This window comes from Plectropomus leopardus, chromosome 15, assembly GCF_008729295.1.
Source record: "Plectropomus leopardus isolate mb chromosome 15, YSFRI_Pleo_2.0, whole genome shotgun sequence".
Taxonomy (NCBI): Eukaryota; Metazoa; Chordata; class Actinopteri; order Perciformes; family Serranidae; genus Plectropomus; species Plectropomus leopardus.
The window spans coordinates 22237949-22382127 of NC_056477.1; the positions used below are offsets into that span (position 1 = coordinate 22237949).

General features: G+C 40.0%; 3 protein-coding genes across 6 annotated transcripts; 2 read left to right on the top strand and 1 right to left on the bottom strand.

Annotated features, from left to right (window-relative positions):
- Positions 1–4434: 4434 nt before the first annotated feature.
- On the bottom strand, positions 4435–38683 carry LOC121954542. 4 transcript variants are annotated; one of them, XM_042502103.1, is made up of 33 exons: positions 38042–38683; positions 37310–37399; positions 35788–35931; positions 32699–32845; positions 31939–32130; positions 30642–30725; positions 30282–30400; positions 30073–30187; positions 29911–29988; positions 28925–29040; positions 26851–27013; positions 21790–21935; positions 21581–21677; positions 20977–21126; positions 20587–20736; positions 19797–20053; positions 18565–18700; positions 17536–17730; positions 16954–17106; positions 15830–16047; positions 15318–15501; positions 15078–15233; positions 14359–14745; positions 9751–11673; positions 8162–8296; positions 7971–8045; positions 7793–7879; positions 7595–7686; positions 7398–7483; positions 7237–7300; positions 6125–6345; positions 5424–5570; positions 4435–5321 (listed from the first exon to the last, which is right to left on the bottom strand). In XM_042502103.1, exons 1-33 carry the CDS (start codon positions 38525–38527, stop codon positions 5068–5070), a joined length of 7047 nt encoding a protein of 2348 aa, XP_042358037.1. In that variant the 5' UTR covers positions 38528–38683; the 3' UTR covers positions 4435–5067. The 4 variants fall into 4 exon arrangements, with proteins under 4 accessions (XP_042358037.1, XP_042358038.1, XP_042358039.1 ...); XM_042502104.1 differs by having other exon boundaries at positions 21581–21674; positions 30642–30728; XM_042502105.1 differs by having other exon boundaries at positions 6245–6345; positions 30642–30728.
- Positions 38684–58047: 19364 nt separating this feature from the next.
- klhdc3 (kelch domain containing 3) lies at positions 58048–91077 on the top strand. Its single transcript, XM_042501998.1, has 11 exons — positions 58048–58119; positions 59882–60123; positions 61944–62120; positions 62381–62496; positions 62579–62650; positions 64100–64313; positions 64913–64999; positions 66500–66608; positions 81967–82040; positions 83536–83614; positions 87150–91077. The coding sequence occupies exons 2-11, from the start codon at positions 59970–59972 to the stop codon at positions 87214–87216; spliced, it is 1149 nt and encodes a 382-aa protein (XP_042357932.1). The 5' UTR covers positions 58048–58119; positions 59882–59969; the 3' UTR covers positions 87217–91077.
- A 6439-nt stretch (positions 91078–97516) lies between these two features.
- npas4l (neuronal PAS domain protein 4 like) lies at positions 97517–104756 on the top strand. The gene is made up of 10 exons (XM_042502637.1): positions 97517–97533; positions 97636–97792; positions 99716–99879; positions 100070–100215; positions 100319–100418; positions 100529–100793; positions 100880–100989; positions 101715–101844; positions 101924–103164; positions 104048–104756. The coding sequence occupies exons 2-10, from the start codon at positions 97689–97691 to the stop codon at positions 104074–104076; spliced, it is 2289 nt and encodes a 762-aa protein (XP_042358571.1). The 5' UTR covers positions 97517–97533; positions 97636–97688; the 3' UTR covers positions 104077–104756.
- Positions 104757–144179: the final 39423 nt, after the last annotated feature.

The window sequence follows — 144179 nt, forward strand, 5'->3', positions numbered from 1 at the left end:
AAGTAAAGTAAATAGAACTATTACTCTTAATTTATGTTTACTTTATGTGTAAGTGTTACCTTTAATCAAAAATTCAAAAAGTTCACCCCCAACTCAAAAAATATTTACTTAATTTTGGGAAGTTGTTGCAACTTAAACACGACAAGTGAAATGACCTTGTTCTTTCTAATTGTTTGCAACTTCAGTAAATCATGTTAGTCTGACTTAAACTGATCATCACAAAGAGGATTTTGCCAATGTTGAAGTTAGGAGATCTGCCAGTTCTGTTTTCTTAAGAAAATACAAATATGATTTACTAGTTTGTAACCAGCAAAATACAGATGTATAGTATACTTACTTAGTAAATGTGACAACATTTTAAGTAAATTTAACAATTAGTTGTAAAGTAAAAACACATTAAGACTAATTGACCTAATTTTTTCAAGGCAATCGGTTTCCCAGATTTTTTAAAAGTAAAACCAATTTGTCAGATATTTAAATCTTGATAAAAAAATTGATCAACTTTCGATATTAAAGACTAATCTTTTTTTAAAATTAAATTTTTGGTTTATTTTGAAAGGGTTGGTATACGACAGGTTAACATATCAGATGAGATATTCCATAGGCAACAATAAAAATTAAATGGATGCAGAATAAAGGATATCCGCACAAGAGATGGCGCAACAAAAGTCGAAATTCCCCTGAAAAATAAATAATTTGAAATAAATAAAATAAAGAAAGAAAATAAAGAATAGGCAGAGGACGACAGAGCAGCAGTCATATTTCAAGGCTTTCAGACAGTTTGATATAATTCCCGAATACCCCTCAGATTGGTCATTAAAGAGCAATCATTAACATAATCCCCGCAGAGATCTGTGTAGAGTCAAGCATCCTTCCAAAGGACGATTTTCTCTCAGCAGCAGGGGAGGGGTCCAAGCCTGAGGACATCCCTCTCCTGTTACACCACCTTGATACTTCCTTGTGATCTCAGGATCTCTTTGAATAACCCCGGTGAGTCACTCCTCGCTTAGCTACATAACAAAACCTGGACTTTACCTGACCTTTGGTCGGATATGTCATGTGGACTGTTAATAGTGGTTAGACAGGGGAAATGCAACAACTGCAGTGTGGAGAAGGAGTGTGGGCGTTGTGTTTTATGGTGCAAGTATCCATTGCAGAGCCATAATATCCCACATTCAGAGAGGAAACCTCCAGAGTGGTGACGAACAAGCAGAGAGCATCAGCGTCTCTGCAGGGGAGGGCCGAACCCCCACAGCTGTGAGGGGAGCAGTCAGAGGCTGTCAGCAGATGATATGGAGGTCAGAGGACACAGAGATTGGGGGCATAGTGATCAATCGATTGGCCAGAGCCGTGTCCCTCGGGGGCCGCAAAGGATGTGGCTGTCATTCCAAACTTGACAGAGAGGAAAAACACACAAAAACTGTCTTTATTGTGGAGGGGAAAACCCAAATGTTTGTACTCCATGCATATCAAGAAAATAGATGCCATATGTGCATTCTGCAACTATGTGAATTTGCCAATCGCATCCTGGATGTCACTGTGGGTTATTAACTTGTCTACACTAATAACATATAGATCAATACAGTGGTACATGGACATGACTTATAGGGAGATTTTGTATATAAACTGAGAATCTTTGGGTATGTTTTACAGTGCCGTGAGAGTCTGAGTCACACAGCATTCATCGCTATAGAGTCTCGATAATGATTCACAGATTCCTGACCTGCTGTGATTAATGCCTCTGCTGGATGCCTCTGACAAATTTGCACCACAAACGCAGAGCTTTTTCAGGCTGTTTCCATTCCATACGCTACCGTAGCTGCAGCGTGCATGTGTGTATGCGTGTATATGTGCCAAGACCACACTGTTACTTTTGGCAGTGCATATGAGCTCAGAGGTGGTGCAGTGCTTGTGCCAGAACTCAAATCTTCTTCCTTTTTTTTTTTAAATAGTTGTGAAAGTGCTACTCTACAGTGTATTTATAGAGTGCCTATGATATGTAAATTTCATCAAATCAGCATGTGTATAGTGTGATCTGAGGGTGCCTTGCTGCTGTCACTGTTAACATGCCAACTGACGCTTCAACTATTAACAGCAACTACCAATGACATTTCAGCTGAAATTTCAATTGGTTTCACATCTCACTGTTTTCACTAAAATTTCATCAGTTTCCTTTATGCTTTAAATGGCAGAAGTCTTCACAAAAGAAAACAAATTAGACACCTTATCTCATTTTTATGAGTGACTACCAGGGACGTGACATGAAATTCTGCACCCTATGCATACACAGTCTCTGTGGGTCCCCCCATCCCGATTCATTCAGTCAAACTTCGGGGCCTTTGATGACCTATTCTGCAGTTAAATCACCAGCATCTAAACAGGATTTATACTACGCAAAGCCTACAGCACAGTAGGTAGAGTTAAATTCACCTATATCTCATGAACACAGGGTTTACAACGCAGGACACAGGTACACTAAATTAACGCCAACACAGCACAGGTATTCACCTGCATCTCAGCAGGATTTACAGTACAGGAACACTCAAAGCTAACAGCACAACAATGTATGATGTATTGCGAAATGAACCCCGACAGGATGATTGGTGGAGAGGGCCTGCATCATCCCGGGGTTTCACATCCATGTAAGGTTGAACAGAGCCCTTTATTCTAGTGCACTAAGGATTCTACAATTCTACAATTTCATTTAAGCAGACGCTTTTATCCAAAGCGACGTACAACACAAGCAAGAATTTAGATATAAGGAAAAAACCCTTAGTAAGTGCAAAAAGTGCTTCAGGTGTGATTGGTCACAGGTATTGCCGTCTAGTGGCAGAAGAAGTGCCGCACAGCCCCCCACCCCTCTCTTTTTTTTTTGTAAACCAAAGTAATAACCAGTAGCGATCTCAGCATCTGAGATCAACAAACTCAGTATCACTACTTACGATGACAATCAACATACAACATCACACAACTTTGTCAGTGCTAGATAAATGAATGAACGGATGGATGAACGTCAATGATCAGAACTGGATCCATAGCAACGGCCTGTTGTTCATAGCAACGGTCAGCTCTATGAAAATGACAGGTCGTTGAATTTACAGCGCAGCCACCTCAGTGTACACCACTGGTAATGGCACTACTGCTGCTGCTGGCTACCTCCGCTAACGCTCACTACATGAGCTAGCTTAGCACTGGCGGTCTCACCTGTTAAGAAGGTGTCATGTCGCTTGTCCCTGGCCTGTCACGTTACTCCGCTGTTATCAGCCTAGTCCTGTCCACTCTGTCCACACTCTGTCCTTGTCTTCTCCTGCTGGGAGGTCCTCGGCAGCGGCCTCCGCTCGACCCTGTTCCCCGGTTTTCTTGATAAATCCACGGCGGTAAGTCCTTTCTTTCCTCCTGTGGTGCCGCCAGCAGATTGTTGTCATTACCGCTGCTAAGATTTTTGACGTTAACGTTATTTTTAAATACGTCTGAACTTTTGAAATATCCTGCAGCGTCAGCCTTGAGGTATTTTTTCTTTTTTCTCGAACTTTCTCTGCTCTACCTTAACGTTTTTGGGACCATTTATTCATGTAATTTGTGTTTTTATTTCAATTACGTCACTCTATATGCTTTTTATTTACTTCCTGCTTGACCTCTGGCGTTACATGATGGACCGATCCATTTGAAGCTGTGGGGGGAGGTGACAACAGTCGGTACCACTGCACCTGCCTTACATAGGTAGACTATTTACATTTTTTCGGGCGTGTAACCCCCTAATTGGCTGGGCTACCACTGCGAGCCTGCTAGGAATTAAAGTTTCAATTGATTTACACCTAAGTTAATTTCAACTGCTTGAGGGTGTTACACTTCAAAACGTATGTCAAACCTTAACTGCATCCCCGTACCTTAACGACATTGCACATGTAAAGAAACAAGATATTTCAACCTGTTTAGTGTTTGCACCTGCACTTTTCTGAGGAAGTATGCACGCTTATATTTTCTTTAGGAAAAAAAAACTTTTTTTAGTTCATGTAAAATGTTTTTGAGAGTGCACCAAGTGACCCGTTTTCCCAGTCTGCTGCAACTAATCTGTCCCTCAGACATCTTAAAGGGAATCTCTGAATATTTTGAAATGCTAAACAGTAATATTTTGCAAATTCTTTATGCATATGACTCATTATGCAGCCATAATGTCTACAGAGAATGTTTGGTTCCTCAACATTAATGCTGTTGATTGCGGATTTGTTTGTCTTTAATATGCAAAAAGAAAGGCTAATGATGTGAAGATGTTCTTAGCCTGGCCTGGCCTTTAATCTCTCTATTCATCGAAGCCTTTTCACTTCAAAGTCTCCAGAGATGACAACAAAGCTTGGAAAACATACATCTTCACCACAACTGAATTAAAAATACATATCTTCATCTATTAATCAAAGCCGAAGCACATCATTGGCTTTTAATGTTTTATTATGAATAGCCTTTGCTGCAATTAGTGTTTGAAAAGTGTTAATATCAAACAAGCTCAAGCAGTATCAAACTGCTCGTTTTAGTATGAAGACAATGTTTTGGTGCACCACACATTGTACATGTGAAGTAAAGGTCATGAGCTGAGGATAATACTTGGTCATAACTGATTCCAATATCATTGTGATTATTTCCTGAATTTTGGTTTCTAAGCTGATTCTCCACAGAGCTTCTAGGTGTCTTTATACAGAGGCTGTTAAACCAATTACACAAAAATCAAAAAAATAAAACTAAAATATGACATTAAGCTGGCAAGAAAATATGGTTTTTCAATCCATCAAATCTACAACTACACAGTGCACACTCACGCAGTATTGTTCCTTTCACTTGACAAGAAAAATAAGGAAAAAAGAATATAAACACTCATAAAATGTACTTTTTAAAAAAAAGACTTGAAGTGATTTCTATAAAACACATCAAAAATAAAACCATGGTAGCTCTTCCGCTCATAAATATAGTCAGTAGTAGCATTTCTTTTTTCTCTCTTTTTTTTTTTGGTTTTATGTGCACTGCACATTGGAAACTTTTTATAAACACTTTATTAGTAAAATCATTTTTTTAAACTCAGAGGTCCCTTTTCCCAAAGAACTTTTTGAAGACAGACTTGTTGCGTGGTCGTGGCAGGCTGACGTAGCTCCTCAGAGCCAAGTCCTGATGGGTGTCGTGCTGCCATCCGGCCGAAGCCAGCAGCGGGGGCTCTGAGCGCCTGCTTATGGACGCACTGTCTGATGACTTGTCTCCAACAACAAGAGTCACACAGTAGTTGGAGCCTCTTCCACCAGGGGTGTGTGACATAGGTTTGATCTTCTGAAATGTTGCTGAGAAAAAAAAAACGTAGAGAGAAACATTAGCAGACCGAGAAACAGCTGTTTATGATTCACAGACACATTATAGATGTAGGTTAATAACTGCAAACTGACCTGATGTGAAGGAGTGGGAGCGACGCTTGTTGCTTAGCCAATCCTGACTGCTGGAGACAGGGGAGTGAGGGGAGGGAGAGGTGTTGACTCTGGATGCTCCAGACAGTCTGTGAGTCACTGTCTGCTTTAAACTGTCTTCATCTTCATCTAGAGAGGGACAAGACATCATTAAAAGCAGAGGTTAAAGGTGTAGTGTGTAGGATCCAGTGGCAGAACTGAAACTTCTCCTGTGTGCAAAGCTGTAGGAGAACTACTATTATATACTACACACTGTAGCTTCAGGACGAGAGGAGCTGAGTGATAAAATGTGAAACTTACTGTCATAGCAAATGTGAGCTACTTCTGAGCAGTCCTGTGATTCTCTAGTTATTTCATATGCAGTAAGACAATGCGTTAGCTCCCCCTAGTGGTACATACTACACCTGCAACAGCCATTCACTATTTCATTGCTTGTGCACATATCATCGCAGTCTGATTTACCACAAAGCTGAATGAATTCCTTTTTGAGCTCAAGAGTAATGGAGCAAGCCTCACCAGCTTGTTTAATAAAATCATTGTTTGGAAAATGAATAAAACTACTGTTGAATCAATAACTACCACAATAGATCATCTTAACAAGCAGTGGCCCAGTGGGGCCATTCAGTAGCCAACAGCAGAGGGTGGGGCTTTTATCTTTTTATCAACTTAGCAGAAGGCCTCACCACAGCAGCCTCCATCTGACGATGACATTGTCGACTGCTCATCCACACTCCTTAAATGACTCTGCGGCAAGTGACTGAACTCCCTAGTGAGAACAATGATCTCTTTGGTTTGGGCAGAACCTGGCAGTTTGCGCCTTGGGAACGTGGAGGTGACATCTTGGTGGGAGGAGGAGCAGTGGCATTTGGTGAGGCCATGACAATCGGAGCAGAGAAAGGGCTTTCTGGAAGGGAGGAGGGATATTTTTTAAGTTGAAAAAACCTTATTGTAAAGATCAGAGGCATTGAGAGTTGGAGGCTGTAAAAAGGAAAGTTCACCCCCAACTCAAAAAAATACACATTTTTCCTCTTACGTGTAGTGCTATTTATTAATCTAGATTGTTTTGGTGTGAGTTGCAGTGTGTTAAGGATATCAGTCATAGAGATATCGGCCTTCTCTCCAATATAATGGAACTAGATGGCATTTTGTGTGTGGTGCTAAAAGAGCCAAAAAATATAGATGAAGAACTCAACAGCAATGTCTCTTTTCAGAAACCACAACCTGGTTACTTAAGATAATCCAGAGACCTTGTTGTGAGCAATTTCATGTAGGAATTATTTTCTCTCTACCAAACTACACCACTGTGCAGAAGGAAGTGTGCATCTACTGCGAGCTTACCTAGTACCACCGAGCTAGCTATCATTACAGTTCACCATTAATGTTTCCATCTCACGCTGTCAGAGACACGATTCTCTCGTCCATGAGTAGATGCACACTTCCTCCTGTGCAGTGACACGGTTGGTGGGTGTAGTTCGGTTAAAAGAAAATAATTTCTACGTGAAAGTCACAACGAGGTCTGTGGATTATCTTTAGTAACAGCATCATGCTTTCTTGAAAGAGACATCGCTGTGGAGTTTTTCAAATGTACATTTTGGCTCATTGAGCACCACAAACCGAATGCCATATAGTTTACTTATATTAAAAGAAGGCTGACAGACATCTCTGCGGCAAATATCACTAACACTTAGCAACTCACACGAGACCAATCCTAAATTGATAAATATGAATACAGGTAAAAGGGAAAATGTATTTTTGATTTCCAGGTGAACTGTCCCTTAAAACTGTTATATCTTACAAGGAAATGGGGAGGTCTTGATCCACTGGGACACTTGGTAATGAAGACATTGACTCACTCCGACCTTTAAAGAAAAAAAAATCCCAGTTATTATGTTGCATCACAATGTTTTCATATTAGTTCAAAATGAGCGTACATTAGCTTTAAAATAAAATGTTTACCTGTGTTTGCTTGTATTTTCATCATCCATTTCCTCATCATAAAGCGTGAGGAGGCATTGAGCAGATATTCAGATCCATCACGGAGCCTAAGGGTCATAAAAGACAACTATTACCGATGCCAGAGTGGTCAAACCCAGAGCTGTCTGTGCCATCTATAAAACATCAGCACTGTGATTCAGTGATTGTTAAAGTCTTACTGTAGTCGAAAGCAGTTGGGTTTTTTAGTGTAGTCTGGCGCAGGTGAACACTCAGCTCCCATGAGGTTCAGTGGCAGGCCGCATGCAGAGCTCTGCAGCACAGCACAGATTGATCATCATTGACGTCATACTTTCCAATTCAATTATTTATCATTTCCGTTCTCCTGGGCTCTTCTTGTTGTATGTTTTTCTGCTTACCCTCAGTGTATCCTTTCTATCCTGGTAGAAGCACAAGGTGTGTCTATATAGGACGGCATGGTACGAGTTCCAGCCTCTGGAGGCAGCCTGTGAAAATAAGATAAGAGTGTGTGCTGCTGACTGTGGGCTTCACATCTGCTGACTGTGCTGGCTTCTACATAAAACCGAGCCTTCTTACTTTCTTTCCTCCCAGCTGAAGCTTGTGCTTCCTCTCGAGCGTTCCCTCCATAGATTGCAGCTCAGGCCTTCCACTCTGAGAGGGTTGAAATTAACAACATTTAGACAAAAAGAGAAACTCTGCTCTGTGGTTAATCAGAAGAGACATGCTTCTAAATTGCGAAGAGCTGGATAGATAGCAGTCATTGTTACCAGGGTGATGCAGCGCCCTCGTGTGGCTGCTGATTCTTCCTGCTTCTCGGTGTCGTCCAGGCTGTGAGAGGCTTTTCTTTGCTGACAGACACCATCCAAACCCAAATGAACTGACAGTAGACTCATTGACTGGTCCTGTTCAGAGACAGAAGAGTCCACATTCATCACTGATAATAATAATAATAATGATAATAATAATAATACATCAGACTTATATAGCGCTTTTCAGAGTCCTCAAGGATATATAAAAACATAAGAAAAAATAAAGAAAATGAAACAAACTGTAAATGTAGTCAAAGATATAAAAGTAAATAAAGGTACAACATATGAATGCTCATGCAGTTGTGTTTAATACTGACACTGCAACACTCTTAAAGATACTGACCACAACTACAGGTTTTGGGCAAACTGACTATACAATAGTTTGTATTCACTTAAGAATAGCTGACATGCTTTCTGACATTGTATAAACATGTATTACTGTTGCATTAATTAGGATTCTAATAAGAAGACAGGGTGGTTTAAAGTTTCAGTTCATCCAAATTACATAAAAACACTTTATAACTGATCCAGCCAGTGGGCGGCGCTTTGCTGTGGCTCAACTGCTTCCAATATGGCAGTCACAAGCTCTCTCATTTTACAGCTAAACAGTACACTAAAATATGTTTCTGAAAGCATTTGACGTGAGAAATAGCCAATGCAGAACCAGAATCTTGATCATATTTGATCAACCCTGCCTACTTTGACAGTCTGACTGCAGTCAATGAGCAGTGATTGACACCAGAGCTAGAGACTCCCCGAGTCTGATAGTGTTCACTCTAGTGAATGCCAAAAGAAACACTACGAGGAGGCGGAGAAACATGATTATTTTCACAATCTGTCTCCTGTACTTCTGTCTGGATTAAAAACTAAATTTGAATCCCTTCTATTGTACTGGTGAATCCCAAATAAGATTGTGCTGTTTGATTATAAAGCTTTAAATGGGCTGGCTCCTTCCTACCTCTCTGACCTTTTACAGCCATATAGTCCATCACTGTCACTAAGGTCCGCTAACAAATCACTCCTTATCATCCCAAAAACAAGACTCACACACTGGGAGACAGAGCCTTTGCTGTCGTGGCCCTCAAACTCTGGAACGAGCTGCCCTCCCAGATTAGACTAGCCCCCACCTTGGCTGTAAATCTGGTTTAAAAACAAATTTGTTCTCCTTGGCATTCTCAGCCGTTATATGAGAGTTGACAGTTTTGTGGTTTTACCTTGTGGTTTTATTGAATTTTTGTCAGTTTGGTTTTTTATGTCATATGTCACATTTTTAAGATATTTGTGCTATTTTTTCTTTATTATTTTATTTTTTTTTAAAAATCTATTTATTAGTGTATAACACTTTGGTCAACTCTGTTTTAAATGTGCTTTATAAATAAATTTGGATTGGATTGGAAATATGGATATCTTAAAACCCGAGCAAATAAAACCTAAACTATCCCCATGCTACATATCAATAGAAATAATGGTTTTTTTTGTTGTTATTTGGGTGAACTGATCCAGTCTTATAACTTTCAACATTACAGTATGTCAAATGCTAACCTCACCTTCGAACTACCGTGCTCATCCACCTCCTCCCCCACCTTTGCTTCCTCCTCCTCCTCCTCCTCCTCCTCATCCTCTCTGTATTGATAAATATATCTCTGATTGTCCCCCACATCTGGCAGCTTCACTGGATCTGATGCCGTCTCGTTCACTGTCACTGAGGTCTTGCTGGCTGATTCCCTGTTAGGAAAGGCCGCCCAGGACCTCCTGTCTCCTGTGGCCAGAGGGGGGAGGTGACCTTTTGGCTCCTTGTCATAACCCAGCAAGCTCTGAAGATAGGGGGGCAGTTTGAACTCGGCCACGAGGAGGTTGGGTGCTGAGGCTGTGACCAGGTTTCTGTAGAGCACAGCTGGGGTCTTGGGTGAAGGTGAGCGGGACAGGGGCTCTTTGGATTGCTCTGAAGGTTCAGACTCTCCCTGGTTGGGCTGGTACATGATGTCGGAGCAGATGCTCTGTCTGTAGTTAGTTGTTTGGTTCCAGATGTCCTCCAGTTCTTCCTCTTCCTCCTCAAACTGCTGGTGATCGAGGCGGACAGGCTCTGTTTCTGGCTCTGCTAGGTCTGCTGATGGACTTGATGATTTTACAGTGTCCTCCTTTGTTTTAGCGCAGTCTATACCTCCCACCTCAAAGGACATGAGCCTCCCCACCATGCCCTTGGGCTGCGGGTTATCTGCACACGGAGCATCGGTGCAAAGCTTGATACTGCTGGAGGTGGAGATCCCAGAGTCAACAGAGTCCTGACGAACACTCACACTCACTGTCGACTTCAGATTCACCACCATGTGAGAAGCTTGGCTCAAAGAGTGAAGTCCAGGACTGTCTTCACACGCACACTGGTGTCTTGCACATTTATGGTACTGGTGTCCATTTAGGTCTCGGATGAGCGTGTGGACGCTGGGGCATTTGTGTTTATGTACAGCTGTATTCTGGGTTTGGTTTACATAAATAGGCAGCTGGGAAGGCTGGTCGGTCCCATCTCTTTTAGCTGTGCTGGTTTTGACCTCTGGCGACATTTTGTCCCACTCCTGCTCTGCATCCTCATGCCGAATGAACTGAGTTTCAGACAGGTCGTTACATGGCACAGTCTGATCCTCATCGTCTCCCGGAGAAGGAGGAGGTGCTGGTTGGGAACTCCTGTCCACATCAGGCAGATCTTTCAGTACGACCATCGAAGTTTCAGGAGAGCTGATTTCTGCTGAATTGCGTATGACGGCAGGAGTGGGTCGAGTCTGTTTGAAAGAGCTCAGGGCTGATAGTCTCTGGGAGTGGGGGTCCGGATCAGTCCCTGCTCCTTTTTTGGACTCTGGAGGGGCAATGGTGATGATGTCCTGAATGCTGGGGATGAGAGTCATGTCCTTAGGTAGGTCAAAGCTCAGCACGGAGCCCAAAGAGAGGAATCTGCAGTGGCTTCTTGTGTGATTTGTGGTTGGCCCCCCTGATTCAGCATACGGAATAATGCTGTATTCTCCTGAACACTCTGTATCAATATCCTTCAGGAGGGGGTTTTTCATATAGGCTTCTACTCCATCCCCACTCTGTGGTGAACTCTTCTTCCTCCTGCCTTCTTTCAGGGGCCATGTATGTGTGTCATACGTGATCGTCTCACTGCCATGCTGAGGCATCCCTTCTGTTTGCTCCTCCACACCCATGATTTTCTGGATCGTGTGTCTGCGAGCATCCCTCTTCCTCTTTCTCTTCTTGCCTATTCTCTTAAGGCTGCTAAAGATGGAGCCGCTCCCTGCTGAAGGGTGGAAGCTTACGTTGGCCGTCTGAGGTGCTGGTGCTGAGGACGGCGGCGAAGAGGAGGAGGACGGCGAGAAAGCAGGTGAGGCTGCAGAGTGGCTCTTTTGGCGAGGCAGGGTGATACTCTCATACACAGGGGCCACAGCCAGGTTGTTATCCTTGACATGCAAGTAGGTACTTACCTAGAGAAAGAAGAGGATATTAGGCGTGTGTGAACTTTCTTACCACTAATGCTGTAAATGCTTTATCTCAAACAGTTAACCCCGCAGAGCCCTCGGCAAGAACAAGAGCTGTTTTATGTGTAACAGATGAACGATGACATGAGTGATAACCTGACCAAGACAATCAGCTACCTTTCAGACACAAACATCAGCCTCTTAACCTCTACATCCCACACACCCAAGAAACAATGGATTCAGGAATGTACAAGCCTCACACAGCAATGCAGATGTATAAAAAAACACAAATCATACATACAAATTAGACGAAAAGACAAAAGAACACGATTGCAATCGCACACTTACAGAACTTAATCAAAATCACATGTGGCTGCACATGCCGTCATATGCAGCTGTAATGGCTTGACCTTTCAACTCTGTGACTAATCTCTTGTTTCTGTGGAAGCCCCAGACTATAAATCATGGTGTGCAGTCTGGGGGCCTTTCTTAAAAAGTTCAGCACCAGTTCTTTGTCTAATGACTGCGCCCGTCTTGGCGTTGGGGACGCACTCCTGCTGGGAGCCATTTTGGAGTGCAAGTTTCATAGGAAGTGAAGGTGAGGTCACTTGTTTTAACACAACCGAGGCAAAGCCGCGGAGAGCCAAACAAGAGCAGGTTTGCGTCAGGCTTGTGGTGAAATGACAGAAGGCGAAGAGAAAGCGTCTGTCAACATTCACAGCAGGGAGACGACTGTGTGTGCTTTTCTTACTCATCACCCTCATTCTGTGTCTGCCATCGGCACTCTCCAGCTTTAAATCCTGGCTCATTGAGCAAGTTAAGCTCCAAAGAAAAGTTTTTAATGTCAGAGGAAAGTTGGAGTGTAAACATACTGATTCACTGGGGTTTTCAGTTGGGAATTTAACCATTTATCTGAGTTTAGACAAGACAAAATGACTACTGACAGGTTATTGCAAAGATGGATTCAAACTCACAATCCAAAATATACACATTTGTTTTCAGTGTCTCAAACAATTCCTCCTTTTTAAGGTTGGAATGTGTGATGGGTTACATGGCTACTTTAAATATCAATACTGCCAAGATTGTTCAGTCTATTGTTAGAAACAATTTGCAGTCCAGTTTCTAAATAAAATTCACCTATGAAGAACATTTTGCATACAATTTGAACTTCAACTTTTTAGATTGGCACAGGGGTGTGAGTATAGACAGTGCAGGCAGGGCAGTTGCACCGGGGCCCATAGAGAGTGGACCCTCCAACAATACGCTGGGCAGAAAATGAGCCCTTGCAAGTTAATCAGATTGCCATCTCTGAAATATGCTTTTGTTGAATGAAAAACTCCCATAAAATTCATAAAATGAAAACACAAAACCTATCTCCATCATGTTTTTTTTGTTTGTAAAATAGTCAATAGCAATCTATGACAAAATATGTTATAAAATATATGCTTATAAACTATAAAAAATAATAAATAAATGAATTATTCTTTATTTTCTTTGGTATTTTTTGTCAAATTTGTGTGTTGGTGTTATTCAATATAAGGTCTCTGGATCATGTGATGGGAAAATAACATAACACGTTAGCTAGTTTAGGCTAAAGACTGTAAAGTTAATGGACATAGCTACCCTGACATCAAACATCAGTTTGTGGGTCGCTACTTTGAAGCCTCCAGCCTGCAGTGGGGCCTGTTGTGACCACCTTACACCACTGGGTTGGCAGAATACTATATATCTGATTAAATGTATTCTATATATTAAAGTAACTTGTAACAAACTGATGACAGTAACATAACAATAATATATTTCTCTCTAAAGCACAAAACAGAGACGATTTTTGTTCACTAATTGGAGATATTCTGTATTGCCACACTTCATTCATTACGTTTATATTTTCACAAGTGGATCGTAAAAGCAGCACCTCTCTTTCCCATCTTATAACGACAGACTGTGCTTCATTAAAAATAGAATATATTTGGTTTTGGATTTGCATTTATGACTGCAGTTAAGTGGGAAATTGTGAGTTCTGACAGTAAAAGTTTGTTATCTTTTCTCACTTTTCTCACATTAACTTTAAATTTTCCAGCCGCGGTGACTTCGGAGATGGTGCGAGGGCAAATATGATAGCACTTTGGCGTGACTTGTTTCCTTTTCACGCTCATGTCTGGCTTACAGACGGGGCAGCAACATGGGGGAAAGCTGCAGACCGGCTGTACCTTGTAATGGGTTAGTAGAGCATGCTGCCCCCAGAAAACAACTACACACAGCATGCAGTCCCAGCACACTTCGAGACCCAGCATGCAATGCCAACTCACACCGCGCAATTTACCTCGTTTGCACTCTGCCGATAAATCTTTCTCTTTCGCTTTAAACTACCCAAAGTATTTTCCAAAAGCCCCTGGCAGCGCCTCCAAAAGTTTTTACAGGCAGAAGATTGAGGCACAGCAGGCTGAGGGAGAAAACGAGGGAAAAAGGAAGACATGAAGGCCAAAGGAGAGGGAGGAACAGCAGCAGATAGACAAAGAGGGAGATCCCATGCAGTGTCATTACAGGGAGCTGATGTTACTGCATTTCAGGAACAGCAACAATATCATTTGCTTCAGTGCTTTTGAGGGATAAATTTATGTAGCTATAGTAGTGGCATCCCATAATGGTGTTTGGTGATTTTTAGTGTAAAGAGATGAGTGTGTTTCTCACCCTGTGGACAGGCTCAGAGGTCTCCTCCACTACCTCATCCGTCCTAGCAGGCGGGTCGAGCACCTGAACCTGGCTGTCCCCCTGTCCCCCAAAGCTAAGAATGAGGTTGACTGTTCCCCCTAAAGCGGGGCTGCTGGGATCTTTGAGAACCACGATAGAGGGTTTGGGAGACTCCGAGGAGGTGGCCTCACCGCCCCGTGGTCCAATGCTGTTCATGACCTCATACCCATCCTCTAACTGCTTCTCCTCCTGCTGCTCAGCTTGGGTTGGCGGCAGGGATGAGGGCCGGCTGTCTCCCCCTGCCTTTGATTTGTCTTCATCGGCAGTGATCACCTGGGACTGGTGGGACTGGTGGGACTGGTGGGCCTCTAGCTCAGGAGTTGAACTCTATGTAGGAAGCCAAGGAAGGAAAAATGATCAAATATTCACATGGGTAATGTAAAGCATTGCACTGGTATTGTTTTTCCCACTCTTCATCCTCAGCCAATCAGTCTTTCTTCCTATGATTGTTGAAGTTTTGTGATTTATTATGATGATTTATTGTTTTATTGATTATAATATTTTAAATCTTCAGAACTACTTATAATATAAATTGTTTGGGATTAAAAAAAACTTTCATGTGTGAAATATGACATAAAAAAGATACATGTTATGATTTTCAAGGCCTTTTTTTTCCACACATACAAGTGTGTCCCAAAAATGCCTCTCTGCTTATTTACCTCTGAAGATGGAGAGCACATTGTGGCCTCAGAATAAATGTTATCTTGTGAGGACTCCTGTCTGCTCTTCTTGTGAAGCCACTGTTGTTTCTGGGCCCTCCAGTGCACTAAAATCCACCCAAGCATACTCCTCAGTTCCTCCATGCGCTCTTTTACCTGTAAGACATTACCCGGGGTTTGTAAAAAGCAGAAAAAATAAAACCAACAATGTATTCAAAGATTGCAGTGAGTCATACTCACCATCTGTGTGAGGTGGTGTTCTTTGTCTAAAAGGTTCCTTCCCGTATTCGCCAGCTCATCAAACTCCCCAAACTTTTGCTCAATCTGCATGTCCAGCTCTGCAGCCAGTGGCCTCTGGCCATCTTTCCCAAAATGTAAGGCGGTATCTGAGAAAATGTGTGACCTGGTGTCTTCTGTCCATGAGCTATTCAGAGTGGGGAGGGGGAGGAGGTGGTGGAGGAGACAAGGAGCAGGTCTGTGAGGAAAGCCATACATTCGTAAAACATGAGAATGACCAGACTCTCCCTGATAGGACAGACATTCATCGCCTTGTCACACTCGGCCCAGGAAACGTGCGCTGACCTCCTCGGCACATCTTAAATTATACATTTCACCAGGGACCTGTGCTCAACAACGAGAACATCCTGTTCTCCTCTTGAAAAGATATTGTAATGGGCAGATGTTCTCACGAAAGAGGATTACGAAAGAATGTCTGGCAGAAAGGGGTCACAGCATCCCCACGCCCCACTTACATCATGGCGAGGTAGCTCCTGAAGAAGTCCTGGAGCTGCACAAACTCTTGCAGACGTGATTTGTTCTCTGTCACACTCTTCCCCAGCTCGGTCCAGCCCTGCAGCATAGCTTGGATTTTTGCCCCGAGTACATGCACTCTCTCCGGGCACAGCTCCTCCAGGCGAGAAGTCTGCTTCTCCAGCTCCTTAACCTCCTCCCTGATGACTTCATAGTCAATCTGTGGAGAATCACAATAAAAATCTATCATCTTTCATCATCCCCCGTATCACTCAAACAGCCTGTACCAATTGTATCTCTGTATGCCTATGACCTCATCCCTGTAGCTTTATGCATATCATTCAGCTAGAGAACCATATGGTCTGCATATGTGCTGCCACGCTATAACAAGCGAGCGATCTTGTCCACTTTTTCTCTTCTTTTGACGAGGCAGTAATTAATAGTGTTGAGGGTTCTCTGGGAGTAATGCCTCATAACGTTTCTCAGCTACAGAGAGCCTGAAGAACACTGAGTTTTGAATGCCTGTCTGCTGACGGCACAGTTATTTCAGTTTGGGAGATTAGGTCATTTTTGCTCTTCAATGGTATCAAGTCCAGACAGCTGTGTGTGTGTGTGTGTATGTGTATGTGTGTGTGTGTGTGTGTGTGCGCGCGCGTGTGATAAACATAACACTGCCCGAAAATGACTCATACAGGACTTTACCAACCTCACAACTTCAACCCCCCTGACCCCCGGCAAACAGAAACACACCTCACCAGATTTACTCACAAACACACACATTGAGAACTAACAGAACAATGACTCACACGAGCATAAATAAATATCCCGTGTGAATAATAAACTTTTGCACGCTCTATGTGTGTGATTGCACGGTGAAGTTTATATAATAAATTAAACAGAGCACAGCGGGGTGGGCTAGCCCCGTCTTTTTAGATGTGAGAAAATCTGGCACAACAGGAAACAGACTGTGGAACAATGTGCTGGAGAGCAAGAAAGAGGGGGGGGGGGGCTTTACTTTTTTCATTACACCAAACAAAGCTCAATAATCCAAAGTCAACGGGATGGAATACTGGATCGCATTAGCACCAGTGAATCATTTTCAATGTTTACACCATCTTCCTCTCACCTCCAGGTGGTCCTGCTTCTCCTGCAGAGCCTCGAGGCCGCAGCGGTCTGGCTCACACTGGACGGCCATGTCTGTCTCCTTCTCCAGGATGTCCAGGCTCAGCTCCTTGCTGCAGCACAAGCACTCCTCCACATGTACCGCCAGGCTGGCGTGCTGGCGAGGCGCAAAGTCATCATGAGTACTCGTAGGATGTCATTAAGTCATTATGCTTCACTGTGTATTATTTGTTTTCCAATGAGAGCCACATTTCAAGTTAGTGTTTAAAATTGTGTCATGGAGTCCCTTCCAGGCGTGTGTATTATGTGCTATTTTGACATTTGTGCTGCTTTCTTACCAAGAATAAATCGAATTAACGCGAAAACACTCATGCGAGGGGGAGTGGTGGCTCGTTTGGGGGCTATTAAAGTACATAGCCACAGACAAAAGGAAACCAGATGTGGCTCTATTGGTTTGTACAGCTGTTTGTGACATAAGTGGATGGACTTAAAAACCATTTAGCATCATTTGAGGTCATTATAACTTTAATTTGATGAACTGCAATTGGAACTCCCAGTTCAATATAAACTGGCTTTATCTCCTCACCTTGCTCAGCAGCTCCTGGATGGCCTGGTCATGGCTCTGCGATCGGCCTCGTTCCCTAACAGTGTCATTTAGCATCTCCACAGCCTCTCGCAGCTCCTCCACAGGGTCGCCCATGCTTTCTATCAGGGGCTCACCACCACCACTGCTTTGGAGTCCCAGCAATGTAGGAGCAGAGGAAATCTCACTGTGAAGAGGCTGTTAGTTACAGTGAGAAAGAGAGAGATAGTTGTCATTGTATTAGGATTTTGGCTGACATCTCTCACACAAATATCTAGAAACCTAACATTAAATTCAGTGATACTGAGCCCCAAGAAAAATTTCCTTAGAGGGACAATAATGTATAATCAATGATATTGTATCATATGAGGATTTTAACAGAAATCTCACAAATATCTCAAAACCAAACAATAAAGGTAAGTGAGAAAATAAATATATTTTCAAACTTTGACCCAGTGTTACAGCACATCAAGGGTCAAAAGAACTTTTCCTTCTTGGTGTAATGTGCACTTTCACCCTGTCCTAGATGAGGTTTAAAACAATACCAAAGCACTGATAAGAGTGTTGCCCCTAATGTTTTTCTTGTCTTTTTTATCTTATTGTTACTATCATATATTTATATACATAACTTTGCCCATTTCTTTTTTTCCTTCCTTTGAGGAGGAGAGTAGGGAAGGGTTTATTTTAATGATCTATTTATTTCATTAATTATTTATTTTTAGGTATTGTACCTGTCTACGTTGTTCTTTTCAAAGACATTTTTATATGTTTTTATGCTTCTATTGTAATAGTGACAAAGATAGATGAGAGAGAGGGAAGGACCTGCAGCAAGGGACCTGGGCCAGACTAAAACCCAAACCGTTCTCATTAAGGACTCAACTTAATGGTAGCTCTTAGTGGTGACTTACCAGCGCACACTCTGCCATGTTTTATTATGTATGCAAAACCACTATAAATAAAATTTGAATATGAATGTGAAATAATATGCTGAAATGACCCTTTAAATGCCACTTTTGGTGCACATTGTCTCACCTGGCCCAGGCTGTACTGACTACCCGTGAGCTCTTCACTCTCCTCCAGCTCCACGCGCTCCAGGAACTCAGTCAGCATCCGTGTGTCCTGCAGCTCAGAGCTCTGCTGAGTCAGGGCACTCTGGACACGGCGGTACCTGGGAGACACCAGCGGGAATGTTTTAATGTGCAGCTACACCTTAACTGTAATCCACATCCACATATACAAGACAAGTTTGCATCCTTCAACTGAACCACATTACAGAGACCACGCGCAGCATTCTGAATGCATGTCACCATGAGAGAGTGCTGTTTATATAATCATATATCATGTGTCACATAAACATTTTCTGTACTTCAGGCCATGAAGGTACCCTGTCCGTGCAGAGTTTATATTTGAGATGTGAAGGGAGCAATTTCAAAGGGTATTTTTTCCAGAACAAATGAGCCTTAAGTTGCTTGTATGTAGCGTTAAATAATGACATCATCCCAACTGTCTTACAGCTGCTTAGTGAGAGTCTCTACCTGCATCAATGGCTCCTCAGACTCCACAAGTGGCCATCTCTGCCCCATCTAACACCCCCACCTTAGAAACACTTGGAAACGGAGCCCTTTCTGTTTCTTTATTTTCTTTGGTCAATTCGCTGTTTCTTAACAGAGTCTGAACTTGTGTTTATGGACACAGGTACGTCCAGTAAACCGGCCAGCATCTTAAGGTTTTACTGAGAGGCCATGGCAACAACCTGGCCTTCCAGGGCCAACCAAAAAGAGAGGCGTCATCTTGCAAACATGGAGCGGGTGATTCTGACACACACTGACAAGCTGTGGGTGAAGTGCATGTCAGAACTGCGGGGTAGACCTCGCTAAGTGCTGCATGAATCACAAATGAATAAACTTGTGATGAATGAGAGCATGGAGAGTATTTTCTTTTTGCCAACTTGGAGAAAAAAAGGCTGCTTATGAGATCTATGGATATATATTTTTTTGTGGTTTATGGGGTGAAATTGTTTGTCTTAAATAAGAACCAGGGATTTTATGAATAAACTCTTCCATGTTGGATTGTAGACATGGCAAACCCAAAACCTGTGACCTCTTGGAAACACTGACAAAATTCTTACTTTATTTCCTGACCACAGTGGTGAGCAAAACCACCAGAGTGCAATTGTTCAGATCCCTAACATGAGTCTTCCATGATGATAGACATCAAGGGGGGGCTACCCCTGACCTCTCCTTCTCCTCCTCTGACAAACTCACTTTCTTTCCACCTCCTCCATGCGTGCTGGCAGGCCTCGTGTGTGTGGGTGACTGTGGCTGTGGAGGCGGTCCACCTCCTGCCTCAGAGCGCTGAGCTCCAGGCTGCGTGCTGCAACCTCTCTCTCCATCAGACAGCTCTCCCTCTCAGCCATGCTCATTGTTTCGGGGTCACCGGTGAGAGCAGATTCCTTCATGGAAAGCTCCACGGACTCCAGCCAGGCCTCCAGGCTGCCCAGGGCTTGGAGCACTTTTACAACCTACACGGCACAGAAGCAGGGAGGCTAATGATGTACAGGTTTTGCTGCAGTAATTTGCAAGTGATTTAGTGCACAGCCAAAACAATCAGAGGTGATGTACAGTACAAAGAAGACAATAATAGGTTTACCTAATAGAAGTAGACCATGCTCTGACCTACATCTTTCGTAATAAAAGACTCAGGCTTTCCAACTAAATCATCAATCTGTGGGGATTAGCAGCCTCTTTCCATCCCATAATCGAATTATATGGCAGCAAAATTTATATCCCTTAGATTACCCTTCATAAATTTTGGGGAATATACCCTGTAGACTCTTCCAATTAAGATGGCAAAGATGAAAGTAAATGAGCTTCTAACCATGAGTGTGTGCGAGCAGCCCAGGCTGCAGGCCAGCACAAAGCTTCTCCCAACAGGAGAACTGATCCAAAATCATCCGTCATGACCATAAATTTCCCCCTATAACTTCAGAGGTAAGTCAGAGCCTCGGTATGACTCAAGAGGAGTGCCTGTTGTGAGATATTTTATGAATCTTACCCTAAAGCCCAGCTCCTCTGAGGCCTGCAGAAATGCGGCATTCCTCTGGTGCCTCCTCCGCAGCTCTTCCCACAGGACCTCCAGCTGGCCCAGGAACTCTTCTATCTTGGCGCTGCCTGGGTGCTGTGCACGGACCAGCCCGCGGCCCTCCTGAGGACGGAGCGTTAAACTGATGAGAGCATGTGATGACTAAGGACAGGGATTTGCGAAATATAGACCTAATCTGAAGCTTTCGGGGAACTAAAGCCGTCTCTGATGAAATGTCAGCTCGTTATTTGATTAATACACAAACCAGGCCTGTGAAATGTGGGGGTTATTTTCATTCAGGGCATTCATCCAGGGCTTATGTTTTAAGACAAACTGAGAATATGACAGTGTGCTTTGGCTCACCCGTTTGACCACCTCTATCCTGGCCCTGTTGGTGAGAATTTCTTGTTCTAGAGCGTGTTGACACCTCCTGGCTGCCTCCGGCCCCTCAAAGCTGGCTATTGAACACACCTGTGTGGCCATGGACACATTGTCTTTCAGCCAGGACAAAGTCTGAGATGGAAAGGGGAGCCAATGGGGAAAGGGTTAAAGAGATGATCAGTTTAAAAGAGGACTATCTGAACGTAGGACAAGGGAGAGAACGCTTAGATGCCGCAGAAAGCACGGTGACTAGGTGATGTTTTTAATCTTGACCTTTAAGCCCACCTGACATTTGTAAAAAAAAAACAGAGTCAATTACTGGAATTGGGAAAACAGTAGCTCGCCAGTCTGCAGTCACACTTGAATGCATGACAACTTTGTCTCTTTTCTAAAAGTGACATAATGTCTGTAACTGGTTGAGGGTGTAATTACTGCAGTGCTGACTTGACAATTCATAGCAGTGAATTTTGAGGTTGAAGTCACAGGATTGCACTAAAGATGAACCATCTTCATGTATAGGCAGTTTTTAAAGGTGATTTCTGGTGTAAAGGGGTATTGCAGGTGCGCCTGGCAGGGGTCAAGTCACCTTGTCAGCAGACACGGTGAACTTCTGGAGCTGTGTGTGAAGTTGTGGGTGGCCTCGCGGGGTGGTGGCAAGCTTGGGCTCTGCTCTGGGCTTCCTACTGCAAAAGAAAACACAGACATGTGACTCCAATTATGACTTACATAAAGACTTCTCATTATGTAAGTCACAGAGAGAGAGAAAGGGAGGGAGAAGCCAAGCTGAAATGTCACCTTTCCGCCTTCAATTGATGTCGGACGATGACATCATTTGCACAGGCAGGGCCGTCTCCCGTGGGTGAAGAGGTGTGGTTCACTGATTGCTGCTCCTGGCTTTGGTTGCTCGGTGTCCTCCTACCAAACCCACATTCAACAGTACTCTGTGGATAAAAGAGTAAAAGTCTCAGTCGGAAAATCCAAAAGATCAGCAACATGACATGTGAGTAATGTTTTACTTTTTCTGTCAGCCATCCGTCAAATAAATGTTGACTGGATGCATAAACACCTCAAATGGAGGATTTAATACTGTGAGCAGTTGCTAGACAATGAGGTGTTGCTGTAGCTTGCAGCTAATGTGAATGTTACAACGTGGCTGGAGGCCGGACGACATGGACAGCTGCCCAGAATAAAGTAAAGACTCTCCTGTAAATGACACAAAGCATACTCTCTTACAAAGGTTGGCTCTTCTTGGTGAAATAATCCAGAGCCGCCTAAGATACAAGCTTTTTTCTTTCTTCACAGCTTCAAAGTTAGTAATAAAAAAACTAAAAATGGCAGCGAAAGTTTAAATATATTATAATTGCTTTGTGAATGAACACATTAAGTCTAGCAAGGTTGACAACATGTGCTATACCACTCTGATGACTAAAAAGAGCCATTACAGTTGGAAATATGAGTCTGTCTTTTTAAAATCCCCTATACGCTGTTATAAAGCAGAAGTGTTTTTTCAGCCTTAGATACTGATTTCCATGGCCGACTACTCCGACTCTGTTTAGAAATATGCAGTGGAGTTTTTAGCAAGGTCAATGCCGGAGCTATAGACCTTGTCTTTGTGCAGAAATATATTCAAGACGTCAACAGCCACTAAGCCTCTTTTTTACAGCCATCTGAGCACTTTAAAGGTTGGCCAAAGGACTCTGTAGAACGGTTTCCAATGAGAGCTACATGGATCTAGACTATTACAGAAAACACAGTGGGATATTCCTGATGGTTACCAACTGCAGCCTTTATAAACATTGTACTGCAACAGGATCCAACCGAACCAATGCAAGAATGCATGTAAAATACTTATTCATTCACGAGTGTATTGCTTTTGGGTTCTTTGATTGCTTTTTCAGTATGTAATTATGTTACAATGTAAAAACTGTTAGGCACCAACCAAGGGCCAAGGTTTCACTTCAAGTGTGTTTTGTAAGAATCAGGGGCGGGAATCACCAGAGGCCCCACGAAATGATACTATCACAGTACTTAAATCACAATGCAATATTATTCCGATTTTAAACATGCTGTGATATACTGAGTATTGCAATAACATATATTGCGATGTATTACTTTGTCAACTGCAAAGTACAATATGTCCTCTAAGGAAAACTTGTTTGTTTTATCTATCACGATAAAGCTTTCAATCTGTTTATCTCACATCTGTCATTTTTATTGCAGCACATTGTGTATAGTGGACTGAAAAGGTAATTGATTTTACTACTGTAGTTAATAACCAAAAATTTAATTTTTAGTTGTAATATTGATAAGTTACATGTAAAAACTCAGTACTTGGTGCCTGTGTATTAATACGATATTGCCAGGGAAAAATATTGCAAAACTCTGCTGTATCAACCCCCTAATTCCTAATAAGAATCTTGGCCACAAACCAATTTCCCTGTAAGAAACAATACAGAAACATATAAAATCGGGGATTTCGGGGTCCTCCGCTCGAAACTTTTCAGCATCAAACACTAAATGTCCTGCATTATGGCTAATCTTTATGCACCAAGTTTATTTATTTATTCATTGAATGCATAAAACTGACGCCACATACCACAGCATTTATAGCCTAAGCTAACTTGCAGTGTCCGTCCCTATATGGGCCTTTAAAATGCATAAGACTCAACAACGACATAAAATACTCCACGAACATGATTTGACTCTATTTAAAACACCACCTTTAATACAAAACAATAAACACAAATCACAGGCTCATTCATGACTACACGACTGATTCCTCTTCAAAAACAGTTTCAGTGTTGAATCAATGATCACAGTCAGGATCCAGCTTGAGTTCAGCAGGTAAGGAATTCCACATATTGACTGCCTGAACAAAGAAAGCTGATTGTCCAAGTGAGGATTTACATTCCCACTGGATGCTCCACATGTTACTGAGCCTAAAACTCTGAGTGGTATCATAAGGTAACTGAGCACCTGAAGAGCCCGATCATATAGGCATTTATGGTTGAGTTTAAGGTTGGCAAATTTGATAAAATGATCAAAACTTAACATATTTAATTTCTTCAGAACATAAGGTGTGCCTTTTCTGCATGTGAATTCCAAAATAAAAGTAATGTGTTAGTTACATCTTTTTTTTCAGGGAGACAAATGCACATGTTCTTTATATTGAGATGGATGTGTCCTGTGTGTCCTCCCGGACATCTATGACTATGGCACCAACCAAGGTTTTAAAAAGCGCTACATAAATTAGCTTTTACTTGCTTTGCTTACCAAAACTGGCTGGCATAAATGTGAAACAATTAAATTAACTGTGAATTTAGCAAAACATTCTCTTACACTGACATGTCTCTGTCTAACTATATGAATAATACAGAGCACGCTGTGTTCATTGTTCTATATAACATAATGTCTTTCACATATGCCAGTAAAAGTAGTGCTAACGCGTGTATGGTCTCTGCAACAATCAGCAAGGCAAATCTGTCATTGCTTTCACATAAAAATATCAGAAAGGCTGAATTTACACAGCGGCCAAAAAGCACAAAATAACCATTAATAATAGTGTTTTATGGAGTAGCCCTAATTTAACCATGTTATTTTCTGACTGGCCTTATAGAAGGAGTGAGTCAGAGAGCTGGAGAAAAGTGTCGCCTCCAAAATTATGCGAGAGATGCAGTAAATTAAAGGGCTCTAACATCATTTACTAACATGCCAGTCATTTTACAGGCCCGTCTGAGTTTCATAGAGGCACATTATCGGCCCAGCTCTGTGCTTAAACTGCAGAACTAACAAACTACTGTGATTCATTTGACAGGGCTGATAACCATCGCTGACGTCTTCTCCTCAGTTATTTGCTTCCGTCCTTCATCCATCACCCAAGCTTCCACTGTAAACAACTCCTGTAGTGAACTCAATATCCAATGTTGCCACACGAAAAAGAATTATGTCAGCCACAGAAAAAAATAGCAGTTTAATGATTCGCTACGGCATATGCAATGGTATTCTGTGTTTTTAGACCTCATCCAATCATCTCCTATTTCAGTACACGTCACCCTATCTTGGTACTGTTGATTCTTATCTGTTTTCTACTGATCCTTGCGTCTTTCTGCAATGTGCTCTGAAGTGATGTCAGCCAAGAACTATCACTTAGCACCAAGCCCATCTGGTCTGCAGCCCCGGCATCTGGCTACAATTAGCCAGGGAAACAGACGATAGCCATGTTTATCTCCAGCGACAAGAGGCCATACTACTGCTTAGACACAGGCAAGAACGTATAGAATATAATGCAAGTACCCATACGCGTACGAGACAGAACGTGTGTGTGTAAGCATGTCTGCAGATATGCTGAAAGTGCTGTCTACCAGCACATATGCAAATGGCTTAGAGTGCAGCAGCATCTTGTACCCTTAAAAATACTGCAATTAATTCAGCACACAGGAGTCAAAGTGCTGCGAAACTATGTGACAAATTACTTTTACTGTTCAACTGGTGGTTTAACAGTAAAACTGAGTTTGGCTTTTGGGCTCCAGGGTTTTCTTTGGAGTGTCTTATTAGTCCTTCCATAAAGAGTAACGAGTGGAGCTCCCACAGACAGCGCACCTAGGTAACTCCCAGCTCCCAGTGCAATAAAGGCAACAAACTGCAGTGAAAGGGCCAACAAGCTCAGCACCTTTCGAGAGAAAAACTGGCTTGCTGGCCTGATAGGTTCCTGCCACAGGTGGCAAGTCCACAAGGCCAGTTAGAGCCTAAAAACACGAGTGGAGAAATAAACTGAACCAGAAACACAAGGAGAATGGAAAGAGTGAAGTTTTCTCTCCTTGAGCGTCTGGGCACTTTTTCACTTTGCAAAATGAGTCCAGAAACTCAGCGGGGACTTCACAAGAACTCAGGGTCAATAACAGAAAAGGAGCATTGCATTTCGAGCTGAACACAAATAGCCACCGTGCATTTCCTTACGGATTGTAAAGAGATTTAATGTGCTAACTTAAAAGACTAAATATACACATAATTACTGGTTTTTAACATACCACACACTTAAGTTTCTGGATAACTCTTCTTCTAAAAGACGCTAACAGCATTTCCTTGTATGTTTATGGGCAGTGGGGTTACTATAGGAGCACCCACGTGTTCAAAAAAGTACTGGTCGGCCTCCAAGATGAGAAATGTCGTGTCTGAGGAATCCACATGCTCTGCAGATCATTGACTCACCCCCGACTGACCCACAGGCCATCTATTAATATAGCATTAATCCAATGACTGTGTACTTTTGTCAGCGCAGTAGAAAGCCAAGATACTATTCTACCATAAAGTGAAATGTGGGGTCGAAGGGAAGGCTTATTTGCTCTGGCCCACCGTTCAGCCATGTTGTACAGTCACAGCTTGACATTTTTTGTGGAAACTTATGGAATTTGTGCGCCAGGATAAATTACACCTCTGAAAGCACTTCCTGTTACTCCTACAAGGCAAGATTCATAATATTTACAGACTGCGGTTTTTGTCAGAAGATAGAGAAGAGTAACTGGTTACATATTGCTCCATTCTCATATCTTGGGCTCCCTCACAACTGGTTCATGAGATGATGTAATGAAGAGCAACTAACTAGCTGGTAGGATGGAAAACCAGCAGTACATTGCGTGCCAAGACGAGAAGCCACTGCTCTACAGCACATCTCCAAAGACACTGTTATTTAGGAAAAAAACAGCCGAAATTTTAAATCCGTCATTTTCCAAACCAAAGGACAAAGTGCGTCACTTTCTGCAGCCACAGATGTCGTCGGACTGGAAGAGGCTGATGGCGCTGTTCTCCCAGTTGAGAGCCACACTGTGGTTTCTCCAGTAATAGAAAGTGGCTACTCACCACGCAGCCTTTCAGGCGATTCTGCTCCTCCTTCACCTCCTTTCCCATGATCCTCTGCGTCTCCGTTCCCACGTTGCACTGGGGTTCTCGGCCTGGTGTCAGGGGGTCAGCATCTTCCCTGGTGAAAGCAGGGCCGGAGGGGGAGAGTGTGGTCCTGTCACTCCTGCAGGAGGAGCAGAGCGGGAGGTTACAGCGGTGCTGACAGCAGAGCTTCTGAGCCGTGAGATGAACTCCAATTATGGCCCTGAAGTTTTCTACCAGTGTTTGTGTTATTTGGTTTAAATAGCCATGAAACGCAGCTGATAAGACAGACGAGATGATGTAATATTTGGATCTAAAGATAGCCCGCCGTCATGGGAGGCTCTCGGCCTGAGAACTGTTTGGAAAGCAGGAGATGTTGGAGATGGATGTCAGAACTGTGGACTTGAGTTGCTCCTGACTGTATTATTATGAAAATAAAAAATGTTCTTCATCATTTTCACCCAGTAGAGTGAAAGGATTGTAATGTCGTCCATCGGCCAGTCCAACACTTTGATCCAATAAGACAAAATGAAAACTACTGGCAAGACCAACATGAAATTTGGCATGAATATTCATAGTCCCCAAAGGATGGATCCCCATGATTTTAATATTAATCATAATAAACTTACCATTTAGCCACAAAATTACAATTTGTTGAGGAAAATCTGTTGAAGTCTGCTATATGTAAATCCATCAGGTCATAACATCGAGTCAAAATAATCCCCTTCGCTGCTGCAAAAAAGGAGTAAAGAGTAAACTGATGTAAGCCAGGCATAGGCTTTGTTTTTTTGTTTTTTTAAAAAAAAAGGCCTACTGCAAATGGACATTACTTGATTTTCAAGTCAAGTACAGCAGCATGCTGTAATTATGAGCCAGATAGGCCTACATGTATTTTTTTTTTGTTTGGAAATAGTTTTAATTCTGCTTTATTTTATTTGAGAATATGTAAGCCATGAAGCTGAAGCAAATCCTCATGTTTATGAATTGCCCCATCCATTCGTTATATACCCTATCAATTGTTTTTAAGATCAATAACATTGAAAAATTTGATTGGAATTTTTCTCATACGTCCAAGACATTGAATTCCTCTACTGCACACACACTGGACTGGTGCAATTTTCGAAATGATTTAAACGAAATACAAAGTTCCAAGATCCTCTGACCTTTTCTCTAACAACACCATCACAACAAAGTTCCCACTTTAATACAAGAAACTTTACAGATTTGCTTCCAACAGGCTGACCTTTCATATAGTAGGACTGATTCAAAAGAATACCACGTTTCACTGTGCATGCTGTCGGGCTGTAACTGATGTCCTTAAGTCAATATTGACCAAACTGCACAATCAGTATATAATTTCTTGTACTGTGGTTCCCATTTTACCACAGCATTTAAATGTGTACTCATTAAGTAGATATTGCCTCTTGATCGGTCTAAAAAAGTCAAATGATGTAAAAGTCTGGACTCTGACAGCAGGCTATTAAAGCAACAATAAATTTGTTTTACAAATGCCATAAAAATTACAAAATATTCTTGTAAACGTGTTATATCTCAGCTTCAGCAGACTATTCAAGGTGACGGCAGGATTTTAATAGTGAGAAGAGAACAAAACATGTTGCCAACTCGACTCCGTAAGCCAAAACATTATTCACCTCGTACAGTAATCAAACAAATGGTCAAATTCCAAAGCATCGCAGAAAACTGAATATTATAAACAAAACCAGTGGGTGGTGAGTGATGCTCTGTGTGGTAGTTGTAGTCTCCAGACATCCAGACATACTGGTCCTTCACATTGCTTATAATTTTTCACTGATTCAAACCCAAATTCAACAAGGCTAATCAAGAGAGAGAGAGAAATCTTTATACAAACGTCAAATGGAAAACTAGGTCTTGCCAGTGCACACTGTTAACATAGGGTACCAGTAGAGTAATAACAGAAAAACACAGTTCCAACTCAGTGGAAACCTGTGAAGGACCAATTACTGGGTGAAATGGTGCTTGTATTCACGGGGCCACCAAAGTTGTCAGAGGTATTCTTGGCCCGTTGTCTTACCTGAAAACCTTCTGAAGAAGCGCCCAGCAGTCCTTCACCTGGGTTTGCTTCTGTGTGACGCCAGCGGCCAGGGCAGGATGGAGATTAGACACCTGGGACACGTTCACATCTAACATCTGCCACACACAGGCCTGCAGGTTAGGCAGAGAAGGCCTCTGCAACAGACTTTCAGGATCTGATCATGCACTGATGCTTTAAAGGGATAGTTTAGATTTTTGGATGTGGAGTTGTATGATGTACCTATACATAGTCTGTGCTTTACATACAGTAGATGACAGCTGGCATGCCCCCGTGTTGAAGAGACAGAGAGGAGTACCACCACAGACGATAAGAAATGTATTACTGGGGACAGGGGTTAGCTTTAAAAAATAAGTAAAGCAGCACTTTAAAGTGCCACACTTGTAGCTGAAGAGGAACTACAGCTTAAACATTTTTAAAATTTCTTTTTCTTTTATTTTTATATTTAGAGAAATATGTTTTTACGATTTAACTTGTACTTTCAGTAGTTATGGATTCAGTGTGTATTGATATGTACTTCAAAATGACTGATATAAGAGTATGGATAATGGTAATGCATGATATGCATGAGATCGAAAGATTTTTAGTTATACTTTTCTGATTTTTAGTACCAATTGTTTGTTTGGTCTGTAAGTGTCTAATCTGTTGTAATGTCTTTGATGTTTTTATGTGGATGCCAGGAAGAATAGATAATAGTATCTATCGGCTAATGGAGATCTGAATAAAAATCCTCATTTCACAATAGTGTACACTTAATTGTTTGTTTTTTGGTGGCTAAAATATGTGTTGCTGCTACCCCTGTCCACAGCAGCGCACTGAATAGCTTCTGTGTCTGTACTCCAGTCTGCTTCTCCAAACTGGGAATGTGCCAACTGCTGTAGTTGAACACTAATTATGGAGAAGTACCTCATACAACCCCACTTCAAAAAAATCTGAATTATCCCTTTAAGTGAAAAGCTGTTTCCTACCATGATTTGACTGGCAATGTCGCGAATCTCTCTATCTCCGAAGCTGTCCAGCTCTTTGGATGTGGATATGCTTTTCCTCTGAAAGAAAAGATATGAATCAGTAAATCTGAGCAAAATGTTAATCTCTAGAAAAGAAACCATTAAGCCGCCAAGGAGTTGTACCATGGTATTAATAGCAAACAACGTATTATCAGCCTGTTGGTAGAACGACGACACCTCCAGTGCCAGCTGAAGATTTTCATGGTAGTTTTTCAGATGAGACTGGGCCTTCAGCCACCTACACACAGCAGACAACAGAACCGATCAGTCTTCTCTCGAGATTAAAGATGTTTCATGCAGCATATCTGTGCAACTTAAGGGACAAAAGGTACATTTTATTGATGTGTTTCCTCTTGCTGGAGATGTTTTTGCCATCTGTCTTCCCTTGTTTCTCCAGTTTTAGGGCCAAGTGGTTGATCTCCTCGTGGAGGTTTCTGTATAGCTGCTCATCCTGCAGCAAAACAGGGGAACACAATCCAACTATGACCTCAGCTGTCTTTACCATACACCCTGGGAGACAAATTACAGTCAGGCACAGATAAATGACTAAGAAGCCTCTATAGAACTATTAGCATATGGGTATGTGTGTATGTTTTTACCTCAAGAATGATGTATAAATATGTTTTTATAAATGTTCTGTTAGTTATTAATGGCTCTTTTGCTACTTTTTAAATTTTTTTTACAATGCTCACCTGTTTCAGATCTAAAATCCTCTTGGTCAGCTGCATTTTGTCAACATTTTCCCCCAGGACATTCACCAGAGACTGCTCCTCTTCCTGCTGGCACACATAAAAGTCAGTATTTATAGCCCCCATTTGTTAGGAACCCAACCATTATTTCCTTTCAGAGGCACGGGGATTAAACTGCATTACCTCTGCTACCAAGGAGGATGCTGAACAGAAATAGCCCTCAGCATTAGGTGAGAACTTGATACTAATGCACGGAGGAAAGGATGAGTGGAACTAAATGGAGAATACAGTCTCCTCCTGGGCTGGATGTTTTATAGACTTCATAAGCAACATCCTCCATTACATTCCCACAAGGTCCATTATCAATCATCAGTTGCCTTGTGCCAGACATGGACATGAACAGAAAGATAAACACAGGCCTAAAATTGCTTTTTGATAATGACAGGCAGATGTTTTACACCGGTGAATATACACAAACAAGAGACGTCTTCAGGATACTGAGATAATTTCCTGTATTAGCAAGTGCTGTTTTTTGTGCCAATTATCCTGACAACTGTTGATCTGAGCTGCCTGTATGCTCATATTTGCCTCAGGACCAGCTGTTCTTGGTTTTAATTGTTACAGGCACAAAGCTTATGGCTTCTTTGTTTGAATAAATGGAAAAAGCAGGGGAAGACAATTGCGGAGATGATCACAATTAGAGTCACGATCTAAATTATGGAAAAGGCTCAGGGGCCAAATGTATGTGAAATTCAAAAATTACATACATAAGGGGCAATACAACAACAGAAAGCCAACCAGTCCTACTGAACATAAGCAAGACAAAATTAGGATAAAGTTAAGATTCAAACAAAAGGACAAATAATGCAAGATGCAGGACACAAGATGTCAATATAATATAATACAAAGAAATAGACCAAAAACAAATGCGATAAAACCACAAATAAAAGGAAATAAAATAAACAAAGCACAAATAAAATAGATAAAAGAAATACAAAGGAAGGTGCATATATATAAAAATAACTGATTTAAAGAACTCATTTCACCCTGTTCGGCATTAGTGCTACATCTAAAGATTAGATCATGAACACATCATAGAAAATGATTACATTATGCAGTTAGCAATAATTGAAAATCCCAAACTGCACAATTAAACAATTTCATTAAAACCTGCAAAGCTTTAACTCAATAGTTCAAAAACACTGGTTCTGAAAAGGATGACTAAAGGGGTAAAAAAATGCAATTAAATTCACTTCTTACAGCACAACAACAGAAAAAGTGAGGATGTATTTTTTTTTACCTTCTCTTTAATCCATGCCTCCAGCTTGTCCACTTTTCTGTTGAACTCCTGCAAGTTTTTGGCTCCGCCCAGGGCCTTCGTCTGATTTGCGGCCGTCTGTTTCAGGGTCTGCCACTGGTCCCTGAGCTGGCTGAGCTGCTTCTTTACCACATCAGCAGTTGGGTTCAGCTTGCAGATCAACTGCTCACCCATCTTTTAAAGCAGAAACAAAAACATGAAGTCGCTGTTCACTTTGGGTGCAGCGCAGATGGAGCTGCCGTACTGACACAGAGCAGTGGCTGAGTACTCTTGACACCTCAGCTTTGTCAGAGTCATTGCTTCTGTGCCAGCCGGCTTCACAGAGCTTGGAAAACTGCCATTAATTTCTTGGATATACCCCTGAAAAAAGATCTCCAGGTTTTGCTTCTGCCCCTTCCTGAGCTGTCTGAGTGTCAGAGGAGGTTAATTATCAGCAATGTACCATTTCCAAACATTTTCTCCTGAGGGGGAGAGTATAAACTGGCTTGACAGAGCCGTCTGGAGTACTGAGGTTCTGCTTTTCTCTCTGCTTCACTGGAAATGTCTACGGGCCCATTATGTTATATGTTATATGATCTGACAGACTCTTTCAGTACCAAAGAAAGTGATTAATGTTTGTATTTAGAATGCCATTACCTGTTACAAAGTTCAAATAAACATTTCATTTGCTGTGACATGCTTCCTCTGGTAACATAGTAATATTTAAGTTGGAGCTCAGTTGCGTGTTGCATCATTTTGTTACCTGGTTGAGTTGAATCAGGGTGTTCTCAAAGTCTTTGAGGTCTCTCTGGAGCGTCTGTGAGGCTTCCTCCCAGTCCTGCAGGGGGCAGCGCTGAATATTACATCCATCCTTCAAGTCCTGCAGCTTGCCTTTGATCCAGGCCTCTGCCTGCAACACAGACAGACACACAGACAAAAATGTTTAGGATATGCTGCACATCATAGCCAACCAATAATGTCTGTTTAAAAAAATGTCTTTTGTTTTAAAGTAAAATCTGAGAATGTGCTTTAGGAAGTGGATGTAATATAACATGACCTAAGTGTTTACCCATTATGTTTAAATGTAGATGTATTTGTGTAAATCAGATTTCTTTTGCTGTGTTTTCAGTTAAATTTATATCTGAGGCTCAACTACAGAAAGATATCTGCTGTGTGACGGTACACTCAACAAAGCAGCAGTCACGGTCTTATTTCAGCTCATCAGGAGAGCAAACAGGCCACATTTTCTTTCCTGACTTCGAGTAATACAGAGCCTCAGACGCATCAAGAACAGCTCTTTGTTCTCCAATGTCACGTTATGCAGAGCAGAAGTTTCTCTTGGCAAGTGCCTGTGCTCCATTGCATAAGGCTTTGTCTTGCAGAGCTGCCTTTTCTGGCAGCATTTGTATGGAGTGAGAAACTTCAAACCAGGTGGCCGAAGTCAGAAAGTGTTGGAAAGTACGTGTTTGTTTTCTGCAAAGATCTGCAGTGTGGAAGCGAGCGACCCACCAAAGTCACAATAATTGAATGGATTAATAAATCAACTCCGGTTCTTCCGCTCCTCAGACTGATCCTGAGTGAGTCACACAACTGATCCAATCTGCAGAACTTCATTTTTCACAGTGCTGCTATTGTGAAGAATGTCAAATAATAAACACACAAGTAAGTCATTAAAACATTACATCAAAGCTTGATTTCCTGAGAAATTTTGTACAATTGACAGTGAAAAATTGACTCCACACAGTAACACCTCTTTGGGATCAATAAAATATCAAGACCACACATGAAACTGCCTCTAAACAACTCTTTGCTCAAGATTAAAATGTGATGTCACCTCTCCTCAGAGAGGCAGTCATTAACTTTACAAGGCCCTCGGTGCAGCGGAGGTATTTCTGTGTTGAACAGAAGGAAAAGAGCTTGACAAAACAGGCCGGCCCCTATCTCCTCACACTGGCTCCCATGGCATTATAATGACCTCATACAGGAAGTCTATGATTCCCTTGTTTTTTCCTCTCTGCTCTCCACAACAATTGTCCGTTTATCAAAATGTACAGTAAGGCCTTAGTCTAGATACAAAGAATAGGCAGCTAATGCATGCAGTTCAGATTGTATGTCTGCTTCAGATTTTTTTTTCTTTTTCTGAAAAATCTGTGGCCACACAGGAAAACATCACAGCAGGCAGATTTTAAAATAAACTCCATGATTGGTGAGTATAAATCTGTGAGCAGAAACCACCTTTTTTCGGGCTGTTTTTCATTTTGACAAGCTTCAAAGGAACCCATTTTTAGCATTTTAACTGGAAAACGGGTGTGCACATTTTTACACTTTATAAAATGTTTACCAACAAGCCAAATTTCTAGCCCCTCTAGTTATGCAACTTGGCCCCTAAAAGACTGTGGGAGTGGACATTACTCTATCATGGAAATGAGACGGTGAAAGGCGAGATGTTTTGCAGAGCAGCCTCGGAGACAGATGGCCCTCAGCGAGCGTCGTGCTTCTCCATGTGGTGACCTGCTTTGCTCCTTCTAGCTTGAAACATTAGGGACCTTTAAAAGTCTCTCCCTGGAAAACTCACTTCCACTTCCACAGCGATGTAATACTGAAATAACACATTTTCATCAGCGATAGCAGTCAACCTAATCCCTGTAAAACAAGCGGGTCCCCAGGTACCAAAAGCTCTGGTTATTTAAAGCACATTTTCAAATAAGTTAACATACAAAAGGCTGTTTCCTCTAAAAGCAACAGAAAAGCAAACTCCACTTAAGAGCAAACGGGCTGCTAAGCTTGTTAACATTAACGACGTGCTACAGAGCTGTTCTCAACACGTACATACATCATGTTTCTTTCAGCTGACACATCCAAAATTAATTTCTTATTACTGGAAGTACAGCCTATCACTTATGACAAAGCCAACTGCCACACAAAATGTCCCTCAGCCGAACTCACAGAAAAATGTCCTTGTACACTGGGGTGGACGCAGCGATGAGATAACACAACCAGTTGTGCTGCTTGGCTGCGTCTCTCTGGGCCATAGGCGTGAAGAGATGGAGCCAAACAATGATCTCATCCCTAAATAATTGCTTCACTTGTGGCGGTTTCCCCTCCCTCTCTTCCCTCAGCCGAACACAGCTCATACAGTTCTCGGGACAAAATAAGAACCAGTGCATATTTTGTTCTCCTCCGAGGGTCATGCGACAGGCAGCTTCCACTCTGATTTCATCTCAACAGCGTCACTTGTTGCTTTTGAGATAAACTTGCTCCAGCTTCTTTTCATTTAGCATTTTTGACATCAGAGGAGATGAGAGATATGCTGCTTACTGTGGTTTAATTTTAAAATGACTTAAAACATCTCCATCTGCATATTCTGGAAAAGTGGAGTGGAAAAAGCGCACCCTCCTCAAACATTTTATTAGTTTCCAATTATATGAGGGAACACAGAAAAAAGGGAGAAAAGTACAGCTTTTCATGGGCAGCATGCGATAAAAACCAGTGGCTCTAGCCCTTCGGGAAGTTCCAGGGGGTCCACAGAAAAATAGGGAATATTTTATTTTTACAATTTAATTCACTATAGAAGTGAGCCAAATGTGAGATCATAGATTCCCCTTCATCTAAAGTTATCTCCACAACTGTAGCTGACAACTAGAATTCAGGTCTTAATCCGATCTAACAACCAAAATATTTTCAGATAGAGGTCCCTGAAGCAAAATCTTAATAAATGGGGGTCAGTGACCTAATGTGTATCAATTTAGAAGTCCTTGACATGAAAAAGGTTGACAACCACAGTAATAACCCCCCCTGAATGACCATGGCAAACTGGTGATGTTGATATTGTGTTTGCATGCTACATTTTACCTGCAGCACTTCCTTGTTGAAGAGCGAGTTGCGCTGAGTGAAGCAGTCAGTTTGGGACATATCAGCAGCCGACGCTTCATTCTGAGTGTCTGGATGACTTTCTTTCCTCTGAGGCTCCTTCCTCTGCAATTCAGGCACTGACATCTGTAATCACAGACCACAAATGACAAAGTGTTAAAAACATAGCAATTTGACTGCATCATGAATTATCTTAAACTTGACCATTAGATGATGATGCTTGCCTTGTGATAAAACCTATTACATATCACACAGGAAGAAAGCAAAGCTCAAAATTAGGGGGATGGCCTAGTGTCCGTTCACATTGGTAACACCTTTTGTTTACTCGCTATAGACATTATAAACTTGTGTGACCCCAAGGCCCCGCTTAACAAAAACCTACTGTCAGCACTACGTGAGATGAAGTGAAAACGACTGGCACGGCTTCACCAGTCCAGCATTCCTGCTGCTCTCCAATCAGGAAACATCTGGGCACATGAAGGAAGCAGGAACGGACAGATCCTTGGATGTCTGACGTTTTTTGCTGTCAGCCTCACATGTAAACATATCACCTTTAAAATGACTTTGGGAGATCATGTTCACTCTTTCATACCTGGACAGGTAAAGACACCACCACCTTGTCACATGTAATTAGAACCATTTTTGGGGGGTATTTGCATGAATAATATATGAGAGGAGGAAAAGTAAGGTACTGTTGTGGTTATAGAATAAGAGGTGATGTAGTTTTTTTGTCCAAAAAGGGGAAATGAGGTTGCTGCTGTGTTGGTGTGTTATTATAAGCAACCTCCATTCAGCCTTCAGCCTTTTCTTTTGTTAACATCTTCCCTGACCTCATGTTTTCCAGTGAGCCCTGCCTCTGCAGGCTCTGCTGTAACACAGCACTTCATCCACAGCACACACGCTGATGACTTCAACAAGAAACAAGCCAAATCCAACAGCCCATTGACTTTAAACAATACCCCACAATATACATATACTGTGTTTTCTTCTGTATACTGTTTCTTTCATAAATTACACTAAAGCAAGAATACACAACAGGCCATTTGTATGGCATTCAAAGACACGTTGCTCCTATAACTGGTTTTCCACCTCTGTGTAACTTTGCTCCAAATGTATAATATAATAAAACTGTTTAAGTTTGGCGAGCAAAGCACATGACTTCACTTCCTAAACTCGGAGAGATCCATCAGCTCCACAGCTGCAATAAAGACCCCACTGTCTCACAACAACACAAATGCAGTCTGAATAAAGCTGAGGAAAAAAACAGCTAATTTAACATCGACAACAACAAAATACCGATGTCAAAGGTGTGTATTGGGTTGAATTTGATACTAATAGGCTTTATAAATTATACAAAGATAAAAAAAACAAAAAAACAACGTATTTATTTCCCTCAAGCTAGCTAGTCAGTCGTCATTTTTAAAATAACGTTAGCAGTTAACGTTAGCTAATGTTGACATTTTAAAGTGAACCATTAGCTAGCATCTTGTCGTTAGCAGCTTACCTGTTGGACGGATCTCTCTCCGTTCACTTTCAGCCTGGTTTGTCCCTGTGTGGACTGAAGGTCATCACTGCTGTCTTTTCTGAGTAAAACCTAAAATATTGACAGAAAAGGAGCAGTCGGTAGTGCGAAAAAATGTGCCATAAATGAGTACAACAGGTTGGAAGGGACAACGGAAGTAGTGGCAGGCAGAGAAAAAGGACTATCAATAACCTTCGCTTACTTTTAGACTTCTTTGAACAAATATCTCGACCAGTTTATGGTAAAAACTACAAGATTTTATTCGAGGTACACACAATAAGTCATAATGTTTTTTTTTTATATCAAAATAATCACAAATAATTTAATTAACAAGTAAAACAGTGGAAAAAACGCGTGGGCTCTTCAGATATGTAATATTTACATTAGTAACCATTGCTGCTAAATATTTGCATTTTGTTGAACAGTGTACAAAATGTCTATTTACCATACTAAGTTGAGATTAATTCCTCTCTTTGTAGACCAGCATTGTAGTCAAAACTGTCAAAAGTAAATAATTTATCACATTCAACTGTATGTAAGACATTTTATCTTTGAAAATATTTATAAACTACCTCGCTTCATTTCGTCTTTTAATCATATTGCAGTAGGCTATTGAAAGAAATCCCACCTCTGTGAGATAGGCTATGTATTATTTATTATTTCCTTAATTATTATTTTATTGTCATATTTGCATTATTAAAGTGTGTGCTGTACCTTGAAGTGAGAACTGGGCTTATTCTCACAGCTCACACCCACAATCCTGGGCAGATGTGGATCTGATGTGCTGGTGACGTTGTTGTTGTTATTGTTGTTTTCAGATGTGGAACCTGTGATGGAGAGCTGTGCTGACACCTTGTTCTCTGATCTGTCTCTACTCCCAGAGATTGTGATCTTCTTGATGGATCTGGAGACTGCGTTGGGAGAGGTGACATTCTGGTTCAGCTGGTCCTCAGCTGCCATGTCCTCCTGGTTGTGCCTCACAGGGGCTACCTGCTTGACAATGGGTGAGACGAGGCCATGCGCGCAGACCTGGGACCGGCTGAGGTAGAGAGAGTTCAGATTGTGCTGTAGAGTGCAGTTATCCAGACTCTGGCTCTGCAGATAGCTCTGTGTAAAGTCCTGGCATTTTGGCACAGCCGGGACTGACAGCCTTGTCCCAATGGTGAAGGGCTGGACCTTTCTCACAATGCTCTCAGACATTGCCAGTTCAGATAAGAAAACAGAAATGCTGAAGTCCAAATGAAAAAAAAAAAGTCACATCCCTTTGTCCACACTCCTCACTCACTTGAGTTCTGTTTGTCCAGTCTGTGTTCAGCAGGAAAGTGGAGGGCTGAACAGATAGTGGAGGGAGAGCTCAGTTCTCCACCTTCTTGTGCATGTTGAGAATGCACAGCACACAGCCCAGGACGGCTTCCTTGGACTCCTGGGATCTAACGCGGTCCCAGACGTGGCGCAGTGCCGTGCCAAGGTGGGCAGCGCCTGTAGAGAGGCTTCTCCTGAGGAACTGTGCCACTGAGCCTGCCAGTCTGCTACTGAGGAGCCTGATAACCAGGGACCGCAGCAAGATGAAAACTGCTGGCATGCTGCCTGACTGTGCTGTGCGAGAAAAAAAAGAAAGCTCAAAAAAGGAGGGGAAAAGAGGAGGGTTGGTTAAGAGAGGGATGAAGTCACCACCTCTCCACTCTCTTTCTCTCTCTCTTTCTCTCTGTCAGGAGCGACAGAGCGGAGAGTGGGCTGTAAAGCCTGGCTGTCAAAACTTCCCCTCTGAACCCGAACAGAAAATCTGTCCAGATAAGAGGCAAGTAATGGAGTCAGAGGGAGAGACCTCTGTCAGACCTCTTCAATCACAGCTTATCCTCTATGAGGTAATATCCTCAGCTGAAACACACACACACCCACACTGCCTCTACCTTACCTCAACCTAGAAGAGCAGGAAAACAGCTTCAGCCCTGAGGTGCTTTGTTCCAGTGCAAAAATTACAAAACAACAAAAAAAAAAATCCAGGGTGAAATCTGAGGAGAGGATAAGCTTCAGAGGCTCGTGTGAGCTCTGTGTGTCCAGGAATGAAAGTGCCCTCCTCGGCTCCAAGCTTTTCCCCATCAATGAGGAGCAGTTGTCACATGCAACAGCCCTGTTGTTTTGCTCATTAAACCTCAGACCTGCTGTCATGACAAATGTAGAGGAGGGGGCAAATTACAGTCGAGCAGATGATGACCCCTACCACTCCTTGACGGTGGCAAGGGTTCAACAGAGCACATGTTGGGCTGACTGATTGGAATGGCAAGGGTGGCGTGCGTATGTCAGGGGAGCAAGGATTACTGAGGAGAGCAGACAGCAGAGAAAATATTTGCAGGGAGCAGAGCTGAGGGAATCTGCTTCCACTGGTGAAAGCTTTCCCAAAAAAGGAACTCTCACTCTTCACTCGGCTGCCCTCTGACTTGACCCCAGCACCTGGTTGAACTTCTGCTCAGCCACTTACAACTAAATCCACTCAGAGTAATGAAATCGAAGTGCAAGCCGCATTTTACAACCCAGTGCTTTTGGAATTCCCAAATTATGTAGTAAAATTACATAACATTTAGAAAAAAATATATATTAAGGACATATATTTGTGCCCTAAAGTTGTCAGTGTTACTGTGTTGTTTAACCCCTTGAAACCTAAGCAAGGCCATGAGCAACTTCACAAGAAATTAGATTTTTAAATGAGTAAAAAGTTACAAGAAATTTACCTGAAAATTAGCACACAAAAAGTGAAGTAAATGGTAAAAGACAAAACAAAACAAAAAAATCAAGTAAATGGCTTGGAAAAAGTTCTAAAAATGTAAATGTAATTAAGTTTTACACAAGAGACTGGTGTCGATCCAGGTTTCAAAGGGTTAAGGGCTAAAACATCCAGCACTAGGCCAACAGTCACTCAGCAGGGCTCCTTATGACAGAGGTAGCCCCGGCGTCGACACGGTTAATGATGCTTTTAAAAGAGCTCTGGTTTCATGATGAAGTCATCTAAGGAAGAGTTTTAATGTGTTGCAGCTTGAAATCAGAGATAAATTCTGCGCAGGCTGGGTGGTGTTCACGGAAGGCGGGATGGGTGGGGTTCAAGGGGTTTGGCTGGCTTTAAAATGCCATTTCCTCATATTGCTGGGTGAGTGGCTCTAAAAGTGTGCGATTTATGTGCGCGGTGGGTACACTGTGTGGCTATGACACCACCGCATGCAAAATGCTAGTTGTGTTGTCGCGGAGCATTTAGAAATGTAGGTTATTTTTAATTTAGGATCAATATTTTACAGGAAAGAAATACAGATTCACATATATTTTTGTGAGTGATGTGTCAGGCAAACCAGCCCTCTGAGAGATGTTACTGAAAATACTGCAATCCACAGTTCAGCCTAGAATACAACTGGATGCAAGTAATCAAAAACTCCAGAACAGATTTATGTCCCAAACTTATTGTTTAACATTTAGACCAAAACATTAAAGTGTATAGAAATTGCAATAAACATAATATGTAAACGTTAATAGGTCTGCACTGCTTACAACCTTGTTAAACAGAAACTATCGTTCAATCTCCCTAATAGATAATATAATAAAGAGCAGTGCTGCCTAAAGTGGAGCCCACGGACCAGAGTTGGACCACCAATAAGTTTTACAAAAAATTTGGACACCTTTGAACAAGAGGAATTATTATTTTGCAGTGTAACATTTACCAGCTTAGCATTTTCAGTTTTTACACTGTCATTTTACACAAGTGTTACATTTCCAGATGAAGGCTATATACATATAGCAATATTCCTTTAAGCATCTAACCAATCAGGTATAAGCTGCAATGTTGACATCTTGGGAGATACACTTATTGGAACAAGTAATGAGCAAATACGCAACAAAGGCTACCTGCATTTCGTACAGTTATGACCAAAATTAAACCTTTTGGATATCTGTTCTATCTTGTGACAAAATTTATTGGTTTGATCTTTTTTTCCTTTTATAGAGAAAACAAGTTGTAAAAATTGCAGTAACTATATATAAAATATAATGAAAGCCCAAGGCAAACTGCAGCAAATGTAGTTATTGCACTCTGTCTTGTGTTCTTGGAGATTTGGGATTCTGTTGGGCCAGAAGAACTGCAGTAAGTCGATTTTGGTGAAAGGTGAACCTGAGAATGATGCCATTGACATAGTAACTGACAATAACGTGATGATGACCCAAGCAAGATCTGTGATAAGGATGATGTCAACTAATTTAGGTTGAACCTAATGTGTAAAGTGAATATTACAAAAAAAATATTGAGGGTTGTTTGATATTCCCTGTTTTTGAATCTAGTAATAAATGCAAACAGTTTTTCTCGTGTTGAAAGACAGAAAGACTTTGAAGTTGCACCCACTATACTTTGCTTTTGCATGACCTATACAGCTGTTTAAGGTAATACAACTGCAGAGTGCAGTATTTACAGTGTTTTTGCATTTCTGGGGTTATAGGTCAAAATCAATAATTTACTGATTATGGTTTTTAGGCATAAAAGTTATTTTATGAATACCTATTCAATAAATGTGTCACCATGTTTCTACCTATGACACATTTACAGTCAAAAAACTTTAAAGCCTTTATTCTCAGTTTCAGTGTTATCGTAGTTACCTCAGTTAGCCTTTGTAGGGTAGCTGGAGCCAGGATGCCATTAGCCAAGAATAAACCATAAAGATAATAAAGTTCAAAAGCGCACTTATCAGTACCTTTAAAGCTCACTAATTAACATAAGTGCTGGTAGGCCTATTTTTAAATTATGGAGAGTCTTTATGCTAATCTAAGACAGCCATCTCCTGGCTCAAGCTCAGGACTCAAAGCACAGGCATGAAAGTGATTTCAGTTTTGTCATCTAGCTCTCGGCAAGAAAGTTAAACGTCAAACTTTTCCTTTTAACCTTTACTTTCAAATATAATTAAAGGGTGGGCAGGAGAGGTGTAGCCCAAAAATCATATCCATAAAATCTTTGTTAGTAACCAGGGGCATGGTATCTTCGCTCAAGTTTTTACAATAGCATCATATAAGATTTGAGATAATCCGAGTAACCTATGGTATGCTACTAGTATTTATTTTGAAAAAATAAAACAAAAAAAGCTAAAAATAAAACAAAATCATAATTGAAATAGATGAGAATCTGTACACAGCTCAATGAACAGACTTTTATAACCAAAAAAAACCTATAAAAAAAAAATATCGTAATTGTTCAAAAAGGATTATTATTTTCTACCCCTTTTCGGTTACTCCTGAATTAATGCATGAACTTTGTCTCTAACATATATACAGTATAAAAACATATATACCTTTACATAACTACACTCACACAAGCAGACATCTGCTTTTATCTCCTATAATGAAAGCCTAAATTCATGAATATTATCAAATTGTATGAAAACTCATCCTTTAACCTCTGAACTGAACGCTTTGTGAGTACATACCCTGTTTTCCACTTAGCCTGTAAACATTTATAAAGGATGGAAAGTTGTTTGCTCACAGAGTCGCTGCCTGATTAGATTTGAACCAGGTGTCCCACCTCTGCCAACCAAGTCAGAATAAGCTACTGTAACACCTTCCTTATGTTGTTTACCCTGCAGTCTCCCCTCCCTCCCCACAGCTCTCATTCAAATCTTGTACGTAATGTTTAACTGTGCTGCCCACATCCGTTACAAATCATTTAGACCTCAGCCTCGATCTGAAAGCTCTTAATTTGTGCCATCTTCCTTTATGTGCATCTTTGAGGATGGCCGTTAAAGACAAGCCAGTTCTGGCCTGATGGCTGATATCATTGCCTCCCAAGATGATAATAAAATCCCGATGCTTCCTCACCACAGGCCCCGGTTGGTGATCACCCTTGTTAGATATCTTCCATTTTATTAGTCAGTAAATAGGACTTTGAAGACTCTTTCAAGGGGTGATGTCACCGAGGCAGCCCGCATGAAAGCAGAGCGATAGCCGCGGTAGAGGAGAGAATATGCATGGGAGCTAGTGGGGGTCTGTACTTTTCCACTTGGTGTATGTCATCACAAAGGCATGATTGGCCTCCTGGTCAAGTTTCAGTACAGATAAGATTGAATTTTTGCTTTGGATCATGATCAAAAAAGATTTGATGTTTTGGAAATGGTTAATATGAAAGGAGAGGAAAAATGAAAATGCTTTCCTCACATGTGTTGTATCAGGAATGCTTGGCTGGAGATTTTTAGTACGTAGACAGCACCCAGAGAGATTTAACCCCAACACTGGACAGTCCTCCAACTTAACCACACAAAAAAACTCTATTAATTGAATTTTAACTAAAACTTAACTAACCTCTGAAGTCATTAGAGTTAAGCCTCTATCTATTACTTTTATAGTCCAGAATCAGGATCTGGGTCATGTCTCATAAGTTTTTATATCGCGTTTGCTCGGGAGTACTGATGCAACAAACGTTTTAAAGATCCAGTGTGTAGGATTTAAGGGGAAATACTGGCAGAAATGGAATAAAATATAAAGAGCATGCTGTCTTTTGTGCAAGTCACCTGAAAATAAGATTTTTTTGTGTGTTTTCATTACCTAAAAATGAGCTGTATATCCACATAGGTAGTGTGTCCCTTTAAAATCAAATTGCGATGTTGCTGGTGCAACAAACCAAACACTGGCTCTAGATAGGGCCATTTGTGTTTCTTACATTTTCGTAGGTACAACCCATTGCATGATGAGAGCACTGGAAAAAAAAAATATGGGAAACCTCATGCAGTGTTTTTAACAGTGCAAATCACTGCGTACATTCATTTTTTAGAGAAAGAGACCTCTTCAGATAATTTGGCTCCCCATAAAAACTAACATCTGGATCTAAAGTTATCAGAGAAAAAAGATGAGCACACATTAGCAGGTGCTGGGCGAGTGGCCTGTCTGAGACGTGCTGAACAGTGTAGGGGAAACACTCATTTGAAAGTGAAACTGTTTTGTTAAGTGTTTTTGCCGGTTTGACCTGGTCTGTTTGTCTTTGTAAAGGAAGACACCTCTGCAGATAAATCGGTTCCCAGTAAAAAGAACCTCCTGAACAATGAACACTGAAGGAACTCTTAACTTAACTGAAGAGAAGAAATTTCAGCTGGACGTGTTGGTAATCTACAATCCTCGCCAATAGAAGCCTCTAAATCTCCCTAAATCTTACACACTGGAACTTTAGGGAAAAAAAGAAAATAAAAATACAAGCAAGTATTGCAAAATGCAAGAGAAAAATATGGAAGAAAATTACCATAAAAATATGAAAATACTATTGAAATAGAATAGAAATTAAAATAGTTAAAATAATATGTTGGGTGCCAGAACTGAACCACCACCAAAATGTAATCATATGGCCCTATTTTTAAGTTTTTACAAGCAAGACAGATTTAGACAGTTTTACACAATATGAGCATATTTATACCAGTTTAGCTCATTTTTCTTTGTTTAAACGGAAAGAAAGACAGACTAAAGAGAAAGTTGTGAATGACAATGAAACCCAAACTTCAAGGCAGCGACGGCATGGTGCCAATGAAACAGTGAAGTCATCCATTTGTATTAATGGTTATCTGTTGATCTAAACAGCTTTAAATTCCTTCTCTCTTAGCTCACAAGTCTGAACCCACATCTTGACAATGACCTAGCCTCTCTCAGATGGCTCGCCTGTGGGCTTTTGTACTCCAGCCACTGCAGCTAATACACAGCATTAACAATGAAATGATTTGTGCTTGAACAGAACAACATGACAGCTGCAGTTTATGGACAGAGGGAAATATAAACACATTACGAAAGCCACATTTTCAGCATTTACTACATGATGTCCACATGGGGTTTTGTGCAGTTCTACTCATCCAAAATCTATTCAGAACATAATTTATGACATAACAAACAGAAAAACAAAAAAGGTTCAGTTTTGAAACTTGTCATCTAAAGAACTAAAGCCTTTAATCTCTGGTTTAATAATTGTGGTGCCTAGTTTTTGACGCTCACCTGAGGCTAGTTGACCTAACGAGACTACATGCTTATTAGCTGAGGTTCACACACACACACACACACACACACACACACACACACACACACACCTGTGGCTGTGGGGCTTCTTCCTGGGAGTCCTGTTTCACACGTTTCTTCTGAACATGTCGACTCCTATCATAACCATAAGGAGCCATGACATCATGTGCAATAAAATGCCATATTAGTCAGCCACTACTCATTGTTTAGAGAGTCAGAGTGCCAAGTTTGTCACACAGCGAAGAGAGGCAAGCAGAGACAATGAATCTCAACCGCCTGCCATGACGCATATATTTTTCATCTTTTAAACTGAAGCGGCATTGTTCCAAAAACCTCCAAACAACTTGCTTGGAGGTAAATTCTGCTCTGACATCAATAATACTGTGATCTCTGGCCTCCCTTTGCAGCATTCCTGCATGCAAACATGCAACTCGTAATATTTGTTCTATTCTGCCTCGAACATTGGCAGCAGGGTGGTATCGTGAGTAGAAACAGTGTCTAGTAACCTGCGTTAGTATGTTCAAATTCAAAGACAGGAGTCAGACCTAGCTTTAATACAAAAGGGTCTGACTCTTATGTACAATTGGCCAGGACATTAGAAAAATAGATCAGGCAGTGTAGCTGAGAAAGTTTGGAGAGAGTTAAAGATCAAAAGAGGCTTTCACTGGCTCTTAAAGAAGCTGATAATTCAAAGTCAACATTTAGTTAATGATCAGGTCAGCTGGTAAATTTGTAGATGATCAAATGTATCCACTTCACAGTTATTTGTGTTGCTACTTCTGGACTGGAAGCCAGTTGATGAAAGATTGGCACCCATGGGATCATTTGTTCTTAATAAATATAAGGGTAACTGGGGATAAACTGATTATTCTTGGCTGTACTACCAAAGTTTGGGAAGTGAAAGAACATTTCACATAATTTTTAGCTAAACTTAACAGCCTCCAGGGATGGCAATGTCTGCTTTGGTCCAAAGTGAATACCTCATTAACGTTTGGATGGATAGCCATTATTTTCCATGTGCAAATGGTGTATATGTTTTTTAACTGTTGAGTTTTGCATCTTGTTTTTTTGTATTTTTTTTTTTTTTTACTATTTATATTGTTCTTTTTGCGCTATTTCTATTTCTTATCTTTTTTTTGCTCTGTTTCTATCTCTAGTTTTGTGTGTGTGTGTGTGTGTGTGGGGGGGGAGGTTACTAGAAAAATAGATCAGGCAGTGTAGCTGAGAAAGTTTGGAGAAAGTTAAAGATCAAAAGAGGCTTTCACTGGCTCTTAAAGAAGCTGATAATTCAAAGTCAACATTTAGTTAATGATCAGGTCAGCTGGTAAATTTGTAGATGATCAAATGTATCCACTTCACAGTTATTTGTGTTGCTACTTCTGGACTGGAAGCCAGTTGATGAAAGATTGGCACCCATGGGATCATTTGTTCTTAATAAATATAAGGGTAACTGGGGATAAACTGATTATTCTTGGCTGTACTACCAAAGTTTGGGAAGTGAAAGAACATTTCACATAATTTTTAGCTAAACTTAACAGCCTCCAGGGATGGCAATGTCTGCTTTGGTCCAAAGTGAATACCTCATTAACATTTGGATGGATAGCCATTATTTTCCATGTGCAAATGGTGTATATGTTTTTTAACTGTTGAGTTTTGCATCTTGTTTTTTTGTATTTTTTTTTTTTTTTTACTATTTATATTGTTCTTTTTGCGCTATTTCTATTTCTTATCTTTTTTTTGCTCTGTGCTTGTCTGGGTTGTGTTCTCGCTTCTGTGGTGTGGGGGGTGGTGGTGGGGGGGGGGGGGGGGTTACTATTTATATAGTTCTATTTGCTCTTGCACATACCTTACTTTGATATCCCTTTGTTGCTTTAACAATGCAAATTTCTCCCCTGTGGGACTAATGAAGGACTTTCTTATCTTATGAAATTTTGTAGACATTCATGATCCCTGGTGGATGAACCTTTTATGACTTTAGTGATCTGATGACTTTTCCTTTAGTGTGACCATCAGGTTGAGTTTTTTGGAAAGTAATGAAATGTTGGTACTATTGGATGGACTGTCATGATATTTGGTTTATAAATGTCTCTCCATCCGAGAATACAGGGTAATAAATTAGGGATCCCTTAAATTTTACAGTGAGCGCCTTGAGGCAGGTCCACACAATATTTCAGCTAATCTCTATAAACAGATATCTGCAAATGAAAGCAAATAAATTAGGAAAAATGCTAATAAAAGCATAAATCTGCGTCAGATGATAGTATTTCGGCCAATGCATTCTACAAACAGAAAGTACAAACAGAAAATGCAAATGTCTGATTCTGTTTTCATGAGCAAAACTGGCTTGATTAAATGCTAATCAGCAAAAGTTGATTATACGCTAAGCTAAGAGGGCAAATGTGATAATTAGCCAGCAAAATATTGGCATATTGACATTGCCATGGTGAGCATGTTAGCATGCTGATGTTAACACTTAGCTTCAAGCTTAAAGTTCGTAATATCTAATAAACAAAAAATAGTGCATCTCGCCCATTCTTCAAGCATGTTCCAGTGTGGGAAGCACAGTAAGCAGGCACACACTATGTCATACAGGCCTTTATTGTACTTTTCTCACACCCTCAGGTGGCAGTCAGGCTGTATGGTGGGATGAGGTCACTCCATCATGTGACATCATAGGTTCACATGGCAGCTGTGCTCCGGCAGCAGGAAGCAATTTTCTCATATCAAAGGTTGAATAACAGAAACAAGCTGTACCTTATTTTGCCCTCTCCGACAGTATCAATCACCTTGAGAGGGAGGCTTAACATTTGACCTCTGATGTCATTCCAGCGGCAGGTTGGGTGCCTTCAAGCCTTTATTTGGAAGCTCTGTTGACCTGGCGGTGTGATTTATTAATCACATGCAGGAACTTTAATCATGCACTGCAGCCTGCCTGGAGTATATTGCTTGCCTGTGTGCTTGACATCTGAATCGCCAAGTGTTGCCAAGTGGAACGGCTTGTTAAACACTCTGAATGAAGAAATCAAGAAAGAGGTGAACCTACATATTTACATTTCAACATTTACATGTCCAGACGTTTGATAGATCGGCTCTGTAATCATGATGTACATCAAAACATCACAAGAGAAACAGCAGCAGAAAACCATTTCATGTGCGTGCTTTGGGCAAATGGAAAAATATAGGCAAGCCAAAATACATCTTGAGTCATTTCTGAACACCACTATTGCGTTACAGATTGGTTTTTGGTTGAGGTAACTTTTCTTTGACATTTTCTAAGTGGAAGTAAATAAGAAAACACCAATAAATACACAGACAACTTGAAAAACTTTCACAGATGTTCTTCAACCTTCCTGAAAAGCAGTGGGGCCATTTTATCTCACTATGAGGACATCATTACACTTCCCCTCAGAGAGTCTGGATTCAATACAGGACAGGCGAATGTGAATTTTTTTTTCTCTCTGCTTTGACATACAAGGTGGCCCCAAGGGCTTTACATAACAGGCTGGACCCACCTGAAAGTTCTGCGTTATTGTTTGCCTGCCTCACTCATGTCACCTCCTGTTAGTGGAATGGATGAGCTCATTGCTGACACCAGTCTGAGCTACGCATGGCTTGTTGATGCTAAAACCCAGCTGACACCATAACAAACTCTCTAACACCAGTGGTACAGTTTTACAAATAGAACTGAACATAGGATGACAATTTGCAACACATAAAAAAGGAAACTGGAATTTTAAAAGTCCAGTGTGTAAGATTTAGGGGGGTATGGAATTAGAATTAGAATATAATATATATAGGAATTGTTGCATTTTTGTTAGCTTAGAATGAGCCATTTATATTTACATAGGAAGAGGGTCCTTGTCCTTGGAGTCCACCATGTTTATTTTTTTTCCCCCAGAATGGACAAACCAAATGCTGGCTGATGTGGATAGGGTCATTAGTGTTTTTGTGATTTCGTTTTGGTCACGTTTTGGTTAGCAGCCTCTCCACAAAAGGCAGCATCAGAAAAACACATTTTTTTAAATGTGAAACTGCTTTATTCTGTATTTTTACTGATGTAAGTTACTGAGTCAATTTGTTTTGTAATGTGAAACTGCTTTATTCAGTGTTTTTACAGGTTTAAATTTCCAGGTCTGCTTGTTTTGAGAAACGCCTCTGCGCATAATTCGGCTCCCGATAAAAACGCTGAAGGAATTCTACCCTGGAGAAGTTTCAGCTGGTTGCTGTCTTCACTGTTGAAAGCTGCTAACTCCCCCTAAATCTTACACAGTGTCCCTTTAAACAGACATTATATAATTTTGGAAAGTTCAGTCACTATTTGTGAGCATGAAGACAAAACTTGGAGGCTCATTTTGTGGCTTCATAAAGCACACATGGGCATTTTATTTTTAAATAACCTTTACCTCACTGCAGAGCCAGTGACAAAGCAGAAATTGTTCCTCTTGCTGGGTGCTGGTGCTCACAAAGTCCTATTCACTAGTAGAAAAGCCCAGACTGCTGTCTCTTTTGGCATCGAATGTTGCACATGTGTCTGGATTGTGAAAGGCACATGAATTTTAAGGCCAAACTCATGTGGCTGAACAATGTTTTGCAAATCCCAGGTTAAATATATTCATAGAGAGAACACAGAGCATTAGACTTCATTCAAGCATCACATAGGGATGATAGAAGCAGGTGCAAGTGTCTTCAGATAGGGCGTGGGATAACAATTGGGTTTAAAACAGGTGCTGTGCAATGTGTGAAACAACTGTCCCAACTGTGTGGGGGGGAGGAGGGGTAAGGTTAGGTTGTCATTGGGCAAAAATAGAAAGTGTGCAACATAATTAAAGTGGTTCAGATGAAAATACTTGATGCTGCTGGTTGCGTCTCCTGTTGCAATCAATCTGAAAGACCCTGTGGAATGGTAATTAATAAATCTCACTTTTCATTATGGTGATAAATATGCCTGTAATGCAAACCAAAAAAAGAAGCTAAACTGCATCAATAACATAATATTACACAAATGAAAAGGAATACAGATGGCAAACATGCAGGGAAAGAACCTTTTTAGCCTCAAAGTGAGATTACAAGGTCTTAACTGCATTTTCACACCTGCCTCATTTTGTGAATTTGAATTAAATCCAGGAGTTTTTCCTACTTTTAAACTGGTTTTATTTGGGGAGGTGAGAGAGCCGCAAACAAACAAACAGAATCACCACAAACACAACAAAAACCCTGCTCCCTGGTCTGTCTAATGGAAGCACTCTTAACAGCTCTCAAAGAGAAGAACAAGCCGCAGAACTGCAGTTTTAATGAAGCTTAGCAAACACTCAACTTAGTGTTGCATGTCGTAGGTGAACAGAACTGTCAAAAGGGTTTGAACCTACCCTCACCAGTCCTAACGGCTGCCTGAGCATTTCTTGCATGTTTTTATGAGCCGAATGGAAATGATAATACTCCATTAAATCTCTCATCTGTTTGGGATTTGAAGCTTCGTCCAATAACTGGCCTCACTGCATGGCCACATGACTTTACTTATAAACTATGGCTTGTTGGTTAATTGGTAATTGGAAACACAGCCTAACCAATAAAAAGCTGCTAAATTTTAACTCCTAATTCAGAGCGAGTCAAATGAACCATGAGCGAGAAAATGACCTAAGGCGAATACCAATCGTCTTCTTTAGCAACTCACAGAGAGGAGCTCTGTTCATTTAATAACCCCCCAAATTAAAGGAAAATGTATGATTCAATCATCTGGCCACAGAGTTAGATCATGCTCTATGACATCATTCTGGACTGCTTAACGCTGTTGACCTAATCCAGCTATAGCGGAAGTCAAATCAGTACGTTAAACATCCGGGGAATATCTTTGCATTATATAGTAATGCACTGACCTTACATGGTACCGTAGTATTTGATATTTTGACAGTAAAGACTAAAGAAAGGCGGATTTTACCATTTTTTAGGCAATTGCCACAACACTGTGCTCTACAGCAACATCTACTTTGGGCATATGAAATTGAAATACATATCAAAAACTATGAAAGAACCTCGGGAGCATGTCAGTTATACTGTAAAATATGATACAGACATTGTCAGGCAAGTAAGTTAAAGATAATATAGAAGCAGGTCAAAATAATGCAGCAAAATTTTACTATACTATCATAGTACTTGTTTTCATGTCAATGTTAACCAAACATTTCTTCCCCTTCCTTTCATTTATTGGTTTATTTTGCATGGAGTTGCTTTTACTGTTCGTAATAACAGCACAGTCAGGATTTTTATGAGCCATGGTAAAGAAAAAGGTTAACCAAACGAGCCATTTCTAAGTAGAGGCTGTGTTTTTCTCTGCCACAGAGCATTGCAAAGCTCTTCCATCATCGGGTTTGCCCAAGAATACCGAACAACAGTTGGTTTTAGCAGTTGTTGTTGACTTGCAGAGCTATGCTGCAGTTGGGCAACTCCTGTTCTCTCTGTCAAGGCATAACAACAGACAGACACCACATGTGCAGGCTATAAAGTTCGTAAAACACACCACTAAGCAAATGTGTCAGAGAGTTGCTCAGCGGGGTCAGATGGGTGACGCAATCTGCATGAATGCTGACAGGTGGGACGGCAGGCCTGACTTTTTAGGCAGACTGGGTGTAACTGCAAAGGATTACTTTCACTGGGCTGGGCTGCACTCTGTTCCTGTGTGATCAGAAACTCAATTTTTGCAACACATCACCTCTGTGAAGAGAGAGAAAAAATGTTTACAAGATGATCAACTAAAGAAACAACTAAATTTAACTTTAAATTAAACAGTTTTAAATGTAAGTTTTGGAAATAAACAAGCCAGCTGTACTGATTTTCTCTTTGTTGGTGATTTTCGGCCAGGCACAAAATCTCAGTATAATATTAGTGTATTATATCCCATATCATTATACAACATGAGGTTTGCATATACTAGCTCAAAAACAAAACAATTACCCCAAATAACATCCTGTGTCCCAGACATGTGATCATTTAAATAAACTTCTCCAAGCCATTTCCACAAATTCCTGGGTCCAATTCCAGACAATAACGTAATTGAACTGCAATTGTGTAATAGTACAAGAAAAGAACTGCTAAGTAGACAACTTTGGGGATCTACAGTTCAGACTGTCAGAATTCATTTAAAAGTTTTCATCTGCATCTGTCTGTTCTAGATGAAGAACACAAGACTTCTTTTTTTTTTTAACTAAAATACTCTTTTAAATCAATGATGATTCTACTATGGGTGTAGATTTTGGGGGGGGGGGGGGGGGACTCAGGGGGCACTTGCCCGTCAATCTTTAGAACATGTACATTTGTACCCCTCAATAAAAACATCAGACTGTTTAAATACTGGATGTGGCTACAGTGACGTCACCCATTGTTTTGAATCCTAGAGTTAGGCATTTCAACCATCATCTCCTTGTTTTTTTTTTCTTTTTTTTTTTGGAGCCAGAAGTGACCATATTTGGACAAGAGGATGAAGCTGTAGTTTGACTGACAGACTGTAGTGACACCTTACAAACAGCCAGCACTCAGGCAACCCCTCCTCTAAATATGCCTAATTTTAGGCCTTAATGAAATGTAAACGGGTGAAAAAATAAAAATGCACCCCCCATACAGCTGTCGTAAATGTTGAGATTAGCTATAGAGACCGAAACTGTTTTATTGTACCAGGCTGTAAACATGTTTATTTCTGCTGTTAAGCTGGGAATTTTAACAGTGATTTACTCTATATTGGAGACATCCCGTAGTGGACAGTTGATGAACTGCAGTTTTTGGCACTTCCACATTGGTTTCATTTCTCAGCCTCCGAGGTTGCCACTTCATGAAAACATCTAAGTATTCGAGGACTTGTATTTTTAAAAAATTGAAAGAATTTCCACCATAAATTGATGCACAAAAGGCAAAAATAATGCATATTTAATTTGCCGGAATGCAGAAAATAAAGTGTTTAATGCAAAAATTGTCTTGGGAGAGAACCTCAAACCCTCTGTTTAGTTGGTCTCTGTGTCCCCACACCCAATGCTAAAACAAAACTGTCACCCTTGGATTCTACAAAAGCAACAAACTACATGCTTCACTTTTCTGGGTGATAATAGTTTTAAATTCTACTACACCTCCAATGCACTGTAACATATTTTTCAGTGTGCGTCCATCTGTGGTCTGTAATCACCTATCTGAGCTCCAAGGGGAAGCCCTGAGCAGCTGTCATTGGGGCCAGCCTCAGGCACAATCTCACCATTGTGCATGACATGCAGCTGGCATGGTGTTGGAATGCAAACACACAATGAATCAATCAAAGCCCCTCCTAAGTGGACCAGACCTGGGCAGTGATACGGGCAGATCCATGGCAGCTGTAACGTGGCTCGTCAGGGCCAAAATCCTTTTCCAAGGCTCTACTTTCACTTCAGCCCAACCATTTGGAAGCAGGTTGATCACACTAAACCCACCACTTTGTAAACCAATGCTTTCAAAAATTAAGTAGCGAAATCGAGTTGCATGATGTGTCACATTTACAGTCTAGACATGTGAAACGAGCTGTTCAACCCTTTGAAACCTGGAACAACATCACTTTTCTTGTGCTGATTTCAGATGCCTTTCGTAAGTATTTACATTTCTGAAACATGAGTAAATTTGTGGGATTTTTTTTTCAGAAGCCTGGGTAATAAGATAATAAGCAAATTGGAAAGAATTGTCCCACAAATTGCAAAAATTAGTAGATTTAGTAAATTATTTTTTAAAAGCTAGGGGAAAATGTCTGAGGAAAAAGGAAAAAACTAGGGAAAAATATAGTTACAATTATTACAATTACATATTTTAATAATGTTACAAAATTATTAGAATTTTTGGAGCACTTTTTCCCTTTTTTTAGAACTTTTTCTGTTTTTTCAAGTCTTACACTTAATAATTTCTTGCTAACGTTTGGGTCATTTCTTCTTTCGTTGCTCATTGCCTTCTTTCCATATTTTAGAAAGAAATCAAGCCAATTTTCTCAGGTTACAAAGGGTTAAGTGGCTCCAGTAAAATTCACTATGTGAAATAGGCTTCACATACTACACAAGAATTACTCATCTTACTTACCTATCAGAGTTATTTATCCTTGGCCCCAACACCTGGACCACCGTTACAGCAGGATTAGGTCAGATGGAGGCTGTTTTGTTCTCCAACCCAGGCAAGCTGCCCGAGAGCACATTCTTATTTATTGACAGCATTGAGCTGGAAGTTTACAAGGTGGAGGACTTTCTTTGCATCATATCAAACTGAAATTCATATCGAATAACCCAATTTGACCGCAATCTTACACCAGACTTGAGGTTGTTAGGGTTGTTAAATAGTTAAATACACTGGCCTTACACCAGATGAGCTGGGTTCCAGCCTGTGTCTAAATACTTGACACTAAAATACTGAGATCTCCAGGGATGATGCTTGGGAACTGACCATGTTATGAAATGATCCTGAGTGGCGGGCATTCAAGCAGCCAGCACAGTCATCGAATTATTAATTGCATTGCCCAAATGTACCTCAACCAGACCAACTGGATACTATGGTCACATTATCTGACCAGTAATACCAGGGCAGGGATTATATTCTTAAAAACATTAAGCTAGGAGTCTGTGTTTGGGTCTGTGACAGCCTGCTGACCTCATGAGCAGTTCAAAATGTGTGTGACAGCGCCATCTACTGCTGCAATTATGTATGACAGTCACCCAAAAACAATGACGATGGAGGTTTCATCAGCTCGCGCCACTATCTTTCGTCACTAACTGTTAAAACAGTGGTTCACAGCACTTTTGATTTATGATCACAAATTATAGCCATAATGTGGATGCGTGTTTTAAGCAGTTTCACCCAAAAATGTTTTTCTCTCTGGGGAGGTCTGGGAATGTGAAAGTAGGAAAGCTTGTGTTTTATAAGAAAAAAGAGCGGCAAGCCATAAAAAAGCATAATTGTGTATAACTGAAACAGAGGCGTTGTACTGGAGGGAAAGTGGGCCTAATTTCCCAGGGCCCCACAGAGAGGGGGCCCGTCAAAAAGGTTAAAATATAAAGTTTTGTTCTGTTTTTGTTGTTTCTGTTTTTTTTTTTTTAATTTCCATGTAATTAGTGCCATAACTTAATTAAAATTGGCTGAATAATTCAGTTGAATGACGAAAGTTTGTAGCCTTAAAAAAAAATAGCTCAATGCCCCTGATAATCCTCTCACCCCTAACTGCTGTTTGAGCCAAGTTAGTGACGCTTGTGCTGCTGCAGCACAAACATACACTGTCCTGTTTCTCCCTAAAGAGAGAAATCTGGTTTCAAAAAAGTTTTTTGTTTCTTTTTTAATAGGTACATGAGAGAGACATGGATGGAAGAGGGACAGGGGCCCACAGAGACTACTTGTGCATACACTGTAAGAATAAACTATTTATTTTAACTTAAACTTAAAGTTAGTATTTGGGCGGCCTTGAATTTTTAACTTGAAATAAGTTTGCAATGATTCAACTTGTCTTCTCAAATTCAGTCAACTTAAAAATTTAAGGCACTAATCTTTTCAAGTTAAGACAAATAGTTTGTTTTTGCAGTGTAGAACCAAGAATTTGGTGCTTACTGAAATAAATATGTTTTTTTCTTTCTTGCCCCTTTAATCAGCTTTTACCCCTCAGATTTATTTTGGGATTCCATGGTTGGTCCTGACCCCCAGTTTAGAAATCACTATGTTAACCTTTTATTTCTATCTTACTGAAAAGCAGATACAACCTTGTGGCTCCAGACCACCAAGGCCCCTGCAAATGTCCTAGGTTCACTTTGTGTCAGTTGGTTTTTGGTAACGCCACATTTTCAGCAGACAAATTACTGCTGTAGGAATAGCAGGAAAGTACAAGTGAAACTAAGAGGCTCACGTTAACTCCATTAATTCCATCCTATCTAAGTGTACCAGTAGGCCTTGGCAGAGAGCAAGCATGTACAATACCATAAACTAAAGCAGCTAAATGGAATTCAGCCGTCACTCATTTTATTATTTACGCATGTGTTTTTTCTACTGAAAAGTCTAAATGTCTTCTGTGAGAAGTACCTATTAGTCTAAATTCACAGCACATAAGTATGGTATTCATTGACATGGGCTATGCTTTATTGGCTAAACTTTTGGCCCATCATGGTGCCTGGGTATGTGTAGTCATCTGTTTGCAATGTACTTAATGAAAACTTGGAGAAAACAGGTATGCCTACATACACCTACAATACACGTAGGGTGGGTCCACAAAATCCTATGTCCCTGAACAGGTTAATCCTGGCCATGCAGCTTGAAAACATGTAGGAACATTCGCTTCAGCAAAGTTTCCCCCCCTGATTAAGAATATAGAAACATGAAGAATAACCTGTATTTCAAGCAGGGCCAAGCAGAGATCTATAGGGGGCAGGTGCTCAAAGTAAAACATAAGGGGGCACATGGAAACACACACAAAACTAATTTAAAGCATAAGCTGTTGAATTATAGCAACCCATATTCAAACAGAATATAACATGGACCTCACAACAAACCGTACAATGCTATTATTATTGTCCCTTAACTGATGAAATCAGAGGGCTATTATGATAAATAATCAGGAGGGAATAATGAATATTATGTAATTTCCTTCCTTTTACATTTTTCAAAAAAGGTCCTGTAAAATCACATGACATTTGAAATGGACAATAATCCTGAAAAGGACTCCTTTTAAAATCCCATATAACTTACTGAAGGGTTTTAAAATTCAATTTCTAATATGAGGGCATAATTTAAGTTGACTTTACTTTTATATTTCTCAAAAACTGTACAATAAAAGCATATGAACCTCTGCGTCAACTAACCCATAAAGCATGGTTACTCAACTTGCTTTGCTTGGGTGCCACTTTTGCAAAATGACAGGGGCCCAGCCCTAATAAACGAATATTATAATATTTATCACACTAAATGAACAAGTGAAGCAAGTGATCCAGTCACACAGGCCCGCACAGGTCAGATGCATGCAGGGGCATTTCTAGGATTCGAGGAGGTTCGGGGCTTAGCCCAGACCACAGATCTTCCCCTGGCACTTTTTAAAAATATTAATATTATTACTTTTTTTAAATAAACAAGTTCAATTTTGATGCTTTTTGTGTTCTTTGACACCTTATTTACATTCAAAGTGCAATAAATACACGAACAAATAAATCCCTATGTAGTCACTTTTCATTTATTTTCATTGGGAGTAAGATAATGGTTGGATGGCCACGTTGCATCCTATCCTGGGCCAGATTTGGCCCATGGGCCAGAAGTTAAGTATTGTCTATTTTAATTAATTTTTTTAGTTTGTATATTAATAGATCATTTACTATTCTATTCCGGCTTTATCACGTTTAATTATATTATTAGTACTATTATTTCTGTTTTGTCATTGTTTTTGTCTTGCTTAATTCTACTTTAAATTTTGTCTGGACTTAAAGTGGCATTATCGTCTTGCTATTATAGTTATATTATCTCTGCAAGAAACCCCTCTTGCTTCTGTTTGTCAAAGCACTTTGTAAAATCTGTTTTTAAAGGTGCTATATAAATTAAATTATTATTGTTATCATTATCATTAATTTTTATCATTATTATTATTATTATCAGACATTTACAAATTGACAAACCAGGTTGATGAAGGGTCTCTCTCATCATGAAAACAACCGACAGGGGGTGCTCGCGGACGCTCTTCTCCTCCCAACACGTCACGAGGGAGTCGGTGGGGCTCCCAGTGGATAGCACTGCCTGTCTAAACACCAGTTAACCACAACCGACTCGACCTGAAGGTAGCTACACTATATTCTTCTGTTGGTACTGTTACCTGTTAGAAAACCAGTTTTTAAGTTTGCCAGGGATGCAAAATTAACGCCGTTGTGTTAACTCTTGCCGGTCGTTTTTAGCTAGCTAACAGCTACAGCAGGTAGCTACAACACATTAGCTTTAGCCTAGCTAGCAGCAGCCTCTCCCCCTGGGCTTTATGTTATGAAAAATCAGGTTATAGGCACATTGTCGTGGTAACACGGCTGTTGCGAAACTTGATGTTGTGAGACAAGTGGACATCCGCTGTCGCTCACGGGTGTGTGTTATTCCAGTTTTACAGCTAACATCGTCTAGCTAAGGTATGAGGCGTTGACTGGACTGTAGTAACCGTGTTTAAGCTCAATGTCACCGGGTCTAGATTAGCTTTATTCATCAACCATCTGTGTATCCACATTACACGTGGTGAACCAAGACCTGTTCTGTGGTATACATCAATTTTCTTTTATGTTAACCCAGAGCCATTTGCTACGAGCCACTGTGGTCAAGTTGACAGCGGCTATTGATCAGATATCAACAATATCTTGCTCAGGGGGTTAGTAGGGTGTAGAAACTGCTTTCCACCCGGCTCAGCCCTCACAAACATGCCCCTCTTCTCAAAATCTGCGTGACAAAGACTCAGGAAGAGAACTGCGAAAATTGCTGCCTAATGTATGCAGGAAAAACTACTGGAAACCGGTTTACTGCAGCAAAGATGAGGCAGTGTTGCCATCGTGTTGTGACTGCATTTGCACTTTGAGAAGTCACTTGACTCCAAGTGAGTTCTTTAGTTTACATGGCAGCTTTTACAGCATGCCCCCCCCCCAAAAAAACTATTGCAAACTGGGAGACAAAACAATCACTGTAGTACTAGTAATAAGTCACATTTGCCTGCTGCCTAGATTTGGCCTGTGTTGCTCCTCCTGTTAGGCCTGATGGTCTTCTGGGGGTTTATTTATAAAAGCAAACAAAGGTTGGAGGTCAGTGAGTTAGTGAGTCATTGGGACAGAATAAGCAGGGGCACGTAGGGTCTTGCAAGAGATAGGTTCACTTGCTTTCTGCAAGACCTTAGTAGTGAGTGAATATTAACTTGTTAATTTTATCTTTTTTGTTGTTAATGAGTTTTTTCATGTGATGTTGGAAACAGTCTCTGGAAGTATTATCGAGTTGACATTGAACTGAGAGTTGTAAAACTTATTACACATGCTCTCCATTGGTGTCTTAAGCTTTCATCAAACATTTCTATTTCTATGACTATCCAGTCATGTTAACCAACTGCCCAGTTAGCCCAATGACAGTTTCATTGTTTCCCTCTTTGCAGAAGACCAACACACTCACTATATAAAACCGCAGTAACCCCATATAGGACCTCACTAATGTGAAAAGATTATTGAAGCTATTTGAGTGTAATTATATTGACATACATTTTTAATGGTATAGCATTGCCCAAAAGGGTTGCATATTTACTCATATGATTCTATTTTTAAAACTTTTTTAGTGCAGTGAGGGTTACAGGGATGAGAGTGAGCAGAAAGAAAGAGGAGTGGTAGGTGTAGTTCTAATCACTTCTTAAAATACCCTCCCAGCTTAGATAATACAGGGGCTTGTGAGCCTGTCAGCAACAGCAGAGCTGAGAAACTCTCAGCCGAAGAGGACAAACAGTTCGCCCTTTGTGTTCTCCACGATTGCCCCTCCTAGTTTGCCCCGCTGGTCTCCTAAGCAGTGCCACTTCTCTTGTTGTGTTGGTCACAGGTTTCAATGGTGTTGGCTTGATGGGATCAAAGGGGGTGGCAGAGTGATGGTCTAAGGACTGGCAGTCCCAGAGGTGCTTGCGCGTGGAATGTTGCGCTGGTCGGTGCACCTAGAAGGAGGGCCGCGGAGAGTCAACCATGCTGCTGTGGCGGTGGGGCACAAGGTGTACTCCTTTGGAGGCTACTGCTCTGGGGAGGACTACGAGACACTCCGTCAGATTGATGTGCATGTTTTCAACACAGGTAGGTGGTGGATATACATTCATATATTGAGGGGATCCCATTGGTCAAGGAATTAGTATTTTCAGCTGTTTTTCTTGACAGTTTATGCAACTGTTGTAGTAACTTGGTTGTTTTTACCAGTGCAGCTTTATGACTTGAAAAACAACAAGAGTAAATAAAAACAGAATGCAAATTGCAGGTCTCAAGAGCACTCTGACTTGCTGATGAAACGTGTTGGAATTTTACATTAGGAGCACACATATTTATGTACGATTGTCTAAATTCATACCTATCTGCTGCTGGTTTCTGTTTGGTTTCTATATAGGTGAAAAGCCATTCTCCTTTATTGCCTTACGTTTTGTCTGTAACAAAGCAGGAAAATATTTGTTTTTCAAATGATGTAGTAAGGATAAGAGAGTGCATCCGAGTTTGTTGAACCTTCACCACTTAAACGGTTAATCATTACAGCTGGCGATCAAAACACAAGCTTTCCTTTGTGGTTTTAGAAAAATTCTTTATCAGTTGTTTTTCCGTTACTATCTCATAAACAGGTGTTTTTTTTGTATTTTTTTTTAGATATGCTGCTCTAACTTTTATAAAACAGCTCCATTTTCTCTCTGTGACCCATTTTATGTATTTTTTTTCACTCTGTGTGGTCAGCCACCTGCTTTAGGGTTTTACAACTTCCTAAAGTAGCTTTAGCCTACCTGCCATTGCTCTACAATAAAAAGATCTGTGGCACCAAACTTTGACAAAGATGCCTTTGGCTGATTGAAATGGAAACGGGACCACCTTAGCTATTGTGTCAGTATTTTATCTTGTCACTTTCTTTGTGCTCCTTCTCTTTGATGTCTATTTTACAGCAGAGCCTGCTGTCTATTAAGTCCTTTGATTTCCTTCCCTTTTCTTTATTTACCTATTTTGTCATACTTTATACTTCACTGTTAGTTTTAAGGTGCTCAGAATAAGTGAAAAGGGAACTGGCAACTTAGCAGTTTGGATTTCATTTAGATGTTTCACATTGCATTACATTTTGTCACATTATACAGACCGTTAGAGGAAACACAGGTCTTTCAAACAGCTGTAAGAGTCAAGTGTCACTACTAACATCAATTTTGGGTTTCAAATTTAAATCTTTTGCACGTGTCTCCAAAATGTTTCACTAATTGTTACTGCTGCTCTTAAATTTCTCTTCTTTAAAAAACTTGTCTTGAATTTGATTATCTGAAGATTAGCATACCATTATGTTACAGTATGTTATTGTAGTTATATCTACTTTATAATAAGAAGTAGCACACACAGCTCCAACAATATCGGGCAGTGTTGTCACGATACAGAAATGTATATATTCAATAGAATACCTTGAAAAATATTAATGTTATGCTACTTTAAACACCACAGGAAACAATTGATGGTTGATACAATTTAAGCATTTTATTATATACAGCAGAATGACTATAGTAAACATTAACAATAAAAGAAAGTGCGATGGAATCCTTTGTATTGATACTGCTGAAAATGAGTGTTTATGTCTTTTAAAAAAAATCTGAATCTAAATGTACTGATAAATTGATATATTTGACAATGCTACCATTTGGTGTACACTTGTGGCATTCTCCGATAAATATTCTCCTTTTTTTGTGGGCAAATATGAACATGTTTCAGGCTTGTCTCGGGTTAAAATTGTCAGTATATTTTTCTTTAACTTCTTCTGACAGAATGTTCATGCATTTATGTGATTGTAATGTACATAACATCCAGAAACATAAAATGTAATAAATAAGTTACTTTTCAACTGCATTTTGACTAAGTATATCTGTCTTGACTGTTTTGCACTTCAGTGTCTTTGCGCTGGATGAAGTTGCCTCCAGTGAGGACGGGAGGACACGAACGTGCCCGTGAAGTGCCATATATGCGTTATGGCCACACAGCTGTGCTGCTTGATGACGTTATCTACCTCTGGGGTGGGCGTAACGACACAGAGGGGGCCTGCAATGTGCTTTATGCCTTTGATGTCAGTAAGTAGACCTGCATCCGACTTGCACAGTTAAGTGACTGTTTGAGGCTGGATTGCCTTTGAGATGCACCTGTTTGATGTTGAGGTCGTGATAGTAAAAGAGAGACAGAACTGTTTTTACATCAGGGAGCTGTAACACCTGCTCATATGTGTGATGCTTTTCAATTGCACAACTCAAGTGTTATGTCTGTACTGTAAATTGAGAGGTTAGGTTCCTCGCATGAGTGCTTAGAGTTAATATAAACTGTTCCTGCTTCACAGACACCCACAGATGGTTCACACCCAAGATTTCGGGGACTGTTCCAGGGGCAAGGGATGGCCACTCGTCCTGCGTCCTGGGGAAAGCAATGTATATATTTGGAGGATATGAGCAGCTGGTGAGTCTTCATCCCGCTACACTTAAAGACTTTCTCTCTGAATATTAGATCATGATCAAATGAATCTCTGTTGTTTTTTTAGGCTGACTGCTTCTCCAATGACATTCACAAGCTGGACACCACCACCATGATTTGGTCATTAATCAATGCCAGAGTGAGTTAAAACCACAAGTTGGTAATTCTTCAAAGATTTTAATTTTTAGTTCCTCCGGTACAGTGTCTTGCATTGAATGTTCTATTCCAAATAAAAGATGGACACAAAGAAACACGAAGATAAAATGGACTGGCAACACACTCAGTTACATTCAAAGCACTGTTGGAAATAAACAAATCATTGGTTATTACTGCGGCTGGCAGTACTGCTACACAAGCACTCAGTGGTCAGATTGGCTGGATACAAAGGCACTGAAATGTAATGCAGCTCCCTGGTAGGTGGCCAAGTACAAAAAGCCTTGCAGAGGATTATATACACTCCCCCTTTGGGAAATGCCATTTGTGTTTATATGCAGTCAACCTGCTCATGTGATGAAGGCTTGTAAAGTATATTTTAGACATAGACAGCAGTCCTCAGGGTGAACTAGGCAATGGTGGAGGAAACTTGCTTACTTATTCCGCTAAACCTTAGTTTTAGTTCCTAACTGATAACATTTTATCATCAAGGAGATTACAGCTCAGTGCTTACAGATTTAGTTGTGCAAGTGACTGAATAATACATTTTTTTTGCATGCTCTAAGCTTTGCATTCATTTAAAAAAAAAAAAAAAAAAACTACCTGCTGTGCTTTTGATCAAAAGCCATTTTTCTGTAAAGACTACATTTTGTTTGTTAATCTACAATTTTCAAGTCTTGTTTTTCCTAGATTCAGCACAGCCATTTGAATAACTGCAGTTATTTTTATTAAGAAAGTCATTTTATTTTAAAAATTATTTGTATAATCTGCTTTACAAGACTGTATTTTTCTCCCACTGCTCTATTTAGAAGCAAGTTTAAAGAGCCTGCTTGCCTGCATTGCGTTTGTGGAAAACAATGGAAGTACATTCTGGAAAGGAAGGCATGTGAAAAGCTTTACCATGGCTATAGGCCAGCTATATGCATAGGAAGCAGAGGCTTGCCTTTGTTAGACAGTTTCATTCAGTGGAAACAATCATATTTCACTGTTGTATATTTGTGTTATATTCCTAGTTCTTTAGTTACCACTAACTTCATCATTATTCTGAGATTTGTTTCCACTAAATTTTATTTCATATCCCTATTACTGTTGTTTGAAAGGCAGGTGGTTCCTAAAAAATGGTTTGGATTTAATTTGGTTTTGTAGTTGTTGACTTGGTCCACTAGATGGCGCTGTTGACCTAAAGTTGCTGGTCAAGAAGCCTCATCTGTGCCAGTGTGAAGCTTTATACCCAGGATTATGAGGAGCATTGAAAGTTCGGAGAGTTTTGACTTAAAACTAGTTCACGAGCTTTAGGTCAGGTTATGTAACAATGCAGTGAGTTTATAGGTAACATCCAGTGCCCGTGCTTCTTGTCCTGAGTAGACGGCTGTATCTTCTGTCTCTCCAGTGACTTTTTACAGAGAGTAAAAGCATCATCTACTGGTCTTCACAGGGCACACCTGCACGCTGGAGGGACTTCCACTCAGCCACCATCATCGGGACAAAGATGTTTGTGTTTGGAGGGCGAGCAGACCGTTTTGGTCCCTTTCACTCCAACAACGAGATCTACTGCAACAAGATCAAAGTGTTTGACACAGAGACCAACTGCTGGCTGAGCACCCCTTCAACACAGCCGTTGCCAGAGGGACGCAGGAGTCATTCAGCCTGTAAGACACAAACAAACACATATGAAATGAGAATGACCAAACGTGATCATTACATTGAAATGCATACATTTAGTGGACCAGTTTTACAAGTTTTCTATCTCCCTAAAGATTTAAGCATTCAGAGATTGTGAGCCATAGTGGATGAATATGAGAATTTCCTCACAACACACATTTCTGAAAAAACCCAGGTTTACTTAGACTAATGATCATTAATGTATGTTTTTCTTTGTTGGAATAGTCTAAAATAATGTGTTTTTTTTAGAGGAAGCACTTGAATTTATGGAATCGTTTCCAAATGATCTTACTGTGATGATTCATTTCTGTGCAAATTGCAGTCTCTTCCTAGCGTGACCTTTTTTATTTCACTCCCAAGCGTGATTTGCTTTTTTATCGTTTGTGTAGTGAGAGTATAAACAGTAGTGCTCACTTTCATGTATTTCGTCCAAATCTGCATTTTATGCCCACATTGTCTGATTAAACAAATTCTGCTAAGTTAAGTGCTTCACATGGTTCCATTTACTCTGCTGCAAATGTCATTGACCTGCATGATAGACCATAAAAATTGGCTCATTTTTTTTCATCCTCCTGTTTTTGTTTAGTTTCGTACAACGGGGAGCTGTATATATTTGGAGGATACAATGCCCGTCTAGACCGGCACTTCAATGACCTCTGGAAATTCAATCCAGGTGATTCACCATTTATTTATATCAGATTGTGAAAATGTGTTATGTTGCTGTAAAGCACTGCCTCCGATTGTGTCCTGGTAGCCTTTCTTTGCTCAGTGCATACTAATTTAGTTTCTGATTTACCTGCACCGATAATTCTTTAGCCCTGTAGAGGAAATGCAGCACTGGCAGCGCTTTCTCAAGTTGACCCACTTTCCTCCTCCACCTCCTGTAGACAGTCATGGAGACAATCCTCTCGTCCTTCATTTCATCATAGTCAGTCTGGTGATAGTGGCTGGCTGTGCCCTTCTCACAATGGCTGGTTACAGTGTCTTTTTCTCAAAAACAGGCCAATGAAAAACTTAAAATAATTCAGTCCCTAGAGTTTTTGTTGGCTCTTACAGATGCTGCTAGATTGATTCTCATGTTAGATTATGTGTTTTAGGGAAGAAATCATGTAATGTTCCAAACAAAGCATTGCAGCTGTTGTCATACCTAGCACATCTGTCAATACAGTGTGTTTATACACTGTTAAAAGAACTCTACACTTGACTGCCTTTGTCTAATGATCACCTTTGCGTTATAAAGAATGAAAGTTTTGAATACAGCACCTGGCGGCAGCTTTAAGTCCAGTGCATTAGCCTATTTTTTCCCTGCTCCGCCTGACTTAAGGATAGTCACTGGTAGCAGAAACTGTTGCCATTGTGCACCAATTGTGGTGATGCCAACAAAAGTGGGCTTATAGAATATGTGTCATAACAGTTAATCTAGCCCTACTGCTCTTTAACCTTTCTTGTTTTAGCACATCAAATGGTATTTATGGGTAAAGCACTCTTGATATTTCTTGTCAGGAGAGTATTGTACTGGGACATCTGCTGTCAACCGTTTGCACAGTTTGGTTCTTCTATGTACTGCACTGTATATAGATGGACCAATTCTCTCTTTTCTTTAATCTACGTCTGTAATTTAAAGTCCACTAGATGGCAGCACTTCAATTATAGTCCTAATTATTCAGCAAAGTCTGAATGGCCTGTTGCCATAGAGACGCAATGATGCTGTTGGCTCTGAGAGTGTGAGACGACATCATTTCATCCTTATATGGAGCAACTGAGAGAGCTTCATCATCGTCACTCATATTGCACCTCAGCAGAGCTGAAGACAGGATTTGTTTCTATTTTTGAAATGTAAAGTTTTATGTTCAAATGAAGGTTAGGTTTCATTTTTTGCTTGAATTGTTCCTTTTCATTCCCTTATCCCTGGGCCTTATGTTTGTGGTTGAATATACCAGCAAGCTGAATGAACTGCTGACACGATGGGAAGCACTAAACGTTTATGTGTGTCTGCGAGTTTGTATAACTGCTGTGATGTAGCCCCACACACATCAAAACTTGTTGTGCTAAAGATCCCTCTTTTGAGCTATTTAGAGCGAGGATGTAATCTGAAGTTTTACTGAGAGTCTTGCATCATTATTTCAATATTGTTATCTCAATTTTATTCTTGTCTCGTATATGCACACTACAGAAGCCTTTTCCTGGAAGAAGGTAGAGCCGAAGGGTAAAGGCCCATGTCCGCGGAGACGGCAGTGCTGCTGTATGGTTGGAGATCGAATCATCCTCTTTGGAGGAACCAGGTGAGTCACAAAATACTACAACTTTTCAATATCTGTTTATTTACATGTACCTGCAAAATAGGCCATTTAATGGGCTCTGTTTTTGAGCATAATTTGCAAAAACAACTCAGTCACTTATTTTCACCTGGAATAGCCCCCTACCCCAAAGGACACAAGCAAAATACAGATATATACCAGGAAACAAAGTTACATGCACTCTAACATAGAGGCATGGACACACATACACACCTAAAAATACTACTGTATTTTTTAATATGCATAATATGCGCATACAGAAACCCTCTAATAATTTGTATGCACAAACAGTCCTAATTTGGATTAGCAATCATAGATCCCCCTGTTGAATTGATCAGCATTCAAATATACAGTTGTTTTTATGTTGATGTTTTTGTTCCCCCTGTATCTGTTTTCCACACAGAGGAGTGCATAATAAAAGCTTAAGCTGACAACACATGATAGTAAATCACCGTGTGCCAGCTGAGCTGTTGTTTGCCTCCAAAGAGAGCACAGTTAACTGTTGAATGTGGCAGACACCAGCCATTATGTGTCTGCTTTCAACTTCTCAGTTGCACAAGTCTCATCTAGAAAATATCTTAACGTTAAAAGTTTAGATGCAGTTAGTCCAAAAGACGGTCTGCGGTGTTTGTTATGTATGACATACCTAAAGTTTTTATATTAAAGAATGTGTTTGTCATACGCTCCAGACACTATAGATTTCCATTAATTTCAGGAGGATTTGAAAACCAACTTACAAAAATGTGAATCTTAAGTCAGGTGACCCAACATACCAACAGCATGTCTCATTTATTGTTGTCAAAGTCATTGTTGCTTGTTATTCAATTTGAAAACAGGCACTATATTGGAAACCTTTGTAGGAAGATATCTGTCATTAGAAAAACATGCATGCAGGTTTAGAATCAGGATTTGTCTAAATCTTTGAGCCTATCTCTTCAAGAGGAAGCTGGAAACTAATGTTAACACTGTATTTCCCAAACAAGCATGGCAGACCAAAGAGCAATGAGGAGGCTTTCAATGCTTTCTGAAAGGTATACTACTCAGGATTGTCAGTCACTGTTTGCAAACACACTCACCAGTGAAAGTAAAACCCCAGTTTCACTAAATGTGAGCTTTTTTCAGCACTTTGTTGGATGACAGCTGCTTATGGTCAGGCTCGGACCTCACCTTAGCACGATGGGGGTACAAGCCCGCAAACATTCCAAATAGAGAAAATAGGAAGAAAATCATAAAATAAAGGCAGAGAGCTGAGTCTCTGCAGATAAATACACCACCACATACTTCTGGTGGGTCATAAGTTTTGAGAAGGACTGCTTCTGTACCATTGCCTGATATCAGACAGAATTGTCAACTCCTTAAACTCTGTTTCCATCAGTCAACTCAAACTCAATTGAATAGGTGGATTCAAAAGTCTGGACCCAAACAATCTGTCTCTGGCTACACATTGTGTTGTAGGAGCATCCTGCACAGTTTAAACTTTAAGTTTAGAGTGGCCACCGCATGCCCTTCAAAAACCAAAAATTTTAACTTGCAAAATAGTAATTCTAATTGCAAAGCTGCAGTGAATTACTATGTGAACAATAGAATTGTATTGAACAACTAATTGAGGTGACACAGTGTTTCCATCAGCATTGAGGCTCCAGCTTTGGAATCTGCAGCTGCCCCTGCTTACCTTTACCTGTTTGACCACATACTCGGCGACAACACCTCTGGCCATGAAAATATTTTTGCAAAATGTGTTTGCATGGATTTACACTCTTACTAGTTTGTAGAAAATGTCAGGTTGTGTGAAATGATATAAAGCCAGCATATTAAAAACCAAGCTACTAGTTTTTCAGGGACAAGCTGTTTGTGCACAAAGATATTTAAACAAGGTGAAGTAGTCCAATTTATTACCGAAAGCTATCTCTACTGAAAAATAAGAGAATTGCTCAGTAGTTGGAATAAATACTGAAAAACGGCCACAGGAAATGGCTAAATGTTGGTGGAACTTTAACAACTCCTTTCTCTACAAACTCAGGCTTTTAAGACAAGTTTTTGAACAAGTTTTTGTGGAGAAAAACTCATCTCTTTCCAATTTGCCAAATGGAGGCTCTGGCTCCTGTAGACAGCAGTCTGTGATGATTCCCTTGTTGGCCGTAAGACAGTCTGACTGCCGGGGGATCGTAGCTGGTAAGGTGCCACTGGGCTGGTGACGGGCTTGTGATAGGCCAGTAGCCAGTGGAGTAATGAGGTAGCTAACGGCATTAGCATGGTCCAGAGTAGTCCAGGACCCAGGCTTCTGTTATCAGCAAGGCGGTGTTATCAGGCAAACCCCACTGGGAGAACCTGATAGTGGGGAGCGGGAGGCTGTGGATAAGAGTCCTCTCAGCCCCACTACGTCTACAGGCCTTTAAGTCTTACAGGCCTCTGGCTGCTGCTGGATTCAACTTCTACTGCTCCAATTGCCACCACATCATGGGGAACAACAGACCCTAATACACAAGTGTAATCTCGTTTCATCCATTATGCAGCTGCATTACAGTCATTATTAGAATTGTTATTTTCAGCTGTTAGCATATATATATATATATATATATACATATATATAGTTATAAAACATTTTTAAAGACACCCTAACACTACAACACAATGAGTAATTCCAATCTAAAGAAACTAAATTTGCTGTTAGTAAACAATAGCAGTCACAATGAAAAAAATAAAAATAAACTTTTGGTAGACTACTTTAATATTCAGTTCTCTCTATTGTCAATCCACTAGATACACTTTACTGCAATAAAGATGACTAAAGTAAGATTAATGGACTGAATATAAAGACGTTTTCCTTTGACATAATTTGACACAATTAGACATAAATGTGCAGTTGAAAAAGGTTAATAAATCACAGTGTTATCACAACATGTCGCACCACGTTTAAAATCGCAATAATATTGTATCGCGAGTTAGGTATCATGATAATATATTATTGTGATTTCCACCCCAAGAAGTGACGAAGAAGATCACACTTGTTTATAAGAGATGAAGAGCTTTTGCTTATTTTGAAGATTGTTATGCATTGTTTGGTTTCTCGCCAGGATTAGTCCAGGATGGGTTTTAAGGAGTCATGATTTCCTGTTGAGAGCAGATAGGGCTGGGGTTAGAGAGGGAGTGTTATTGGTCGCTGGAATGATGGAGGGTGCCGCCTGAGCACAGGAAGAAATCAAACTTCACAGTATCTCCAGCATCCTGTTTAAAAGGTTCATGGCAGTTGGTTTTTAGGGAACAGGGATACATTGAACTTTTCTGCCATATGCTGTGAATATGTATTTGTGAATGCACACCAAGCATCCTAATAAGGGGAGAGCTTTGGTTTGTTTGTGTTATTTATAAAGTGGAGGATTTTGTTTTTTAGTTGTTTTAAGTCTTCCAGGTTGTTGTTTCCTGTTACTGTATAAATGACAGCATGATCCTTGCAGATTATAAGCAAGTTGGCCACACAGGTTCTCTTGACCAGCACTGCACGTTTGTTGTTTACATGAGCACACTTAAGCCTCTTACACACAGGAACTCCCATAAGCACGTGCACACACATACAAAGACACACAAACAGACTCCAAAATCCAGCTTCTTATCACACTCATTTGTTTGCTCTTTCTTCTTTACTAAGAAAATGTTCTTATTAAGGGTCAATTAATAGGAAAACTGTCATGATTTACACTGATTTAGATTAGACATAGCAATTTTTTTTATTGCACACCTCTAATTTAGTGAGAACATGGGGTTTGAAACCAGCCATTGCTGTGTCTCCTCTGTTTATTTTTACATGACCTAACAACATGAGGGCAGTTAAGAGGGCTAAAAAGTTATTGGTGTCTGTCTAAATAAAACTGACAAATGCTTGCACATGCCACCATGAATTATTTGCAGGACACCTTGCTTGTGTTTTCTCTGGGGCTTCTCATTCTGGTCGGTCTGCCAAGGAAGTTGTGTTCAGATTTATTGCCTACATGTTGTTTTCCCGGGTTAGTTGTCCTTTCATATTGATCCAAAACAGAACCCTTCTGTTGAAACGTATTTCCAATTTATGATATTTATTTTACCTGCAGGAATTTGTACAGGAATAATTTATTGCTTTAGTGAAGGACAATAAAACTATTTAGTCAAAGAGCCCTCTGCTTTCAGAGAGCTTGCACTTTTGGAGTGGACATCAACAAGTTTTATATAACCTCTAATACATAGATAGACATGTATAGGCAAAAAAATTAAAAATTTGAATTACAAAGTGTTCAGTGTTATAATATGCTTGGATTTCGATTGAATAAGCCTTGATGTTTACTTTGGATTTCTCTGTTTTGACGTTGTTATATTGGTTGCCATTCAACAGGATTTAATGCATGATATTCTTTTGTTATGTGAGTTTGTTTTCAAGTAAACACTTGCACTTCTGGCAGGGTAAATGAGTGTGCATGTGTGTTAATGACAGGCCGGGCATTAGTGGCAGTCTATTGAGTGCCACTTACGTCAGTGTAAACAGGCCTGCTGAGCTGCAGAGAGGCGTGAAATTCTGCCCCATCTCTGATTTATGACCTTAGGGAGCATTCTTTCTCACAGAGTGTAATTTGATATACCCTGAGCGCCTCTGCTACACTCATTTACTGAGACCTGCTCACTGCCCCACGAAGGACGACCCGTGCATGACTAACTCCACCTGCACTGACCTTCACCTACGCACACTGTCGAAGCGCAGTGTACTTTGCTAAACCCTGTACATTTCAAACTTTTTTTCTCACCTTGCGAGGAATCGAACACTGCTAAAATTAAGTTGCACATGATGACGGCGCCACATAGATTATGGATCTCCTGTTGAGTGTATGTTGTCATTGTTGGCATTCGTCACGCTCTGTGTATGAATGCTTACGACAAGCCCAGGTTGGGCTAAATCAGGAAGCATTTTAAGCTTGGGAACAGGGCATCCTATGAGGGGCAGGATGTGAACAAGGACATGACAGATTGGCATGCTGGGAGCAGACAGCTTGGAATCTGTGAAGGAGATTCTGGCACTGGCCCTTGAACTACTTGGACATGACGACGTGTTTTCCATCATATTTTCATAACGTATAATTTATGTTTACTGTGACAGGTATTCATGCCCTAATCCCTGGCAAATGTAACAACGACTGATTTAAATAATATCTTGCTTGCTTTTTTGTCATTAAGTTAGTGTGAGATCATCAGAGTTGTCTATAGAATTGAAACTTTGTGCCTTTTTAGCCTTTTAGCACCTTTATGTGGACTGCTGTTAATGAGTGTTCTTCAAAGGGGCTTTAATTGCCTTTCACTGTGAGACGCAGGGACCAGTGGCTGTCAGTTTAGGTCTAACAATGCCAAAGTGGCCTGCAGCAAATACTGGGTGTCTTTGATGTCATCACTGTGCTTAAGCAGACCCAGGTTAAGTCTGTGAGCCTTATGCAATTCAATGACATGACAGAATCAGAGTTATCATCTTCACTCACATAAGCTCTGACACAGGAAAATAAGGTTATTGGTAGTGGAAGTATAGCGTTAAACATTTTAATATGTGCCACCTGTAGAGAATCTCATATCAAAGCTGCAAATGTAGATGTGTTGTTCACCATCTATAGCCAAAGAAAGTAATAGCTGCTCCAATTTAAATGTTTGTTCTACCTGCCAACAATGAATGTTAAAGCTGCAACTTTTTCTTTTGATTTCTGCTGTTTTTTGATGTACCACATAGGGATGTCCTAGTCAAGTTTTTTCCCCCAGTCCCAAGTCATTTGATACTGAATATATGTGACACAAAGTCCCGAACCAATCCTTGTATTTACCTGAATAATACAGCTACACAATGCACACTTCGACAACTTTTAAGTTGTTAAAATCATTCCAGTGTTTTGACAGTTCAATAGCTCTGCAGTGCAGTACAAGAGAAAATGTCTGCATCCAAACAGTTCCTAATGGGGCGCCCATTAGCTCACCTGGTGGAGCGGGCGCCCCATGTGCAGAGGCTGTCCTTGCTGCAGTGGCCGCAGGTTCGATTCCTGCCTGGGGCCCTTTGCTGCATGTTGTCTCCTCTCTCTACCCCTTCCATGCTTAAGCTGTTCTGTTCTTTACTATAAAGGCAAATCTTAGTCTTTGGATTAGCATTATTACATTAAATATTAAATATCTGCCGCAAATTGTGCTCTCTTATTTGACCTCTGTGTGACAAACATGTAAAAAAGGACCGGGCAGGGAGCATGCTCAAAATAATCAATCCAGATCAATTGACATAGGTGTTGATCGGGCCCAAAACCGATCTTTCGAGTCTGATTGGTACATCCCTAGTACCACATTTTAGCTAAAGGAACCTTATTAACTATTGCAACCTGGGATTGGCCCACTACTGCAGCAGCTTCAAAACATATAGTGTGCTGAAGCTGAGCACAGCGTATTTGATAGAGTTGGCAGTTTTACATGCAGAGATGCCACTAAAAGGTTTGAAAGTATGACTGTACAACTCCATTTACATTATCAGTATCGAATGAAGTATAAAACAAAGATGAAGTCCTTAATCAATATCAGTATCACTGTAAGGGTACTGGTATTGAGACTGGTATCCAGTTTTCTTTTAACGATACCCAGCTATATCTATAATGCAGCTAACCACAGGTTTGCAAATCCAGTTGTGGCACTGTGGCTCCACAGTGGATGGTACAGACTGGGTCTAGTTTCAGGTGCTTCTCATCATTAACACTTTATGTTATATTTCTTTTCAGTCCAGGCTGCAGTCAGAATCTTAAAATATTGCTTTTCCTAATGTGTTCCTCAGTGCATCATGTTTTTGGCATCTATCCAAAGTGAGAAGATAAATTACAATATTAAAATATCCCAGTGGCTACAATTGACTTCCTTTAGACTTTAAGTCAAATTATAGATCACTACTGTGATTTCCAGCTTCCGCTTTTGTGTGCCATTTGTGTGTTTTTGTATGCCTCTTGATGTATTGTCATGACTTAATGACTCACAGCTCCTCTTGTTAAGCTGACGTCAGAGTAGTGCACATACACACGCACATGGTTGCTCTGCTCTGCCAGCCTTAACGCATGTGTTCCATTTGGCAATATGCACTCACAATATGCACAGACGCTTGGTACATTTATTAAAGATGGGGAGCATGCTGACGCCACTGCTAACATTAGATACAAAGACATTTAGGCTTCAATTATTAGGCCTCTTTTTTTTTAAATGTTTCTGTCTATTTCTGACTTATTACTCTGCTTTAATATAAATAGAAAATGTTAAATATAAGAGTAGATATTTCTGATAAATAAATGTCTGTCTATTTTAGTTTTAATGCTAAATTCATTCCGTTGTCCGACCACCATTGAGTATTCAGGTGGGGACAGAGTGCGGCTGCTTTACTCTAAGCAAGAGGGAGACTACACAGCAGGTAATCTCACTGGTAGCCAAAACATCCCAGCCCAAAACCTCTTGTTTAATCCAGCAGAATCTCACCGTGATATTTAATCTGTGTGGAATTCAGCGGGTCATTTCAAAATGGCACATTGTTGAGCCAGAGAGCTCCTGCAGAGTGTGGTGATTTTGTTTAGTGGATCAGGAAGGTCAAAAGCCTGGTGCCTCGATATCGCCTACAAGGGCATGTTGCACCTTATCAATGACTGAAAGGGCTGCTGTTATGATAATCCAGCTGGTTAAAGTGTGGCTTGTTATCATTGTTGAACCTGACAGTTCAAATGTTAGACTAAACACAACATGAGACTGAGGCTGGGCTAATTCTAAAACACCTTATTTTCTTACCAGGCATTGCTCTAAAAAGAACATACTTAATGTTTTGATTTTCATTCATTATTTAACGTAAATATCATCATGGCGGCACATCCTGCACCCCATGATGTCTTCAGATCTGCCACAGTGAAACTTGGCTCCATGGAAACACGCCTATCAACACGCCATAGATTATGATGCCACACACATGTTGTCGTTTGGCCTTCAGTGTCAAAGGGTAGGCTGCAGAAGTTTCCTTTATTAATTGTCTGTGTTCATGTGTGCGTGCGTTTAGTATGCCCCAGATAAAGCCTGTCAAACAGTGGAGGTGACCCCAGCAGGATACGGGGCATCCCGCACGTGTCGGGACAGGACCTCAGGGCAGCGCAGCAACACTGTGATTTACTCTTCAAAGACAAGCTCATGATAGTATTTCATCTGCATCTTAACCCTCTTTAACCTGCTAACAGGCTGTATACATGAAGGTGTCACAGGGTTGAGTGTTACACAGCAGCTCAAATAAACAGCCTGCATAGGTGACGCTTTGTGATGCCAGTGGCCACATAAATTCACAAGTCTAAATAGTAGTAGTTTAACTTGTGATTTATTGCTGTTATCACCAACAATACACCTTTTTTAAGGTCCGCTCTGTGGAACAATGGCATGCTGTCCAGACAAAGTATAAAATGACTATCAGCAAGGGTGTCTGCAGACTCTTAAAAAATCTCAACATGTTTTAAATTGGTTAAATCTTAGGCCTTAAAAGTCATTTAATAGTCTTAAATACACATTTCTGAGGTCTTAGTTGCAACAAATATTAAATATAATTTTGTGTATTCATCTTTTAAATAATTATTATTTCATAATGAGCTATGTGGAGGTCCGATTTCTGATGTTACGAATCTTAAAACGTACCACTAAATGTAATATAATTGTTTTACATTATACCTGCAGTACCTGTTGGCAAAATGTAGAGTAACCTACCTCACTCTAATGAATGTATTCCAACATGAATTCTACCTCTGCACATGACTACATATCAACTAATATTTATACTTACCTTCTATGCTTGAAAGAAAAACAGATGGTTTGTCCAAAATATTGTTACATTTGGTTAAACATTATCTTGAAAAGGTCTTAAAAATCAGTAAATGTAAGAGTGTCTCAACAGAATATAAGGCTAATCATCGACAATTGGTAAGTCATGTTTACACAGCCCTCCTTGGCAGAGAAAAACACTTCTCTTAAAAACTACAAGGCTTTTGTAAGTAAAAAAAACCTGAAGAAATGATTGTACTAACATGACACAGGGTTCCAGCAGATCCTTAGAAAGTCTTAAAAAGCATTGAATTCATGAATCTAAAAATGAACCCCTAATGGGTAAAAAATGGTTGAGAATCAGTCTTACAAAAGTCTTAAATTTAACCTTCCTTCAGCTGTAGCAACACTGATGATAGCAAACACTTGAACCAAAAGTAAAAGAACAGAATTGTGAAAGGATAATGACTGAGCCTGCAGAAGTAGCCGAAGAGTTACTCTTATAAAAGGCATGAACCTTAATCATGCGTGTACTAAAACTATGGTGTGCAGCCACTGTATGTTCATCAGTTTTTCCTGTTGTGAGTGTCTCCTGTTAGATGGCTGACCTTGACGCTCATCTTCAGCTGCAGGTGAAGATTGAGGCTATAGAGGAAGTAACTTATTGTTCCAAAATGAATCAGCCAGCTATAGAGGAGCACTTGACAAGCTCTTCAGACTTTCCCCTGTGTATAAAACAGCTGTGTTCAAGGTCCCGAAACACTATTTAATGTCCTCTTCCTCATTTTTATAGGCAGCTCGCTTGATAACACCCTGCCCTGATAAAAGAGGCTGTTTGCCTGAGATTTGTAGGACCAGTTTTTTTCTCCAATATCATCACCAAGTCCAACTACATTTTGTCCACGGGGGTTGCAATTTGAGATGCAGCTGGCATCTCCTCTGTCTAATCTGAAGCCAGGCGTCTCTCTCTGGGAGCCAGCTGTAGTTTGTGTCTCACCCTCTGCATGGGGCTTAGGTCTGGGCAAGTACAGGTCTTAATCCACCGTCCAGCCAAAGCCCAGGAGGGGGCACAGATAGCTTGGTAAGATGAGGTGAGGCAGTCGAGATTAAGGCAAAAGAAATGGACGGGAATCCATCGATCCGTGATAACCAAGTCTATTGGATTTCTTAAAGAAAGTCTTGCTGGATTCTTAACATTCTCGTAAACCTCTACCATCAGATCCTATCTGAAGGCTTTGTCATTTAATTGAACTGCTTTTACTTTAAAGTGACGGCAAAAGCAGTGTGCAAAAGAATTCCTGTTATTACCAAATAATTGGGGCAACTTGCAGTAAACGTCTTCATATATTTTGATAAGAGCTTGACTGTGTGTCATTATGCATGCAGCTAAATCTCAAAATGAATGTTAAAATCCCTTTAAAGGAAAATTGTTTTGTTTCAGGCTTCTAAGGTCCAGTGTGTATAATTTAAGGGGATATATTTGGAGAAATGGAATATAAGAACTTTGTTTTTCTTTAGTGTATAATCGCCTGAAGATAAGAATTGTTGTGTTTTGTCACCTTAGAATGAGACATTTATATCCACATAGGGAGCGGGTCCTCCCTGTTACACCACCATGTTTCTACAGTAGTCCAGAATGGAAAATTCTACATGGCTCTACATGGGGCCATTTAGTGATTTTTTGGCGGGTACTGTAGTTAGCAGCCCCTCTGCAACAAGCAGTATCGGAAAAACACAATTTTTTAAAAACGTTAAACTGCCTTATTCACTGATTTTACTGGTTTAAATCACCAGGTATGTTTGTTTTTGAGAGTCTGCGCTTAATTCTGCTCCCAATAGAAACCTCCTGAACACTGAACACCGAGGACATTGTTATTGGGAGTTCAGGTGAAAAGTTTCAGCTGGTTGCAATCTGCAATCCTCACTGCTAGATGCCACTAAACCCTACACACTCTTCTTTTAACCCTTTGAAACCTGGAACATCAGTTTTCTTGTGCTCTGTTCAGATGACTTAGATAAGCATTTAAACCTTTTAAGCCTGAGCAAACTGGCTAAATTGCCAAGGCAGAGATGTCTCACAGATTGTAAGAAATTAGGAAAAGGTGACAAAAAAATGACCTGAAAATTAATTGAAAAAAAGAGAGAAAGAAGAAAGAATAATAATTAGGTAAAGATAGGTAAAAATGTCATAATTATTTTTATTATAATTGTTATTAACTATTCTATCTATCTATCTATCTATCTATCTATCTATCTATCTATCTATCTATCTATCTATCTATCTATCTTTCTATCTATCTTTTTTTTCTAATTTTTTTGTTTTCTGTGTTTTTGAAAGAAATCAAGCTAATTTGCTCAGGTTTCATAGGGTTAATATAGAAGTCATTTACAAATTGTAGTGGTTTTTTTTTTTTTTTTTTGTCTGTTGTACTATCACTTCCTGTCCCCCTGTGTTTTCACTCAATACCAAAGTGCTCCTGAAATAATTTGATTTCATGTCTGGCAATCCTGATAAGGTTCTCCACAGGAAGTTGTAGTGTGTGATGAGTTCCTGTTAGCTAGATGGTTCTGAAGGACCAAAGTTCAATAGGAAGTGGAGAAAGGAAAAGGATGCAGATCATATCACTCCAAGAATGAGGATACGGCCAATGAAGCCTCTGAAAAGATGCCTACGACAGGACGGTCTCCAGATATGTTGCTAAAATCAGTGTTTGTGTTTAGAAAGCAGAGGTGCTATTGATAGACTTTGCAACTCTCAATCTTTTTCTTGTCTCTTCATTTGCATCGTTGCTGTCTCTGAAAGTGCTTTACAAGATTTGTTGACCATTAAATTCGTGAACACTTGAGACAATTTGGAGTGTTCCCAGGCTCTGTGTCATTCCCTCATTAGTTTTAGGACTGTAGTTCAGCTCTTTCTTCTGCTGTTTTGAGACCTAGGTTTGGAAGATAATGAGGTAGAGCAGGCAGTGCATTGCCAGAGAGGACGGGCAATTGGGCGATTAGACACCCTTATTGAGTGTTGTTTGAAATAGCAACCAGTGTTTTTTTTAGTGGGGGAGCAGCATCACTCAGGCCTCATTCAGACTGGGAACCATTGCTGCTGCAGGGGGAGGAGAACTTTCACACATAGTGATACTTTGCTGATCGAGTAACAAAGTGGCCCATCAAACACCGGGATGCCACATAAAGTCGCACACTGTGACTTTCCCGCTTCCAACTACTGCCAGTCTAACAGACACCTCTTACCACTCTTTTTTTTTCTTCCCCTGCCTCTATGATCCCCTTCAGGCTTTTTCTTTTTGCGGTGACCAATAAAGCATTACCAGTCCCTAATGTCCTGCTGAATTTCACACCAAGACTGACATTATCTGAGAGCCTGCGAGAAAGCCTCGTCCAAGGGGATGCAATCTTGATCTCTCTTGTTGCTCTTTTAGCATCCTCTTATCTGCGCTCTTTCACACATCAGCATCCAAGGCCTGTAGCCTCTCTCTCTGTATGAGCTTGCACAGTAGTTGACAGCTACTGCAGTGTGCTCTTTAGATAGAGATGCTTCTTTTCATTACTTATTTTACGGAGACAATGTGATGTCAGTGTCATTTTTACAATACAGTATCTAATGCTAACGATAAATGTGATTTTTTTTCTATTCATAATGTGGCATTTCATTGGTAGCAAATAATCAGTATGCTGACAAGGTGTAAAACCAAATTCATGAAAGATAATGAAGGTCATAATATTCAACAAGCTGAATTTGTGACCAGCATTTGAGAAGGACCAACAAGAGCCAATGATGACAGGCACATTGCAAAAGCTGCAGGGTGTTGTTGGCCAGAAATGCATAATTACGGCTCTTTGGCATCCAACATCCCACTGACTGTTTGCTTGGTGTATCAGGACATTTCAGACTCTTAAGTCCTAATAAATATTCTTTTGCAAATGTACCATTGCCACCATGAAAGTCTCAGACCTGTGTTCAAGCAGTTTATATACAATGCTTTTGGGATTGTTTTATTGTTATATTGTTTAATTAACACCTTTAATGCACATCCATCCTGGGAATGGTATCCCTTTTTGGGTGAGAATTTTGGGTAGGTTTTGCCTGATCTGCTGAGGGTCCAAGGACAGAGGGATGTTGTTCATTTTTAAAACCCTCTGAGGGAAATTGTGATTTGTGATAATGGGTTTTATTTAAAAAAAAAAAAAAATGAATTGACTTAACAGGATGCCTACTTGGATCATGAAAGTCCTGGAAAAAATCCAAGAAAAGCAGTTTCCAGGCCTGGAGATGATTTGGAATTAACAGAATGGCACAGAAAAGTTTTGAATTGTTTTCAAAAACAAACCATGTCTAATATAATGCGAAATATGTTTCTTGTATTACTAATTTAAAATTCAGTGCTGTGCTGCGCAACCATTTAAACTTCACAAGTATCACATAATACAAATTGGCATATGCAACTAGTTGGTGATATGAATGTCAAATGAGTGAGCAAAGTTGGCCAGAGCTAGCAGTTTGAATATCCATTTAACCCTGGGAATTGCATGTGTAATGATGTATGGTTTTGAACAAAAAATACAATGCATGGCAGATCCTACCTGCACTTGAAGTAGACTCTTCTCCCAAAACATTTTGACGTTGATTTCAGGGGGAAGCGCCTCTGGTCATCTAGGGAAAAAGCATCTTGAAACCAAAATTCAACAGACTGCCAGCATTGGCAAATATTTCACACATGCCGTAATCTGGCTAGATAATGGAACCACTATGTGTCCACTGTATGTGTAGAAACAAAGGCATTTTATTTCATATTCTATGCTACATTTTTGTTACAATGCCTGTCTTAGGCAACATAGCACACCTGAGCAAGAACCTCATTATGATGCCTTATTCCCCTATTTAAACTATTTAAATACAATCAAGGAAATTGGTTATAGCTTGAAAAAATGTTATTACAAAGTCGATAGTGTTCATTCTCTTGGTTTTGAACTGAGTCAGGATCGAGGACTACTCTTTGATTTACCACAGTAATGTAACAGCCAGCAATGAACAGCAGGTCCAGGAGTAGCAGGTCTGATGATGATGGTGGGGGCTTGGCTGGTTGAGGGTATTCTGATAAAGGCCCATGCTATAAGCCCGGGTGGATCACCTCCTGGGGGGCAGGGGGCGTAATGACTTCCCCAGCTGGCCCCCTGGGACGACTGCGCTCGTGCTCTGCACCTCTCCTGGCTGCTTTAAGCCACTACCATGTTTGTTTAGGGAAGATTAGCAACGTAAAACCCTTACAACATCCTGAACACGCAGCAAAGGGAGACGCGATGGAGAGGACAGCGGGAAAGAGGGATGGAGATTGATGGGTGGAGAGGCAGTTGAGGAGAGAGTTGTTTTTTGTGTGTTTGGCCAGAGGATGGTTTGGGACAAGAATGAAACTGAAAGTGAGAAAGAGACTGAAGGAAAAGTGTAATAAGTGGTTTCCGCTCGATTGCTTCAGCAGTATTGAAGATGTGTCTTATGGATCCTTTGTTTGGACGCATGCCAGTCACTGGCCAGTCCACCCGTAGCAGATAACATCTTGTGAAGTTATTCTTAAGGACCGAACCTGGCAACCAAGTCCCTCAGTTATTCTCCATGATAGATATTTATATGCAGTAAAGTGCTTGGTGAATGCACCTGTCTGGCTGAAACTGTCCTCCGGGTAGTGTAAAACTGTAAAGTGCATTTTTATCCACTGATCTGGACAGGTCTCTTGGTGCACTGTTGTTATAGATGTAAAGCAGTGAAGTGAGTTGAGTACATTTATAGAAATATACTCACTGACTTGTGGGAATAAATCTTCTTTAAATTATTAGTTGAACTCCCACAAGCTGATTCTTAAGATGTGTTTTTATGTAGTATCCTTAAAGTGGAAATGGTTTGCATTTTATTTGATTGATAATTGATATAAAGATGGTAACTGAAGTCAGCTGTGATACAGTTAAGATTTCTAAGCTGCGGTGCACCAGGTGTGTCACAGGTGTGTGTGCTAAGCTGTGGCAGGAAACAGATGTGCAGTGATATCAGAGGCTGCACAGGTCTGGGAGACTATCAGCACGGCCCAGCCTGCCGTCTGACTGCAGTGCTCCACTTCCTGTGGGCTTAAATCATGCCAGCCCGTGATAAAGAGAGCAGAGCGTTGAGTTAAAAGGACAGGTATTTTGAGGAGAAGCTGTGGCTCTCTGATTACGAACAGTAGTGATAAATGAAAGGTGGTAAGAGGGTGGATGAAAAGGTAAATAATTTGAAGTTTTTGGTAACTGATCTTTGGGAATTCTAGGAATGACTATGGAGGAAAAAATAATAGCATTTTCCCATTAAACAGTTGAGTAGCATATACAACTTTGGCAAGTCTTGTGGCTCATGATAACAGGCTCGAAGTTTACGGAGTCACTATTGTCCTCCTGGATCGGTTTGAACACTTGTAAATTGTCATTTTCAATGTATTTTTGTTGACTGCTCTTTATATTTTTATATTCTCATAAAACTGTTTTTTTTTTTTTGTATTTGCAGCCCCTGTCCAGAGCAAGGAATGGGTGATGAATTTAACCTCATGGATCATTCAGACCTGTATATCTTAGACTTCAGTAAGTATCTTTGTCATTATTCATATCTCTCTTGTTAGCGTGAAGTGACAATTCATCCCCAAATCAAAACTAAACACCTATAGTGCTAATTATGGTTTCAGTTTGTTTTGGTGTGAGTTGCTGAGTTTTGGAGATATCAGCTGTAGAGATGTCTGCCTTCTCTCCAATACAATAAAACAAGATGGCACTCTGCTTGTGGTGCTCAAAGCGCCAAAAAATACAATTGAAAATCTCAACAGCATCAGAAATCCTGACCAGGTTACTCAGGATAATCCACAGATCTTGTTGTGAGCAGCTTTTTGTAGAAATTATTTTCTGTCTTGTCCGAACTACATCTGCCATCTAAGCACCATTGAGCTAGCTAACGTTAAAACCAAAAAAAAGAAAAGAAAAGAAATCCCATCGATGTTTGCCATCAACACGTGCCTCTCGTCCATGAATAGATGCTCACTTCCTTCTGCGGTGATACAGTTGGCAGGTGAAGTACAGTGCAAAGAAAATAGTACCTACATGAAACTGCTCACAACAAGATCTGTGGATTATCTTGAGTAACCATGTCATGCTTTCTGGAAAGAGACATTGCTGTTGAGTTTTTCAAATGTGTATATATGTATATATATAATTTTTTATTACTTTTATTACCTTTTGAGTACCACAAGCTCAGTGCTTTGTAGTTACATTATATTAGAGAAAATGCAGTCATCTCTACAGCCGACATCTCCAACAATCAGCAACTCAAACCAAAACTATCTAGATTGTTATATAGCACTGCAGGTAAGCAGAAAAGTATGTTTTGAATTTACAGATGTGAACTGTTAAGTTTAAGAAAGTAGCATTTTCAACTTTCTTAAATAAGTTTGAACAAGCTCTCTCTCAATAAATGTTTTAGAGCCGATACCCTCGCTACACCACAGCTCCATTTCTCACCAGGTCTAGCGTGCCTGGCCTCGGCCCTGCTTTGTGTTGTCACATGGGCCACTTCCGTCTCATGCACTACCAAATATAGTCATTTCCTGCCTGCACTGGGGTAGCCTGTAATGCTGTCAGGTCACGGTTTGTGTAGGTGGGTTTACACAGAGACCGTATGGGACTGGCAGTACCCCGTGGCATCCCCTGTGGCACACGGCTCCACGTGCCAGTCGCGTGTGCCTCACACTGTGCATCGCTGAACATATGGTCATGACACTGATAATGACTGAGAGGACGTTTGCAATAAGATCATTTGTGTCATGAGATGATTTAACACTGGCATCATATTGTTCTGCATTTCCTCATTAACACTGTTGTTTGTTTCAGCTGTTTTTCTGGGGTATGGTGTGAACAGAACATGATCATTTTTTCATCATGGGGAAGAAATGAAACCCCTTTCATCTACAGATTCTTAGATCTGAACTGCCTGGATCCATTTTGAATTCCCACAGCTGAAATGGATATTCTGAATATGATTAGTGTCTCTGATCAGTCTATGACTCATTACACGTTCTCTTCTTTTCAGGCCCTAATTTGAAGACGTTATGCAAAATAGCTGTTATTCAGTACAGTCTGGAGCAGTCAGGACTCCCACATGATATCAGGTCAGAAAAGCATCCTCTTCTCTCACATCAGCGCCATTTGCTCATAGAATCGACATATTGTTGTTCGTGCTGTTTGTATTATGCTCGTCATTGTTGCCACCACTGTCTCTCTCAATAATGAGGCTGCTTTTCAAAGACGCAAATTAAGACTCATTATCCTTCATTTAACCAGCGGTAGGTGTTACTCAGGCTTTTGTCTGTCTTTACTTTAAAACCCTACATCTAGAATTTGTATGTAATTATATCTCCATCCAACTCACAGCATGAAAGTTTGTGCATAGAGAAAAACAGACGATCATGATCAAACTTCACATGTAAGAGGCAAAACCTGTATAGCACAGTCTAGCTGACAAAATCCAACATGAGCAGCCAGGCGTTGATCTCGGAGTACAACCTCGGTTTGGTTCTTAATTAATTTTGTGTCACTGAAAAAATATTTGTATCCCCACAAAGTTTCAAAGTCAGTATCTTTGGGTTTTTATAATTCTCCTGTTTTGTTAAAATGGTTGAACGAAATCGTGAAAGTTCTAAACCTCTTTTCCCCCGAGCTGTAGCACACTTGGTGAATTAACAGCTTTCCCATTTTCACATCCTCTTGATCCCCCAAATCATTGTTGTTTCATGAAAAAAAAATGCTGGAAAAAAGATCACGCGGACAATCTGCTAATTTAGATAACCGTTTATCTATTAATTATGTTTGGTAGTTAAGATACTGGCACTAATGGTTGTGTTACATCACAGCCAGACAGGATGTAACAGTTGCAGTCACTGGCTCAGCAGCCTACTCTTACAAATTGCCAGCAATTCTACCATCTTTTACCCAACACTTCCTCTCATTGACTGTTTGAGCAGCTGATCTGCAGAGGGGCTTTGCTTTGCATGCAAGAAATGCACACATTCTTATATTCTATGTTCTTATATTCTGAGGTAATTATTCACATGGAGATCTTAGATATGACTAAAGCTTATTTATTGATTTTATTTAAAAGGGACGAACATAAATAGATATAAAATAAAACATAAATTCTTCAATTTTTGATTCACCAGATTATGGCTTCAAGCTCTTGGCACTGTAGTCTTGTAAAAATAATAATTTTAGTTCCACCTGCTTTATTTTCTTCTATTCAAAAAGCAATACACACAGATAATGACCAGAAAACAACTTGCTTTCTCTGAAGCCGGTAAAATACAGTTAAATAATAGAATAATTAAATTAATGCAAAGAATGACCTTTTTAGATGCAAACTGATAGGAAATAAACACGTTGCACCTTTTGAGATTTTTAAAGGTACTTAAGTGGAGGTGCTGTGGAAGTGTAAAGGGAAATTTGTTGCTTTAAGAAACAAGTGTGATCAATTAATAATACATCATTCCGACAAGTTTGAAAATTATTTTGACATACAAAATGATTCAAAAATTTGAGAGCACCACTTTGATTTGTTGTGATGTCGTAATCACAGGGTTGGGACGTTGTAGGACTATTTTAAAGCTAAAAGCATAAAACTCAAAGATATAAAGGCAAAGGACATACCCAAAAACGGTGTTTACAGCCAGTACTATCATAAAATGTATTTTGCTTCATAAGGAATAATAATCATACAGTGATTCCATTTCAAGCATATAACCGTGTCTGAAACAACCTTAATGAACAGGCTCATTAGACAAGTGCATCTGAAAAGAAGGGGTTGCACTAATGTGATTTTCTTTTTTACTCATGGACCCCGTGGAACTTGATACTAATTACTTCTCTCAGCCCTTTCATTTCTCTCACACTGTCACCGCCACCTTGCGCGCTCCCCACTTTGCAGTTGTATTTCTAATCCTCAGAGGGTTTTCGGTGAGGTCACAAGACTCCGGTTAACTCCCTTTGCCCCTCGCTGGCATCTCCAGCTCCAGTGCCACTCTCCCCTCTTAAACACACACGTGTGCAACGAACAAAGCAATTGAGAGGGAGTGAGTGTGAAACCAGAGCCAGTGATAACAATCTGGAGCTCAACCTCTGACCTGTCAGCGGGTCAGCACGAGACCCTGTCGTCAGCCCCTGCTCCTGGTTCTCGTGTTACAGTGGTTTTCCCTCATCCACGTCCACATCGTAGCCCTTCGCTCGGACAAACGGGAGGCAGAGAGTGAGAGCAAATGTCACATAGTTGCTTAATTGACTGTCATTGCAGTCAATTTTAAGCATCTTGGATATTTCAAACCATAATAGCGTTATTTCTAGTTGAAGTTAATAAAAGATTGTGAGGTAAAGACATCGGCTGTACCTACGTTACGTTCCAAACAAAATCTAAATGTCCATATATGCCCGCAGTGCCATATTTGACAGCAATATAAAGTATACGGAATGTCCCTGAGGATATACAGTGCTTACATAATTAACCTCTGATCTTTTTTTTTTAGTTTGATAACCATAGTAACCCATATTCACTGTCACAAGTGTGATAATTTTCCCTGATCGCTCAGAAAATGAAAAGGACTTCAACTCGAGGTGTGAAGTGTTGTTGTCCTTGCTGTTCCCCGGTAAATAGTGAGTGAAACAATGAAACATAGGAACCACTCAGTAATAGTCCTTCTGTAATATTACGGTACAAAGTGCAGTCCCTCCACAATATTACAGACTTTTTTTGGGGATTACTGCAGCCTGAAATGCCTGATTTCATGACAGCCTTTCTAAAAAAAAAAAAAACAAGTGCAAAGCATGTTGCAATGTCTTAAGGGTTTTTTTTTTTTTGGTCTTGCAATGAATTTGCAGGGGCAAGTGACAGTTGCAAAAATAGTTGGGATTTGTTTTGTATAATTCATTAAAATCCAAAGGCAACTTCTTCCAGTGAGAATAACACCACACTGTTAGAAATGACTATGCGTATTTAATCTAACTCACCTTGATTCTTGTAGCATGTGCACTAGATGTGGAGGAAACAGCCGCTGTCATGGTGATTTGTCTTGTCGGTTGTCAAGGTATTTCAGTCATTTTCCAGGTGTGTTTTGAAGTAGAAAAGTGTTTGTCAATCGGTTTGATTTCTGTTCCACCACGACGTTGGACACACTGCATAACAGTTCACCCTTACTGTCATGCAAAACATCAGGCAATTGCCTTGCATGGTCTTAAGCAGTAATTTATGTGTCACACATGTTTGCATCTTCACAACCAGAAATAAGGATGAGTTGTGATTGGTGCAACTCAGGACAAACTACAATGATTGGTCAAATTTACTCAAAAGTTGTGTTGATTGGACAAAATTTCAAGATTGTGCTTGATGGAGATTGATTGAATTTGTGTCTACTGTTGAGATTTTGACATTGCAGCATCCTGAAGGGGCTGAAAATGCCCGTTTTTGACCTGATTCTATTTGTTGGCCACTTGTTATGGAAGTTGTACTTATGGTCCAGTTACAGTCTGGACTTATAATTATGAAAACATACCCGGCCATCACTGAAAGGCAGCAATATTTTGGTTTTTTTTTATTGGTCCGGACCAAAGTTGTGATTGTATCCCAGGATTTTATCCTCTGATTCTTCTTGTTGTTCACTTCAGGTGGGAACTGGCAGCCATGACCACCAACAGCAACATCAGCAGGCCCATCTTCTCCTCCCATGGCTGATGCCGCTAAAGGTGAAGCAGAAGCGGGACTCCTTGCTCTGTTTCAGGACACTGAGCTTTCATCTTTCTGAGTAAAGCTCCGACTGACTGTTTTTGTAGAGTTTGGATCTGTATGGGATTTACTTTCCACATTCTCCAAGTGAAAACTCATTACTGACCAAAATATCTCACGTTTGACTTCCTTGGACACCATGAGCGCTCTCTCATGTCTAAGGACATTTTAACCCTTGAGACACTGGTTACGTGCGACAGAAATTGTTGACACCCGTTCACCTTTTTTGTCTTTTTTTCTAGCCTCTCTAGAAATCCAATCAGCCTATGATAATCATAGACTTCTAATCTTAAGCACAGGAAGAGACAAGAACTTCAGCCAAAGGTCTTGAGAGCTAACCTCTTTGTTGAGGACGTCGTCCTGATGTCACACTCAGCAGATCTCCCCTGAGAGACACACGTGAACCTTCTGTTCCAGATATAAAGAGACTGAGATGGTCATTAATTTAGAAATCTTGCAGCTCTACTCCATAAAATGACCATGTCCATTAGTGGGAAATGAAGTAATGTACGCTGATATGGAGTGGGAAAGGCTAATTTATTACTTTGGTGTTAAATGCAAGAAGACAGAGTATTGGGTATTTTTTGGGTGTTATGGTTGTGAAAGATTCTGTTTGACTGGCTTTCAATGCTCAAACTTATTTTCCCCCACTTCATCATAACTCGGCGAGCACCTGTCTCCTCTTAAGTGTCTTTAAGGTGATTTGCAGGACGCTGAAGCAAGCCGTTTGTCTGCCTTGTAGAATTAATCAAATCCATCTACCTCCCTAATTAGTGTGTATCAATGAGTCTTCAACAAGACTTCTCATACATTACACATTTGCTTTCCCCCAGAAAAAAAAGCCTTTTCACAGGGAAGTTTGTATTCGTGGCTGTATTCTTCCAAGAAATGTTGTCAGTGGAAGAGTGCGACTCACCTGCCACCCCGCTCCTTACCTTGTCGTTTGTTTTCTCAGTGCCAAATGTAGAAGGGACTCATGATGCAAACATATACTGTGTATGTGTTTAGGCACGTGGTCCCGTCTACACATAATCCCAGCCCACCTGCTTCAGCCTGCATGTTGTTGTGAGGGAGATGATCACTAATATGCATAATGTAGTTGTTCTTCTTATAGACAATCCTACAGCGATCAGAGACTCTGTGCTTATTCACAGTACGGTGAAAAACCAGGAAAGTGTGCGCGTGTGTTCGTGTACGACTGTGAGCAAAGCTGAACCTGAGCAGAAAACGCATAAGGGCTGTTAATAGATTATACACTCGCCACACAGCTGGAAAAAGACTTGGGAAAGCTCGAATTGGGGATGTTTATTCAGGTTGTGTGTTTTTATTCTGATTACAAATTTTAGAACAAAAAATTTGGAAACACAGGTGTTGTGGTGGTGATCTTTTTTAAAAGCTTTTATCTTCACTCAGCAATTGAAGGATAAATTTGGTGATATTCTGTATTGTGATGAGGTCAACATAGTCCATAAAAAAGACCAAAATCTAATAGGGCTTTCTCAAATACCATATTTTGGGCTTCAAAACTTCAGTGATAATTACTTGCAAGTATTCAAAGTTTTGACGGTATGCGGTGCGACCCGGGGCGGGTGGGGTTCCATCATATCCAGTTTGTCTCACCTGTTCGTGGTCAGACAGCCAATCAAATTGCTTAAAGTTGGGGATGATGACTGCGCTGAGGACACAAGCCTCATCCGTGTCTGACACTTGCCAACTTCTTTCAGTTTCCTGAAACAAAACAAAAAAAGCATTCAAATACTGATTTTGACATTGATTTCCATGGCAACAATTCAAGCTTCAAAGCATTCAGGTCAGCCCTAAAACCGACAATCTGTTAGTCTGTCTCTCAACACTTCCTTCCCTGTCTGTGGCTCTCAGTTTTTCCTACTGTGCCACATCAACTTAAGGATAATTCAGTTGCTAAAAAAGCTGGGTGCTGTAGTTTTTAACAGCACAACTCAAACAGAAGTAAATAAAGCATTTTCTGAGGGCTTTTCTTCAGTTGATGCACTTGCAAGCAGGACGGTGTATTTATGATTGACTCAAAGAAAGTTCAATTGGCAATGTTCATGATTATGAAAAAAAAAATTATCTCAGTACAGTGCCGTGGCTCGTATTTGTTTTTTTTTTAATAGTTTTTGGACTACAATTGAAATCTGCGGAGCAAGATCAATAAGAAATTTCATTATATGGACAATACTTTTAAGATCTTTTTTTTTTGTGGGATTGGGAAATAAAATACAGAATATCACCAGACTTACCCTTTGAATCTTAGAAATATGAATAAGTAATGTGGCATGACACTGAAATCAGTATCTTGGTGAGGATGAATATACAGGCAAAATAGTTTTATTTATACTGCCTATTTATTGTGATGTGAATAGGAACTGTGTTACCACACACTTGTGAGCTGCATCAGTGCTTTTTAGTCCTCATCTTTGGGAACCTCAGCTCTGCTGTTTTCTGTCTGGCCAGATAGTTAAAATGCATTTGTATCAGTCAGTCTCTGATTTATCGGTTAGAATTAAACCCTGAAGAGCTCTAGATCCCAAACATCAGGACTTCACAACACTGACCTACATGGTAAATGTTTACAAATCTATATAATTTCATGTGAAGCAGTGTAAACAATCTTAAGAATGCAGGTTGAAGTCACCAGAAAACTGCACTAAAGCCAACCGCGGCACGGCAGGCCTTACATAGAAGAGACGTGTCGATGCTGCTTTTCGCCTGAGTAGAGCTCCAGAGTTTGAAACGTTTGCCTGCCCAAAACAAGTCTGAATTTTATTTATAGACCGGTGGTGCCAATGTGACTCAGTCTTACGCCCTGTACACTGCACATGGACATATCACACACTTGATATTCCTCAGTATCCCTGGACTATACAACAGCTGATGCCATAAAACCACAGGGAAGCTAATCGTGTGTTCACAAAAAAAGAAAAAAAAAACAAACACTGGTGAACAAATCAAACTTTATGTGACACCAAATGGACATCGGCATAACTAATGATGTTTATTTCTTTTTTTTTTCCTAATGTGTGGAATGGAAGTCGTTTTTATTTCAGGATTTTGGTCCTTGTTGCGTGTGAAGATTATGGGTGATGGTATTTCAGTCGAGAACTTTTCAGGAATATGACGAAGTAAATATCAAGTAAATGACAATGTGGACACTACAGTTGAAAATAAAATACCTGCACAACACATTTCCTCAGTGATAGTTGCTCACTTACCTCCAGTAAGCTAATGCTAACGGCAAGTGTCAGTGATTGTTGCCTCAGCATATTGGCATTACATTTTTAATGGCAGTAATGTAACACCACAGTTTCTAAGGCTTCTTTGCTGTTTCTCATTTAACTTTGCGAGGAAGCTTTAGCAAATGGTTGATCAAACTTGGCAGCCGGGTGACTCTTGCTTATCAAAACGCTGCTTCTGTTGAGAAGAGTGCATCATTAGCTCATAACGCACGCTCATTATTAAGTTATTCAGTGTGAGCAGTAATGATTTGCCAAGCAGACGTATGGCACCGACTGATTTCACGCCAAGAAGTGTGTTCTATCTTTAGGGCTTACACTAATGGTTGGATACTTCATAAATAACAAAGAATTCTTGGAAAAAAATACAGAACAAAGTATGGAGTGTATTTGGATTCATTTTTACAACTGTGCAGGCTCCCAATGTTTATTGTTTTTATTTTATTTTATATTTGACACATTTTTCAGAGGGGACTGTCATCGTTGGTCAGGACTTCCTGTGCAATATGCTTTATTACTGTATCAATAATAAATCTGAGACAATTTGAGTTGTTAACATCTGTATCCATTTAAAATATGTTATCAGAACATGTTGAGCTTGATGATTGGGAATGAGAATGATGATTTCTAAATCTACCTGTGTTTGCTCTAGACTGAACTCTGTCAATGCTGAATCATGGATGAATTATTGAACAGACCTACTGGGCACAGGCCCAGGGACATAAAGTTTCAGGGCCAGGGGAAGTGTCCTCGCCTTCACCTGCAAAATGTAAGTCAAATAGACACATACTGACCAGCAAGAGACAAAAAGAACCACAAAGACAATTAAAAATGACCACAAAGGGACTTCACTGAGTACAATGATTGACCACAAATATACTAAAATAACCACAGAAGCTCAAAATGACCACAAAGTGACACAAAATGACCAGAGACACAAAGTGACTACACAGATGCAAAGCAACTACAAAGAGACTCAAAATGGCCACAAAGAGGTGAGAAGCAACTACAGTGAGATACAAAGTTACCTCAAAGAGACCTAAAGCAACTACAGAGAAACACAACACAACACAGTGACTTTAAAGAGACGTAAAATAACAACAAAAAGAGGCTGAACAATGAAAAAGTCTGTGTGTTTTGCTCCTATATAGGAGAGGTGTTTGGGGTCTTCTGTGTCTAAAATCATGAATGACACTGATGACCAACTACATGTTTCCAGTCAGTGGAAGACCTTGGTGAATTTGTTAGAAAACAAACCAGATGCGCTCTGGTTGCCACCTCTTTATCTACAGATTGCGGTCTCTTAGAGCTACTGTATGTAGCACTTAATAGTCTGCAGGTCTTTGAACCCCAGTTTCTGCTTCCTGCCGAAATCCAGAGAGCTGAATATGCCCCAGCCGGCCTGTCTGATAACCCTCATTGTCTCCCTCAGTGGGTACTCTGAAGCCATGGTGCCACCCAACCCCCCCTCTGGCTGTCACACTACCTAATGGGACGCGTGCGGCTGCTTTGGGGGGTCCCATCATTGGAAAGTGTCTCAACCTGAACCCTAGCTCCAGTCTTTGCTTTGCTACCAGTAGCGGCCTGGCAGTTTGTTCCTGTCTGTCAGCAGCCCCGTGCTATAAAGCCAGTGTTATCTGCAGTGTTAAGTGCAGGCCACAGACGGAGGGTCAGCCTAAAGTGAGGCAGCAGAGACACCCTGTCCCGCCTGGCCCCACCACACACAGGAAACAGGGCTGCGCTGGGTCCCCATGTCTGGCCCCGGAGCCTTGCCTCGGCCAGCAACGCAGGCGCTAATGCAAGGAGACACTCGGCCAAATGACTCTCTAATTTCCCCTCAGGACTCAGACGATCCCACTGGCCCTTGAGAATCAGACTGAGGATTTGTTCGGAGTGATTTGTTTTGTCTTGTCCCTGCCGTCCCTGTGCAATTCCCTCACTCAAGTTCTAGTTCTCTGCTCACAGCATTGTTGAGGACACCAAATTGGGGATTTGAGAAAAGAGGCATTAAAGGAGCAGGAGCCCTTAGAGGATAGAACCTGTGGTTGCACAAGTCATGCAAAAACAATGGAGAGAAAAAATAAACTCACCATTTCTCAACACTGAGAAACACAGAAACTTTAATCTGCAGTATTCCATGAAAAATTTTCTCCTGCAGGATGAGTGGCAGCCATGTTTTGTGCCCATAATCTGTTCATCTGTTAAAGGAACTAAATTTGTGTGAGTGACCGAGCTTCTCAGCCTCTCAGTGCGTCACGTTTGCAGACCTGTAGCTTAATTCCCTTCCAACAGGGGTTTAATGGAGTGACTAACACACACGCAGCTAAAGCCCTTTGAATACAAACTGCCATAGATGACTGCCTCCGAAATCTGTTGAGAAATTAAACAATGATGCATCAAGCTGGTTTCACTGCTGAGATTTGAATGACAATGACATCTGACGCTGTGCTCAGGCTGTTGTGTTTAACTTCAGAGTGCCTCAAGACAAAAAACTCAGACTTATAACTCGCTCACTATGTGCCTCTATTCTCACATACATTACCACTGTATTATTTTTATTGACTTAAAATGACAGTTCACCCTAAAATCAAAAGTACATATTTTAAGTCGTACCTTTAGTGCTATATATCAGTCTAGACTGTTTATGATTGTTTTGTTTTGCGAGTTGATTAGATGTTGGAGATATTGGCTTTAGAGATCTTGGCTTTTTCTCCAATATAATGGAACTATATGGCACCAAGCTTATGATGCTCAAACTGCCCCTGAAAAATTAAAAACAAAAAATACATTTGAAAAGCTTAACAACAATGTCTCTTTACAGAACTCACAACTGACTTACTCAAGGTAATCTATAGACTTTGTTGTGAGCAGTTTCATGTGAAACAATATTACCACACAGCACAAAGCAATTCAATTCAACTTGATTTATAAAGCCCATGTTGCCAAAACACAGTTTGCCTCAGAGGGCATTACAGCATATGACATCTCTCTGCCCTTAGACCCTCACATCGTCTAAGGAAAAAAAAATGGTAGAAACCTCAGGAAGAGCGACTGAGGAGGGATCCCTTTTCCAGGACAGACAACAGATGTTGTAAATAACAATTAAATTACAGTAATGACAAAGAGGAAAGAGAAAGAGAGGGGGAGAGATTCACAGCAATAATGGTAACAATAGCATATCATATAACAATAGTCATAGACGTAAAATGACTAAATACACTCAGTGATAGCATGTGATGTTACCTGCAAATATTGTAGGTGTTGATAAGAGTCCCATGCATATATTAATAGTGGAGGCATGATGCATAATAATGGCAGTAGAAGGTCGTGTCGAGCGGGATCACGGCATCTGCGCAACCAAGGCCCACGACACAGGCACAGCCTCAGACAGGACCACAGCAACAGCACAACCAAGACCACGATCAAGGCTAGCCGGAGGCACAGTATGAGTGAAGCCACAGCACAAGCATGGCCAAAGGCAGGGTCACAGCATTGGCACAGCCATCACCACGATCCAGGCGCAGCCAAGATTGCAGCCAATATCCAGCAAAACTATGAAGCAAGGGAGCACGAATGCTCTGGGGAGGCAATCAAGTTAGTGAAATGCAGAAAAAAGACCAGTGTTTGCAGATGGAGGGAGCAAGAGGCAAGAGAAAGAAAAAAAGGAGCTCAGTGTATCCTAGAAAGTCCCCCGTCAGACTTACTAGGGGCTAGTCCAGGCAACCTGAGCCAGGTCTTAAGTCTCCCCTTAAAAGTGGAGATGGTGTCTGCCTCTCTGACCGAACCAGGAGGATGGTACCATAAAAGAGGAGCGTGGTAACTGAAGGCTCTGGCTCCCATCCTACATCCTATACCTCTACTGTTAGCTTACCTAGCACCACTGAGCTCGCTAACGTTACAACTCAGCTGAGGAGGATGGCATTAATGTTTACATTTGGTGCGTTCATTTGGGTTCATGTTTAGCGTGTTCACAACATCAGTCCATATGTATACCATGTGGTATTTATGACCTCATAAGCAGAGATTTTCCATGAGCTCTGAGTTAACAAGTTGTGACTTGTCTGCTAATGCACACGCCACAGACTCCACTTTTTCTGTGGATGGTGTGGACGGGTTTCCAATACAGATTTGCACAAAACTGAAGCGGTATTTTCGAAGTGTCATCAAAACACAATTGTAAATTTACTGTGTTTCCACTGACTGATGTTATGCAACTTCTCTCGCGATGTTATGTGACGCGACTTGTCTTGTGATAACCATCCAAAGAAACATGGTGATGGATGTTTAAAACATAAGCAGGTTTATTCCTATTGCAATCACTGCACTAGTTGTCATTTTGTCCAATTGAAGGCGATGTAGGTGTGTTATGGGAGTAACAATGGAAAGGCAAGCCCCTTATGTGTCAGAGCGACCACATATGAGGGATATCTGGGAGTTGATGGTCCACGATTTCACAGAGGAATTATGGATTCAAAACTTCTGGATGATCTGCTCAACTTTTGGAGAGTTTTGCGATGCAATAACACCTTTTGTAGCGTCTGCTGCATCATGAGGGAGCTAGTTCCTACTGACAAGCACATAACCATAGCATCATGTGACCTATAAAAGCCAAAAAAGTGTTTCCATTGCAGTTTTGTGAAATATGGCTTTTTCAAATTGCCTGAAATACCACCCCATGCAAGCGTAAGAACATTTTTTGCGATAAATGAAGTTTTTTTTTTAATTCACTTGTTTTCATAATACATATTTTATTTTTACTATTTCAATTTGCGCAATTTAAGGGTAAATAGAAACATTCATTGTGTTTTCCCATCCTTTCCCTGAGCACCACGAGTCCTGCATGTTTTAGGTCTCTCCCTGCTGCAGCGCAGCTGATTCAAATGATCCACTCGTTATGAACTCCGGAAGCTGCTTGATAATGAGCTGATTATTTAATTCAGCTGTGTTGCAGCAGGGAGAGATCTAAAACATGCAGGACAACTGGTACTCGAGGGTTGGCACGCACTGCCCTATACTATACTTTACTATACTGCACTGTACTACAGTATACTGTGCTATACAACATAGAAAAAAGGAGCTTAACCCTAATCTTACTTTTCAGTTTAAGACCATACAAACCCAATGTCAGGCTGGTTGAAGAAGTAAGTGAAAGGGTTGTTTGATGCTGGTTGCATCATGAGACAGGCTGTTTCACTGTGAAAGCAACTTCATTATTAGAAAAGAAAATATTAATGCAGTGATGAAATAAGCTTTTTAAGAAACAAAGTAAAAATAAGTATGTTTGTATGGCTTTGTAAAGTATGTTGTGTTTCATATGTCATTGTTAGTGCGGTTAGACCAAAGACAGATTGCCCCTCTGAACAAGGTTTCATTTAAATAACTATTCACATTATCCAATATTTCTCTCTCTCTCTCACTCACACACACACACACACACACACACACACACACACACACACACACACACACACACACACACACACACACACACACACACAAAGATTGGGGAAATGGCCCCCCAAAATCTTCTTTTCTCTCTCATTAATCATCTCATGGTCCACAAGATATATCTGATGACCCTCAGCAGGGGCCTGACCCCTACCACTGAAGAAACCTAACTGTAGCCAATAAAGTGGTTTAAAATTGCTCCTCCTGGACAGCTACTAAACACTGTTTACACAATGATGCATCAGGTTTTATAATGGAATTTATTACGAAATGTCACAGAGGTTATTTTTTATGTTGATGCTTTTGCATTTTGTTAATTATTTATTTATTTTTTTTAGTTAATTAGTATTTTTTTCTTAACCCGATACCTGAACAAATAGGTTTGGGCAATGAGCAACTTAACACATGGCCCAAAAACTAGCAAGAAATAGTAAAGCACCACAAGAAAACAAGAAAAATAAGTAAAAAAACAAAAAAAAAAAAAAAAAAAAAAAAAAAAAAACAACAACACACAACTGCTTATCTGGAACTTTCCTCAATAAACGACACAGCACAAATACACTGTAAAATCTGACAAGCTGATCTTACTTAAAACAATCTGGGAAACAAACTGCCTTGAAAAAGTAAATATAAAAATTAATCTTACTTTATGTTTACTTTATGTCTCATTGTTAAGTTGCTTATAATGTATCTGTATTTACTTAATTTACTAAAGTTAGTCTGCTCAAAAATGACAAATGTAATTACTTTCTAAGTGTTAGCAACTTAAGTAAACCAAGTTAGTCTAAGTTAACTTGATCATCACAAAGAGGACTTAGCCCATGATGAAGGTAGGAGATCTGTGAGTTCTGTTTTTTAACATGTTTAAGAAAATACAAATATGACTGACTAGTTTGCAGCCAGTAGAATAAAGCTGAACTGCACAATCAACTTGGGTTACTTAAATTGCTTAAACTCTGAAAGATTGGTTTAATTAAACTTGTCATTTTTAAGTGCCAACCACTTCACAAAATCAAGTAAATACAACAAAATTACAAGTTAACTTAACATTTAGAAATAAACTAAACATAATCAAAGATAAGTTGTATTTACTTGCATTTTTTTCAAGGCAATTGGTTTCCTATAGGCTATTTTTCTTTTTAAGTAAAATCAGCTTTTCAGATTTTACACTGTTTCTGTGCATCAGCGCCACAATATTTTGTTATGATTTAATTAACACAATATTTTCACACATTACGACCAAAAACAAACAAAAAACTGCTATTTACGCAATGTGAAACATCACATTTTCAACACTTCTATATTAATAACATGTCGCATCTTTGCCACTCTGCGTCGCTGGATCCTGCGTCCGATTTAACGGGTTATTTTTAGGGCGCGCTTCACTAAATATAACCCGCCTCCATCATCTGTCACCGCGTCACAACATGTAACATTATCCCGGTTTGTTTTGGGTTTTTTCTTCCCCAGGCTGAGCTGGATGAGTGGTGTCGGGTTTGGGGCTATAAAAGGAGGGACAAGCACGAGGGCTGAACACTCATCATCCAGAGGAGAACCTGTAGAGGTACTTGGGGGATAGTTTCTCCTCGCATTGGACTTTTCTGGGTCAAAATTAGCCTATTTGATCCGTTTTTATTGTTTTTTTGTTTTTGCTCTTTACACTTAGACCACCTGAGTGAATGTATAGGTTTTACCTTAACTGGCTACATCAGCGTCAAAATGACTTTTTGGTGCAACTCCTGCAAATGCCATGTTGCTACTCCGTGCACCTCCCATCATCATCTGCAGCAGAATCACCGCGGCTCCTTCTGCAGGAGGTTCAGGTCAGTGACGCTCCTCTCCTCCTCCTTCCTCCTCTCTGCTCCATGCTCCTCTAGTGGCGGGATCAACACATGGCTGTTAAGAAAATTAAGACCCAACTCTGCTGCCTGCAGTGCGTGCACCACAGGGAGCACTTAATCCAGTTTTCTCCTGTCTGCAGCCTGGCACTGTATGTGATACATACTAATCCAGAAACAATGATGCTGTTACTGCGTTAAGAAATTCAAGCTGGTGCTGATTAGCAGGATCGTGCAGACGAACACTGGAAGAGCATCACCAATCTTAATAAATCAGTTTGAAATACTAGGGTTTGCCAAGGGTGAAGTCGTGTAATTTGAGACATCAGGTAAAATGAGACAAATAAGGTTTTACATTTTGGGCTCTTTTATATATAAGCAGCCAGTCACCAAACATGTTTTTGCTTTTCATGATCATTTTTATTGGTTTGAGAAAGCTACTATGGGAAGAGTAAAGACTCAAAAATCCACTGGCTCCAAGACTTGCAGGGAAAGCCATGTGGCATATTGATTTTCTCATGTTGGTAATAAGGGTGTAGTTAAAACATCAAAAATGATTGTAGGATGTTGCTTTTTATTAACTGTTTGTCTTATAATCAAGGTATTTTCGCAATACACTTTAATTTTTATCAGAAAGGGTTTTGGGTGAGAACTTAATGCATTCAGGTAAAATGGGACAAAAAATTGAACTAAAATGGGACATTTTTCCAGCGTAAAACCAGCATGTTTATAGACTACCAGATGCAATAAAGTCATGAGTTATGCTGTTGCGTGCCACTCTGTCACATTAGACATTTTTAGTATTTTTGTCACTTAAGAAATATGAAACACAATGCTGTCCATGTCAGCAACAAGCTTGGCAGAAAAGATGGACATTTTTTTAATGAATAGCAACAGGTGACAGTTTGATTTTGTGACTTAATAACTGAGCTGATTTATTGATTTTACCATTAAAAGCAAAATAAACATGATTGTCCTGTTTTACTTGCCAGCTGTCCCACTTTACCTGAACATGTCACTGGAGTGAAGTTGGGGTTCTTGACATGTCTGTAGGTCCAAAATGTCTGAATTATTGTACTAAACAACATATTTTATGCATAAAAATATAGCATAGAACTGTAACAAGTTATAAAAGTAACACTTAAGGTGGTCTGCATAATTTTAGGTGGTTTTCTTGGTAATCTACCAAAAAGTGTCACATATTACCTGACTTCATGCTTCTGGGAAATTTATTATGTGTGTATGAATTTAATGTTTTTGTTGCATTTATTCCATCGACTTAAAATCCCAGTCTTGTATTTGTGAGTATCCCTGAAAAATCCCCAAAATAGGCTATTAATTACACAATTCTAATGGATCTTCATTGTTATGGTGCTTTATTGTCACAACCTGATCAAATTCTCCTTTTGTGGCACTTTTCTGTGTCCTTGTGACGTGGGGCGCCCCGCTCTGAGGACATCCACTTTATAAGGTAATGAAGGGAGCATCAGAAGCCCAGCCTTCCCTCTTTGTGTGTGACGCCCACGCTGAAGCCCTGGCAGCTATAAAAACCCCCGGCTCTCTGTGGACGGGCCCAGACAGATACTGATCAGACAGACTGAAGTCTATTGAGAGCCCTCGTGTCTGCCGCAGACACGACAGCCTCTCATATCAGCAGTTTCCATAGGAACCCCTGAGGAAGAGGCTGAAATTTTGAAAAAAAAGAAAAGAAAAAAGAGGCTAGATCAGTTCAGGCCAATTACTCCTTTTGTCTCCTTTTGATTTATTTTTTTTCCACATTTGTCTCTTGGAGGAGGATTACCTCTGATTTTTTTTTTTCTTTTTTGAAATGCAAGTGTGGAACTAGACAAAACTTTCCCCAGCTTTCTCACTTTTCCTTCAAGCTCTGACCACCATGGTTTCTCACAGATCCACCAAAGGAGCGTCCAAAGCCCGCCGGGACCACATCAATCACGAGATTAGGAACATGCGCGCCTTGCTGCCCATTACCCAGGAGGACCAAGAGCGTCTCTCCTACCTGCACTCCATGGCCGCCATCTGCGCCTACATCAGGAAGTCTGTTCTCTTCCAGGGTAAGTCTTCACTTTTTGGCTACAGTCATTCTTGAATATCTTTGAACTACTGATCTATATTCAGCCAGCGTCATTGTAAATGGGACTAAGTTTGCAGCACCGCTGGGACTGTATCAAAGATAAAACCTGAGACAACTTGCAGAGATGCACAGAGTGTAACCACTGCTAAACTCACTCTTCCCTCCCTCAGGACTCCCAGCTGGGGAGAGACCACAACGCTGTCTGCCATACGAGGCCTTCCTTCAAGCCCTGCATGGCTTCATCCTGGTCACCACCGCCCAGGGGAGGCTTGTCTATGTGTCCGAAAATGTGGCTGAATATCTCGGCCTTTCCATGGTAAGTCTGATTTAATAATTGTTGAACATCTTTTACTGTTTAGTTTCCTTCAAATTGAGCTTGAGTGGATCATAACTAATGACAAAAACCTATTTTTTTCCAGATAGATGTGCTTCAAGGAGACAGTTTGTATGACATGGTTGAACGCTCAGACGTTGATGTTGTTAAATCACACCTGGACATTGAAAACAACTCATCATTAGGTAACTGACATCACTTTAAAACGCAGCATTTTATATTGTAATTACAACATATTGTGTCCTTTTTCTATTTTGTTGGGACTACTGAAAGACTTAACTGACACCTTTTTCAGAGAGGAACTTTATATGCTGCATGCAAACCTCCAAGGCCTTCAAGCTCCAACACGGCAGCTGCTGTTCCATGCTGGTCAGAGGGAGCTTCCAGTCCTTCCCTCAGCCTTGCCGATCCTCCTCTTCAGCCTGTCCTGCCAACCAGTCTCTGTTTGTGGCCATCTGCACCCCCACGGTCAACCGCCTGCAGAGCTCCAACTCCCACTTCTGTCATAGCTTCAGGAGCGTCCACAGACTTGATATGACCTTCGCTCATCTGTCAGACAGGTAAGTTCATACATCCTCATTTGAATAGATATAATAAAATGTTCTGCTGCTTACTGACAAACATTTTGTTGTCTTTTTCTTTTCAGTGTTTTATATTTCTTGGGGTATTCGGCAGAAGAGATGACAGGTCGATCTTGGTACAGTCTCGTCCACCCTGAAGATCTGTGTCTGAGTGCAGATTCTCATAGAAATTTAAGTAAGTTTAAGATCCACTGCAGAGAAACTTGTTTCACACTGGCTGAATACTTATACAGCAGCCTGATGCAATAAAAAACAAGTCAAGGTCCCAAACACAAATTTGAAAACCAGTGCCGGATCTAGCAAATTCAGCACCCTCGGCAGGCTTACCCTATTTTTTAGAACATTAAATACAACCAACGTGGCTCCTTTACAGCAAGCAAGCAGTGTGACAGTATGGGGACAATTTTAAATTTCTCTCTTAAGCCAAAACTGAGAAGGTTTGGATGAGGGATGTTTAAAAATTGCATTGTTAATTTCAATGGTGTTGATTTTGGGGGGGACACAGGGGAAAACTGCCACAATATTTGGAACATTTACATTAAAACATGAAAATAGCGCAGGTCTTTTATTTTGACAACATTAAAGATCTTTTCATCATAAATTGATGCAGAAAAGAAATTAGTTCATAAAAAATCATCAGAATGCAGGAAATAAAGAGTTTGAAAGTCAAGATTCCCCAGTGGGAGAACCCTAAAACCTCTGGTTCATAAAACGCAGCCTTCTGCCTGGGTTAATTTACAAATGTGAGCGCAAGAAAGATCATTTTTATTTCACTTCTATTTACTTTATTGTGCAGACTTGCAGTAAGAGACTTAGGTTCTGATTTCATTGTGTGCTTGTCAATAAGTGTGTAGTCGTGCATGGTGATAACCATTAATTTGTCTTCATTGTCTCATCCAGTGAAGGCAGATGAGGGCTGTCAGGTAGAGATGGTGCTCAGACTACAGTGTAAGGATCTGTCATGGATGTGGATCTACATTCGAGCTAACAAGGACTGCCAGGGCGTGAGCTGCACCAACTTTATCATCAGGTACGACAAACTCCCAGCACACCTGAGCTGACAGTGTAAGAAATGTTTGTGGTCTTAATACGTTGTTTTGCTCTTGTAGTGAGACAGAAGCCAGATTTCTGCAGGAGAAAATCAGCAGTGATGCCTTCAGGCCATCATCTCTCCCAAATTCCTGCAATTTTGCAGGTCAACAGGCGCCCAACGCTCAGAGCCACAACAGCACTAAATGCTGTAAAAGGCCGAGGACGTCTAACAGCCAAAGTGAGGAGCCAGCTGCCAAATTGAGGAGGGAGTCAGAGAGGGACATTTACTATGTGGCGTGTGCCTCCTCCCAAGGCTCACCTGTTACCTTGGGTGACAGCCCTGCTCTCTTCACCCCTCCCTACAGCCCGGCCTCCTCCAGCTCCCCTCTGCAGCAGGAGGAGCTCAGTCATGACCTCCTGATGGACGTGCATGGATACACAGATCAGCTGCTCTCCTCCCCAGAGTGCTCTCCCACCTATTACTCCTACCCTGAGGCAGCTCTCACCTGTCACCAATCACCCTCCGACTCCCGCCCTGCAGTCGCAGAACAAACCTTTGACCAAGCAGCCTTCAGCGCTCCCTCTCCACTCGCCTCCTCATCTCCAACCTATGATTTCCAGGCTTGTTCGGCCGATGCACGATTAGTTCCAGACCGCCTGTCTGTGTCGGACATGTGTGAGAGCCCGGTCGACTGTGCTCTGCATCCAGATGAATTCAGCCTCATAGAGCAGCCACATGAGGGCAGCCTTGTCCAAGTGCATCATGTTCCCATGCACCCAAGTCTTCTTACTCCAAACCAGTCTCCCACATCAACGACGTCTAACCATTACAGCGAGAGGGAGCAGGCAGAGATCAGCATTCTGGCCCAGCAGATCTCCTCCCTGGCCAGCAGCTTTGCTAAGCATCACAACCTGAACACGCTTCAAAATGCACCCCATCCTGCAACCACTACCACCCTGCCCTCACAATGCGAATGGCCCCATCACCTTCGTCTCCCCTCAGCCCTTCCTCTCAAGCGCGAGCTGATCCTCGATGACTGCGTGTTCGACAGCATCCTCAAAGACTTGGACATGGTCACAAGTAAAAGCAGCATAGCTGATCATGGTGTTGCACCATACAGCTACCAGCAGGACTTGTTGTGCTGCCAAAGTCAATTAGAGCAGGATCCTCTCGGTGTCTCCCCAACCATCTCAGAGGAGCTGCTGCCTGCAGAGCCGTTCACTGCCATGGATTCCTTCAGTTTGCAGTTGGGACTCCATGACCAAAACACTGGGTTGCATCAACTCAGCCACTATATTCAGAGTGGCCCCCAGCAAGGTAATTTACACTAAACTATCAACAATTTCTTCTAATATATTAACAGTTGGCTTGGGTGTTATGTATTATTTCATACCCTCCTGAAATTGTATATGACGGTGTAAGTGTACAGTGCTAACACCCCCACTACTTACTTTCAGCTTTTCAAATTAATAAATACAAAATAGAAATACAACTGTACACCTTTTGAATTCAATGACAAGTCGTATTTGCCTCTTTTACTCATTATAAAACACACTTCATTCAAACTCAACAGAAACAAATAAAACGTACCCAAAATGTCTTGGTTACTCTTGCCAGTAATCTAGTTAGTCTACTGTGCCAGCTTCAGTTTGGTCGTAATAAAGCCTTAACTCACCAAGTTAGATGTAAAAAAATCAAACACAACCTGCTCGCTCGCAATTAAACTTTTTGAGACTCAGTGCTGAATCCTCAAAGTGGATATCAGTGCAGTCAAAATCAGGGACAGCACTCCAATTTTAGAGGTGGCAATAATTTAATTAATTAATTGCATTAGATAAAAAAACAACAACAACAACAACATGCCATTATTCTCTATTCTCTCTGCCATAACTTGCCGCCGGCTGTTTACAGTCCTCTTATTTACCCCTCCACCACTAGATGTCGCAGCGTCTTTCAGCTCAGCTGCCTGTTCTACCAGTAGAGACCACAAACTGAGCTCTGGTGGTGCGTGCTGTGCACTACATACCATGAGTTTTAATAGAAGAAGCCTGTATTTATGACAGTAATGAAAAACATACCTTTGGGATTTCTAAATACCCTTGTATACCATAATACCGTGATACCATCCCCGCCTAATATACAGTAGGTTTCGGATTTTAAAGTTTAAATGTCACTAATAATACTTTCTGTCTCCTTTCAGATGGACTTGCTGAAGAAAACCTGTACTAAAATAAGTCTGTGACTTACTGTGCTACCACTTGTATGACATATTGTCAGGGCCTTCACTGGATTCAAAGACAAAGGTGAGCAGAGACATTTAAAGAATGTCTTTGCTAAGACACTGTTTCTTTAAACGACCTGTTTCCAAATGTAGAAAAGCATCTAAAGTACATCATGTGCTCTTCAGGCTACAGCTTTGTCTTCATTTCTCCACACTGCTGTCAGCTGTGTTTTATGTTTTGCTGATGTCTTGTATTTTATGAAAGAGGTACTTTTTTAGAGAATGTGTGCGACAACATTTACACACTGAAATGGAGGTATATTTTTCTTCTAATGCTGAGTGACCACAGTTTACTATTGAGCACTTTATCAATGTCATTGCCACAAGAATTTTATAAATGAAAAGGCGTCCTTATTCAAAGGAGTATCACGTAGTTTTAAGATGAGCTTTAACACATAAATCATTCCTTATAACAAAGGGACATTTGTAAACATGTGGTTTTCAGTGCCTTAAAAACATGAAGGGAAGACACTTATTGTTTTAAAAATAACATTTCTTATGTCTTATTTTTCTAAGTGTGCCATTAATGTTGTTGTGAATAAAGAAATCACTTAGCAAGATAATGATTATTGGTACTTAAACACCTACCTCAATGTACATCTAAACACATTCCAAGTCTGAATTTTATGAATCAAATATATTTATTTCGAACATCACCTTTTTTCCCTTTACTTCATAGTCTTAACATATTTTTACTTTACTGAAATTTGAATCTTAAATGTAAGTTCATTCATTCCATATTTGTTTTTTGTATTTCATTATTTCTATGGTACTCTATGTGTGACTCTACTACTTTATGTTTAAATGTTCAATGTTATTTTGTTATTCTATTTTTCTCCACATGTTTGAAATGTTAATAAATCAAATGTAAAATGTATTAGGGTTTTGTTGATTTAATAACAATGAGGGTTTTCAACATATTGTCTTCCAAAAAGACTCATGCAGGTGTTAAAAGACTCTTTTCTCTGACTCTCACAGTAAATGAAGCCACCACTATGTAACTGGACTCATTAATTCCTTTAAACACAATCAATACCGCATCTAACTTCTATTTTTTTGTTAACATACGTTAATTGATTTTAAACATTTAACAAGCATACATATATGCTATGATATATTTTATCATGCATACATATAAGAAACCCCCCTCTTAGAACATATGGGATTATATAGATTAAATCAAAACACTATGTCAATATCTTAACATAAAATAGTAAAAGTAAATCAATACAGTTATTTTGTCCATTATCATAACCTTAGGTTTCCAAAGCATCTTCAATCTCACCATTTTTAACGAAAACGTCTCCTAAATATTAACAAATTGAGAGGCATTATTTCTCACTCTATGGGTGAGCTTTTCAATAGCCAGGCTTGCCTATGAACCTTTCAAACACCGGCAAAGAAAGAGGCAACTCACAGTTTTACAAGAGTGCAACTAAGCATCCCACCTGTAGCAAACATCAGTCAACCATCACTTTTTCTCTTCTCGGCAGGGTGAAACTGTCTGGAAATAAGCCCGGCAAGCATAGACTAAGACTTAAATGCACTGAGCGTGAGGTCATCCTAGAGACAAAATGCACCACCAACCTCCAGAATTTCTAACTTTTATGCTTTAAGTACAAAGATGGTAGGTATATCTCCTTCAATAAAGTAAGACATCAAGGTCAATTTGGTGGAAAAAACACTTTCTACCAAAATTTAACTTAACCCTAGATTTACTGATTTTTTTTGGCCACTTAGGGCCAGTAAACAAGTTCTAAACACAGCTCTAAGATTCAGTATTACCACTATAGGCTCATTTATACTCCCTGTATGTGGGAAAGTAGAATGTTTAAAATGTTGTAAAGATATGATGGCATAGATACAGCCAATGAGATGGTACCAGAGGGCAGAATCAACTGTTTCAGACAATAAAAAATGGGGAACAGTGGAGGAGGTTGTAATATACCTTTAAATGGAGGCAGCATTGAACCACAGGGCCAAAAAATAAATGGCGACATATGGAAGCTGAATTTTTTGCACTATATAACAAATTCGCTCCATTCTGCCATTTCTAAAATGTCTTTGTTGTCTCTTATGGTTGTGTCTCACTTGAACTCAAATACTCGCTCCTTGTTTAGCTGTTTTGGACTCCACCGACTCCTGAGTGAAATCTGTCTCTTTCGCTGCTAAACGCTACACCATGTTCACCAGCTAGTTAATGACTTTGTGTGCCATCTGTTTTGTACTGAGCATGTAGTGCACAGTAGGTTATTGAGAGCTTTTTCATCAAAATGACCTAAAACACACCAAAAAGCTCTGTAAAGCTGATGAGAAACACACAAATAATTCACCAATATAAAGAGGGCCCTCACATAAAACTTGGATGTCTATGTGGTAGAAAGAAGCAAATACTTTTGGAATTGGTGTTTCATGCACCGTACCAGACCAAGAAATGCTCGTGATGGTAGCCATGATGCAAAGTCATCTGTTTGACACAACAGTGGCCGGCTGGTAATAAAAAATCTTTTATTGGACTTTGAGAAATAGGAGAAATATCCCTTTATTACTGTTTAAATACAAAAAATGATTAGTGCAGTTCTAAAATTCACCTTTTTATTGGAACATTTATTTACTACAAATGGGTCTACTGTATTTTTTAGTGAGCCCTTTCTCTGCATTGAATCAGATTGAGGACTGCTAAACGGTCCCAGTGCAATGTCCAGTGAGCTCCTCAGTGCTTCATTGATTTTTACATCTTGTGGCTGGTCAAACCATGAGAGCACATAAACTGTATACAGAGGAATCAATTATGTGTTTAGACAGATGTGCAGAGTCGATGCATAGATGAATAGACAAAGAAGAGAACTGACTGAGGTGACTGATGGATGCTTGTGATTAAACAGAGATGCACTTGGGCCAGGTGCACATGTGTGGAACAAAAAGCTCACAGGGGGCACTACAGTCGTGCTGCTGGTGCAGTTTGTGCAATGCAGAGCCCCAGTGTTTTTCTCATGCCCGTTAGAACAGCCACTAGATGGAGTGAAAGCTCCAATAGCCTTCCTGTAACACAGATATCTCCATGCCATTAGTGTAATAGTATTAGTGTGTGTGTGTGTGTGTGTGTGCTGATGAGAGCACAAAAGGACACCATTCAGTCCGTTCATGAGCAAACAGTCCAGATGCCTCATCTTATCCATGGAGACCTAATTAAGAGTGATATCTGTTGAAGGGTACAATGGCAAATAAAGTTCCTAACAAGTCCCCACATCTGCTGCGCTCCAGTCTCCCTGCATCACTCAGCGTTACCTGGAATGATAATGATTTCCCCGAGGCACGGTGACACCAAGTCCATGGCATCGACGCGTTTGTCCACACCAAGGAGACAGCGAGAATCCACCTTTTCACTTCAGCGGCACACACAGTGAAAACTCCCTACAACCTCATGTCTCTACAGATTACAGAGCACAACAGTAAAGACAGTTTGCTGTAGCTGTGGATACATGATTATTATTAGATCAGGCGTGCTGTGTGTTGATGTGATGCTGTTTGGTGATTCTTCACCTCGAAATAACAGGAAACATTTAGACATTATTGTCATCTGTGTTGGCAGTCGTGCTAGAGCAGTGGGTGTTTGTGTGTGACAGTGATGTTAATGCTGAAAACAGAGTAACACTGAAGATTTCAAGGCAAATGTGAGACAGGTTTAGGGACTGGTCTTTATTGATTAGATGAGGGGGCGGCTGGGTTGTAACTGTTTTTTTATTTTAAGAAATCTATCTTTTTTTTTTTAAATTCTTATAATCCCTCCCCAAAGTTACAAATATTTTTGAGCCTTCCTGAGTGACTGGGGGAAATTTTAAATGAGATATGTATCAGGGTTGAGCCTAACATAATATGAGTATAACGAGTATCCATTTCAGGTAGGTACTTTTTATGAGTGTGAGTACTTTCTAAATAAAATGTTCCAGTATCCGTACTCCTGATAAGAGAAAATCTTCATTTGGGTTGCTGTGTTGAATCTCTTAACGCTTGTTATCAAAAACAATCTGAAGCTCAATTCTGAGATTGTTCTGTAAATAGTTCTGTAATAAAAAGTAAATATGGACACTTCTTATCAAAACATATAAACTTCAGGCTTAAAATGACAACTTTTGGTTAAGCCCCAACCCATTTCTGATCTAAGGCCCACCCACCTCCTGTTTAAACCCCTCTCGTTCAAAATATAGCGATTATTAAATCATAATAATGCGTTTATTTAAACAGAACTGTTGTTGCGTTGAACACCTGGTTGTATTACACAAGTACACTGCCTTTAATACTGTGGGTGTCATGTAATGCAGAGCAGGTGGACCCAAATGCAGGAGTATGCAGACAACTTGAACTCAAACAGATTTTAATTTGAGGTCAGAACAGCGAAACACAAACAGAACATCACATGACCAAAACAAGAGTCCAACAAAGACTGAACTGAAAAAGACTTATATACAAAATAGACAGACAAGAGGATGAAGTGAGAAGTTCAGGTGAGGGGAATAAGGTGATGAGTCAGAAGAGCAGGCAGGGAGCTGATTGGCTGGGAGAAACCGAGGAGCAGGAAGGAGTAATGGGACAGATTCAGGACAGGTGTGCAGCTGACTGAGTGAAGGACTAACAAGGCTGATGAAGAAAGGTGTCACCTAAAAGAGTTGGGTAATAAACAAAAGCAGGAAGACCTGAGGACACAGAGAAACTACAAGGGAGAGTGAGAACAGGAGAGAGAAGTGTGAGGGACAGAAGAGCAGGGCAGACTCTTGCTGTTTCTCTAAGTCAAGGATGCATCCTTGGTAAGAAGGATCCTTCCAAGACTGGTCCCCCAGAGACCAGGTAAGACTCTTTCCTTGCAGTCAACAAACATTAGAAAAATCCTGCAAGTGTGCAAGTGTTCTTTATTGAAGAGGCCCACCCAACAAATTTAAACGTTTGTGAAGAAGATGGGTGGAACATTGGAGATTGTTCTGGTAATTATCCCTAACCCTTGAAAACCTGAACAAATTAGCTGGATATCTTTTCTTTTGAATTAAGAATAAATTACCCAAAAATTAGCAAGATCATTGTATCATCATTGGTCATTGTAACTACAGTTTGCTGGAAACTTGTCCATGGTATTTTAAGAATAATTTTATAGTATACAGATTTTTTGCAATTTTTGTGATATTTCTTGCCAAGTCAAGGAGTACAAGTATTAAGTGACATTAAATAAACGTAGTCAGGATAAGTACAAGGACCTCAAAATTAAACTTGAGTACAATAGTTAATGTAGTGAGTTACATTCCACACTGCGGCTTTTCAGAGTACTCACAGTTATGTTAGCCATGAAACCAGGTAGCATCTAAAATTACTTCTGCTGATAAAAGGTTTAATATTCAGTCATCACATTTCCTATTGAAGAAGAAGTCACAGTTTGAAAAAAATCAAACACACTAGCAAACCCAGTTTGTCAAGGAAGCATTTGTCAAGGACCATCAGAATTTTTTTTTTTTTTTAAATTTGAAGGTAATGTCTGTTTTTACAGATTCTGGCAGGAAGAAATTGTATGATTTTTGTCATTTGTTTTATGGAAACATGCCCTACAAAATCCGTTAACAAATAAATACAAAATAAAACAATTTTTAAGTTGTATGTCCCTCCTCCTAAGCTGCAATAAAAAACATAAGCTCCTTCCCTTGCGTTAGAAATAATAGTCTAAATATCAGCCTTCTCCATTTTGCATCCCCCTGTCCCCACTTATATGTAACAAACACTCCCTTACAACAAAGGAAGAAACACTTAAAAGCAGCAACACACAAACACACACACACTTTATCTCTGTAAGTTGGGTTAATGTATCACTTAATTACATAGGCGCCCCTCCTGCCTCCCTGATATTAAATTAAGATGATGTGAGATTAAATTAACAAAATCTATGCCTCACAGGAGTGGCGAGGTACTGTAGAAGTCTGCCAGTGAAAGGGAGTGATGAAATGCCTTCAGATGCTGCTATGATTCATATCTGGGATCTGAAAGCAGCATTGGGGCTGAAGATGATACCACACAGTATAACTGACAAAAGAGAAACACAGGCAAAACTGTCATCTGCCCTACTTCAGTAGTTTCTAAAGTGCTTTCTCAGGTGGATGGCTGGAGGGCGGATGCTGAGGGAAAAGCGCATCAGTGCAGTTAAACAGAGCAGCTCATGGATGGGATTCTTTTCAAAGCTGTGCCTCCCACAAGCAGCCAGGTTTTCATATCCTGCCTCACCGCTGGCTTCTCGCGAATGATTACCTCATTTACTTGCAAAGAAAAACTCTCTAAATTGAAACTCTCACTGATTTTCAGACAACAGGGCCTCAGGTGGCGCTGCCGTGTCTTCGTTTATTTACCGGCTTTATCCTTTTATTGTCACTGCAACCGGGCTTGAGGGCTCTATTGAAAGCTTATCTCGGGGTATACATTTATTTTGAAATAGATGAAGATGTGGAGAGCCAGAATGTGATTTGTCTATTTTGCTCGGGGATTGTTTGGCAGATGGAAGCGCTGACGCAGACGATAGCCGCCAAGGTCACAGAGAGGTGTCGCAAGCTGTCATGAGGGAGACCTGAGCTGTTATTGTATGTTAACCTGAATCTGCCTTTTCGTTCTCCACACTCCCCGAGAAGATCCTGCTCGGTGTGTAATTCATTTTCTCCCTGTCTCAACATATAAAACAGCCCGCGATTGTTTTGGCTTCATCACATTTCCATGTCTATAACATTGTTGTCCCACTTTTCAAAGGAGGAACCTGTCTTGTGTTGGTTCAGTCGGCACACACACTCACACTGTAATTGGGTTAAACAAAAAGACCCAAAATAGACTGCAGCCTGTTCCTTTAGGACCTCTCCTGTTCCTCCTGTTGCCATGTCTGAAGCCACAGCTCTATTTAAACACTCAATCCCAGTCATGCAGAGGCAACACATCCGGTTGATATTCACCAGAGAAAGGCCAGCCAACCAGGGAGAAGCATACAAATGGCAACCTAAGCCTACTTGCATATGAATGTTTGATTTATGTTCCACCGTTGGCTCTCAGGGAGGAGTTTGCTGCTTAAGGCAAAGCACCTGTCCACAGATGAGACATAAGCATCCAACTGTGTCAAGATGTGATAAACACGTTATCCTTTTTTTGATGCAAAGTCTTATGTATTTTAAATTTTCCCATACGAGAATTACCATTAGGGGCTTTAGAGTACGTGCGGGGATGTAGTATTGTGCTTTACAGCAATCCCAAACAGATTTTCATGGGTTTAACTTCTTTTTTTCTGCAGGAGCGATACTGGTTTTAGGGAGGGAAAATCTCTCAGCATATTGTGTATTTACTTTACTTTAGCTCAACCTCCAGCATTCACAGAAATCAATGCTCTGTGGTGGAATTCCAATAGCACATAGGTTGAATCTCAACAAGATACAGTTTGATTTTTCGAGCCTAGCTGTTGTTTGTGTATTAATGTGGGTATTTAAAGTAATTGATAAAAATGGCAATGATTGCTAATGATTATCCTCATGTGGTTGCACAGCCTAAAGTGCATCTCACATACAGTTCATATACAGGATATGTGTGATAAACATGTTTATCTCTTTCTTCTGCAGAGTCCCAGGGGCTGACACAGATAAACATGAAGGACTGTATCTTATGGAGGGCTCAGAGAGGCTTGGAAATAATTAGAAAGCAATTAAGTGCGATGCAATTGTCAATGAGTTCATCAATAAATAGAATTAAATAAATAAAGGATTCATTAATGATGACATAATTTATGCAGAGCTAAATTAGAAATTGGTATTATTACCTAATTAAATGTGTAAATCAATTTGATGACCCAGTTTCTAATGGGGGGAAATAAACAGCTGAATATTTTTTTCAAACTGCATTTAATTTATTCACCACTGGCTAAGCCCCACTTCCCTCACTTAATGCTGCTGTATGCCTTCTGCTCTCACTCAGCACATATGCAGTACATGACGATAACGAGGACAAACTTACCACTCGAAAATGTAAGACATTTTTGAAACAACAAGGTAGAAAAAAGGTAGATGGAAGTAAGTCCTCATCTCTAGACGGTCAGTTTTTGACCGCTAAAATGTCGGCTCACTGGCAGATTTCATCATCACCTCACTAACGTAGCTCCATAATTAAAATCCAGTGTGTAGGTTTTAGTGGCAATTAGTGATTAGGTTTCAGAACCAGAACCCCTTCTCCTCTCACACAGCACCTATGTCTACTTTATTTTAGTTTAGTTTAGATTAGTCTGGTTTCTACTTACTTGTCTCATTATTTTCATTTGTAAATGTTTGTATAGACCACTGAATGTAGACTATTTTCGAAACTGTGAATAATAAGTGTTAAAAACAAAGCAAACAAACAAAAAAAACCTTAAACCCATTAACTTCCATGTAAAACGTCCAACTTTACAGCAAAAAGTAACATGTTTACAGCCTGGTACAAAAAAAAGGTCTCTATAGCTAACATATAGTTTTTATATAACTCACCTGCTTACATTTTATTTAAGTTTTAAGTTACACAATTTTATTTGTAGGATTACTGTCTTAATACACATCAGGTGGAAACATTAAAGATCCACTGTGTGGGCATGTAGTTACTATAACTATGATTTTATTAATGCACAAACTACCGAAAATATGAATTGTTATTTTGTTTCCTTAGAATGAGCCTTTAATATATACGTACAGTATTTCACCCATTCGTTTGTAGACTAACCCCTGAAGCTTTGAGTTCGGCATTTTGGCCGTTACCATCTTGATTTTCTTGGAGCCAGAGGTGACATGTGGACAAGAGGGCGGAGCTTTAGAGGAGCGAGAGGTGGATCTAACTGTCGCAACGACCAGAGGACTGCTTCACTTAGTCAGCCCCACCCTTTAATATGTGTAACTTTATCCTTTAATGAAATGTTAGAGGTTTAGTATGTAAAAATCCCGCCCCTCATACATGAAAGGGGTAATTAGCTAAAGAGACCAAAACCGTATTGCGTACCTGGCTGTAAACATATTTATTTCTGCAGTTAAGTTTGGCATTTCAACATGAGGGTCTATGGGGATTAAATCTGTTTTTGGAGCCAGCCTCAAGTGGACATTCAAGGAACTGTAGTTTTTGGCACCTTTGTATTGGCCTCATTTTTCACTATCAAAGGTAGCTGCTCTAAAGAACTCCAAAGCTGGGCTGTCAGTTCTGAGGGACTTAGGGAATTGTTGATTGGTTTCCCATTTTCTTTCTTAATATAAAGACAGTTTTATCACAGCAAAATTTCACCAATCCAATATGGGATGAAAATAGTGGTGCCCACTGGCCTCCCCTGAATTTGCTAAGAATATGCAGCCATATACATTAATTCAAGATAAAAGCAGTAGCTAATGTTGCTGTTGCAAGTGAGCAATGATAAGTTTTAGACATCAGTATTGCTCACTTTGGGATGCTGTGGGTCACTTTACTTCACATTTCATTTGGCTGTCCTCACTCTGTTGTTTGTGTATTAAAACACTCTATGAGTCATTGTTACTAAATATGACTCTGCTGACAGGAGTTTAAAATTATATTGCCTTTTTTTTGTCCACTGTGTGTGGTTGTGTGTGTGGGCGAGTAGATGCTTGTCTGGAATTCATCACATATCATCAGACCCTTTCAACGCTCAGTTAGCTTGGGTTTAGCCCTCATTGATAATTCTGACGATGCAACTCACTCAAAGGGCACGAGGCCTCAGCTCATGCATAATAGGGACAATATTCAAGTCAGACGTTTTACTCTGTTCTTCTTATTTTAAAAGGATTTTTTTAAATCATTATTGTTCGAACTTTCATTATCAAAGATTCCTCTCAGTCTTTTCTCTTGACTCTCAGGAAAACATTTGATCTATACATTCAAATTTTCGATTTGGCCGTATAGTCTTTCACGTCCATCAGCAGCAGAGTTTTGTTTTTGCTGAAGCCACAGCCAAGTAAAGAAGATTTCAGTTGCATTCTGAATAATACATTCTTCACTGGATACTTTGAAGATCTCATTATTAACATATGTGTTGTGTAGATATTAATATTTCTGAATAATGTCATACTGTGCTGATGAAGTGGGATGACAGTTAACGCAGCAGGAGCAGAAGTCTTTCCACTACAGAGGAAACTTCTCTCTCTCTGAGGTACTTCAAACCAGCCATGAAGAAAACTTTGGGTAACGCTGGGGACAAGACGAAACTCATGTGGTTTCACAGCTCTGCAAAATATACTCAGCCTAGCGGGGGTCAGCGTGTGGGTGATCTGAGACGCTGCTTGAAGGATGAAGAAATAAAACGAACAATGTGGAGAAAATGAGTAGCGACAGAGTGTCCTCGCACACCTCAATGACACTTTCATATTTTTTTATCACTCGACCTTTGCATAAAAAGCAACATGGAAAACTACTCTCCACACGGAACAACACATCATGCATTCATGTTATCTCATGGGGTTTTAACTTTGTTTTTTTTTGTTTGTTTGTTTGTATGAAAAATGCATGCCGGGTAGCAGAGTGTGACAGAGTCTAAGTGCCTTTGTAAATGTACAAAGTATTACAGATAAAAAGATCATTGTACGACAAGATTTATTCATGATGAGGTGTTTCATCTTCATATTGCAGTCACAAGTGTTCCTGCACGCAAGCACAAAGAATATTGAAGAATATCACCATGGAGATGGTACAGTGCACAGACCGCTAAAGCTAATGGTAAGTAGATTGAGCCTCAGCATCCTGGATGATATTCTCATATACCTGATCATTTGTGGTGTTATGAGCAAGATATGTTTATCAACCCTTTGAAAACTGAGCAAATTGGCTTGATTTCTTTCAAAAACACGGAAAGATGGCAATAAGCAACTTAACAAGAACTATTAGCAAGATATTAGTAAAAAGTAAAAAAAACCCAAAAACTTAAAAATTAACACAAAAAAGGCAGTAAAAAACAAGAAAGGAATCACCTGAAAAATGTCCAACCATGATTTTATATATAAAATGTATTATTATTATTAATATTGGTAATAATAACAATAATTTTCTGGACATTTTCCCCTCTGTCTTTCTTTCTTTGTCTTTTCTTTTTCTTTTTTAGCAAATGTTTAGGTAATTTTCTTGCCCTATTTTTGATTGCCTTTTAAAAAAAAATAAAAAAATCATACCAATTTACATTTAAATGCTTGTGAAAGGTGTCTGAACACACCACAGGAAAACTGGTACTGTTTCAGGTTTCAGAGGGTTAAACAAACCATCTAATATTTGGTATAAATAACATTGAAAGAGATGTACACGTATGGACCTGTTCATTATATTCTACATAATACAGTGCAGAAACTGGCAGACTTTCTTGCCAAGAAAAAAGAGGGGAAAAAATGGTTATGATTGTTCTTGCTTCTGCACAATCAAGGTCACCTCTTGACTTTCATTAACATGGAATCGGTATGGATTATAGGGAACAATCTTAATCAAAAGCTCAGTGCTGAGAGGTTTCTGTCACAGTAAAATATCATTGAAGCTGGGATATGTCCTCCAATTTGTGAAACCTGTCTTGCTTTCCATTTATGGCACCTTTTATTCATCTTATACCCTAACTCAATCACGTTACATGCAGAATCCATTATAAAAGACAAGAGGAGAGAAGACCTATCTATTCTGCTGATCACTATTTATCTCATCCAAGCCCCTCTCTAATGATGATAATTGAAGACAGAGCCGCAAATTTAGTGACAATTTGGCATTACTCGCTCATTAATCTATCCATTTTACACTCAGATTAATGTGCTGACTGCGATCCTGGTGACCTCTGGTCTGCAGGGACCTCACGTGGTCACGTGCTCAGGTCATGCACACCTCCTCCTGCAGACCACACTGCTGGGACAACTGCACAAGAATCTAGGCTGTGTGGAATAAAATGACTGATAATGCAGCTCGGGCAGACTGCCAAATGGAAAATAAAGATGTAATTAGAAAGTCAAATGAACATAGATTTGCCACTGTACACATATTTTATTGTGCATTTCCAGAGCACACACAGCCCCACATACAGACACACAAATGGCTTTGTGCAACAACAAAGAAAAATCAATAATGATTTCACACAGCTAATCAAACATGAGCTCTTTGGATTTTGGACAGGAAACCAGTTGATTTGAACTAAATAAACCCTATTCAGTGTTAAACAGTCCCTTTGTCCTCTCAGTATGCCTAGTTTTACAGAACAGATCTCAGCTCCTTATGGGGACCTTAAAATACTCAAAGAGCCAGAACAACAGAGCCTTAAAACACTTTCATACTGTGCTCACTTTTTCACGTCTCTGTGAGTCACAGTGTGTACTGTTGCCTCTTGACGCACTCGCCCCCCCCCCCCCCCCCCCCCCACCCCCCCCCCCCCCCCCCCCCCCCCCCCCCCCCCCCCCCCATCTCACATTTGTGACTCAGGCTCAAGGGCTTCACTTTTATTAAAAAGTGGTGGGGACATAAGGGGTTTAGATGAAAAAACATTTTTCGCACAGTCTTCAATATGTGTGATTTCAGGCCATGTAATCAGGCAATCGGTATAAGGTCAGAGTAGATCATTATTTTTCAGAAAAAAATGTTACATCAAAAGGGCAGAGCCTACAGGGGGGACACAGAGGATTGTCCCTGGGCCAAGTCTGAGCGTCAAACGCTTAATTTTTGCATACTGGTGAAATTTTATGCACCAATTTATGGTGGAAATGTGAAGGAACACACAGAAATCCATGTGGAAGGTGACAATTTAAAATATAAAATAATGATGGAATACATTAAGGTGCTCTGGCATTTTGTTTGATTTTCAAATATTTATTCCCCTCATTTAATGTTAGCTCTGTTGAGTCAGCACACACGTAGATATGATTTACTTTTCTATCCTCCATTGTTGAGATGTAACCATCAAATGTTCACCTGCTCATATCAGTGATAAATTAATTAATTCTAAATAATTTATAAACCTGTATATGTGTTACAGGCTGTTCTCGTGCACTGTTTATATGCATCCCATAATTCTTATAATCCACATAATGATGAGCCACTTACTCATATACAAGCCATGTAATCAAGAAGGGAGTGACCACAGCATGGATGTAGGATCACACGACCAATGCGCTGACGGGAGTAAAGAAGGAGGTAGGATAAAGAGCAAACAAACGTAGGACTTTCCCCCAGGAGATCGTTGTTTGTGTCCTGTGTGATACCAAATGAACTTTGAGTTAATTTAAGGGAACATTGTCTCCATGTTTCTTTTCCTTAACCTGACCAACATAGTGTAACATACTAAACCTAACCAACGTTACTTTACTATCCTAAAACATAACTTAAGTAACTTTTATTGCCTAAATCTAACAACAACACTTTTATGATTCAAAACCATTGTGCTTTTTAATATATATATATGTATATATATATATATATATATATATATATATATAACCATTGTATTGAGGATATTTTGATGTGTTGTCATATTACTAGAAAGAGAATGGAAAACTTGCACAAACTTTTTAAAGATTTTTTTTAAGTTCCTGATCTGTACATGCACATTTTGTGTCAATCTAAAATCAGTAGGCTGGGAAGGGATTTTTTAAAAAAAATTTATGCTACTGTTTTTGAACATGCACATTTCTTTCTTCTGTATTTACACTGTATGTTTTCTTAATGTGAAAATAAACCATTCTCAAAGTAATCTTATTTTAGTTAACATTTCTTAGGGCAAGCTATTTTTCAGAGCATTTTTTAAGAAATTTAGTTTTTTAAAAGTTATGGGGACAAAGTAGGCCATTTCAAAAAGTGGTAGAGACATGTCCCCAGCATCCCCAGTGTGAAAGACACTTATGCTTGAGCTGCGAACATTTGGGTGTCTAATGGGAGTTCTGATGATGAACACTGAGGCATTGACACAGGGATGATTTATAGTACTGTAGTCACTGGAGGTGTGCTCAGGCTGTGCCACCCAGGGAGACGCCTTCCATCACATCTCATTTGCTTTCACTCGATTTCTGTGCCGACGATGACTCACACCACTAATGAGGCACCCACAGGACAGTGGAGCGTTCAGCTCACAGTTACACTAGAGTTTTATCCTTCACTGTGAGCTCCTCACCACAGTCTGAACATACATGGCATAACAGTTCAGTATAACACCACACAGTAGTTTTAACTCAGGCTGTTCAAGATGTTCTGACTCTAACATTTTTTAGTTGTTTTATTTTTTTACATGAACTCATACAGTTGACAAAATTTTTATGTGCTATTTCATCATGTCTACACGACACTACATCCATGACAATTTATAACAATTTAACCTTGACACATTTCAATCAATATGAAAGTTCAGATTCCTGATGGCTCTAAAAGTTGTAATAGTTAGTGAAATACTAAAACTTACAAAGACATCTTCTAATAGACGGATGTACTTACATACATTGATTGATGATGTCATTATCAAAAGCTTTGTTCACATGATGGGTAACATGCCAGTGTATCCTCATGCAATTATTTGGATGATATCTAACAAATTAGGACCCCACAAATTAGTGTCCATACCACTTTGGTTAAGTTTAGGGAAAGGATCATGGTTGGCAGTTGTCATGTACTGACACATGCATACTAAACAAAAAGTTTTGCACTTACTATGTAGCATAATAATGTGACAATGTACCTTAAAATAACTTAATAAAAACTTGTTTTCACACCAGACACAAACACCAATCTCCTTGAGGAAAGTCCTGTATTGTTTAATACACATCCCCAATCCCCTTCCTTACATGTACTTTTGCTCATTATACTACTTCCGTCTTTACTCCCATCAGCGCACATGGTTGTGGCCTTCATGTGGGCTATATGCATTAATGGCTCATGATTACGGGTGTTATATATGAATTCTGGTGCATAACTTTTTGTTGGTATTTAAGTACAAACAGTGCATGAGAACAGCCTGAATGTGCACACTTTGCAGTCAGTGTGCAAAACACAAACATTTGCATGCCTGAATCCCCCAACATGAATAGATTTGATTGCATGGATGGTTGGCCCATAAATGTGTTATGTCATTATGCGTAAGCTGATGTATAGAAAGCTGTGACACTCAAGTGTTTGGTTTATTTGAATAGATTTCTTTTTTTACTTTAGGAAAGCAGTTTCTTTAGTACAAGCAGCAGAGAATCAAACACTGCACTGTCTGAGGTAAGTTCAGTGGAGTCAGTGAGCTGCGGACATGACGGACTGAGAGATAACTACATGAAATGCAATATTGTTGCCACACCAGCGGTGGAGAAATCTTTTAATAACAGTACAGGCTTTTCATTCAGACAAGCCTGTAACCTTTTTTTCCCCAGAAATGAAAGAAAATATTTCCAACAGTGAGTTTTGCATTTCATAGCTACACAGAATACTAAGACATCTTAATACTGATTCACTCTTCAGTCTTTATGTGAATGTTATATAAATTGTATCATCATATTTTAAGGCATGTGTATTTTACCTACTATGAAGTCATATATACTATTGTTTCAAAGATAATGATTTACTTATTTTTTTATTTTGAGCTCTTGTGGCTCAGGGGCAGACCTCCAACTGCACTGTCGCCCAGACACTGAAGATATTGAGAATGATGCATTAGAGTATACTACTATAAATTGCAAAGCAACTTTAAATCAGCTTACAGTAGCATGTATGCCCACGACAAACTGACCAATTAGACCTTTTTCACAGCAGACGTTTCGACATGTCACTGTAGGAGAAGCACAGGTGTGCTCTATAACATTAATGCTGGCTGCATTCCATTTAGAGGAGGCCCTGATGTTGTCCATGCTGGCTCACTGGAATAGCTTAATGGAAATCTTAATAGAACTCAGCCATAATTAATGTTATCAGTTTCACCTGTGCTTTTCCAACACACAAAATGCCTGATGTGAAAATATACTGATGGAGAAGCAGCAGTAAAAGAAAAGAGGAAAAAAATAGCAATACATTATGTCAACCTACTTTAATAAAGTAATGTAAGTATATTATTTCTGTTATTATTTCATGTAATACAGAGACATTTTTCAAGTGCAGTCACTTGTTCACCTAGACTTGGGTTACTTTTTTCTTGTAATGTTAACTTGTAATGTTAACAGATAAAAATATATAACATCCACAGTTAAGTTAACTGTCTATAACAATCATTTAGCCAAGTTACATAAAGGTTATTAACATAATCTGAGATTGGTTTTTCAAATTGCCAAAATATTAGTCAAATATTAAATCAAATATTTTTGATGGCCTTTTGCTTAAGTTAGTGTTAGTGGGTTGCAATGACTGTGTGTTTCTCTTTCAGTGGGTCTGCACTCTTGGGAGCAGTCTTTCTTAATGTCAGGTTGGATGTTGGAGTCTGTTTCTGGCTTTGCTTTACCTGCTCTGGTCCAGAGCGATGCACAGTATCTAAACAACTGCTGGATGGATTCCCAGAGGAAAATTTTGCTGCTCACAATAGTCTTTTCTTTGTCTCATCAGACCAACTTCTTATTTGGAGACAACTGAATTCTGATCTGTTTGTCCTCACCTCCCCTTGGGAGAAATGAGAAGCTTAAGTTATTTTACTGTGCTCATAAGCTTCTCAAAGGTTTCCCAAATCTGAGAACAGATAAAATACAGAGTTGAGACTTGATTACAGAGCCAAATTTCTAAAACTGAGTAGGCTAAACCAAAGCTTTCTTTTGGATTTTAGTGTTATCTCCAGAGCTGATTATTTCATACATATAAAGAATTGTGCAGCGAGAGAGAAAAAATGAGCATTTGAAGATTTTAAATTGAAATCGGACTGAGACAAGAGGGAGGCTATTTCTCAGGAGCTGAATTTTAATGGTATGAGAAAATGATCAAAATCTCACATCGATGTTATATTGAGCTCAGTTATGTCTAGGAGAAATAGACTGGACAAAGAAGAGATCTTATTTTAAATTTTCCTTTCTTTTGTTGCATCAGTTGCAGGTGGAGGGAAAGACGACGGTTCACAGGAAGGCTGCACTTCTGTGAGTATTTGGGCTGATTGTTTATCTTTCATACATCATGCAAGTAACAAGCTGGAGTAAAGCGGACCTCTCCAGGACTACTTTCTCTAGTTGGTGGTGACAGAGAAGCAGCTTGAGATTTAATCATTCAAACCTTTTTTGTGGTCTTCTCACCACCACCCTCCTTCATTCTTCTTTCTGCCTAATAAATCCTGTCCTAATAATAAACCAGCTCCCTGCTATGAAACCTTTGTGAAGTCAAAATGAGTGCGTAAATTGAAATTTACGAGTGTAATAACAATGTGCGGCGTCATTTGAATAATTCCCTTCTCATATCCACTTTAGTTGTGATCCTCAGGTCATTCTTCACAAGGGGAAATAATTTGTTTTGTGGATTTCTCTTTGAGCAAAAAACACCAAAGGCAGGAACATATTTGGAAACTTCTTAGCAGTATTGGCCAATTACCTTATTATATTTATTAGACAATAAAGCAATAAATCACTGTGAATAGAAGTATTTAACTTTGAAATTCATGCTCAAGGGAAACCAATATAAAAAGCCTTTTAGTATGTTCAGCAAGATTGTCCCAACATTTTTGTGAATGCAGGTTTTTGTACTGTACATGAGTTAATCCAAATTTAGACATCACATACTGTATCTAAACTGGGCTGCGGTCTCCTGTGGTGTGTGGCCTTTCAGTCACAGTGCCATTACTGGAGGAGAGCGGGCTGTGACTGACAGGTTTAGTGGGTGGCAAAGACAAGTGTGTTCCCCTGGAGCAAGAAGTGCAGCATTCCTCACTGCTATGTGTCTTTTTCTTTCCTATCGATCAGCAGTTAGACCATGTCTGTCCATATGAAAGGTCATAGGCTCTTTTTATGTCTCTGGTGACACCGTGGACACTAGTCACTGCTTACTTAGATAACAGCCTGTGGGGAGGCGTGTAATGCTCTGGATGTTCAACTATAGCACTTTATAGGCCACCTCAGGGGGTGAGTGGAAGGACTTTGAAATTGTCTCACACCAATAGTGACTTATAAAAAGCAAATGGCTCCATTGAGGGAGGGAATACAGAGCTCATTTTTTCCTTGCCTTGTGCTAAAGTTGATGAAATTACTCTGCCCCCTTCACTTGGCAGCAAGAATCAAGTATTAATTACAGTTAATCAAACTTTGCAGATTATAGAAAGAATGTGGAAAGGGTCAAACATTGGACGGGTGCACTCTAAGCGCTCTCTGGCTTCATTCAAGGCATGTTGGTGCGTTTAAAGTGCTGAGCGCCCTTTTGCTGAGGTTGAAATTTCAGAGTATTAGCGAGTTATTAACTTCCCCTAATAGGAAAATCCTGCTCTTGGAATGCAAACGAGGTGAGAGAGCAGTTAGGTGACAATGAGAGCATCGCTCAGCCGCTCATGGGATAATAATGATGTGTTCATTCATGCACGGGGTGAAACGGCCCCCGTGTCCTTAAGCACCAGTCTAACAAGTACATGTCAAAAGTCTATCCAGAGTTTTCTTTAAGTGTCTAGTCATGAAATTGAATGCCACGGGTCATAAAGACTTATTTATAGGAAAACCACAGTGGGATTCCCGTTTGCGGCTGTAATGCAAAGTTCCCTTGATGAAAATGGCCATTTAATGATCATTGCTGGCTCATCAGGGTTGGGTCATCTTTATTCATGTCTTTATTGATTTTACAGGGATGATTTTGTAATTGTGAAAACATGCAGCGTCAGGTGCATAAATCACTTTACTCTACATAAAATAATGGAAACTTAACTATTATGGCTCGGCTAGATATTTTGGATAATAAATCAAAACCTTATGTCATGGTCATGGTTCTTAAAATATTTTGCACAAATAAAATCATACTGAGAAAGACTGTATTTCTCTGTATGCCTCATGCCAGAGCACAGGCTTATATACAGTATATATATATTTTTCATTTTAATATTAGTATTTCAAATATATGCGTTTATAGTCATGACTCTTAAATATGCTTGTTTTTGCCACTGACTGCTAACTGGTTTTAGGATGTGGGAATGACTATGCCCTTATAATTCTATAATATTAGAGCTGAAAAAAAATTGAGATTTTTCTTGATTAGGTGGGGTGGGATATGGGGATAACAATGTTCGTAAAATTTCATGAACTGATATTTGTGTTTTATTTAATCATATATAGTCATTTATTTATTTATTCCACCTTCCTGTCCACTACGGGCGGAAAATAGCAGCTTTGTTAGAATCTGGTACAATGCATCTCTCCTTGTTTTATATAAGGTTAATGTTTTATTGTACACTGTCTCTGTCTAAAAAACATACATAACATTACATTTTTTAGATGATTTAGACAGGAATTCAGAACAAGACATAATCCTTCAGCGGAACTTGGTTACACACACTAACAACGCAACCAAATAAAGCAAAAGGGAAAGAAAAAGGTTTTTATATTTCAGTAAGGTCTCTCCATAATGTTGTCTGATATTTATAATAACAATCCAAGCTTGTCAGTGGGATAAACAAACACTTTTAGTGAACAAAAATTGATGGTGCACAATTGCCTGCAAGGGTTACATTTCAGCCTGTTTTGCTGCTGTGGCTGCAGCAGTCTCAATACTGGGCCAATTCCAAAAATTGTCGTCTCCATTAGTCACAACGAAAAAAAATGGAAAAAAAGGGGCCAGATTGAAACATCCAGTAGTATCCCTTTAACATCACCATGTTAGCGTCTGATGTTTTTTCAGAGCCGCTAAAATATTGACTCTTGTTTCCTTGAGACACTGACATGTCTCAGGGTGAATTCTATGGCTCGATAAATATTGTTTATTGATAGATGAGTGAACTTTCTTAAATAAACTCAATTGCTGTATTTAGCCATGCTTGTTATCTCCTACATGACACAAAGCTGATGACAAACGTGGAAGCACTGGATTACAGTACACTATCCCACACTGTGACCTTGTTATGTTGAAAACAATCAGAAATTCACGACACTGAGCTAAATCAATTACGCAATTAAAGCCACGATTGCAATCTCACCAAATTTGGCTGCACAGCAGAGAAAAGCAGAGACAGTAATTAACTGGAGTAAAACACATTGTTCAGACCCGATGGCGTGTCAATAAGTGTCTCTTTTACATTCTGCATCAAATGTTAGGGAAATGAGGTGTGTGACAAGAACAAAGTGAGTGAGGAACACAACAAACACACACACACACACACACACACAAACAGACGCGCAGTACAGATGGAAAGGGGGGTGGCATCAATTAGCAGACATGTTCCACTCTGCGTGTTGCCGTGTTTTTGTAGCGTGTGGTGGAGTGCTCGCCATGCATCACTTGGCCCCATTATGAAACCTCTCAGAAATGTCATTAGAATCAGTGACCTTTCAAACAACCAGCACGCTCAAACACAATACATTGGCTAGAATGTACCACGCACGTTTTTACCTTTTATTTTCCTGCTTTGGTAGAATAAGTCTTCCCACAATGAGCTTCTCCTGTTAAAATCAAGAGTAAAAAAAAAAAGACAAAAAAAGCCAATGAACAGGCAAAAAGCTTCAAAGATTCTGATGTCAAGCGACTGCAGAGGAAGTTTAACACACTTTCAGACATACATTTCCACTGGATCAGTGGATGATCTCTGTGTCCTCACCTTCAGCTGAACCTTCAACCCACATGACACCAAACTGTCTGTTCACTCTCTCTTTAACTGCCGCTGGGACTGTTTCTCTCACAGTATATGAGCAGGAGCACGGCCTGTTCAAACTGTTCGGAATAGTACTGATAGGTAACTAATCAGGTCTCATAGGCATGCTGGGACAAACTGTGCCAGGGGGTTGCAGACCTCTCAAAATTTTCTCATCTCCACAGTTGTGGAAGTTATACAAAATGTTTTAATATTACATATACAGTTTACATGGTATATATGGTTTGGTGCTTGACTGAAGTTCTTTCAGGTCTATATAGCGGAACATGTTCAAGATCCAAGACATGAGAATTTTACCCATAACATCAAATTCCAGTAGTCTTATTCATAATTCCATTCACATTTTTAAAATATTAGCACTACAAATTAACATTTTAAAAAATAGAATGTGGTTAGAGACTGGAGATTGATTCTCGACCATAGGGGCACTTGTCTGTGGTAAATAATCTCAATGCAAGGTCCACTTACCTAGCTTTTTTCTGAGATTTTGACTGTTTCCCAAGGACTTCTTCAGGAAGTGAAACTTACTTAAGTACCTGCAAAACACTCCTATCAGCCTCAGTTGTACTTTGTGGCAGTAGCCTATCTAACGTAAGCTGCGAGAACTGGCATGCTAATAAACTAAACAAGGATGGTAAATATCAGCATGTTAGCATATGCTGACAGTGGTTTTAGCTCGAGGTACCACTGTGTCTTCATACCGCCTCACAGAGCTGCTAGCATGGCTGTAGACTCTTATGACTTTTACATGCTGTCCAGCTGCATTTCATGTGGACGTGTAATGTGGCTTGATGTCACCATCTTACATCAAAAGCACTGTCAAAGCGACGGTATTTTACAAGTTTAGAATGAAAAAAAAAGAGAAACAACTTGTTGTACACATGCTGTTGAAGTGTTTGTTCGTTTCTTGCATGCCTCAATGACGACTGCATAAACAAACTTAGAATATACTGCAGGACTTGTGTTAGAGATTGTAAATGGACGTTTTGATAAAGTTTTGCTTTTGTTAAACATGGTCCCCAGTCAATTAATAAATCAATATTTTACCCATTTTTCATTGAGGCATGGAAAAAAAACAACAACACACATTTCTTTGCAAATTCCAGGTAACACGCTGTGACACTAATTATTTTACAAATGCTCCTTCTGTGGTAAGTAAAGTAAGTAAATAACACAGTAACATAGTCAGCCATTGTGAATTTAAGGGACCAGCAATGGCAAAACAATAACAAATAATTGGTTGATGCTTCCTCGTGTCATCGGAGTCCTGAAAAAGGTCGAGGCCATAGTCATGCCTGTTATGCAGCACAAGTGTTGGGCTTCATTTTGTTGTTTCATGTTACCGTCTTCAGTTAAAAATGGCTTGTTTCTGTGTTGCTCGTAGTGTAAATACAGCATCAGCCTTTTTTTCAACAGTGCAACAAAAGTATGTACCTTAAACGCCCACCATCCATCCCAACCAACAGCAATCATGTTGCCCACAAAAAAACCCTACAGTAAATAAGGATAAATTCTTTCTTGGAGGCAACGTATTGTGTGTGTCAGATCCTTATATGGACTGCAGTTATACTTTGAGCAATACATTGCTTTTCTGATATTCTGATGTTGTGTAAGTGACCTTAAGCTCTGACATCCATTTGTTAAGGATGCTAGAATATTTTCTCTTCAGGGCTCTGTGGTGTCTAAAGAACATTGTACAGGCCTTGGAAAGAGTATGGACAAGTTGAACACATGAACACTGTTTTTTTTTTATTTTTTGTTATCAGATGGGTAATCTTCGAGGTAATCCCATCTCCTGATTGAGAACCAGCAGTGAGTTATAAGCACAGAGACATTCTCAGACTTCTTGTGTCCATATCAATCTTTCCACAGTTTCTCATCTGGCACTAATCTCTTCAGGGGGGATTTCATCCCACAGCAAACATGATTCCCCACTTAGCAGCTCTGGACAAAGAGAGTTTCTTTCTCTAGGGTAGCTGTGAAGAGAAACTTATCTCAAGACAATTGTGTTGCTCAGTGTTTCCTTCTCGACTTTAATATGGCATCTCTCTGAATTTTCCAAAAGTAGATAAAGCGATAATGGCGGTCTGTCCTGGTGTTAACAGCACATTTCACCCGCTGATCAATCGGTAGATTGGCTTGTAATTTCCCCTCTTAGCACGAGAAAGAAAGTGTGAAACAGAAGGGAGAGCATTCTAATTTGCTTCGACTGGCTCCCTCCGGTGGCTCAGACAGCGCTGATGTGTCTCTAATTGATTTCCATGGCGTCCTCGGATGAGCTGCAAGAGAAGAGCAGGAAAGGCACGCTGTGTGTTGCACATTTTTAGGCAAGGTTTCTACAAAAAAAAAAGGCTATGACAGTTAGGGAGTGTGCTTAAGTTGACCTCTGTTCTCCTTCCTATCAAATTAATCATCCCATCAAAGTCAGGAAAAATGTTAATTAATGATAGCATTTGAAAGTGTCTTCACATCAGCTTTGGTACAAGAGTGTGAAAATTGAGCTTCAATGAATACCGAAATGAATAATGAGAGAGACTATAACCTTGTAATTTGCATGTCTTCAGGTTATAAAATGTGTCAGTGCTGACTGATTGCACTTAGCATCTGAAACATCCCACTATTATCTTCACCTATAACAGATGACATAAAGCAAGTCATAACTGGCTCATTTGCAAGTTTGTTTAAGGAAAGATTTAATAAAAAATAAATAAATAAACGATGCTTCCTGTAATTAAGTGTCTGTAGCAAACTGTAGCATTTTTCAGCCTTATTTGACAGGCCACTTAACCAGCCAACTCCAGCCAGGGGACTAAAAACCAAACCCCCGGGTGGATCCGAGTTGTCTTTTCCTCTTTACCTCTCAACAGTGTCATGCACACAGCATCTATCTTCATGTAGTGAACTGGACAGCAAAGGATTTAGGAGGGCTACTCTCAATCGGTCATGGTGCCAGAAGCTCTTTTTGAATATTAAAAAGGCTATCTCCTTGATCAAATAGCATCAGCTTTGAAGCCTTGCCAATATTGAAGCACAGGATGGATAGTGTGATATACATCATATACCTGGAGAAAGTGGATGGACATATTATTTTAAAAAATATGGTTAAGTCAAAGCTTTCAATATGGTTTTACCAGTTTAAGAGCAGGAGAAGAAAGGGCACCTTCTTTGTAATCAAAAGGAAGCAGGGATTAATCTCTGACAGCTATTTTATCACCTGGTTATATCTAATCTTTATACCTACTTTGTCAATAAACACATTAGTATGTTGTTGCAGATCGATGAGCGCAGACAGATGAACCTTTTGGCCGCGGCTGTCATATCAACAAGATCCCTGAAGATCACTGCAAATTAAACCTCTGAACTCTTCACCCGGCATTCAGGCCTGACCCAACATTTATCAAACATTCATAGCTCTGCGAAGCTATTTGCATCAGCACAAGGCCTACAATCAATTCTGCGCTCCGAGAGAGGTTTACCAACTGGAGGGCTGTCAATAACTATTTAAGATTCACTGTAGATTTCCCATGCGTGAATCGACCTCCTGTACCCCGAGTCTGATGCAGGATACAGTGGAAGTGATCGCTGGTGATGTATTCCACTGCTGTGGGCTTAGTCTGGCTCATACGTCTGTGGTCGCAGACTTGAGTCAGCCTCACAGCCGGTCATTTATATACTTAATATTCACTCAACATCCACACTCCCATGTAAATTATCACAATTGTCTCTTAATCTTCAGTATTGTAGCTCAACAGTGTGAGTATTTAGTTATAATTCCTTTTTTTTCTGACTTGATTGTGGTGCCTCTCAGCAAAAAAAAAAAAAAGCCACAGATTTATATTCTCATTGTGTTTGCACAGCTCTTGTGCCATACTCATTATGATTAGCTACATGACATGCTGAGATGCTGATTGTTTTGTTACCTTTCAATGGCTATTACAAATAAATGTGAAAATTGGAAACATGACACAAACTACTTCAGCACAAATAGGGTCATTGCGTGTGTCCGCCGGCCTTTTATTACAGCCTAAATTAACAGTGTCCTCCTCATCTTTTGGCAAACCTAAAGAGTGGCTGTATGGCTCACAAAGGCCTACCCAGTCATTCCCGATGACACATTGTTTAGAGTGGCGCGCTTGAACACATGACAAAAATATTCCCACGAGTGGCATGTGGCTTCAACTGCAAAATTACAAGATCCAATGAAGCAGTTGATAAAAAGATGTTTGGTACTGATTGAGATATTTCAGTCTGGACCCCAGTGGTGGACTGACAGACCAACATAATAATCCCTACAGTCACGCTGCTGTCAAGGCAAAAAATAGATCAGGGGAAGTTCTCTGGCAGATAAAACTAGCATTGTGCTTGTAGCACCCTGTTGATTTAGTTTACATTTTGTTCTTTCATATGTAAATAATTGTGCAAAGTATGAGGCCTCTTTAGACTTTGTTATTTTAGCAAGGTTATAATGATCATACATATTTATTTTCTCAGTAGTCTCTTTACTAAAATACAACCAGAACCTACAGGAAATATGTATATTGCTGGAAAAAGTCAGGCTTTATCAGGCTGAAGTTGCAAGTATCCCTTGAACAGAGAAAGGAATAAAAACAGCCCACATCTAAAGAAAAGCCCAGGGATGTGCTGAAGCAGGCTTGGCATGATATCCAAGAATATTATTTAAGAAAACTTTTTTTTGGCGTTTTAATGCATTGTACACATTCTGTGTATTCTTTGTTCATATGTAAGAGACAGAGAAATGAATGAATGAATGAATAAATAAATAAATCCTCATATAACACAGAGTATCTTGAAATATGGACTGGCTCATTTTTTGCTGGTGTGTCCTAACTTTAATATTGAGAGATGTACAGTTTTGGTAAGATATTGAAATATCCTATGTTTTGAGAAGCCCTTGAATGCCTCTTTACCTTCTGGAATCATCAGCCAATCAGAGTTAACATATTTGAGAAGGCGGGACTAAGAAAGCGGAAAAACAAACGAAGAGTGAAGAAATCGGGCGGAAGTTCGGAGATATTAAGTCCTAATTGTAAGTGCAGTTCAGTGTGTTATCACTGTTTGTTATCAAGAAAAGACCCAATGTGTTCCTATATCAGTGTGTAACCTATAAGAGGAAGAAAGAGCGTGTTGTGCAGCTGTTTTCAGTGACTAATTCTGTTAATCTGCTGCAAACGGCTCAGCCAGGTGTGAACTAATAGGCCCTCTTGGCTGTCTTTGAGGAGAGACACTGCAGAAAAACACCTTTTGTCAACGAGTTTCTGAGTGAGTATGGACAGTTGAAACTGTAAGCATATGGACATGTACGGCTAAAAGCTAGGAGGTTCATTACTTTGATGAATTTTTGGGTAGTGTGCGTTGGAGGCTGCCTCATGCTGCTGCAGTAGAGCTGCTCAGGACGGGCCGCTGCATGCTGGAGGAGGCCATGTTGTTTCCACACCGTCAGAGACTCAGGGGGAGTTTCTCCACCGCACTGATCAGCGCTGGACAGAGGACCAGCAACTCTCTGAGTTAAAGGAACAGTGAGTACAGACAATACTTCATTTGTGGATTAGAGTGTGCTCTAACAAGTGGGTTAATGGTGTTATTCTACAAACTTAACCATAAAACTCTGGAGTGTTATTTTATTTTTATGCCTACTTTATTGTATTTTGTTCGCTAGTGTAGTGAGGTTTAAAGGTGTATTTCAACAGGCATGTCATAAATATTTTCAGGTTTATTTAGTTAAATTCTCATGTATTAAAATGTGCTTAAAGTGGCAAAATAAGGGTTATGCTTTGGTTAAGTGTGAATGCATGTTTTGAGCTCGCAACAACAGTATAGCTATACTATAAACTAACCAGGCCTCTCTGCACCCCAGTCAGAGTCAAATGCTGTAATTTGTTAGTTACAGTGGTTACCTTTTAGTTTTTTTTATTTTAGGAGACTCTCTTCAATTCACTTTCCGTGCAAAGATTTTATCAGTTGCACAGTAGTAACGTTCTGTGACAAAATTGGAACTGAGTGGGTGGGCTACAAACTGTACTGCTGGAAAGATGGTTATTTCATAAAACTAGGCTGTCTCTGCAGTAGAAAGATGCAAATACTTTTGAAATTGGTTGCTACATGACCAAAGAAAACAGCGTACAAGGGCTGTGACATTTGCTTTTGCTTAAGAGGTGGAAAACCTACAATTACCAGAAAGCACTGTGCTGCACCAGATCAAGTATCTCTCTTGCTGGCAAGCAACATAACAGGAACTTCATTTGACACAATGGCGTCTGGCTGGTAACAGTTGATCTTGTGTAAGAGTTAAACAGTTTGCTAAAACATATTTTTGAAAATATTTGAGGTGACAAATATCCAATGCAGTAACAGAGTCTTGGTTCATATTTGATCAGCACTACCTAGTTTTGCCGTTTGATCAGAGTTTGGTCTGAGAGAGAGGGGAAGAGGGGCCGGTTTGTCTCTGTACTACCTGTAATTTGACCAACATCCCAATAACCATGAATGACACATTGTACGTCATCCGGTGAAGTTTTACTGGGGGGGGGGCAATATCTAGTCACTGGTAAGATTGAGGGGTTCATTTACATATACTGTCCACATTGTTATGATACAAAGCTGTTTGAAAATCAGCAAAGTATCCCTTTAAGCACCGCTAACTGCACTGATTTTCGATATCCCCAGTGTCATTGAAAAATAACGCGCCAAGATCCAGACGATATTCCACAGTGCGATCCAGACAGTGAACACAGAGACAGATCTACAGGATGATCAAAGATTTTGAGATATATGAGTCGCTGGGTAAATCATTCACGTTATTATTGGGGTCAGCCACAGTTTACTGTACTTCTAAAGCCAAGCTTGCTCTCTCAGCGGAGAGTCACGGCCCGAAGCAAAACCAATTATAAGCATATTCTGTATCTTCATCTGGTGAACTCTTACAACGTTTAAAGCAAACAATAAATCCTGAATTAAAAGAAGTTAACCGTGCAGCTGGTAGGGGCTGGAATTTGTTACTCAGACAAAAGATCATTTAAAACTGAGGTAGTCCATGTCGAAGCCAGGCATTACTATCCAGTTTGTATGGAGCTCTTTTTCTTTTTACACAGTGACATGTCAAATAATCAAATTTATTTGAGTTTTGAATGTGCTGCAATGACAAATACTTTAACAACGGACTGAATGGAAGGTTTTTCTTTAGTCTGATTTATTGTGAGCTCAATAAAGATTTGTTGCCAGTTAAATGCACCATAAAACATCTTTTTGTTCTTGTCGAATGGGTCATGGTGCGAAACAGGAAATCTCTAAGGGATTATTTCCCTTTTTTTCCTGGGAGATCAAGTCTAAATCAATTTTAACAAGGCCTGTTCTTTTGAGCCCAACTTTTAATTAGTAGAGAGGGTCAGTCTGGCTGTCAAGACTGACTCCCTATGATAAGCCCTCAAACAAGGCTGTATCATTATCCTGTGTGAGGTTCCTACCTTCCTCTGCTGGAGTGCTGCCAACAGAAATGGAGCTGCTGCAGGTTGTTTTGGGGATCTGTGCTCTTCAGAGTTGTGCTGTTTAGAGGCAGAGTGGGCCTCTGGAGATGAGTGGTGTGCGTCTACAATGCATCTGTCTGTGGAGCTCCTTTAAAGGAATACTTCACCTTTAAAATGATATTTTGAGTATCAATTACTCACCTCAAGTTACTCTGAATTTGTGATAAAATTTCTTTCTTTCTTGCATGCCTCCACTGTGAACAAAGAACCCCCAAACAGTGAAAAGTTTTAAGGAATTGCAGTAAATGGTGGCCACATTTAACAACAGCAAAAATCAAAACTTTTGTTTACAAACTCACACAACTCGTGCAGTATGATCCAAGGCTCAGTACTTCCCAAATGCTTGCATTTTGCCAAAACTGCTATTTAAAAATTAGATGAAAGTGAAACTTATCTGTGCTCTTTTCAGAGCCAGACATTATAGACAAAAACAGTCATTTTACTTTGCTGAATACTGGAGCTGCTGGTCTGCCGCTGCCCACATCAGACAGTTTGCTTGTTTGACTTGCGTGACTTTGGTGTTTTAAAGGGTTAATTCAGATTCACCATATTTTCTCAAAAACACAAATGAAACTAAACTAAGGCAGCGATAGACCAGCAACTCCCGTGTTCAGCAGTGTAAAATTACTGTTTTTTGTCAATGGTGTCTGGCTTTGAAGAGAGTACTTTCAGTTCAGTTTTAAATACAAAAGTTTTAGCAGAAATGAATGAAAAGTGAAACATTGAGCATACAACTGGATAAATGAGAATTGGATTATACTGCCAAGTTATGTGAGACTAAATAAAGTTTTGATATAGTTATATTTTGATATATGCTGTTGTTAAATGCTTTCCACATTTATGTCAATTTAACAAGAATGTTTCGATTTGTCCTTCACTGTGGAGGCATGCAAAAAAAGTTTATGATTTTATGATTTCAAGGTAACACAGGGTGTAGAATTTAAACATAAATGGTCATGTGATCAAATGAATATGTAGGGCAGCCCTTTGAAAGTCTGAGACTTGAATCATTAGTCGGAGACTCTCAGTCGAGATTGTCAAGTCAAGCAGTGGTTTTTTTCTGTGCAGTGTACTTCAGGGATGTTTTGGTCCCCAGATTTTGCTGCGGAGTGAGTGCTCTTGACTTTCACGCTACTCTTTGCAGTTGAAGACATGCAGGCAGCGTCACAGAGTGAGAGACAGACCTTGCCGTCGGGTGAAGGAGTGGTGAATTTACAGCTCACAGCAAATTGATAGTATACAGTCTCTTGCTTTTCTTCATTTAAAAAAATGTTGTGCGTTTGCAATCCATTGCTAATGACGTTAGCTTATAGACGTGGATGCTGCTGTAACACTTAATGTCCCTCTGAGCCCATTCAGACTTTAAAACTTTGTATGTAAAACAAAACAAATCATCAAAAATTTGTATTGAACAGCCAAATCTGATTCGACTTACATCCTTCTGAGACGGGCACAGCCCTAGACGTATTCCTTTAAGATGGACCCACTGTTAGAGAGTGCATGCATGAATGCGTTAAAGAAATGTGGCTGACTGGGAAAGCACAGACAGGATTTAGATGAAAGACACAGAGAGAGGTGTCCTAGTCATCACCTTTGCTGTGCATTGCATATTTCTAGCCCCATGCTCTCTATTAATTTTATGCTACCTGTATTTGAGAAGCTCGATAAATATGCAGAACAGCCATATGATAAAATTCCTATCCCGGGAATTGCAAGGTAAGAGGAAATATTGAGTCGACCAGAGATGAAGACAAACCATGATGGCTTTCCTAATTGACCACAGGAGAACGGCAGGGAATCACCTCTAGCATTTTAGCTGCAGCCAGAGGGAGTGAACCGGGGCTCTCAGCTGAACACTGTTAGCATTATACCAGATGACACGGACTACCTTAATACCAGCATGACATGCTCATCCATCCTATTACATTTCGTGCAGTGTTTAAGATAGGCAGGCCATGTTTCATACAAATGTTCCCTTTTCCCTCTTTCAATATTCAGAGTATAACACCCTTCGTAATGTCCCTTTGCTGTTTGAGAACTCTGCAGAACTGCACTTAGATAAATATGCAAGTTTCATTTGTAGTTTCTCGTTTCATAAGGAGGAATATAACCGTTACATGACATATTTTTTATTCTCAGAAGAGAAGAATATTTCTTCTACTATTGCAGGGCTCCTCTTCTGTGGAAGCATTTGAGTAAAAATTCTCACCCTCCGTGCATCACTCTGACTATGACCAGAGCTCTTGTACAAGACTGACTCACTGAACTTTGATTTAACCTCTTTATTCCAAGAAAATTATGTTTAATTCATGAGGTTTTTCAAAATAAAGAGGCATACCACCTTTTCTTGCGCCGGAGGAGATTCTTCTGAAGGCTGTGTATTAGGTTTCTTCGGTCGCATAAATTAATTAACACCGGCGCTAATTTCAGCAGCATTGCAGTGAATCCTCCTAAGGCGGGCACCTCTCTTTCCATCTAGTCAGCGGAAAGCACATCAGAGTTGCTTCCAGACTCAACTTCACAGCACATGAATCCACAAATGCGCTACAATGACTTGAGGAAATAAAGCCCACATGTTCAAATCAAGTGGGACTCGTGTGAAAATGAATCTTTCACTCTCACTGAATGTCTCAAACCCTCGGCAGTCATGATACTTCTCATGTCGGCCACGCTCCTTTTCTCTCCACACCCTCTGAGGACAGCCTCTGTGTGCCGCTTGGCGTTTCCTGAGGGGATTAACATGGAACCTAATATGATGATTGCAGCAGGGAATTAATACAAAGACAGCTCCATAAGCTTCCCAATACAAAGTGCAGGTATACTAATCTGCTGGCATATGCTGTGCCATGAAGCACAGTGATCTCTGAATTGAATTGGCCTGTGTGAGTCATCGTGGTACTCGTGAAATTGTGGATTACACTCAAGAGGCTTGTGTAACATCCCTGCAGTCTCTGCATGAAGACATATAGGGCAGAGTGTTGTCTCAGTGCACATAGATTATGATTCTGTTGCCACTGATGTTGATTCTTTTATATGATATTCTGTGTGTAATTAATTATCAAAATATTACATATTTGTCCTCGTACTTGTGGTGCTGTTTATCACTCTAGATTGTTTTGATGTGAGTTGGTGAGTGTTGGCGATATCGGCCATAGAGATGTCTGCCTTCTCCACCATATAATGGAACTAGATGACATTCGGCTTGTGGTGCTCCAAGCACCAAAAAAGTACATTTGAAAAACTCAACAGTAGTGTCTCTTGCTAGAAATCATGACTCGGTTACTCAAGACAATTCATAGCCCTTGCTGTTAGCAGCTTCATGTAGGAACTATTTTCTTTCTATCACCTTACACCCACCAACCGTATCACTATGCAGAAGGAAGAGTGCATTGAAATGTAAACGTTATTGTCTGTCTCCTTGGCTGAGCGCTAATGTAAGCTAGCTCAGTAATGTAGATAAACTAGCTTAGATGGATCTTTTTAACTTTATCTTTACCGACAGACATCCAACAACAGTATCACCCTACAGAAGGAAGCGTGCATCGACTGCACCACTGAGCTAGCGAAGATTACAGCTCCGCCGGGGAGGGCGCCATTAAGGTTTACAGCCCACACTTACCTCTGGTCTATGCTTTTGTCTGCGTGGTTATACAGTTGGCGGGTGTGGTTCAGTGAAGAGAAAATAGTTCCTATATAAAACTGCTTGCAACAAGGCCTGTGGATTATCTTGGGTAAGTAGCATTGCTGTTGAGATTTTGAAATTTACGTTTTCGGCCCTTTGAGCACTACAAGACGAGTGCCATCACGTTCTTTTTTACTCTTCTTTCCTTCTTCTTTTTCTCAAGGGCCAATACCTCCAACACTCTGCAACTCAAACCAAATCAACTTAGATTGATAAATAGCAGGTAAGAGGAAAAAGATATCTTATGGAATTTGTGGTGAACTGCCCCTTTAAATTTAATTCACCACTACATTTGATTTGAACTGCATGCATTGATGAATTTTACAGCAATCTTTTGTTGCAATGTATAAAGTCTTTTGAATCTTAATAATTCTCTCAGCTCAATTCTTGGGTCACAACATTTTAATGAAACAGCATAATGCAGGAATTTCCAGTTAATAAAGCACAATACAAGGTTCAGAAGTCTCCGTTTCAGTTTGCAGAGAACACAGAGGGCACAATGTAACCCAGAAAACCGCTCGGTCTCTTTCTGCCTATTAGCAATGTGCTGCGCTTTTGTTTTTGAATTCTCACGTAGAAGATATGCATAACAGCCACTGCAACAAAGAAGAGCGTCCATTAAAAATTGAATTCATGAAGCTTTGATTTGCTGTTTCCCTCAAATGAAAACCAGATGTCTTTTTTTCCTTTTTTTTTTAAAAACATGAATGACTGTGGAAGCTTTTAGAGTGCTCTTGTTTTTTAGACAGCTCGTGTAGGTAAAATGTTCGAGACTTGTGCTCCTGACAATGACATATCTCCTCCCTCATTCTACCTTCTGGGGTCAGAAACCCCTGCAGCGACAAAGAATTTTCCTTGTGAAGAAAAGTGTTGCTCTTGACACGTACTTGTGGCCCTTAGCACAAAGGGGGTTAAATCTTTTCTCTCTAAGCTTTTTAGTGGAATGTTTTTTTCCACTTGCTCTCCTCTGATGAATGTTGTTGATTTGCAAATGGAATTCTCTTGATTTTAATCCATTCATCTTACCGCGTCTGACTTTGCTATAGGTCAAGGTCCTCAGCTGGAAGGAGAGGCAATTCTGGGGATTCAGCTTCAGTCGGCTTCTCTGATTTAAAACAAAAAAAAAGGCTATTGTCAGGCCTGAATTGACAGCTTCGGCATATTAAGCTAAAGCAGTGAATATTGAGATTGCACCTGAATTGAATTATTGGCAGCAATTTTCGCTGTCATTTTACATTCCCTCAGTTATAGCCCTGATGAGAAAGGCAGGCAGAGAGGACTGTGTGCGTAAACCATCTGTAAAGTTGTCTCATTTTTTAGCATTAGATGTGCACGTTCGCTTGATATGACAGGCCATTAATTATAAAATATGGTTCTGCAAACTGTCACTCTCTGCTTCTGGATTGAGGAATCAAGGGACGCACAGATTTTAAAGTAGTTTTTTTTTTTTTAAAAAAAACTTTATGATTGTGCCTTGTTTTCACCCAACAGTGAACAGATTTCACACTTGGAGATGATTTGAGAGGGGAGAATTTATCTTGTCATCGTTTTCAGCCTGCTAATTATTTCCCTTTTCTGTTACGGAAAAATAAGTCATTTACCAGCAAAAGCAGTGAGCAGAACAGAATAGGATTAGACACCAAAAGCAATAGTGACCTGAATACTTGACACCAAATATCATTTCAATGAAGAATTCAGACATTTTTTCCTTAGACTACCTCTAATTCCTGATTTTACTATTTTTTTTATTATATATGTGTATTATAGGCTTATACACATACAAGCAGCTGTACCATCCTGATATTATTGTTAACTTACAAACCCACAACCAGACCTGCTTATCACATATAAAACCAACTAATAGTTATGATTAGATCATTATTATTGCAATTATTATTATAGTTGGCTGGCCAATCAAATTGCCTAGTTGACCTGCAGTATGATAGAATAATGTAATGATCATTTACAGTCTCTTTAATGGCTAGCAGCATTGGATTACTGTTCTGTTATGACAAATAAAATAAATTACATTAAGAAGTGAAAATATGGTGGTCTGATCACAGTACACAATTTACTTGTAAGCCTGCATCCTCTATGCAGTTTTCACGAGCCAAATAAACCCACTCTTGCTCTTCAAATACTACATGGCAGAGGTGAGAGTTAAAAGGGAGTCTCAAATTTTAACTTTCAAGTCTCCAGCAAGTCCAGAGTAACTGTCGTGAGATTCAAGCATGTGAAGTAGAGTCCCTGTTATCAAGTCGAGTGAGACAAGGCATTGCTCAGGTCAAGTCATAAGTCAAGTCATATGAAATTCTGGTGATCTGGTCAAATGTTTGCTTTTTTAGCATTTGACCAGTCAATAAGCTAATAATTTAGCTAAATGGACACATTTACCTTTCTCTGTAGGTTTTGTGGTGACAGATGAAGTTGGTTGTTGTGGTGGTGGCATCATTTTTTAAGGTGCAGACCTTGCGCACTGTTGTCTTCTTCCGATGCCGCTGACAATATTTTCCTTAAATCCAAATGAATTATTTTTTGATTAGTCGCCTCATTAGCTGTCTCATGCATTGGCCTCTGCAAAAAATGACCTACTCATGTTTCAAAAACAAACCTTTTCAATATCTAGTAAAATGCAGATATTTTATGAAAAAAGAAGCCAACTTGAGTCATCTGTCTCAAGTCTAAGTCAAGTCTCAAGTTATAAATACCAAGTCAAAGACAAGGCTTTTATCATTGTCAGTCAAGCAATTAAAGTCCTCAAAAAGTCATGTAACTTTAGCCTCCCACCTTTGGTACACAACTAGCATAGCGTACTATGGCAAGGGACTGCATTCACTCGAGAAAAAATATATTTGAAATCAAAACAAAAAATATTTCTGAAATAAATTTTTTTAATGGAAAAAAGTTGTTCTTGGTTTTCAGAATGAAAGAGATAATAATCTGGGAAAAAAAGGCAAATAATCATGATGATTATGTCCCTTACCCCCAAATGTTAATTCAGAAAAACAGGGCAATTTTTCTCCCTATAAAAACTTTTTCTCATAATTATCAGATAATAATTGTTAATTCAGAAAGACAAGTAGCTTTTTTCTCAAGTGATAACATTATGCTTCCGCACCATGCCATTTTCAATTTGACATGATATTTCTCTTTATATAAAATATGCCTGAAGACAGACTAATCCTTATCCACTCAGAGTGTAATGAAGCCTCTTTGTTGCATAAAGTTTTAAAGGGAAAAAGAGAGAGACAGACTGAACACCATCAACCAGTGCAATATAGTCATTTATCTCCAGCGTACCCCAAGATATTTCGTTTTGACAGGTAACACATGGCCGAACAAGCAGATCCTGTGACATTACACAGGCCGGTTGTTGCTGTGTGATTCAGCAACTAATTGGGCAAAGTTTGCCTGGTCTGAATTGGAGGATTCAGTTTTAGGGATGTAGTTAATGATGATTATTCATTTTAAAAACAGAAATTAGAAATGAATTCCAAAAATTCTAAAAAATAATTACTTGAATAGCCACAATAGATAATTTGTTTAAACATGCTGTTTTTGGTGCTTCTTTTCAAGCTAGTTACACTGTCACATCAAGCTGAAAAAATATGTGAGGATTGCATGCCAAGACATTTTCCAAACAGATAAATAGGACGGCTGCAGTGAACTGTGGCGTGCTCTTTTGCTGCCAATTTTCTGGAATATAGTGTACAGCTGCGCTTGTATACTCTGACAAACATTAATATTATTGCAGTTCAAACTAATACCCCCAATACTTACAGGCAGAAATACACCTCAGAAGACTTTGCTGTTTAGCGAGCTGGAGGAGCAGATGTTTAATCAGTACTCAGGGGACATCAGCTCAGATTAGTCTGAACAGATGAGGAAAATTGGCAACAGGTCACTTAGATGCACTAATGGATCAATGTAATTAATTCATAAGAGAAGATGATCAATTGGTATCGTCACTGCCCTCTGCCACTTTATTAATATTCTAATCCTTTCTGAATTTGTAAAGTCAAGAAACAGATATTAGGGAAAGTTTTAAAAGAGTGTGATTGAGAGGATCGAAATATTGTAGTAAGTACTACTTTGTTTATCACCCTCTGGTTTGAGGACTGCCATTTTGAAGCCTCAAGCTTAGCATTTCGGCTTTTGCCATCTTGTTTTTTTAGAGCCAGAGGTGACCGTATTAGACAAGAGGCTGACAACTTTAAGCCTTAATAAAATGCAGTGAAAATAGTTTTATAGTACAAGTTACATAAAAATTAACCCCCCTTAAAGTTGTCATGAATGTTCAAAGTAGCTATAGAAACCAAAAAATTAAAATCTTAAGTTGGACATTTTAACCTTCAGGAAGTGGGTCCTCAGATTCAACCATGGGAGCCCCAAAACTTCAATCAGATGTTCAGATATGATGACTGTAATATGAGTTTGATATGATGTTACATGTTTTCTTGGAATTGGTGGAAAGTTGTTTTATTTTAGTGGACAGCTAAAATAAATATGTTGTTTCTCAAATACTATTAAATTTGATAAAAATACCCTCTTTGAGACATTGTGACGATTTCCACGTAAGAAGGTCTGTATTTGTCTCCTTTTAATCACAATAATTTTACTTGAACTTGTTTGGTGTTTTGTGCTTTAACTGATTATGTGACAGTGCTTTTCATAACAGTTGTACATGACAGCATCTGTGCTGGCTAAAATGTTCAGCTCCTGGGTTGCTGCTTGGTAAACTATGAGGTCACTGTGACCTTTGACCTTGGGGATACATTTTCATCTATTCATCATCTTATTTTTTACGATACTTGGGTGAAATTTTGTGATGATTAGCTTATGAATGAAAGTTATTTCCAAAAACATGTCTTTCGAGGTCACAGTGACCTTTCACTAACAAATTGTAATCACTTCAATCTTGCGTCCAAGTGGATGTTTGGGTAAAATTTAAGGGAATTCTTTCAAGGCGTTTGTGAGATATTGCATTCACAAGAATGAGAGGGATGACCTCCAGTAACCTTGACCACAGGAATGGGACGTACAAACGTACAGGCCAACTGAAAACAATGTCTCAGGGAGAAAATAATTCAGTCACAACATTTTCTTCAATGATGCTGTGAAATAAAGTTGAAAGCCAAACAGTGAAAAAGTCTGCAAAGGTGCGAGCAGGAAGGATTGTTAAATTCTTGGTGAGGTTGTGGTGAGACTGTATTTCTGTCTCTTTTTAAACAAAAAGCCATTGTCTCTAAATTCACGGAGGAAATTGGGTCTGTTGACTGTAACCAGACAGCAGAGCAGTTTTATCTGCAGCTTGTCTTGGGTTGGCTCATTAACAGAAGACACACGCTGTTTTTTTTTTTTTTTTTTGCCTGAGCAGAAATCTTTATCTTGGCTCTGTGGTTTGTTTGTTTATTTGTATTCATTGATTTAATCCTGAGAGTAGATAGCAGAGAGCCTGCGTGAATGTTCACGGCCTGGATTATTTTCCTGATTTGAACTCTCTAACATATTCATTGTTACCATTTTGAGCGCTGCACAGAAAACCCAAACTCCTCGGAGGGAAGACTGGGAATGAAAGACTCTTTGCTCTTCTTATCAGATGAATGGCAGTTTTAATCTTGTATGTGTGGCGGCGTCTGTTAAGGAATCCCATAAGATTTTTATGAATTCTGCATACATGCTTTTCTTTGTTGCAGAGGACGGCCTGATGTCTATCACGCCTCATTTACAGGATCTTCATCCTGAAAATGGGAAGCAGTTTATTTACTGTATACCTACAGGCGGTGCTTTGATTGCAGATTGCACCCAGATTCAAAAATATGACTGCAATAAAAAAAAAAAACACCTGAAAATCTCATAATAGTAGCGGTTTAATTGCAAATCCACCAGAAAATGTAAGCTACTGAATATTTTGAATACCACCTTTTGTTTTGTCTAATGATTAAGATTAAAACTGCTTGTATGTTCTGAAAAGTTTGCATGCAACTACAGCTCACATGAACTTTTCCATTAGCATTAGCTGAGTATTGCTTTAAAGGAATAATTTGACATGTTGGGAAAACATTTTTATGCATTCACTGTCTTGCAGAGAGGTAAATATACTACTACCAGCACCACTTTTGTATACTAAATATGAAGCTACAGCTACCTTAACTTGGCATGACATTCCCATAAATTCTACACACTGGACCTTTAACGTTAGACCTGTTTTCAGAGTTGGATGAGAAGACTGATAGTGTTCTCATGTCTGTAACTAAAGCCAGAGTCAGCAGAAGATGACCTTGTCTTAGCACAATTTGTGCTTAGAAACTTGATTAGATCCATTCAACTATATTTTTTAATTTTGGACAGAGCATGTTAGCTGTTTAACCTCTGCTATAAGTCTTCATGCTAAGTTAAGCTACTTGCTGCTGGCTATAGCTTAATATTTAATGAGCCCTGACAAGAATTTAATTCAATTCAATTTTCTCTATAAAGCCCAATATCACAAGTCACATTTTGCCTCAGAAGGATTTACAGTATACGACATCCTCCTGTCCTTGGACCCTCACAGCGGATAAAATCCCACCCCCAAAAAAGCCTTTAATGGGGGAAAAACAGTAGAAACCTCAGGAGGAGCAACTGAGGAGGGATCCCCATTCCAGGACGGACGGACGTGCAATAGATGTTGTATGTACAGAACAGATCAACCTAATAAAATAACAGTAATCCATATGACAAAATGATACATGAAGAGAGAAATATTTGATTAACATATGTCCCAAAACAGATGATTAGCTTAGCTTATTTTAGCTTAACTTGGTGTATAGACTGGCAGCTGTGGCAAGCTAGCCTGGCTCTGACAAAAGTTTTAAAAAGTATGCAAACACCAACAGTACCGCATAATTTCACCAATTAACTAGTTAAGTTAGTTCATTTAAAAAACAGATATGACAAATTATGCTAAGCTAAACTAATCCATAGCTGGATCTAGCTTCATATCTAGCATACAGACATGAGAGTGGTATTGCTCTTCTCATCTAACCCCAAGTCCTAAGTGCTGCAAATTAAACAACAAATCATCAAACAACTGATGTTTCTCTTGCGAGAACTGTCTCATCTCTCAGCAAGAAAGAAAATAAATGTAAAATGTCAACATTTTTTTAGGGCCTGAACCTTTCGGGTGAGGTGTCCAATTTGCTCACAGACTTTTACGACACACGTGTGTGTACTAACCTGATGTGGATTCATGCCAGGATGTCATGCTCAGTGTGTTGAGACAGGCATGGTGAACTGTGTCGTCAGTGGAAAGCAAGGATTAATCCAAATGATGTTGTTGTTTACTTTCCTTGCCTCCTCACCACATGATCAACAAGGATATAAGACGTGCAGTCTGACATGTAGATTAAATACCGTCCTTGGCTTCTTGTGGATATAATATATGTAATTGTCAAGCTCCGAATTTATAGGCAAACTGTTTTGCGGAATCTGAAAGGAGCTGATTTACGGTTACTCGAGGACAGAGCGGAGAATTGACATGAGAAACAACAGTGAGCAAATGTCAGGTTGGTAATTTTAGTTTCAATTTTTAATAGCATCCTCTGTCTCAGTACAAATGAGAAGTGACAGGATGCCAGGCTTTTATTGACCAGTTGACATTTAAACCGTTCGAGGATTCTTTGCCTTATCCAATCATCCCCTCTACAAACAAATGTTGCTGTGCAATTCTCAAAACAGCCCCCCCCCTCCTCCCACTGTGCTGTCAGCCTTACCAAATATAAAGCGTTACTGCTGGTGACATGCATGCATCTCAAGGGCAAGGACAAAAATTTGAATAAGGACACTTCACCCTAAAAGCTGCAGGGCTTTTCGGGCATGCAACCCTGGAAAACAATGCTCTAAAGCCCTGAATGAGAGAACTTCTGTTTGACAAGAAAGATGGATTGTTAGTCAAGTTCAAGATTATAATGAATTAGCTAGAGACAAAACTTGGCCAGTTTTGACAGAAAAGGAAGCACAGGAGCCAAGTTTCTTATCCGTTAATCTCACACTGACTTTGTTGATGTTGTGACACTTTTCCCAGTGATAAAGTATACATTTAAA

Excerpts from the sequence above, each read along its gene's own strand:
- LOC121954542 (XM_042502102.1), bottom strand. The coding sequence starts at position 38,527 with ATGTCTGAGAGCATTGTGAGAAAGGTCCAGCCCTTCACCATTGGGACA. Across the intron at positions 17,107-17,535 it reads TCCAGGAGCTGCTGAGCAAG|CACGCCAGCCTGGCGGTACA; the intron begins GTGAGGAGATAA and ends GCGCCTCGCCAG. Across the intron at positions 7,301-7,397 it reads GAAAATACAAGCAAACACAG|GTCGGAGTGAGTCAATGTCT; the intron begins GTAAACATTTTA and ends TTTTCTTTAAAG.
- klhdc3 (XM_042501998.1), top strand. The coding sequence starts at position 59,970 with ATGTTGCGCTGGTCGGTGCACCTAGAAGGAGGGCCGCGGAGAGTCAAC. Across the intron at positions 64,314-64,912 it reads ACGCAGGAGTCATTCAGCCT|TTTCGTACAACGGGGAGCTG; the intron begins GTAAGACACAAA and ends GTTTTTGTTTAG. Across the intron at positions 82,041-83,535 it reads CCTGTATATCTTAGACTTCA|GCCCTAATTTGAAGACGTTA; the intron begins GTAAGTATCTTT and ends TCTTCTTTTCAG.
- npas4l (XM_042502637.1), top strand. The coding sequence starts at position 97,689 with ATGACTTTTTGGTGCAACTCCTGCAAATGCCATGTTGCTACTCCGTGC. Across the intron at positions 100,419-100,528 it reads TGAAAACAACTCATCATTAG|AGAGGAACTTTATATGCTGC; the intron begins GTAACTGACATC and ends CACCTTTTTCAG. Across the intron at positions 100,990-101,714 it reads AGATTCTCATAGAAATTTAA|TGAAGGCAGATGAGGGCTGT; the intron begins GTAAGTTTAAGA and ends TGTCTCATCCAG.